Source organism: Trachinotus anak, unplaced genomic scaffold (genome assembly GCF_046630095.1).
Source record: "Trachinotus anak isolate AG129_WGS33_773 ecotype Australia unplaced genomic scaffold, CSIRO_AGI_Tana_v1 ptg000028l, whole genome shotgun sequence".
NCBI lineage: Eukaryota > Metazoa > Chordata > Actinopteri > Carangiformes > Carangidae > Trachinotus > Trachinotus anak.
In genome coordinates, this window is record NW_027273879.1 from 2,721,994 (window position 1) to 2,834,533 (window position 112,540).

The 112,540-nt window shown below is 39.9% G+C and overlaps 2 protein-coding genes and 1 long non-coding RNA gene across 8 annotated transcripts in view; 2 read left to right on the forward strand and 1 right to left on the reverse strand.

Moving 5' to 3' along the window:
* The window catches only part of pik3r1 (phosphoinositide-3-kinase, regulatory subunit 1 (alpha)), a 22,613-nt gene extending 18,704 nt beyond the window's left edge, over window positions 1-3,909 (forward strand). For all 3 annotated transcript variants that reach the window (XM_071465569.1, XM_071465570.1, XM_071465571.1), the window contains 8 exons: window positions 55-256; window positions 364-544; window positions 992-1,117; window positions 1,206-1,348; window positions 1,440-1,616; window positions 1,750-1,824; window positions 1,935-2,105; window positions 2,285-3,909. In XM_071465569.1, coding sequence (XP_071321670.1) covers window positions 55-256; window positions 364-544; window positions 992-1,117; window positions 1,206-1,348; window positions 1,440-1,616; window positions 1,750-1,824; window positions 1,935-2,105; window positions 2,285-2,474 — 1,265 coding nt within the window. In that variant the 3' untranslated portion in view covers window positions 2,475-3,909. The remainder of the gene's footprint in view (window positions 1-54; window positions 257-363; window positions 545-991; window positions 1,118-1,205; window positions 1,349-1,439; window positions 1,617-1,749; window positions 1,825-1,934; window positions 2,106-2,284) is intronic.
* Window positions 3,910-20,975: 17,066 nt separating this feature from the next.
* LOC139611931 (uncharacterized) lies at window positions 20,976-55,226 on the forward strand. Of its 4 annotated transcripts, none has more exons than XR_011686399.1 (5): window positions 20,976-21,085; window positions 21,264-21,385; window positions 35,241-35,344; window positions 53,831-54,013; window positions 55,089-55,226. It is a non-coding gene; the product is annotated as an uncharacterized lncRNA (long non-coding RNA). The 4 variants fall into 4 exon arrangements; XR_011686398.1 differs by having other exon boundaries at window positions 20,987-21,153; XR_011686396.1 differs by having other exon boundaries at window positions 20,987-21,385.
* Window positions 47,849-94,840, reverse strand: LOC139611929 (zinc finger SWIM domain-containing protein 6). The gene is made up of 14 exons (XM_071466996.1): window positions 94,004-94,840; window positions 68,313-68,669; window positions 65,962-66,110; window positions 65,706-65,856; window positions 63,083-63,262; window positions 61,763-61,939; window positions 61,515-61,661; window positions 60,208-60,354; window positions 58,247-58,507; window positions 56,159-56,294; window positions 55,080-55,237; window positions 53,825-53,988; window positions 53,662-53,743; window positions 47,849-52,064 (listed from the first exon to the last, which is right to left on the reverse strand). The coding sequence occupies exons 1-14, from the start codon at window positions 94,431-94,433 to the stop codon at window positions 51,202-51,204; spliced, it is 3,402 nt and encodes a 1,133-aa protein (XP_071323097.1). The 5' UTR covers window positions 94,434-94,840; the 3' UTR covers window positions 47,849-51,201.
* Window positions 94,841-112,540: the final 17,700 nt, after the last annotated feature.

Consider the following 112,540-nt stretch of genomic DNA (forward strand, 5'->3'; position numbering starts at 1 on the left):
TCACACTGCAGTGCATTTATTTACCCTCTGTGTCCACCCCTCCTGTTCCCACAGCTCTACCTCCAAAGCCACCCAAGCCCACATCTGTGACTAACAATGGTATGAACAACAACATGGCTCTGCAAGACGCTGAATGGTACTGGGGAGACATCTCAAGGGAGGAGGTCAATGAGAAACTGAGAGACACTGCGGATGGTACGTTTTTGGTGCGAGATGCCTCGACAAAAATGCACGGGGACTACACTCTGACTCTGAGGTGAGCTCATTCCTCCTTTCAGTTTGAAGTCATTTCCTCTTATCAGCACTTCTTTTTATTTTTAGCAGGTAGTTTAACCTTTTTTTGTTTTTGTTTTGTGCCTACAGGAAAGGAGGTAACAACAAACTCATTAAGATATTCCATCGGGATGGGAAGTACGGCTTCTCAGACCCACTGACCTTCAGCTCAGTTGTTGAGCTCATCAACCACTATCGCAATGAGTCACTGGCTCAGTACAACCCCAAACTAGACGTCAAGCTGCTGTATCCGGTCTCTAAACACCAGCAGGTAAGACGTTCACAAAGTCAAAACTACCACATTTAAAATGCTTTTATTAATCCATGAAGATCGGAAAAAAAAAATTCTCTAAAACCTCAGCACTGTTTGAAAACAGCTTCCTGAAACCTGAGGGTTCTCTGAAACCGATTACTCAGCCTGTGAACAGATAGAAACATGAAATAAAAAACCTTTTATTGTAAATCGTTGACTTTGCCACGGAAACTTAACATGGCTGGAAATACAAGCACATTTGTCGACATTCTCAGTTCAGTTCAACTTTTTAACATTTGTTGATTTTCTTTTTTTTTTTTTTTTAAATCATGATGGACATCAGGGTGATCAGGTCGATAGTCTTAAAATCAATGTATTTATATATTACGGTTGTATGTCTCATCCGGTCACTTATTTATGCATTTGCTGATTTTTTATTTTTTATTTTTTTTAATCTTTTTTTAGGATCAGGTGGTGAAAGAAGACAACATTGAAGCTGTGGGGAGGAAGCTCTGTGAGTACCACCAGCAGTACCAGGAGAAGAACAAGGAGTACGACCGTCTCTATGAAGAATACACCAGAACGTCACAAGTGAGTATCACCCGCAGTCAAAGTACTATCAACGCTTTTACTGCAATATTTGAACAGCATACACTCATACTTTGCTTCCCTCTTCCAGGAAATCCAAATGAAAAGGACAGCGATAGAGGCTTTTAATGAAACTATAAAGATCTTTGAGGAGCAATGTCAAACGCAAGAGCGGTACAGCAAGGAGTACATTGAGAAATTTAGGAGAGAAGGCAACGACAAAGAGATTCAGAGGTAAGAATACACCACACTTCACCACGTCACCTGAAAAGAAGCAACATTAGCAGATAATGAGTTTAATTCTGATCAAAAATTCTGTTCTCAGGATCATGGGGAACTATGAAAAGTTGAAATCGAGGATAAGTGAAATCGTGGACAGCAAGCGCCGACTGGAGGAAGATCTGAAGAAACAGGCGGCAGACTACAGGGAGATCGACAAGAGGATGAACAGCATCAAGCCCGACCTCATCCAGCTCCGCAAGACCAGAGACCAGTATCTCATGTAAGTATAAGCACACAAACAGAGCCTGTGCTGCTTCTGAAACACAGAGTACGTGTCCCTCTGGAGGAAATCTAAATGGATCTGCCCTGGTTTCCAATGTCCACGTGTTTTTTTTTTTTTTTTCTCTCGTTAGGTGGTTGACCCAGAAGGGAGTGAGACAGAAGAAGCTCAACGAGTGGCTGGGAATAAAGAACGAGAACACAGAAGAGTGAGTATCATTTAAATTTGACCAAACCAGTACAAAAAAAAAAAAAAAAAAATTGCAAATGCCTTTTTTGCCTCAAAACTTAACATTTGTATACATCACTTTGTCTCTAGTCAATATTCTATGGTGGACGATGATGAAGACCTTCCTCATCACGATGAGCGGTCCTGGAAACTGGGCAACATCAACCGACTACAGGCGGAGGCGCTCCTCCAGGGCAAGAGAGACGGAACATTCCTGGTTCGAGACAGCAGCAAAGCGGGATGCTACGCCTGCAGCGTTGTGTATGTATCAGGTTCCCACTGTTTGCAAACATATCTTGAAACAACACATTTTTTCATTTTTTTGACTTACACTGAAAGTCACAGGGAGTTATCTTTGAATGAATGGCTGAGATTTAGTTTGACGTTTTTACTGCCTGCAGATACAGAACAGACTGTGACCGTTGTCCTTCTCTTTGCAGCGTGGACAGTGAGGTGAAGCACTGCGTCATCAACAAGACCCCCTCAGGTTATGGCTTCGCCGAGCCGTACAACCTATACAGCTCATTAAAAGAACTCGTACTTCACTACCAGCACACGTCTTTGGTCCAGCACAATGACTCTCTGAATGTGACGCTAGCATACCCAGTTTATGCTCAGCAGAGACGGTGAGGACCCGGACGTATCCACATGGACACACAAAGAAAAGGCCTCATGGGAGTTGGAGGTACACGTCCTTGGACTCTGTGACTAAACGAGGCTCCGATGCCCAAGTCAGACTTGAAAACGGAGGAAAAGACGCAATAAAGCCTGAAACATTTCAATGACTTTGCCTGACCACGAGCCTGAATGTAGATTTATTTCTCCTTTGCTTTTTGTGGGAGCACAGAATTGAGCGGAAACTGCTGACCTCTCCCCCAGCGGAGGACATTTGAGGCCTTTTCCCAATGGTGCTTGTTCTTTTTCAAAGCTTTACCAGCCGGAATGTCTAATCGCAGCAGATAAACTCTTCAAATGGAGCTGTACCCACCGGCCACAACTTTGTTTTTCCACTTTTGTTTTTTTTTTTTTCCTTTCACACCATTTATGTGTGTGTGTGTGTGTGTGTGTGTCTTTGTTTCTGCACAAGTGTTTGTGTGTATGTGGCTGTGAGTGTGTGATTGTCCATGTGACCAAAACTCATAGAATCAGGAAACTGTGTGACGTCAGGGGCTGTGTAACACATTTGCTTGTGTTAACTGTTCAGTAGCAAACCATGGATCAGCTGATAAATGTAGCAAAATGGCACTTTTTAAAACAAAGTTTTAATTTTAATTTTTTTTTTTTTTTTTGGAAGAGACTCTTATGGACTTTTATGGAGAGGGCAGAGAGGACGAGACGTCGAGAACCTGCCTTCTAACTGTTGAACATTATAGCGCAGAAGTAAACTTGATCTTTACCGTGGGCAGGTGAAGCTATGGACTTGATATTTCATGCGCATCTGTGAATATGTGGAAAGTCATGAATCAAAGTGCACCATACCAAAAAGGATCAGTTCCTGTTTAGTTATATTCTGATCTGTCATGCAATTCTTCCTCCATTATTTCTTCAGAATTGTTTAATTCTGTTGCAACCCACAATATAAGCTTGTTTTATTGCTTGAAAAGTATCTTTTCCTGTGTAAATATCCAAGAGGATATTTTGTGTCAAAATGCCAAGATACAGTAAAAAACTGCTTATGATTTTTAAAGATAATAATAGAAACATACACTTTATTATGATTTACTTTAACAGCTGGTATAAAGATGGAAAAGATGAGTATTTTATTAGTCTTTTTTTGCTTCAAACTAATGTTCCTCTCAGGCAGAGACTTCTGAGTATTTGAGCTGCTTCAGTCACATTTTCTTACAGAGCTAAGCCTACATGCAGTTCTTTTTTTGACTGGACAGAGAAAGTTCGAGCACTCAGAGAATGGGATGATGGGATTGTACGACCCTTATCAACCATAACCATGAAACAGTATAGATTTATTTTGTTATAAAATATATATGTTCCCACATGAGAATATATGGAAGTAGACTGGTGTTTTCAACTGATGGATATTGTTATTAAAGATCAATATACATTGTCCACTTAGTATTTTTCTGTATCAGAAAATCACTGTTTACATGGGTGGATCAACTCATTTCAGACAAGTATGTAATTTCATAATTCAAAAGACAACACGTGTCAGTGGAATCCTGAGTTTACCCCATTTTTATTCAAGCCTTTACAAGTCCACGATCAAGTGATTGGTACATGTGTAAACCCAGTGGACTGGTGGTGACATAAGAAAATATTTTAAATGACTGTTAGTGTCTGAGTGTCAGGCCACCAGAGCTACCAGTGGTCACCTTCATTACATCTAACTGATGTGAAAAATTACAAATTGGGTCACTCGTCTGCCGTTAATAATATATATACACTTATATTGCGATCAGAGGTTTACCTGCCACAAAATTATTCAAGTATTTTGTCTCCCAAAACGAAGCATGGTCCACACAGCCGTCAAGTTAAAATGTTAATATATCTTTGCCTAACAAATTAGAAACCTTAACCCAATGTGATTTTGATTATAGCTTTTGTTTTTATTGACACATCAAATTAAACCTCTAAATTCGCTCCATCTTTGGCCCAATTTTTACTTGTAGTTAAAGGTTTACAGGCGCACAGCAGCCAACAGAAATAAAAACGATACCAGTGATATCATCTGTTCCGAGAGAAATGCTGTGTCAAATACGACCACGGAAGAAATTTAAGCCTGGAGAACATTTTGTTTTTGGTTTCTTGCATATTTTTCTCAGGCCCCGCCCCCTCCTTCCTCATGGCAGGACTGTTGTACAGCTGGAACAAGCTACTGTGAGATGAGTGACAAAGTTCAAAATGTAACGCGTGTTTTAGATGTATTTGACCAAATTATTGATACAAGATTAATTTTTTAGCACATTGATATTAACCGTCATTTATCTTAGGTTTTATTGGTTCTTTCAAAGCCGTGAACAGATGTTATGGAAACTAGATCTGTCATATCTGACATTTCTTTTACTAGAAGTCGTCTGATTTTATTTAACTCCCCAACAGCTGCTGGCATGAACTTTCTTTCTTATTGTTAAAATATTTTCTTTTTTTTAATAGTTCCTGGACAATATGCACCATTATTTTCTTTGCCCCAGTTCTGGGTTGTATGATTGTTTTAGGTGTCTTTTTTTTTTTTTTATTTGAAGCTCATCTTCTTTGTGGGTGTCCCAGACATGATGATTGGATTGAGATTTACCAGTGTTCCCCAGTTTTGCTTCAAATCTGTATTGGGCTTTGTTAAAAAGGAAATAAAAACACTTCTTTTTAAAGAAACAAGTCTTGTTTTTGTCTTATTACTGAAGCTAATGTAATGTGTAGTCCATTTTTAAAATACGTACATTTTTTATGTTCATGGTTCCCAGAGGATGAATCCTAAAGACTTTGAGCCCCTGAATTTTCCTCAGTCACCATGAGGTTGTCATTTGTGGCTTTTTGTGCTGCAACAAATCATATTTTTTGGATTAACTTTTTTTTGACCTGAAAAATTTTTTGGATAGTCTGAGGTGACGTCTTAATATTGATTGTTCATTATATAATGCACATTTCTTTTTTTAATCAACAGCTGACCTAAAACCCAAAAAGGTATTCAGTTTACTATCAAATAGGACAAAAGCATCAAATCCTCAAATTTTAGAAACTCCAACTGCTAAATATTTGGTATTTTTGCTTTAAAAATAACAATGATTCATTATCAGTTACCAAATAGTTACTGATTCATTTTCTGTTAATTGATGAAACGACTAATCGGTGCAGCTCGAGCAGCTTTTAGTGAAATGTCTTGTCAACTTATGGATGGATCACCACAAACTTTGGTACAGACATTCATGCAGCTCCCCCTCAGTATAAATTCAGTTTGGTGACCCCCTGACCTTTCACCTCTCTGGTCAAAGTTCCTGTCTGTCTAATATTTGGTTTTGCCAGCAGAGGCAGAGTAAGCATGCTGGCACACCAACGTGGTGAAAATGCCTCCTGAACATCAGCGTGTTAGCATTGTCACTTTGAGCATGCTAACATTCGCGTTTAGCTCAGAGCACCACCGTGCCTACGTGCAGCCTCATAGAGCCATGCAGCTATGAATCAGTTGTGGATCATCTCAGGTTGAACTCTTGCTACCAGCATACAGGAGTATTACAGACAATCCCAGGTGCACAAACCAGTTTTTTTGACAGACAGCAGGAGGCCTCTACCTCGTGTTGCGAAACATCTTTGATGTTGGAAAGGTACAAGCTCAGTGGACGTGACTGTCAAACTGGATACACAACAAAAACTAGAACACAGTGTCAGCTTGGAAATTTCTTCACCAGATTGTATCCAGTAATCTAAACTAAAAACTCGTCTCGTGTCAGCTGGAGTGGTGGAAAGTTACCATGTACATTTACTCCAACAGAGTACAGCTTTTGCTTTTTACTCCAGTAGGTTTATTTGACAGCTATACTCCCTCATTGCTTTGAACCATGTTTTAGCAAAACGCCAAACTTTAAATTATTTCCATCTCAGCCGACTACAACATTAAAATACTGCTACACATTAATGCATCAGCAATAGTGATCCTACAATAATGCTCCAATCTTGAAAGCAGGAAGTTTACTTACTGAAGTATTTCTATACTGTGGTTTAAGTGCATAGTTAAAGGATACTTACTACTCATCTGACTGGGTTGTCGTTACCCAGCTGCTGCAGAGATTTGCAGTATTTTACACTCTCAGTTAAGAATTTCACTTCTATTCCTTTTTTCTTCTTTCCGCCGTTGCCATACATTTGAAATATATAGGTAGTATGGTCATTAGTAGGGTCATTTCCCCATAGACTTCAATACAATCAGACTTATTCCAGTGGAGTCACCCCCTGATGTCATTGGATAGCATGCTGGTTTAGGGCACTTCCGCATTGGCTTCACTTTTCAGAGCAGTCTACGTACAGTTTTATATTCAGTCTATAGTCTGACCGTGTCCTGTTGGCAAATGCAGGAGCTTGGCAAAGGGAGCCGGTAGCATCTTAATTTGGAGGTTTGCACATGCGCATTGAGGATAATCGTGGGAGCCGACTGGCTCAGCTTCGACTGTACTGAGATCAGTTATGATATTGCAGATATGTGATATGTGAAACTAAACCTGTGGATTTGATTTATCATCTCTGTGTAAGATCTGCAGTAAATTAGAGAGGTTTGAGGCAGATTATTGTTACAGGAGCAGCACAGCTCATTTAGAGATTAGCTCAGCACGAAGTTTGTGTGGAGAGAGGCGTAAAAGCTACGACTCTTCAAGACCGAAGTTCCCGCGTCTCTGTGCTTCAGCTACGGTCCAGACCATGAGCCAGCAAATGTTGACGATACTGAGGCTGGAAAATACAGGATTCAGTCTCTGTGTCGTTGTCAGTTAATGGTCAATATGTTGAAGATTACCACAGAAGTGATTTTTAGACATCTGTCCTCTATACTATACACATTTGATCAGTTTACTGTCAGTTCAGAGGAATAATCCTAAAACATGTTCAGACAGGAAGGACAAAGGTGAAGACGACAGGCGGCAGAAAATCATGAGACAGGACAAGGCCCCGAGAGATTTCATCTGCTACTGTCCTGAAAAGGTATGTTTTAGTCTGCTCCACGTTTCTGTGGCGAGTGTGGTACACTGCTCAGTGGCTGAGTGGGTTTACTTCTGTATTACCCCTGTACTTCAGTAAAATGTTACTTGTAAATATATGTCTACAGTTTTCTATCACAGACTTCTTCCACCACAAAAAACGACAACAACAAAAAAAAAACACAGCTCCAACTTACAGCAGCTGCAGTAGAAGCTTTGCTACTTTCCACCAGTTCATGAAACAACACACCTCGTGTGAGGGTCAAACAGTTCTCAGCGTCACGAGGAAACCGCATCAGCCGTGGGCTTGTTTCTTGTGAACTCACGGTTTAGGTCAATAAATGAAATGTAACAACCACTATGAAATATTAAAGTAAAGCATTTCATAACATGACGTACTGAAGCTGGACTTTTTGCTCATATGCTATTACTACAGGCTACTTTAGAGTCAGATCAGCGGTGGTGATGTTAATGGACTACAACTGTGATTAATGGTCATAATCTGCAGAGGATATTTTAATGAGAGGGATTTGCAGCGACTCAGAGTTTACATCAGGACAGATGCTGCGGGTTGAGATATTATAAAGCAAATCATGCATGAGTATGACACAGTGTCTCAGCTTATATAAGATGGCCTGGCTGAATTGATTACAGTGAACTGCTGCTCTTTTTCCAGCTGGTTGTCTGCCAGCCAAAGCAAGTCACAATACTAAGATCTCCCACTGTGATAAATGTAAAGATTGTTATTTTCCACGCTTTGATTTTCTTTTTTTGATCTTACAAAGAGGAAATCTTTCTCTTTCAGGTCAGATACACAAACTGTAATGTAGCCACGCCGGTTACAGAGCTGTAAAGGAAGAGTTTTAAAGATAAGGCAATGGGTTCAGACGGCTTATCTTGAAAATGCTGATAGAGGGAGCAGAGGCTCTGGCATTGCACAGCACTCTGTTAATGTTTAACCGATATATCTGAAGCACTGATGAGCAACTCTCAGAAAGAGATCTCAGGGGAAGGAATGACGGACCAAAGGTCATCAGTTATCAGCCTATCCCTACAAGCTCAACACACTTCTTGCTTAATTCAATCTACAGAATTATTATTATTATTATCTCATTTAGCCACAGTGGTTCTAAGGGGAGTGTTTCAGCAAGAAGCCACGTTTCCAGTAAGACAAAGTCGTCATGCTTTTTCCTCTTAATTGTGTTTGACTTCATGATGATGTTTCTAATCAGTAAGATCTAAATTATCTCTGTCTCCATCACTTTGTCTCGATGTTTCAATCACATTTCATGCCATTCAGACTGGAAACGTTTTGTCAACAAGCTTTTCAGATGAGATACAATCACGACCGTGTGAATCCACAGAGAGTTGAAACAGGAACCACGTAAGATCTGGGACATGGGCAGGTGCAGAAAAAGATATGTTCTGGGTCTCTTTCAGCAGAGATAACTCAACACACTGCGTCCTGTGGAATGGCCCAGTGACCAAGATGTGGTCACGCAGGTGAGCCTCCAGGTGTGCAGCTGTATCAATATGTGACCTCTGAGAAAAACAGCCTGATTAGCTGCGCTGTGGAACAACTGAGCCTCTTACAGGACGTCTCAAATGGAATAAGACGACTTTAGTGCCTAAAGAGTCACATGCTGCTGAGGGCATCGCATCCTGTGGCTGCCCTGCACAAGTGTGCGCTGTAAATACACAGATTGTAAATCAACAATCAAGGGCGACTGACTAAGCAACAACTTGGCAGAGCAATATGAGGCGCCTGGCAGATATGAAGCCATATAGTCTATCTAGATTGCAATCATTTCAAACTGGTGATATGTGACGTCTAGGGCTGTGCGGTACGTGACTCGATATCGATACGTTTCTTGTTACCCTCTCTACCATAACATTTTCATCAGTTGAAGACACTTTGCTTTCTTCCACACGGCACAGATGCAGGCAGGAAGCAGAAACAAACATGGAGAGTGAACTTAACTCAAAATGAGGTAATTCTGAGAAGGAGACAGACTCCGTACAGCCGAGACCAAACCAGGAGCTTATACCTCAGACTTAGTTCTACTGTTAAAAGTATTACTTGTTTGGTTTTGATATTTTTGACCGTATTCACATTTTAGCTCTGCATTTATTATGCTTACAATTATAATTGAAGTGTTTTCTATTTACCTTATATATTTTATACATCAACATTTTAAAATTTGCCCAAAGGTTCTAAATAAAAGAAGAAAAATAATCAAATATGTGTAAGTACCTGTCATTTGTTGAGTAAATAATTCTAATTATAAAAATTTTATAAAAATTATTTATTAAAGAAAACTGAATTATATCCTGATATGAATGGTTATCTTGATATGAAATGACCTATAATCGTTTCACAGAGATATTTTAGACTGGTCCGCAGTGTTAGGCCAGTTTTAATTGTGTTCAGAGATTAGTCTAATGCAGGTCAGACTGTTTCACAAAAATAAAGACTGACTAATTTGAAGCCGGAAAAAATTAGACACCTTACCCCCGGGCTAACTCAGACCTGCGCTGAGCACCCAACAATGAAAACATGGCTCATAATTTGTGGTTTGCCAACATTGTTATGGAGAGAGCAATGAGAGGGAAAGAATTTTAAAAGACCACAGTGATTTTCTTTTTTTTTTTTCCAAATCAGATTTTTCTTTTTAATGTTAAACTCTTTGCTGAATTTTCAAAGTAAAATGTCCCTGTAAATGTTGAATTCTTCCTGAAGACAAACACTTTTGGGTAAATGGAGCTGAGCAGTTGAATGCAGTTCCTCTGTCGGCCATTTTTTTAATTAAAAAAAAAAAAAAAAAGTCTAATTTTACCCAGAATGCATTGTACCACAGTCCGGCTTAAAATAGTCGAGAACTAAACTGCTTTGTGCAACAGTTGAATTGAAACGCCTATCTGAAATCTGACTGCTTGTTTTATCTGAGCCAAAGTCAAAGTCCATCTTTGTGAAACCGGCCTCTCTGGTTTTGAGATCTTGGTCATATTGCACAGCCCCAGTGACTCCAGGTCCAGACAGGTCGAAACCTTACACAGCACAGGTCAACCCCAACAATATGCAAATAAATTATTCAAATCTGACAGATACTGTTTTAGTGGTGTATGTCGCTTTATTCAAAAATATAGCTTTGTAATTTTAGTCATAGATCACGGCAACGATCAAGTTACTCTGAAACTGTGAGCCACTTTAAACCCAAAAAGGTTCCAGACTAAGAGGAATGTAAATCTATAATGCTGTCTCCGGGCTATATTCAAAGATAATGCTTGGGGAGATTACCTAATTGCTAATGACCAATATGGGTCTCTCAATAATTAACGAGGCAGGGTTCACTCAGCTGCAATGACGTCAGCTCTGATTAGGAAAAGTGTGTGAATGGAAGTCAAAGTGCTGCTGTGTGAGAGCAGCCCACACCATAAATTATCACCAATCAAACCATTACAGCTTATTTTATTCATTTCATAGCAAGCCTGTCAGGTCATGATGCAGGAAGCAAGAACAGCACACTCTCTGCTGCCTCCAACACAAAGACAGGACATCTGATTTTACAGTAGGATATGAACAAGTCTGTTGAAGACAGTGGTATCTTTATTATGGTTTTTTCCCCCCTCTCTTGTTAAAGCTTGTTCCGCCTTCAAAGCTGCGCTCAAGGCCATAAAGAGTGAAATACATTCAATGCTTACTGTCACTGATTTTCCCTTTAAGTGCACCTGTCAGAAGTTTGCCAATAGGAAAGTGCTCAGTCTGTAATTTCAGGTGTAACAAGAGTTGAATCAACATGGAACACGAGCTCACCGACTGAGCATAAGCTACACAGTGTATGTGTTTACAGACAGTCATATAACGTACCCACACACTGTTACTGGTCCTGAATTTGTCGACTGCTTAAGGCATGTGGTTACACAGGTGAGCCTGCAGGCGTGCAGGACGCAGGACGTCTCCAATGGAATAAGACGACTTCAGTACCTATAGAGTCACATGCTGCTGAGTGCATCACGCCCTGTGGCTGCCCTGCACAAGAGCAAGTGTGCACTGTAAATACTCAGATTGTTAATCAGTAATCAAGGGCGACTGACTAAGCAACAACTTGACAGAGCAATATGTGGCGTCTGGCAGATACGAAGTCATATAGTCTATCTAGATTACAATCATTTCAAACTGGCGATAGGTGACTACAGGTCCTCGAACTTGAGGAGACAGGTCAAAGCCTTACATAGCAAAATCCCTGCAATAGTTCTTATATGTGTATGTAAGTTACATAAATCTAAAACCTTCAGATCTTAGAACATTGATATTGTTTTATGGTGTGTCACTTTCTGGAAAAACAGCTTCATCCTGTTATAGCTCTTGGTGAGAATTAAACCCTAGGCCCAGTTTGCATAACAACCAAAAAAAAAGAACAAAAACACAAAAGCTATGCTAGCTCCAAATGAAGATTGCCCCTTGGCACAGTTGTGCTCTGCAGTAAATGCTCATGTCAGCTTTTAAAACACTCACAAAGAAATGCTTTGTTTTGTTTTTTGCAAATAAACACAAAGTTCAGTAAGAAACATTTGAGTCAAGGAATTGACCATTTAAAGCAAAGACAGTTAACATTCGTAATAATTTATTTAATTCCTAGTAATATAATAAATCAGTCAATATGACCTGGATCTATGTGTGGATTATTAAACAGGCTTATGGGGCACAGACCCAGGAGCCTGAGAGGTCTGGTGGCCCCTGGACCAGAGCCTTTGTATGAAGTGTCTTAATATTTCCTGTTAAAAGACTAAAAGACTAAAAGACTAAAAGACAAGCAAGACAATCCCAAACAAACACAAAATGACCACAAAAAGACGACTATCAAAGGTAAAACTACCACAAAGGTACATGGTCACATCATTTGTAGTCTATTTATGGGGGTCCTATATAGAAAGGTTGTGGGGCTTTATATTTGTCTCTGCCCAGGGGTACATTGTCTCATAATCTGGCCTTGTCAGATAACAAAATTATAAGGGCGTAGTGTATCGTGTGACATGCGACTTGGCACAAACTGAAGTAAATCAGGTTATAATTTACACCTGAATGAACACGACTGGCTGATACAGGCAACACAGGGGTGAATGAGTGAACAACCACAAACAGTGTTGCCAGATTGGGTGGGTTTTCCCAAAATTAGGCAACTTTTTCAATTAATTGACAGGGTAAAAGTTTATCTGGGTCTTTTATAAAGACTCTTGTCTCTCCACAATTTTACGACATCTAGATTGACACAAGACTGAAATATCTCCCAATGACTTTGGGGATCCTATAGTGCCATCAGGACGTTCATATTTTTAATTTTAAATTGAAAATTAGGGACTAATTGACAACTAGTGCATGCATTTGATGCAGTTTTTCATGGTCCCCAGAGGATGAATTCTACTGACTTTGTTAGTGCCGCAACTTTTTCCTTTAATTGAGTTACGTATCTTAACAGCTAATGAAAGGATTGCTATGAAATTTGGTACAGGCACTCATGGTCCTCAGAGGATGGTTCCTAATAACCTTGATGAATCCTCTGATTCACAAAAGGTACTTTGGTGTATGATTAAATACTTAAAAAGAAATAACATTTTTAACAGCCTCAGCTTTTATAACTAACCAGCACAGTTCAAATAAAAAGTACCACAAGAAATAATTTACTTAAAGTGGACCAGTTGCTCCTGTACAGTAAAGCTTCATGGAGAATGCAGTAAAATCACTGGTAGCTATAACCTGTCACCCTCTAAAAAAGCACAGCACTTATCAACAACGGACACCTCGCTGGAATGACAGCTGATCACATCTATGTTTAGCTATCACAACACAGTTGGAGATTTATAAACATTTCAAATGTCAAAGGCCACAGAGGAGCTGACCTCTCGGCTTGTATGCCTGGGGATTCATTGTGATGCTAATCCTGTTTTATCCAGTCGGACCCTAAAATAAACCCAGCGCTCTGAAGAATGAGCTGTAATCCCCATCAGCGAGTCCGTGCGCTCCTGTTTGAGCCGGGATGTTATGTCACACTCGGAGCTGCAGAGTTAAAACCATCATCAAATGAAAGACTGTGGAAATATGAGCAGGTACAACTGATAATATAAAGGGATTTTCAGAGTTGATTTGAAATGTTTCTCTGAAACACATAAACAAAGCAAATGCACGCCTATTGTGTTTCCATGTACAAAAACCTACAGGAGGTGGAATAAACACTCACACACAGGATCATCCTCCTTAAACGTTTGTACAATTTAAAAGTTCATCATTGAAGGAAAAACAATACGATTATTTGCTTTCTTGCAGAGAATGACGACGAGAACATCGTCATCTGTACAGAGGTCGGCAACAGGTTACAGTTATGTGGCTTTTCATCCAAACTGACCATAAATACAGGTGTATGTTCAATTCTTTACTTTTACCTGAGGAAGACCAGCTCAGAGGTGAAATTATGTCAGTCATATCCACATAAAATGACAGAACAGGGGAAATGACGGTAGTGCGCTGGAATGCGTTGTTTTACTTATTTAATTACTCACTGCTCAAATCATTTTTCAGCGGCACCCACCACTCAGGTAATATGAAACTACAGCCAGCAGCTAATTAGCTTAGCTTAACATAGAAAGTGGAAACGGGTGGAAACAGCAGCTCCGACGCTGTCGAAAAACTGCCTACCATCACCTCTAAAGCTCACCAATGAATACAGATCTATTTAGTTTAATTTGCACAGAAAACAAACAAACTATAAAAACAAGTTGTAGTCTGTTAAGGGAAGCTGGACAATTTCTTGGCTGGACCAGTGATGACAACCAAAAAAGGTAGGTTTATATTTACCATAAAGACATGAGAGTGGCATCAATCTTGATTTATACATAGTGCAAATTGAGAAAGTTTTTTTTTGTTTTTTTTTTTCCCAGAAAAATACATGTGATTCAAAATGCAGTAAAGCAAAGTACAACATGTCTTTTGACGAACAAGCTTTTTAATCTGGATTACCACTTCCATTGCAATCCTTTGGGTATATATGACTTGTTTCTATACATTCACAAATCTATATGCTGATGGAATTTGTTAGAATTTGCTCTAAGGAGCTTTAAACCCAAAATGCTCCAAGCCCAGATGGCAACTTGATGAAGTAAAGAAATTGGGGTTGCGATCTCTGTAGTATCAAGGCCTGCAGTGAAGCAGCTTGAGCCAGTCATATGTGAGTTTCAACATGCAACATGCTACAATCCTCTTAGGCTCAGGTCCAACTTGACGTACATCTGCAGTGATCTAATGAAATGTATTTTTGCCTTAATGCTCTCGGTAAGCGAATGAAGCATGGCCACGCGCTAAGGATTACAAGATCACTTCATTTGGGATGAAAGAAAGGAAGGAAAGGAAAATGAATGTATACAAAACAATAGACATCAAAACCTGCATGGCTCCGAACCACCACTCAAATAATTCAGTTTAATGTAGCTGTCAGAGCCACTTTCTTGGCTTCTAATCAAAGGTCAGACATCTGGCCTCAGGGCGTTCGTGTAATTGTTGTGCTTTTCTAAAATGGACAATAGCATCAAATCTATAAATTTGATCAAATCCTCAGTGATTAACTAAATGAGCTCTGTTGTTAATCTATGAAATAGGGATCCATTAAAGGAGATGGGTCATAAACCCCCAAGCATGTTGGTATGTATGCAGGAGGTCACTGAGCACATTAGACCCTTTTTTATTTTCCACACTTTCATTCTGATGACATATTGGATGGATGCATCCATTGTTGAGCCCACAGATGTCAAGAGATAATCACAATGATTAATGGTTATAATGGGATAATTTCCCACAATCCTTGATCTTATCTATGTGACTCTACAGTATCATGCACATGAAGAGCTGTGCATTGTTTCATGGGGAAAATAATAATAATATCTAACCAGGACATTTCATTATTCTAAACACATTCTGTGACCACTGGTGACACTAAGTGTCAAGGACATAATGATGAATTTGACTTTTTACCATCTAATTTTAATCAGGTCAAGGACTATGACAGTGCAGAAATATCAGGATGATGCTATGATAGTTCACAGTAATTTAAATTTAAAGTAGTTTGATCTATTTAGCCCACAACTAGTCCCATTAGTAAATCTCACTGTAGAGACAGGGTTTTTTCCCCTGTGGTCCTGCTGTAATATGATGCTTGAATGTAGCACATTATAGTATATGCAGCAATAATCAATGTCCAATAATGTTTAGTATACTGTACAGCACTGTGTGCATTGTCTACTGTTTAAAGTTTGTTCAGAACGGTCCCTCGGGCAACGTACGTCGTGCCTCTTTTGCTGCATAGTCGGCTTGGATGGAGTCGAACCTCTTGTGTTTGCACAAGAAAAGTGGAATCAAAGGCAACTTTTGGATGAGAGGTGAAGTATGGCAAAGTGGTCCACTTTCCCTTTTACTTGAGTGGGAACACGTGTGTTTTTTTTATTGATGAATAACAAAAAAAATCCAAGGTGTAAAAACAGTCAAAAAGAAAACTGAAACATGCAGGATTAAATGATAAATGTGAAATTAAGTAGAAATTAGGTTTTTTTTATGCCACAGTCATCTGGAGCCTACAGCACATGCACAAATAATTCACTCAGCAGATAAAATAATCAGATAGAGCATGAAATTACCTATTTTTCAATTACATGTGTATAACAGTGGAGTGGAAACTAGTATGGAGCTCACTGACAGGGTCGTGGCAGATGATTTAGGTACATGTTCGCACAGTGCCAGGGACTCTGCACCGAGAGCAGAGCCAATTCAAATATAGCACAGACTCTTGGGAAAAAGTTTCCTTGAAAAACATGATTAATGGCAGTCCAGCGTGTTTCAGTGAGGCTGCATGGCGTGACTAATGCAAACAGGTTTTCTTAGGCAACACAGTAACCTTTGCTCAACTGGCACATACGGAAATTACATTTTTATTTCAGCCGCTATTTGACCTCATGAAGCAAAAGCTTTGTAGCATGTTCAACCATTACATTTTTTTAAATAACGGGCAAAACAGCACCCATAATAATACTCAAAAAATTACCTGACAAAATGCTGATTTCATTTAAATGAACAGAAACCAGACTGTGAAAAGGCAGACTTGTTTTTTGGTCATTGCATCAGCAGGAGAGAGTTGGCTGTGTAAATTTGAGGCGGCTTTTTGAGCAAACAATGATATAACACTGTACAAACACTGAGAGTATCACAATGTGTAGCAACACCATGACAGTTCTGAGAACTGTTGGCTAATTTTGGTTTGAATGCATCGAGTCAAGTCCCCACTGAACCACAGCCTTACCTAGAATATACCCTATAGGAAGACTATCAGGTAGCAGTACAGTACACAGTGGGTTTAACATACAGTTAGGACATTTTTATACTTTTGTGGTATGGATGAAACAGCCTTGCTGGCAGCACTGTGAGACTGTAATTAAGCACAGTGGTGATTTGAGCTAAATGCAATGTCAGCATGCAGAACTCCAGATTTACTGAATTTAAACAGTGAAGGAAAAACTTGGCTGGTGGGAATGGCACCAGTTTTGCAGGTATTTGGTCATGAACTCAAGTTCTTGACAAATTTCAATTTGATGATTGTGCTAGATAAAGGATCATCAAAGACATTGCAATTCATCCTTATTTTTCAATCAATTTCTTTTGCTTATATAACAAGGACAATGCACAATACATTTACGGCACCAGCTTTGGCTAAATACATGAATGTCTGTAACAGATTTCATGGCAGTCCATCTAATAGTTGTTGAGACATGTCAATCAAAGTCAGTGTGAAGGAAAAGTCTGGGTATCATTTAAGTCATTACAATTAATCCTCTGGGAATATGTGTAAATCTGTAATCTGTGGATATTTGATTGGATAAATTAATACCTGACCTGTTGGTAGTGCTACAAGAAAGAAAATCAAGGGCTCAGAAGCATTTATCCTCCAGGGACAATGAATATCTGTTTGTTTATCTGTTATCTGTCTGTTTCACTGCAATCAGTCCACCAGTTTTCGAGACGTAATAAAAACCAAAAATGGTAACCTCTTTGTGATGCTGGAGGAAAAGTCACCAAAGACAGCAGGTCTCAGCTTTTAGAAAATATGAATGTCTGTACAGAATTTCATGGAACTTCAACAGCTGTCCAGATATTTCAGTCTTGACCAAAGTGGGGGACAAACCTCCCGACAGTCAGATATTGGCATCCCTAGACCCACACTACTGGCATAGGTAAGAAAAGTCTGAAATAGAAAGATTTTACATTTTCTGTTTAGAAAACGAGCCCACAGGTCATTTGTGCAGCAGGTTATTATGACCCATAGTTACGTTTTGTTGCTAGGCAACATCTAGTGGCCTTAGTAATTATGACAGGAGCAAAGGAAAAAGTGCAGTGACGTAGTTTATGGAGCGACAAAGTTATTTGAAGTACAAATTTTAACCCAAATCACCATCTCTTCCTAAACCTAACTGAGTAGTTTTTGTGCCCTAACCTAACCAAGCCATGTCCGTTTTATAGTAACCATGGCGACGAAGGTTGGTAAGCCAGGACAGTCCGCCTGTTTATTATTGAAACTATGACAACCAAGTTCCGGTACGCTTACCACCATAAGGGGGGCTATTTCAAGCGACACACCCATGGGTCGTATTAGAGGGTTGGAAAAAAAACGACCTGTACGGTTGTTCAGGTCGGAGGACTGGTTGGAGGTAAAACCATCTTCCATGTTTTCTTGTAAATCTGCCAGATTTAGGGCACAAATGGAAATGGCTTCACGGCACCAGACGTCTAGCATCCATTTAACCACGTTAACCCCTCAGAATGCATATCCTCTCTTATCAATGCCTGTTTTTAGCTCTTATCTGTCTTCACCATAGGAGGAAACAGGGGTCATGGGAAATATGGCCCTGATTTTTTTTTTTCTTTTGCAAACACAAGTCCCAGTGCAAGTGTATAATCTCCTAAACACTGAAGGGTAAAATCTGGACAGATTTTATATGTATTCCTATCACTAGTACTCTCTGGAGCTATATTACATGGACACTTGACTCATGACCCCGAAGTCCTTATTTAGAAACATCTCAGGGTGAAATTAGATCTTAGCAATATGCGTAGGTAGAAATCCAGGGCAACACAGTTATTTCTAAATCTTGAACTTCATGTGGAAAACTCTCAGCTCTGTGCCAGACAACATCTCATGTCCTGTCACTCCTCTTTGCATTCCTCATTGTCATATTCAAACATACTGTTCCAACATCCTTAAACCTTCAACAGCTGAGAGTGTCAGGCTTCTCTGAACACATGAAGGTTAACCTGACATGAATACTCAGAAACCATAGCTGTGATCACGACCAGATCAAACAGTCTTCTCCGGGAGGATCGGATGCAAGAGGCCTAAATGTACCCATTAAAGTGTGAGCTACAAAACAAACAGAGTATGGGTGCAGAGAGGACATGAAGGTGGCTGGAGCTCAAGATGAATGACCCGTGTTACTGAGACACGAGGAATGGACAGATCACTAGGTCACCTGCCTGATGTTGAAAGACTGAAATGACCTCTGCTTAAACTACTTGCAAGCCAATCGCAACTGAAAGTAGGACCTGTAGCTCAGTCATATTTTTTCAAATTATCCCTCATTAAAGGGTGAGTTCATGAAGCTGGCAAGTCTACAGGCACCAAAGTCCACTCTTAATATGAGTAACAGGGCCAAAAGTTTCGCTTTAGACCTGGAGCAGTTTGCCTAAATGATAGATTTGATGATGAAAAGATATTGATTTTGCAAACCTCCGATGTCCTGCACAAAAGTTCCAAAGGGCTTTGGTTGCAAAAGAAAGACAGACGGCTGCACTCAGTCTGATATGTTTAAAAATTAAGACTTTTATAAACATGTATGATGCTAGGAAAACTCAAAGGGAATCAACAAGAGGGTAAAAGTTTCTCAGTAGGGAGTAACAGCCCTCCTCCTGAAATAAAGTGAACAATTATTTTATATTTCTTAAACATGGAAAGGACCTTTTAAAAACTCATAGAATACAATTTAATATGTTTTCCAGTGTCATACTGGTCAAATAACAACGGAAAACCACAGTATTAATAACTACTGAGTACTCATGTAATAATGTAGTAATAATTGATGAGTACTCACAGATTGGAACATCAACATGTTGATGGTTGTTGCAGCTGGTGTGATCCCGGTGCAAAATGGTCTCTAGTTACAACTGTGATTCAATTTATTATAGAATGGTACCAGACCTTTTCATAACTTTAGAGGTTATTATTATGGAAATTACCTCAGTACTTTTTAAAACTTTTCAAAACCTGAATGATCTTTTTTTTTTTTTTTTTTTCTTGCAGTGTAAAATATGCTCCTGTGTAGCAGCACAACCATATACATCACATTGTTCAAGTCCAACCAGTGTTGTATAGAGAGTAAACACTGCCATCTGCTGGACTGGGACCATGGAACTGCACCTCCGCTCTGTGGGGAAGGCTGGTGCAAGCCAGTGGTTCAAGCTGGAGCTCAAGGCCACTGCGACCAAGGCCTGCAAGTAACGAGGCACCTCTAGCCTGTACAGGAAGCTGTGGCCTACATGGTCTGTCTCCACAGAGGCTTAGCAGCTTATCCTGTGGCGCCACCATCAGGTGGAACTCATTGCTCTGGAGAGGACAGAACACAGTACAATGAGAGATACTGTGCATAACAACGTCTCTTTAAATTCATTGTACAGGTCCCATGAGTGGATTTGTCAAATAAGCTCTTTGTAGACAGTCATGTTTCCCACCTGACACCTTTCAGTCCAGGAAAGATCTGTTCCCTGTCCCTCACAAGGTTTCTTCCAGTGTCACCTGCTTAAAAGTTGAATTATATCCACTGAATGACTTGAGTGCTAACAGACAACACTGCTGTTAATCAATCTCTTAATCAACCAACAAGTATAAACGTTATTGATTTCTTTTCACTGTTTTTTAATATATGAATTTTTTTCAATGTGACATTTATTTTAATTGTAAAATGATATAAAAACTTAAAAAAATAAAATGAACAATAAAAATGTTTCTGTGATGTTTTCTGTCATTGTGAGATGTTTACTGTGAGTAGGAGACTTGTTGGATTGGTGCATGCTGAATCTGTGAATGTAGCTTTTTATTGGCTGAACCTGGAGGGTGAAACAATCAAACTTAGTCATTTTTGTTTGAAGGATGTTGATGGAGTGACTTTCTTGCAATAAAGCCATAATACTGGAGAGAGGGATCTCTAAAAAGTTACTTGGTAATAATGAACTGGGCGATGCAAAAATCAATATTGCAAACATACATAACCAGAAAAACTGATCAGATTTGTTTCTTAAGTAAATGCATAATGCTTAAGTAGAAACAATATAATTTCTGTCATTTTCTGTCAGAGGACAGAACCCTTCGTGGAGGTTTGCACATGCGCGATCAGTTATGGTAAAGATACTGCACGCATGCGCAGACGTGCGGAAACTAAACATGCGCATTACGCATCCAGTGGCAGCGGTTGCGAGTTAATGTGCAAATTACACAGAGTTATCATCTCTGTGTAGGATTGGAAGTGAGTTTGAGAAGTTTGAGACAGGATATTGTTACAGGAGTGGAGCAGCTCCTTTCAGGAATCGCTCAGTACGTTGGTTGTTTGCGTAGCGGGAGAGAGAGCGGTGACACAGTTAGCTAGCTAGTTAGCAGTTAGCAGTGTTGCTGTGAACTTACAGTGCGATGTGTCTGCGTTTTAGGCTGTTTGTGCTACAACTACAGCTACAGCTGCACCCACAGCTCCTCAGGACAGAGGTTCCTCCATCTCCTCTGTGCTTCCCGGCTAGAGTCCAGGCTTTGAGCCAAGGTTAACAACACTGAGGTGAGTTAATGTGTTCAGCATCCTCATCAGGTACCTTAGTGTCCTTTTCACTGTTCCTCCTCATAGTACTTTTTGCATCTTAATTCTCTGGATCATGTTCAACTTCTCTCCCAAAATGTAATCTGTCCCTGCATATAATATTTTTTTTTTTCCATCCTCACCGTTTTCTTTATGCCTCTGAACTACCCACAGAAACAGAAATCTAGACAAGAGGTGCTAAAATGTTTTATTCCTCTGTGTGTGCCTGAAAAAGGAGCGCTAAGAACTGTTAGCTTTGTCTGCAGGCATAACACAGGACACCAACAGGTGAAACAGGTAAAGGGTTAAGGCAGACAGAAAAAAGCTAAAAGAATAGGAAAGGGGAAAAAAATCATAGTTTGAAATCACAAATGCAAAATAAAAGGGTTGCAAATCTAGGACTAGTTGACATGCTATGACTGAGCTGGTCTACAGTCACACTCTTTGATTAATGCGGTTAAGAGGAGTGTTTTAAAGAGTCTTTAGCCACTCTTTAGAATAGTTTTTAGACTCTCTTTAGGTTTAACTAATTCATCACTCAATACCACTGAATTAACTTGCTGTTAATTCAGTGGTTGTGAATGATGTGGCCTGATGCCGTCTGATTAAATGCTTTTGACATGTTACTAATTCAGTGGATCAATTAACACGATTATACAATTAATTGTCATGTAAATATACAACTGTTAGGTCCAAATAACACACACACTTAATGTCCATTCAGAATACACAAGAGAACTGAGGTAATTACTCTCACAGAACACAAGATGGCAGCAAAGACCAGCACAGAGAGTCCATTGTGTTGTTGTGACTAGTGACTTGTCCAGTGAGTATCCCGCTTCTCACATAGTGTGTATGAAGAGTTCATTTGTATCACAAAATAATTCTCCATGCAAACTTAAAATTTAATGCTGCTGCTTAAACTTTTGTCCCACAATAAGACCAAAACTAACAACACATTAATGTCTTTCAGCGCTTTCTTAGTTCCTACTGATCTGCACGTCTGTAGAGTATTTTCCTACCAATACATTTTTCACTAAACTTATCTGACTGCTGTAATTACGCTCTAGATTAATATTTTACATTCAAAAATGTATAGTAAGTATATGAAAGATAATGAAGGTAATTGGTTAATTAATTGATAATTCAATCCACAAAAATCTTGCAAATATTTGAATAAGTGATCAATCATTTCAGTCACTTTTCAAGTGAAACGATTCAAAATATTTCTGACGCTCAGATTTCTTGCTTTTCTTTGTCATGTATCGTTCTTAAACTGAATATTTTTGGGTGTTTGGAGAAGACATTTGAAGACGTGATAGCAGATTAATCCATAATGAACACAGTCATTAGTTGCAGTCCTCCTCGACAGCGTTGAGATGCGCTCCCAGTGGCTTGTCCAAATATCTATCAGCCTGGCACAGCGCTCCTCACCCACCCACCACCCTCCCAAAGCCTGCCCTAAGCTGTAGCTGTCACTCCCCCTGTGAAAGAACCATCCATCCACTGCGATGACTGAAGACTGCCTCCTCATTTTATTCACACCCCCCTCCCCCTCCTTCCACTCTTTCATTAACAACACACGTTCCTCTGCCTCCACACAGACCGACAGACACACAAACACTGACACATCCCCTTGCTACCCATCAGTCCATCCAGTCCCTGCGGTGTCGGCCGTCACCGTCTCTCGTTTCCACAGCAACCACTGCCTCCCCCTGTCACACTTGAGAGAGTGCTGTTCTGTTTGCTGTGGTTTCTAAAGGATTATTGGACTTGCGTTATAGTTCTGGTGTTGTGCTTAGGTGTGTGGACGATTTACACTGAAGTGTGTCATACAATGAAAACAAAACATGGAATTAGCACTGCAATAATTAGTCAATCAAACAGTCAAACGGCAGGAAATCATCTAATCCTCACATTTTCTTTACCTGATAAAGAAAATGACACGATTAATCAGTTATTCAAATAGTTGCAGATTAATCTTCCATCAATCGAGTGACTGAGTGATTGAGTAACTGATAAATCGACTAATCGTTGCAGCTGTAGAAGAAACTTGATTAGTCACCCTGAATGAAATTGTCTGCAACTATTTTGATAATTGATCAATCGTTTCAGTCACTTTTCATGCAAAAAAAGCCCAAAAGTCACCATGGTTTTTAAATAATATTTTCTGCCATTTTATAAACACACACGTGAACAATTTGGAGAAAGTAATAATAAAAATGATCACAACAAAGATTTACAGTTTGAGAACAATTATACCTCCATAAAAGATGCAAACTCCTCATTTACCCAAACTCCTCTGACAATTGACTGTCTTTTGAAACATGCTGCTGAACTAATTTTTCTGGTGCAAAATATGGTCTGAACCCAGCCTGACTGTTCATGCATATTTCGGGGGACCATTCGCATTATTTTACATACCAATATTACATGTGGTGCAGCTACTGCAAAGGATCTATTTTGCAATCATGGATAATTCATGATCTGCACAGACACCGCATATGAAAATCCTTTGAAGGTGGTTTGGGACTGGAAAATTCCCTTTTCATGCACTTGCCTTCACTTTGTAAAGACCTCGATTCTTGTGTTTCAGTGCCTGTAAATTCACACAGTGAAGTAATGTTCTTTTCATTCAGGCAATGTGACTCACCTGTGGTGTAGAAGGTGATATCAGCCCTGTGCTAAAATGAATTCTGCTGTAGTTTCATTTAAACATGACATGAATAATGTTGACAGCTTTACCAGACATAATCAGAGGGTCTGAAGGGTGATATGCAGAAAAGTGTGGGCGTGGCTGGTTATATTCAGGAGTATACTGGTTATGTGATGGTTCAGTGAAGGAAGAAGCACTCGTCATTTACTTCAAGTAAAAGAGGTAACTACTGTGTAGAAATACTCTGTTGCAAGTTAAAAACCAGTAAAAATAGCTCTCAATGTATACCTTAAAGGCTCTAACTTTTGAATTTAGGACAAATTTGGTTAATTAACCCATAAAGCTTCCTCAACTTGTACATAGTGCAGCAGGAATCAAATGCATTGATCTTAGAATTGTTCTTACAAAAAATCCTGGAAATTGTATTTTGAATCATTTCTTTCTTTACCTAAATGACACTCAACCGATAACAACAACATAAGGGCTCTATAATTCAGCAGTAGGTGGCAATAATGTTCCTTCTGGCTGCAATTTGCCATTAAAATGAAGAAGAAGAGGCATGTGAAGAAAGGAATAGGAAAAAAGAAAAGAAAAGTGGAATCCTTACTGCACATATAATTTTATTTAAAAAATTTGTACCTCTTTACTAAAGTAAGATGTTGGATGCAAGACTCTTGTGATGTAGTACATTTGTAATGGAGTAATTTTGTAATTGTTGTATTGGTGTTTTACTTAAGTAGAATCTGAGTACTTCTTCTACCACTGTTTGTATGTGAGATGTGTTGGCCATGTCAGCAGTCAGCGCGATGTTGACTCCGAGATGACCCATGCAGACACATGTCATCTACAGCATACGCTGTAACGGCACCAATTCCACTGCTAATTAACAACCTCTGTCAAATCTGAAGATCTGTGCTGAAGAATCAGGACTGAAAGGTCTGAGGACAAAGGAGGCAATCGAATTACCGTCCATTTTACTGATTTCATTTCGACTGTGGAGGCCGTGGCAGTGGAGCGGCTTTAGTGCTTAATGGTTTCTGGCAACGATGGGGCCCTTAGTCCTGTTCACTGGAGCTGCAACATCCCCCCAGGGTTTCATTGGCAGTTAGAGCTATCATTTCTCTTCTCTTGATGTCATTTAATAAAAATAAAAAAAAAGAAAAAGTTATGTTTGTCGTTAACCTCCTGCGCTGTTCTTTTATACATAAAAGACTAGGCTATTGTCCCAGCCAAACAATGACCTTGTGTAACTGTGTAGGTCAATTGAATGTGAAATGAGATAATTTAGAATTCATATATCAGAGCTGTGTCTTTACTCAGGCTGCAAATAAACTGAAAAGCTGCTCTACATTACAGAGCTTGTCAGGGAACAGGCCAGAGACCTTTAATTGGAGGGCTAGAAACTGAGAGGAGGAGGAAGATAAAGATAAAGAAGAAGAAGAAGAAGAGAGCAGGAGGGGGAGGATGCTGCTGCAGTATTTAAGGCTGAGATGAGGAAAGGGAGAGAGACTTCTTCAAGGATAGGGTGCTTTACTTTGAAGTGTGTGGTGGGACTGTGTGCAGCACAGAATCCCCCAATCCTTTATCTATCAGGCTTTCTTTACTGCCATGTTTGCTCATTATGTTTTCATGGGCTGATTCCTGACGCCTGAGTCGAATCTTTTGGCCCAGGAGAGAGAAACTCCAGGGGAATAGGAATGAGGCAGAGACGCTCGTGTATTTTCAGGTCGCTGTCGACATGGATTGATGCCGCTGACATCAAAAATACTCCTTTGAATCCAGTTGATACCTTGACATGTAAAGAATATGTTATTGTGATTCCTTGACAGACAAGTCATAGCGATTTGGCTGAGAGGAACTAAGCTACCTCAACTAGGTCTGTCCTTTTAAGATAATGATAGATAATGACCTTGAGCCATCAGCATCGCATAATATTTCTTCACGCTCATTTCCCCACAATAAATTTGTCTTCTTTGGTCTTGACAAAAAGCTCCTGCCTCCTTATCCAGACCCCCTTTTTGCTCAAATTATGTCATACAAACGACAAAAGAAGGACTAAAGTTTTTAACGATGCTTTGCAGACGTTTGTCATTCTCTAACAATGTTTGTTATGGTCCTGATTCCTTGTCTTTGTTCGCTTTAATATCCATTGAAGGCATTTTTAAAGTACCAACATAGTGGATAGTGTAATGAGACACAAAAATGTCATAAGATACAGGGTCACTAGATAAAAGGCAATAATTACCTAAACTCAAAAATACCTAATCCCTTATGGGATTTAAAATATAATCCAAGTCCCGTCTTTTTTTTTTTTTTTTTTTTTTTTTTTTTTTTTTTTTAATTCACCAAGTAATAATGTTGAAATGGAGGTATTTTTACATAATAAATAATTAATTGATAGATAAATTGATTGTAATAAATGAGGGGGTTTTGAGGGACAAATACACATGAAAATGGGCCAAAATAAATATGTATAATCAATTTGCAAGTTAACTAACGCCACCAGCTCGGCTCAGGTGAAACAAACTAATAAGACAGCAGCAAATATTATATTTTAACTGTGAGATCAAACATTTATTTTCCAAAAGGAATTAAATCGTATATATCAGACACTATGGAGATATCAGTGGTAAACTGCCAAAAGGTTTTCCAAGATAAGCACGTTCTTCCCGGGATGCTTGCTGACGTTGACCAGTTGTTTTCTCTCGAGCGGGACTGCAAGCCGACCTCATATCTCTGAAAATATCAGAGATCGCCATCTGTTGGTTTGGTGTGCTCTTGACAGCGTGTTTTGGCGTTTTCATGTGGATGGGCTTTTGTTTTTTTTTTAAGAATGAAGGAGGAAAACTCCTGGCACTGGCTGCGCGATGCGTGCTTGGTAACTGCGGAATGTCTTGGTTTTCACACAGGCAGCAGGGGTCAGGAGTAATATCCACAGGCTAACAAGCACTGAATCTACTGTCTGACTTTGGCACATGAATTCATCCAGCAAGCTCTGAAGCTCCTGTAGAGTCTTTCTGGCGTTCTTTGGCGTACTGGCTGCAGTGGCTTGTAATGGGAAGTGTCGAGGGCAGCAAGATCTGGGCAAGATCTGGTATCAGCAGCAGTCAAATCGAGTTCATTTTACGAGCTTGAGCAGGTTTGTTGTGAAGGGTCTCAGCAGTGAGCATACAAAGCTATGGAAAGCCCCGAGGGGAAAAAGTGTCAGTCAGTCACTACTTGCACTGCTTAAACCTAAACTTTGTCACTTCACCCGGTGGCAGTACTTCCCAGGGTAAACTCGATTGCTATTGAACTCACAAAAATACTGGCTGAAAAAATAAGTTCATTCATTGTGGACGACCGTACTTGGCTGGATGTGGACTTTGATTGGAATAGTAGTTGTACTTAACTGATGATGTTTCACTAAAAACAAGTACAGACAAGAATGCAGATTACGAGAGACTTTCCATTACAATATGTAAATAAATGTATTATTCTGTTGTGTAAACTATTCAGAATAAGTAAAACAAGTTCATTTGAATTTAGATTCGGTTGTTGGAAGAAGCTGTTAGACCTGGGGGAGTTTATTTTGAAGGCAGACACTCTGGCAGCTGATGGAGTCCATCTAATGCATTTCTTTTTGACCTGATACTCGCTCTGAACCAAATCTATGTGGACTAGCTCTGTAATGAGATGCATTAGAGTCGTGTGGCACAGAAATCCAATACTCCCAGCCATCCTCTCTCCACCAACCCGCTATCAAACAGGCCATAAACTGGGCTAAATTTAGCAGAGTCTTTTGTCTCTGGCAGCTATGAAATCTTATCGTTTTTACTTCTGAGACTTGTCAACACGCTGAAAATTGATGCCTCATCAGATGATGTTCGCGCTGTTTTAAACGTGATTCCATCGATTCCTCTATGCCAGCCCGTCCGTTATCTGTAGCTCTTGTGCCCTTCCTGTTGCACTGCTTGTCACTTATTTCAGTATGACCGTTTCATGGCGAGATGATAAAGCCATTATCCAGCCTATTCAAAACCTGTCACACCCCGCCGCCGAGCGGGCAACAATTAATTTTCTCCAGTGACAATGCCTCAGCCGCTCCCTGAATTGAGATTAAATTTCTTTGTCAATTTTTATTTGAAAATGTATGTTTCACAAACGGGTGTATGCCGTTCAATTTGGCACATGTCGCTGTGCTCACAATCCATTTGATGCCTCTCAGTGGGGCCCCAGAGCTGTCAGCCGGTGAGTCAGTGGGATGCTATGGATTGTGACAAACTGCAGCAGATGACAGTTGAAAGATGACGGGGAGTGATTGTGCTGCACTGCTGGCAGAGGGGAATTCACCGTTATAAAAGTACTGCATTCACATTTCACATAGATGTAAATGTTTGCATGTATTAGGCTGCCCTTCAAAGCTAAAACACAGGCACTATATTTATCTGAAATTGGGTTAAGATTATTTTAATTTATTATGTATTTTAATTGTAGGGGTGCAAGATATGAAAGAAACAAAAATCATATTGTGATTATGATATGAGTTACAATTTTAGTTAAAATGATTTAGCACCTTTAGCACCACAGCGCTTATTGCTAAAGATGCAAAACAGTTTTGTGACACATTGTACCTTGCAGTTACAGAGAGCTTTTAAAGCTGGAGTCGCATTCCAGTAACATACATGTTGAAAAAGAGCTAGAACAGCTGCTATATTAGCTATATTAGCTTCAACTGAAGCTAAAACTAAATGTACTCACTTATTGTCCAGTAGATGTTATTATGTAATTAAAAAGATATCCATTTTAATCAGCTGCCATCTTTATTCCTCAGGAAGTGTTTAAATGATGCAGCAGCTAAATTGAGGTGTGACAAAACGAAAAAGCTAAAGTAGCTAGTCATGCTAAAGGTAACTAGCCTAGAAGCTGCAGTCTCTGCTTTTGAGTGAAATTCATTAAATTTGGTTAAAAAATGTAAATAAATCACATATTTATCATTTAATTAACATTAACTTTTAAAAATAATTATTCATCTAACTGTAAACAATCTTAGTGAAATGTATTTTCCTGAATAAATTAGTGGAAATGGACAAGATAGATTTATATTTACTTTCCCCTCATATTTCTCTGGACACTACTGAAAGGCAGTTTGCACAATCTGCATCTTTAAGTATTACATATGTTGATGTTTTCAGGTAAAATACTCAGCTTTAGACGCCATAAAATGAAGACATCACTGCTCTCTGCCTTTGTAGGGTGATATAGTTCTGATTTAGTTTATCCAATCCAATAATGGGCTTTTGTGTCTGCCATGTGATCTATCTGGCTGAGATCTAAAGTTATGATTAATGTACAGAAACAAACGGATAACACCAGGGCCTCAGATGAATACCTCCACTTTCTCACATTTCTTGGTGGAGGAACAGAGCTCGATCCCTCTCGAGTCTGTGCATCGACAAAGCTGGTGGAGAGAAAACATTTTTTGTTATGAAATATGCATGGTGTGTTCAGCACAAAATATGTCACTGCTATCCTGCTCTGAACTGCTTTCCATGATCTGTCTTTTATGAAAAATGCATGTGTTGTTGTGCCTGAGAACTTTTGTGAAGCCAAACTTCAGTTCGATTAGGGAGAAATCAAAGCGCAGATCCTCAGTGACGAATAATTCATCTTCATCCAGATGCATTTTGGTTTCCCAAAAAAACGTGCATGACACTGAATAAAGTGGAGAGTAGAGGATTCCTCAAGCACGGCATGAAGACACACAAAACAGAGCCACAAGCTGCAATAAATCTCCCTCTGTGTAGACGTCCCTGGCACTGATCCTGAAAATACACCAATAAATCACTAATTACAGCACATATCTGAGGCATAAAAAGTTTTTAAAAGAGCTCTGTAAAGTAAAAACACACACTTAATGGTATGATGGATGGATATCAGTTTAGACAGAGATGCATTTGAATGCTGCGTTTGTCCGTCTCTCCTTGAGAAGTGTAGATTTATAAGTGTTAGACCTTCTGAAGGCCTCGTCCTCTACCTCTCAGACCACTATTAATCACCTACACCTGGATTAGAGGTGCTTGAATTGCTTTAATTAATAACCATAAACCTCTGTGAATTTCAACCAGCCAGTCGTTTGGACACTGATGCACTAAAGCCACACCTTTAAGACTGAGGCCGTCAGTTGCTCCTAATAAACGAGCAAATACTGATGCTTTCTCTCTTAGGAGGCTCTTTCTTCCTTCACATACACCTGAGGTAGTGGCTGCATTTACAGTTTTGAACCTGTAAGTGGTGCTGCGAGCCACTGAACATGCATGAACTGTGTGTATTTGTGTGCTGCTTCTTCAGTGATCACAGGACAAAAAAAATAAAAATGCTGGGATAATTAAGACAATGGACCAGACAGAATGAAGCCCTTTATACTGAGACCCTCAACAGCTTCCCCCAGACCCTCAGTCCTTTTTATTGTGGCTTCGTAATGCTGTGCATTGTTAGGACATTATTAAAATATATATATACATTAATGCGGAGTGAAGTGTAGTAGTGCTCAGAGTGCAGTTACAGAGTTTTTAAAGGTGGAGTCATGCTGTTCCAGCTTCATGTTGTTTTGCTTCTGGCCTGTAAGTATATGCATGTAGTGGCTCCCTGTCTCCTACTCACACATTCATTTGGTTTGCTGGCAGCGTTGGCAGCAATCACGGGAATGACCTGGCCTAATGTAGCGAGGAGATCAGTAGACCGCGGTGAAAACCATCCCGCACTCTCCCTCCCTCGCACACATGCGCACAGAGACAGAAACATCTGCGACAGACTAAACAAAGGACCAGAGAGCTGGGTGTCAAAACTGGATCATCGGCACACTGTTCGCTCACAGCTGAGCAGCCACTGTATCTCTAAATGTTAGATATACGCTACTCTTGTTGTTCTGTTTGTCTCAGTGTGGTATATTGTGTATCTATATCTGGCCTGTTCATACACGCTCACCCCTCAGAAGCAGCTTTGATTTGATGGTAGTTGACTAATGCTGTGAAAAGAGCCCGGGGCAGTGTTCTTGTAAGCATTAAAATGTGTGTTTCATCATGACAGCACTCTCCCAGATGAATATTGCAGGCAGAAGGTGGGAAGGCAGCAGGATCTGGTGTTAGAAACAGTGGGAATGGCACGAGGAGGGAGAGGGTTGGTTCAAATGGTGATCTGTGTAGTGGCCCTGGAAGTCAACACTGCAAAAAAAAAAACCCCACAAATTAAAACAAAGCAAAAACAAAAAAGACATCTGCAAGTACGTTTTTTTTCCCCTCAGGTTATTTGAATGCTTGCACAGCTAACGGTAGCTGTCGAACAAATATCTACAGTAACATATAAAATCATGTGAACGAAATGTTAAAATCAAAATAAATCTGAATTGTAAGCACATTTTCCAACAGCATCGTCCGGTAGTAACTACATGAGGTTCTGTATTTGGATATGATCATGTTTTCTGAATTTTGCTGTGTTGTCTGTATTTGGTTCTTCTTTTTGTTCTTTTGTCTGACTGCAGCATGTTCCTGTATTTGGTCAGGTTGTGTGAATTTTTTTTTTTTTTTTTTTTTTTGTATTTGCACCACAGCCCCTTCGATATGTCAGCAGGCTGATTTTTATTGGCTCATTTAAGCAAAATGCTTACTAAATAAGTAATAAGAAATGAAATTAATGAAAAGTCAAAGATAAACGCATGAGATACTGTATTGCCAGTGTCACTATTGTGTAGTTTCTCTGCATCACAGAGCAGAGTTGGCATTTGACGGTTTGTCTCTTCATGGTAACTTGCTCAATTTCACTTGTGATATAATAGTCAATTTCTCCTGTATTATAAGATAAATAATCCTGATAGCAGCCGTGTCAGCCTGTAGAGGCCACCACTACCTATGGTAGGTGAAGCTGTAACTTGGATTTGATTTCACATTTATTTGTTAAACATTCATTAAGACAGTTCTAGAAAGTAGATGAAGGACAGGTCTATCATTTTCTGTAGTCAGTGTAGTGCCGATAGCAGCTATAAAACACATGCTTTCCGTTCCGATCTTTAGCTATTGATTCATCAAGGTAGATGTAATGTATACTCATTCTTTTTTTGTAATGAATGAATTACATGTTTATTACGTCATGTATTTTTTTTGCATTAGTGTAACTGCAGTATTTTACCATTGAGTGTATGTAAAGATGGACGTGGCCACAGGTTCTTGAAGAGTGGTTTTGAAGCTCAGAGCAAGCTGCTCCTCCATTGCCATTTTGGCATTGGCTGACTCCGCGCCTAACTCCTAGCTAATTGAAAAATGGTTAAAGAGGTGGGGCGTCTGTGGAGCCGAGACTTCGGTGCATGTTGGTTAGTGGCAAGGATACAGTCATCCACCTGTCACTCAAAGTATGCATAACTTTAAATCTTAATAAAATGTAAACAGGTGAGTTATATAAAAATTCACCCCTGTACAGTCGTCATGAAGGAGGAAGTTAGCTCTAGAGACCAAAACTGTTTTTGTACCAGGCTGTAAACATGTTTATTTCTACTGTAAAGTTGGACATTTTTAACATTGAAGGATTGACTCAAGTGGACATTTGAGGAAGAGTATTTTTTGGTACTTCCGTGTTGGTCTCATTTTTTGAGTATTGAATTATGGGTTGTTTGTGGATTTACCGTTGCAAGGCTAGCAAGTGTTTAAAACAGTACTAAAACAGTTTGGTTATCCCAGCTCATGTTTGGCCATCTCTTCACAACAGCTGGATGGTAATATTAGAGGGTGGTGGCAGTTTTGAATGTGTCTGTGTTTTCTGTATTTGCAGAGGGGATGTAATTTTGCACAGATCAAAATAAAATAAGGAATAAAAGTAAGAAAAAAATGTAATATTAGCAAACTAAAATGACTGTGTGAGTCACTGTTATTTTACCGTACAGTGCGACCTTTTGGGAAGCTTTACAATATTGAATTAGGGGATCAAGAGTTCTTTACACAATTCATATCCACTGACATTTTGTGGGCTCACGGGTTGCACATTGTGCCCCTGTGGAGAAAGCAATCGATGGCCTCAGCATTTCTCTGTGGGCCGACACTATTCTGCAGCACAGGGAGTGTGTTTGCCGCACGTCCAATCCCTGTGCAGCCCATGGGAGAGCTGTGCACACAACTCTGTAGATTCACACAAGGTGAAAAGGTGGTCAGGATGCTGCGTGCTCTTCTATTCTGCTCACGTTTGGACCAAGAAGGCAGACAGACGAGGAGGGGAGGTGGGCACCTCCTTCACAGTTGAAACCCCAAATGTCACGGAGGGGGCAGCACATTATTGCCATGGAAACCCAGCCTCAGTAATATTTGATCTTGATCAGCAGCGATGCTCTGATGAGATCCCTCTCGCCTGCGCTCTGCTCTCCAGGTGGCTGGATTTTCTGAAGTTGGGAAGGAACCTGGAACAGATTGTAGTCACCGAGCGCTCGTGGCCGCTGGGATTAGTTTTAACTCTGGTGATAATTGGACTGGGGAAAAGAGGACTCCATCTTCATGATTTCTCCTTCCCTTTCCATATGGAGTTCTTCTCAGTCTATAAGTTTAGCCCAACCATCTCTCCACCCTGAAATACCAGCTCGCAGCACAAGGAACCTGCTCTCAACACATAGAAATACTGTGCAATAAGTGCTCAAATGTGCTACTAAATTACATCATTTCCAACAGGCTGCAATACACAAAACAACACACCTGAATCATGAACAAGATTACAGTATCTAATACTGCACAGGCCCTACTGCCTGCAATATGAACCCCTCTGTCTAGACACCCATTACCCGCCTGCACCTAAAACAGTGGAATCAATACCATCGCAGGGAGTTATAATGGCCCAATTACTGTTTGTAGGTTTGTCAATGCCACGTCTCTGAGGACGCCTGCGAAAGGCCACACGAACATACTGTGTGCAGGAGTAATGCCATACATTTGTAATAGTGTGAGCATGTGTGTTGGATTGTATTTCCTAGCCTGCACTGCCCTGACATTTAACCGAGCTACCGTGTGCTCAGACTTGTGTTTATATTGTGGCTCTGTGCTAGAAACAACAGCACGGACAGCTTGGTTCACACAGTGCACTTAAACGTGATGTAGAAAAGATAAACAGGAAGTCCAGAGTTAGCATTTTGTGATCAGAAAACCAAATCATAACATCTGTTATTATAGTTACTTAATGTTCTGCCTTATACTTGATCATAGTTTTACTGTATTTAAAGCTGCACCGTTTAATGAAATGAGAAAAAAGATTTTATTTTTTATTCATTTTTTGTCTATATTGATGGTCAAACCTGTTTTGCACACTTGTATAACTATTGCTAATTACTACAGAAAACTGTGTTTGCATATTCAACCCTGCGGCTCGCTGCATATATTCATTGACTGGTGAAGCCCTGAGTGAAACACGTTTCTTCTGTCAGTGTTAATAAAGGATCCTTAACTATATTTAACTCCTGTGTTTACTTTTCTCTCCACTGATCAGTATTTCTATATTAACAACTTGTCAATCAACTGTGTGTCATGTGAATGCATTGCTTTGGTTTCTGCAGCCAATAATTATGTTGGTTTAGTCTCAGTGTTTTCATCATCTTTGTTTCAAATAGCAGCAGGTCTTCAGTTACTGCTTATAGTTGTTATTGATTGTAAGTTAGCTTTACTGTTATGTTTTTATGTTTACTTTTCAACTGTAAAAAATCCTGCTTGGTGCATTTGTTGCTACTGTTCATCAGATTTCAAGGGATTCTTATATTTAAAAAAAATTGTGGTTATGTTTGTTTATGTTAAAAAAGCAAATATTGGCCAATATTTTTATAGATTTTTTTAAAATTAAAAATCTTCTGGATCTCAACCTTGAAATTGCAGCATCAGTCAGGCTGGACTGTGATGTCTGAAAGTGACTTGACTTATTGATTTTCTCTGCTAATGCTGAATAAGACATTATATACACACACACACACTACTGATAAGTAAGAACACATGTTGCTGAGGAACACAGCCACAGTCAGAGTCACAGTTTTCTACCTTGTTGTTATGGTTCTGTAGTGTAACAGCATCTCTGGAGGTCAGTGTGTCATTGTGCTGCTCTAATAATGTATGAATGAGAGTCATTTGATTTTGTACAGTGTCATTAATTAACGTGTGCGTCTCTGTGTGTTTGCTTTCTTTGCATTAGCACTTTCCTGCCCTCCATCCCTCATCAGAGCCTCCACCTCCGCCTCCACCTGCCTGTGAAGAATGGCTTCTCACGAGCTACATAAATCAACAGCCACAGAACAGGTACCCACCTCCAAACCAGGGTGTCGGGCTTGGTTTCAGTAGTGGGCAGTTCCTTTAAATATGTGAACTATTTCTCCTGCTTTATGTATTTGTATCAATCTGGCGAATAACATACAATGAAAATGGTTATATGGCTTTCCAAATTAATAGTAGTGTTAAAGAAAGTGTGCTCTAAAGATTTCATGACCTGAGATCTGATACGTAATGATGGAAAAATAATACTCTCCTGCCCAAAGTCTGAGTGATGTTCATTTTTAGGAGAACACTGGCTATAAATAATAACATACAATATATAAATTCTTCGTTCTTAGACCAGAAAAACAAAAAAATCTGTGTGAGGAGGGACTAAATCAAACTTAAACCTAAAACATGAATGGGACAAAAATTTTATTCTGAAAATTAAGGGAACGTAATTAAGTACATTTATTGAATTAAAGTAGAATTCTGAGGTACCTGTACTTTGCTTTAGTATTTATGTCATATGCTACGTTCTACTTTTACTTCACTGCAATTCAGAGGGAAATGTTGTAACTACTTCTCTGCTGCAGTAGGTTTATTTTACAGCTGTAATTACTTTTCAGATTAACATTTTACAGTAAAAACATATAATGAGATTATATAGTAGTTAAAGATTATGTAAAAAAAAAAAAAAAAAACAATGTCTGGTTGGGGACCATTGCATCATTTCAGATGTCTGTGAGAGAAAGGGTTCACACTCAGGTATCTCACCTGTATTTGAGTGACAGCAACGTAGGGCTGATGTAAAAGATCTGACCTTAGTCACCCCCCCCCCCACCCTGCTGGCCTCTCTCTGGTGGTCTGCGTCACACTGAGGGAAGGGAATTGAATAGGCAGGCTGTAAGAGGCTCCTTTTTGGGGCCATTAGTCAAAGGTGGGGACACTATCAAGGCTTTGATTACGCTGGTATGGAGAATCCCCTCAGGGTCTTCTCTCTTCTTCATTCATATTCTGCTCTTTAAACATCCCATTCATCAATTACCACCACTGCTGCAGCCACATGGCCACTATTGTTCGTATGCATTTAGGCTCACACACACACTGGGTGCACACACATTATCCAGAATATGCATTAACCTCCCCAAACATGCATTGTCCATTATGATACACCCGCACAAATGCACAAACACACAAATGGCAAGTTTAATGATTTGCTGGTTGTGGTTGCACCTTACACAAAGATGTTACTGATGAACTGGAGAAGGGTGCAGGCTTTTCCTGTTTGTGGTTATTGTTGGATGTTTTTTGGTGCCTCGGTTTTGGCAGTGTGAACATATTTTAGCCCCTTTTAGCCAAGATAGTGGCATGGCGGTAGGTGCTGTTGGAGTCGTTCACTGGTTGGACTGTAAGGCCAGGAACACACCGGCTGTGTGGCGGCTGCAGAACGTCTTGGTTTCCATTTCAGCGCCCATGTTAACTGGTTAGATTTTGGTGGTTAGATGGTTAGAATTAACACTGTTCACTGCAGTTGTATTTGTCTATTCTGAATCTGAATATGTTAATATTTTTTAACCATTTCAGCAGCTGCGTGTGGAGAAGGTGGCATCCTCGTAACATTTTCTGTAAAAAATCAGTTTAATTTAATTTCAATTTAAAATTCTCTCGGTGTAATATCTCAACAGTAATTGGTGCTTTCCATTTTTTGAAGCATATCTTTTTACATTCAATTTCCTAAAAGTACATTTATGACATTTTTATTGACGGAATCACAAAATATATCTGTCAAGGTCTAACAAATTGTATTTGCAAGACATTTGTTTTCCCACAGTGTCTTACTGTGTTTTTTTTTTAGATTAGGGAAAGGTCATCGTTAAAAAACACTAGACATTCAACCACAAACACCATTTTTCACTAACCTAAACCAAAGCACGTTTGTTGCCTAAACCGGACCTCGTGGGACTCAGGATCCGAATCTTGCTGTCTGGTGCCTTTGACTTGCATGTAGCCCTCCCTTCATTTAAAATCAAACAAAACTACAACCAAAAAAAAAAATCTTTTTTCCTAGTAGCCTATTTGAGAAATCAGAATTAATTTTAGTTGTAAATCTAACACCAGCACACCATTTCATTTTCAATGCTAATATGCAACCATACCACAACTTCACAGCGTTGTAAAGGTCTTTGCTTCACAAGACTTTTGAATAATATCTTAACATCTGATAATATATCTGAATATTTCACACATTTTTGCAGCAGTTCCATTTTTTTTATCTTGAGTAATTTGCCTGCTTGTGTTTGTTATTTTATCCTTGTGAAGCACTTTGTAATCCCTGATTTTTGCTATATAGATAAAAGTCATTATATCTATTATTGACACAAACAAAAACAACACGGCCCCACAGGCACAGCGTGGTCGTCTTCCTCTGTATCCTCTCACTCTTTCCTTAACATCTTCCTCTTCTGTAATGTGTGGCTACGGCAGATAGCAGCAGCTGGCTAATGCTTTTCATCTGTATGTGTTCAATCTGAGGCAAGGAGGATGCACATGATGCCCCGTGTTCATTACAGTCACCAGCCGTCTAAACAGCGGCGCTCACCTGCTACATAAATGAGTGGATGTAAACAGAGCCCAGAGCAGGAAGCAGCACAGTGTGATGCAGAGTTTGAATCTGCCCCCTCTGAGGCAGGCAGCTTCACAGTCTTCACATGTATGCGTTTACACTAATGCAGTAATTAAATTCTTGCAGCTGCAGATTCAGCTGATGGTTCTCTGTAGGTTCATCACTGCTAGAAACTCCTGCCTGTATCTTCACTTTCCCCAACTGCACTTATTCACCACAGCCCTTCTCAGCCCCGTATCCACCCTGTCGGTTACGAACTCCCCTCAGCCTTTCATCCGTTCTCTCCTTCATCTTTTTTCCCCCGGTGCCTCATTTGCCCTCTGCTCTGTTTGTTTGCTCTCTGAGACATTCAGGTGGGCCGCACTTCAGCGAGTCTCGGCCTGCTCCCTGGATATTTGTCTGTGGAGCAGAGATAAGTTTAGGGTCAGAACTAATTTAGGGTAATAACAGCGCGGCTACCTTCAAATGGAGCGAACGAGTGAGTGAGAATGTCTGTGTGTGGTCAAACCTAGCAGACACGTGTGAGCATATACGTCTGTTATTAGCCACGTCAGCCACAGCTCATTTTTCTAATGAATAAATTAGGTAAATACATTTCATAGAGACACATAGATTAATAATTTTCTTTACAGGCACAATGTACGTTATAGTTAGAATCCTTTTGTGAAATAATACTCTTCATAATTTTATGTTAAATTATTATTTTTATGTAAAAATACCAACAAGTCCAGTGTGTTTTGTTGACCCATCCATTCAACGTGGACTTTGTCTCTCTATAAACTACGTCACCGCACTTTCCCCTTTGCTCCTGTTATAATTACCACGGCCGCTAGGTGTCACCTAGCAACAGAACTTAACTACGGGTCGTCATAGTAACCTGCTGCTCAAACGACCTATGAGCTTGTTTTTTATAGGACAGTCTAAAATCACTTTTGTGTGTACAGTTGTATTTCTTACATATTTCTAATTAAATAGTAAAAATGTTTTTACAACCTTGAACTGCAGTATAATAATATTTTCAGTGATTATGACTAAACATTACCATGCGTCATGCAACAGCTTTATACTTAAATTGACAAAATGATAAGATTGATACTAGATTTATACTTAAATGACCAGTTTCATAGCAGAGTTTGTGCTGAATAAAGAATTAAAAGCATGTGGGTTAAAGACATTTGAAAAGGTTCTAAATTAATGCATAGAAAGACTGTAAAAATGAACCAAATTAAACCTGAATCCAGAACATTTGAAAGAATATATCACATGTATGGCACATCCATGCTCCCATCCACCACATTTTTCTTTCATGTCACTGCTCCAGCCCTCAGGTTCACGTCGAGTGTCCGATTTTGAGAGGCTGTGAGGGGGTTTGAATCACTCAGGAGGCAGAGCTTTTGTCTTCCTCCTGTCACCTTTGTCTCTGCCTCAGTCCTCCACAGCTGACAAGCTGACACCAAAGCCTTGTTTCATCCCTGCTCCTCAAGCTGAGACGACACATCACTCAGGTAGAGAAACATGCAGCGAGTGACACTTTACTCCTGATGAACAGAGGGAGCTGCTACATACATGATATCTCATCCTGAGGCAGAGGCAGGTTTGGTAGAGACAGAAAGACCAGGATGGGTTTGTCATATGAGAAAGAGACACACTGCAAACCGTAAGATCGTCGAGTAACGTAGATTATTGTGATGGTCCACCTACACTGGCTTCAGGATAATTCTAAAATACGCTCTGACTGAGCACTTTATTAGGAACACAATACTAATACAGTCCAGAGCCTCCGTTTTCTCTCAAACAGCCTCAGTTATTTGTGGCATCAATTCCACAAAATGTTGGAAACTTCATAGTTTTTCTGCAGATTTGTCAGCTGCACATTCATGCTGCCAATCTCCTGTTCTGCCACCTGTCATGTTCACAAGACCAGACTTCTGCTTTGTGACATGGAGCATTATCATTCTGGAAGTGGCCGTTAGAAGATGGGGAGTTGTGGCCATAAAGGGATGAACATGGTCAGCAACAATAATCAGATAAACAAACCTTGATTGATTGGTATCGAGAGGCCCAGAGTGTGACATGGAAACATTCCCCACACCATTACACCACCAGCACCACCACCACCGGCCTGGACTGTTGACACAAGGCAGCTCATTTTGAAGGATTCATGCTGTTGATGCTAAATTCAGACCCCACCATCTGCTGCCTCAGCAGAAATCCAGATCCATCAGACCAGGCTACGTCTGCAGCCTCAGGTTTCTGTTCCTTGGTGACAGGAAGTGCAACCTGACGTGGTTTTCGGTTGTAGTCCATCCTTCTCAAGGTTGGACACGTTGTTCACTCTGAGAAGCTTTCCTGCTCACCACAGTCGTGAAGAGTGGTTATCTGAGTTACCGTAGTCTTTCTGTCAGCTCCAACCAGTCTGATGCTTCTCACTGGATGTTTTTTTATTTTTGGCTCGTGATATCTCCACGTGGGCTTCAGTGTCTCTCTGAAGCTGCAAGTGTTTCTTCTTCACTGGTTTATATCGTGGCCAAGCAGTTGGTTCTGTCAGTGATCTGCTCAGATAGAAGACTGTACATGGACTGGACTAATAACAACATGCAGTGAATTTTTTCTTGCAGACGAACAGGGAGGGCGTGGTTACATCAGAGCCTGCTGCACACTTAGCAGATAATTACATGGTCAAACATTAACACCAATCATTTAAACAGCCCACTAAGCTTGAGATAGCAGATATAGTCTGGTAAAGCACATTAATTAACTGCCCCTCACACTTTAATACTGTGTAAAGGTAATAGATACCCTCAGGTGAAATTCCTCTGCTTTAACAAAGGCACATAAATTAACTTTAATGTATTAATTCCCTTTTATTTTTTCTTTATCGTAAATCTCACAGGAGGACTACATTACACATTTACATCGGGAGGCAAGGAGTTATTGCAGGGAGGTCGGACGTTATCAAGAGGGGCAATTTTGATGTTAAATGCAGGCTGCTTCTTTTCAGGTGGTAATGGCTCTGAGTGAAATGATCTCTTAATTCTATTAAAAGCTGGGTTCATGGGCTTGTTAGGTAAGTGAATAAATGGCAACGATTAATCATCTGATAGGGACGATGTGGAAGACATCGCTCAGGTGTAAGCTCTGGAGGTATTAATTAATATGTAATTATAAACACTGGTCATAAATATCAATAAAATCTGTCACATATTTTTTCCTGGGGCCGGAGACCTCTAGGGAAGCCTTCATGGTGTCTCAGCAAAGGACACAACCTGGAAATGTCAATAAAATGACCTGATTACAGTAACTCACCCAAACAACACAAATGTGCTGGTTTGTGTTTTACTGCAGTGGTTTAAGACCTTTTTGTCTCATGTTCCCGCACAACTCTGTCACAACAACGTAGGTTCACATAACACCTCACGCTTCAGATGTTTTCATTTGAATTCATTTTAAACTGGATGTTATTAACACTATTCATTATTTAAAGCAAGCTACGACTTGGGTGGAAAGTTTCTGCACTTTTTCCGTTACCAATAGCGAAAAATTTCAGCTGTTTTAAATTTAAACATTTAGGTTTTGTATTTACCTGTTACTTTTAGCCAGGCTGCCATTTGTGGAAAAAATCACATGGGCAGATGTTTTTAACCATTTAACTGTTTCAACCATTCATCCATTACTTTTAGCTAACTGTTTAGACCTCTGCTGCTGACACACACTCTGTGACATGTTCAGGTGCTGCAGTTAGTGTCATTTTGCATCTCGTGTTTTGCATCTCTTCACAGTGGTTTTGTGTCTCTTTGTGTTCATTTCAAGGCTCTTTGCGGTCATTTTGTGTCTCTCAGCATATCTGCAGACATTTTGTGTCTTTTTATGGTTGTTTTGTGGCTCTTTGCCTACGTTTTGCATCTGTTTGTAGATGTCTTGCACCTATAGACTGTAAATAAAGATTGACGTAGCCTGCAGGACTCTCCTATAGGTTTCTGAAGAGCAGTTTTGAAGCTCAGAGTGAGCTGCTCTGCCTTGTTTTTCAGCCCCAGAGGTTACCGCTCTTTGTGGTGCATCTGTTTGTAGTTATTTTGTCTCATTTTGGTTGTTTTGTGTCTCTTCCTGGGATGTGTTGTGCCAATAGGCCCCTTATCCATGCACCAGTGTAACATATAGATTTAATAAATGTTTTGCGACACACTATGATGTGTTTATTAAATAAACTGATAACATGCATTAACAAACACTTCAAAAGGTCCTTATATCTGCTTACAGGTACCTGTTGTAAAGCCTGTATTAAATGTTCATACAGTACACTGCCTATGGATGCTAAATAAGGAGGGCTAAAGTAAATTGTTACCATGCATCTTCTCTGCAGAAAATAGATTTGATTAAAATGACTTGACCACACTTAGGTGTTAACAAGGCATTTCTTCTGCCAAATCATTGTTCAGATTTTTTTTCTAGTACCACTCAGATTTGAAAAGGCTTCTGGTGAGGAGATGATACTTAATACCGGGTCCAAAGAGCCTCGCTATCAGCAGCACTTGTTACTGCCAATCAACAGGCGGAAAGGACCTCTCTGTTGCTAAGAGACTGGAGAGGATATTTTCACTGGTCCAGCGAGACTCTGATTGATCAGCCATTACCGGGCTCTGATGTAACTGACCATCAGTGTAATTACTCAAGTTTAGTCCTGAGAATTTTTTTTTTTTTAATCAAGCAACTTCTATAAGTCAATCAAAATACCTTTTGGACTCAAAAAAGCAAAAATCCAACCTGTATTGTGAAAGCAGTGTCACACAGCACACAAACATAGAACGAGGCTCCTTTGTGCCTCATAAAACATCAAACAACTGAAGAAACTGAATCAATTAACAGCTGGACATCAGGAGAAAAGATCTCACCATAATTGCACTGCTTATTGAAATGGAAATCGCCATAATAATTAGATGAATTGTGTTTCACCATATTCTCTCGCTGTGCTTCAGTAAGAAGGATTTTGTTGTGAAGAGGTGGCCTTTCAGGAAATATCTAATTGCTATTGGCTCTTTCGTTCACGGTGACATTTATGAAAACTTAATGGACAGCAATCGCTTCTGCTTGTGACATTTTGGATTCCCTTTAAAGCTGTGAATATGAAGGTTCTGTATTTTACGGGCCACGGGACTCAAAATGAAAACGACAACGGCTCCCACACCGAGTCTCGTTGGCACAGATGAAAGAGCGATGAGAGAAAAGAGAGTGATGCTGTTTTCATCCTGTAAGAAAAGGTCATAAATATGATGCATCCTGATAGAGACAAAAGGTCTTGTACAGTTTGAAACGGAAATCTTTTCACAGGCTGTTGAACTCTGCCGGTAATTGAAATGATGAAATAATAAGATGATGTTCCAGCTCTAGAAAAGATGCTGATTTGTTATAGTGCTTGGCTTATATATGATATGGATGCCCTAAACTTTGGAGACCAGGACGGTTGCACCTTATTGTAGCATCTTCCAAATTCTTTTCCGAGCATGGTTTTAATTTTTGTTTTTACAAAATATGAGATTATCGCTGTGAAAAGTGAGGCAGTCACTTTTGGAGGCTGCCCTCCTTTAACAAAAAGATGAGCCTAGAGGTCATTTGCGCAGCAGGTTATTACCACCTGCAGTATCTTGCTGCTTCCTGTCTTTGTGCTAAGCTACTGTAGCTTTACATATTTGACAGAGATAAGTGTGGTGTTGATCTTTTCATCTAAAGATGGAATTATGCTTCTCTGGGCTGCATGGAAGCGAACGTACACAAGTCAAGGACACTTTGTCTCTTTCTCTAAACTCAATCAGAAGAAAGCTAAAGTCACATTTATAGCTTTATCTAATATTTATCATGGAGTGTGACAGACACATTTATGTCTGGTGCTGATGGAGGCAGAAGGAATCAGACAAAATGGCTTCCAAACATCACCCTCATCATGATTTCCCCCCACGACATCAACATCTCTGCATGTGTGTGTTCACGTGGTCTTACCAGCGTCAGACGGCGAATATAATGACCTAAGTTGGTGTGACAGTCATGGTGCATTCGTGATTGTGCATACACCAACTCTGATGTGGATTAGCAACAGCAGCTGGAAACGTAGAAAACTGTGAAGCTGAATCACATGGTACCTACCTGCAAGCAGCACTGTTGGTACGCTCATTTGCATAAAAAAAACACTGCAAGTAAAAGCCCTTTAAAGCTAATTGTTCTAGTTTGCATTGTTCTCTGCCTTGAAGCCACTGAGGGCTGTAATCTGACACCAGATCAGTAGTAAGGGGCCACTTGTATTGTGGGGCAGGTGGACCGTTCTCCCTGCAGTCACCCCACCGTGCCTTCATTTGCATACAGGATCAGATTATCATTACATTATATATTCCAAGGACAGGCCTGAGCATGATGGATGATTGGTGCAGTGTAGTAATCTTCACCAAGGTGCTTTGTCCAACCTCGTATTTCTGCCTCCAAACCGAGCAACAGTGATGTACTGCTGTGCTGATCCAGGGTCAGACTCTCAGTTTACAGCTCCATTCAGGGATGCCTCCATTTAATCTAAACATCATGCACTGTTTTAAATCCTGTTTGTTGCTTTATGATCTAGATTACTGTACATGTTTGTGGATCATGATCTTACTCACTGGAAACAGCGGAGAGGTTGTTGAGTCTGGATCAACTTTTCCAGAACAAATAAGTGTGTTGTTATCCACATTTTCTATTGTTTGATGTTTGACTGGAGCTCTTCTAATGATGTCATCTTGTTGCGCCCTCTTCTGCAGCGGTTTAATGGCGTCCGACGGGAGCATTAGAGCCACCAGCTGTTTATCTTCAGGATCTCTTAGTATTCACATAGAAGTAGTGGATGGAAAGGTGCATTAATTAGCGTTTTCTTTTGCTGCCTCTCTGGAAATTTGATTAAATTTACTACTAAGTTTGGATGCTTGAAGATGCACTGCAAAAAAAAATCACAGTGGATAAATACCAAAGCTTTTCCAAAATAAGATGCATAAATAGAATGATATACACTGTAGTTCACTGTTGAATGTTGAGGTTCAGTATTATTATATGATGTAATATATTTAAAAAGTCACTTAGAGGCAGGAAAAGAAGTGAAAGAGGGCAGTGTCACATAAAGTTTCTGTTCACAAAGTGGTAGGTGAAGCAACATTTCTCTTAAAACTGTTAAATTAGAAAATGTCACCTACAACTATCTTATCTCGCTGTTCAGTCTTTAGAAATCCTGAGCTCCAGTCCTCTGAGACCTGAACCCTTTTTTTTTTTTAGTTCCCATCGCTGATAGATAATAGGGAGTGGATGGCTTCACTAACATTGCAGCAGGAGTGGAATAACAGGCCGGTCCACACAGGATATGTGTGATTAATCGTGATAAGATTTATCTGTGGTGCCAGTTACACAGATGGGGTTACAGAAATAAGCTGCTGCCTGGTTACAGGATGTGCTCTGATTGACGTGGTCAAAAAAAAAAATAGCCTGAAGTAGCAATAATGGTATCAGATACAACATGAGATATGTGTGTGTGTGTGTATATGTATATGTATATGTATATGTGTGTGTGTGTGTGTGTGTGTGTGTGTGTGTGTGTGTGTGTGTGTATGTATGTATGTATGTATGTATGTATGTATGTATGTATATATATATATATATATATATACATACATACACATATATACATACATACATATATATATGTATGTATGTATGTATGTATGTATATATATATATATATATATATACATACATACACATATATACATACATACATACATATATATATGTATGTATATATATATATATATACATACATATATATATATATATATATATATATATATATATATATATATGTATGTATGTATATATATATATATATATATATATATATATATATATATATATGTATGTATATATATATATATATATATATATATATATATATATATATATGTATGTATGTATGTATGTATGTATGTGGGAGATATTGGCGATGTTCCTGTTGTTGGAGGCCATTTCAAAATGTGAAGTCAGAGAACAGAGTGGTCCTGTTTGTTCCTGAAATTTTAAGTTTTCTATCCAAAAGTACTTTTTATAATTTGAGCTTCATAATATAGTAAGTTTTAACATTTTGGCTGCAGCTATTTAGCTTAGCTTAGCATAAAGACTGAAGGTAATTATAATTGTTTGTCATTAACCATTGAGTAGTGAATAGTAGTTTATGCAAGTTCCTCTTACTGGAAATCTTCCAAAGCTTTCTGCCACATCTTGTGTCCTTCATCATGGTATTTGTAATGAATATTGTTGATGGTTTGTTATCTGGTGTCTTAGGTTTACAACTTGGGTCACATGGTAAGCAGCTAAAAGCTCTGGACAGTTTCCAGTCAGTGGACCTAGTCAAATTAAATAATATTAACTTAAAATAATTAAATATTCTAGATATTTAAATATTTATATGAGCCTCTTGGTGCTTGATGATTCACTTTTGATTTTCCAGTTTTAATTGTGAGAAAACAACTGGAATATAAAAAATGATTCAGTAATTAATCTGCAGTTTACTGATTGAACTTTTAAACATCAGTGAAAGTTGAATCTGTGTAAACATTGACCAGCAGCCAAAAAATGAAAGATATCATGAGATACAGTTGTAGTGGGAAAACACTGAAGCTGATGGAGTAGGGAGCTTCTACACACCTCAGAATGTAGTCAACTGAAGTCTATAAATACCGTTAGTTTGAACCACATTTCCATCATTTAATGGTCCTTTGTTTCCGCAACAAAAACTTCCTTTTTTTAAGTGCTTCCTGTCCATACGGGTCCCTGTTTGCTGTTGACAAGAGACAGGAAGTAGATAAGGACATTTTAAAATTCCCAAATTATCTTTGCAGGATGTAAAATAAGCACTAAGAGAAATTATGACTTCCTCTTTGTGAGCACTAATTTATGCAACTGTTCACACAAAATCCAACATTAAAACCTTTGGATACATGTTTTTTCCTTTGTCCAATATACATAAGTAATGTAGTTATGATCTGGTGAAGGGACCACTAATAATCTATTTAATAAGGATTCATATTGAAGAGTAAACTTCAGTCTCATAACTGAATGCACCAACAAAGTTTGTCCAGAGATTTTCCTCTTTTGATCAGTAAACTAAGTGATGACATCTGAAACAAGCAGATTAGAGGAGAGATGCTGCTGAGGGAGTCAAAACAACAACAAACAGAAATCCAACTTCACACGTAAATAAATAAAAACTCCTGCAGTCATCCCCTCAACACGTCAATTCTTCTTCTGTTAATGATATACAGTTATTATCAATTTACATTAATAATCAACTGCTACGTTTCAGCACCATTAGCTTTCATTGATTTCACTAAGCCCTGGATATTTTCTCTTACACTGAAGTTGTTAGTAAAAGTTATGTTAAAGTTAAAAGCAAATATCTTATCTTTGACCCTTAGATGATGGAAGAATTTTATTTCATTATCCTATTATGTTGTAATTAATATTTTATTTTATTTTATTTCTGTTTGTTTTTTTGCCAGGATTTTTTTTTTTCGTCTATGAAAACAACCCCTGTGAGTCAAGTGAATTTTTTTTAATTTTTTTTGCAAGCGGTCATTTTTCTTTTTTTCCCAGAAAAAGGAAAAAATCAATCACCTCTCAAGTGTTAATACAGATTAAAAGAAGCTTCCATACAAAAAGTTCAAATTTGTGGCCGTATATTTCTTTATTTTTAATTTCATTGCTTTTCAGACGATAGAAACGCTGGTAAAACTGTTTTATTTATAGATGTAGCAGAACCTATTATAATTTATAATTATAAATTGAAATAATATATCAAAGATTCAAGAAAAATAAAACCCCAGAAATGGCTGAAAGAGCTTAGATAGTAAAGAAGACAGACGTCACACTGCTGTCAAAAAACTAATTTAATCAAAACAAAATGTTGATTCATCAACAAGTTTATAAAACAGTGATTTAGTTACATAAATAAATCAATCAGTGTATCAAATCTCAGTTTCAACTTCATGAGCGTGTTGACATGGTTGTACAATCATTTACCTAACGTAACGTAATAAATAAAAGGGAGTAAAATCTGCTTTCTAAACAAAGGAGCTACCGACAGACCTTTAAGAGACGACACTGAAAAACAAATGAAGTGAGCTTTTAAAGCACAGAACACGGAGCCAAGTTCAGCTAAAAATGAAAAGACACAAACAGGTTGTAACCAAAGTCGGCTGGCGTACGAAAAGGTTTGGTAGTTAGAACTCCCATTTGGTTATTTTAAAGCATTAAGACAAGGCAAGAAAGAAGGCTGTTCTCGTGTGAGGAATTCTAGAGAGAAATAAAAACAACTGAAGAGGAGAAATAAAAAAAAAACAAAACACACAAACAGTGGAACAGTCAAAACCTACAACTTCCTGTAACTGTTTATTCAATGGGTTCTATATTTCCATTCAATTCCCTGGAAACTGTCCTCATAGATTTCCTAAAAATAAGCTGGATATTAAATAAGCTAGGTCGACAAAATTTGGTACGAATTACAAGGGAAGTGGAGAGAGTGTTAGCTGCTACAGTTACTAAATATCTGCTCGTTTTATTCAAGTTTTAAGATGTAATTATGTAGGTAAGTAAAAATGCTGATAAAAAGACATCAATATACATCATTTTCCTGGAGAGGTCGAAAAAAATTCTTAATTTGGATTCTTTATGAATTTGAGCATCCATCCATCATAGATCTGCTTTGTAAATTTCCAACAGATGAACAAGTAAAATAAACTCCTTGCTATGAAATTCCACTAAGCAATACTTAAAAACATATTTCTGCTTAATTTCCGCAGAGCAGAACTGTGAAATAAAGCTAATTTCTACAACTAATCTCTTCTACTATTACATAACTTTCTTTTTTTGTGTAAATCTCAGATATAATGAGCAAGTACTTAATCACTGTAAAAACAGTAGCACTTTATTTTACTATTTCCTAATAATTTATTGAACATCTCCTGGAAATAAGTGTGAAGTTCTGAGACTGGAAGTCAACCAGCTGACCACTCTATATTTTACTGATAATTACTAACAAATTACATCCTTCTTTCTAGGAAACTTCTCTAGAGATATTTGGTAGTTATACCAAAATGCAAAGGCCTTTCTTGGAAGCATCTAATAAGTTTATTATCTTTAGGAAGTTATGAGGAAAATTTTCCAGGAAATTGTGGTGGAAAACAAAGGACTCATAAATAAAGCCTTAGCCAACTTTCTGTCCTGCACAAAGTCGAGATGTCAGCAGAGGAGGCGTGGACACTTGGCGTGAAACAGCTTCATTTTGTGAGCGAGTCACTGCAGGAGGAGGCATGAGGGCAGATTTGTGTCCACTGAATCATCACAGCGGTCGCCTCCACAGTCCTCTCTTTCTCTGACTACTGCGATCCTCAATACGCTCCTGTGTTCAGGAGAATACACTCTTTGCGTTTCCCCTTCCCGTCTAATAAGTGGCCAGTTTCTGCAGTTCATTACATGTCTGCAGAGCCAAACTTGCCAGCATGTACTTCGAATGTACTACAGTTTGAACTGGCCCCTGATGCAAGGCGAACGTTTTGAAGTCCTTCTGATATGTTTTTTTTTTCTTGTTTCAAAAACCAAAAGTACTGCAGCTTCAAGTATTGTGCCTTACATAGAATATTCTGTCATAAATTAGTTAACATATACATTTTTTTTCTTCAATATTCAGACATATACTTTCATATTTACAAGACAATAAAACGCTTCTTTTTTTGTCTTCTTTCTTTTTTTTTTTCCTTTTTTTTTTTTTTTTTTTTTTTTTTTTTAGAGAAATCCCTGAGAATGTATGTTGACAGTTGCAAAGTTTCCACAAGAGCGAGCACTGTGACAGTTTTGCCGTTGTGTTTCTGTGACAAATGTGTCTGGAAAATACGCATATTGAATGTTTGAGACAACACTGCAAAGCCAAAACAATCAGCCTGAAGTCGGCAGAACCAGTAAAACAATTCTGATCGTGGAGTTTTTTTTCTTTAACTCCGTTGAGCGGCGGGCCGAGGACTGGGGGGGGGGGGGCTTGTGGGGAGTAAAGCTGGATCCTTAAAAAGAGGTACTCGACAGTTCAGATGGAGTTGCTCCGTTTGGTTTAAAGCCGTTTGTTTTCTCTTTGAGGCTGTGAACGTTGGCTGAGGGAAGAAGGAGGAGTGCAAGGTGGACATTTTGCCACTGGACAATACAGTTTATACTCAGTGTAAAACTCTTACTCTCCGGCTTTCATACATATAAAGGGAAACACAAACTTCCACGAATCGACAGTTCTCTGCTTCTGCAAACTTACTGGTTTTATATCAATACCAGGTGTTGCTTTTATGCTTTTGTCTTTTTTCTTCAATTTAAAACATGTCAAGTTCAGGCAAAGGTTTACCATAAAGCACATTTCACATCCCATTACTATTAACTTGGGCTGTCCAATTAGTTTTCCAACACTTAAATCGACCAGGGTCTGTCTGTGCTAATGCTGACACTGGTACAGCTCCAGTTGAATGAGAAAAAGTCTAATTATCGTGTTTATTATCACATTAGATGAAAGAAGCCTGCACACTGACTCCAAGTTACAAACTTCATTAAAGTTTTGATCCTAGTTGGAAATTTGTCAGGTCAAAACTCTCAGAACTTAGATTTATTTAAGGTGTAACTTCATGTTGTTTTCTCTTCAGGCCCTCAACCATCACACGTTAAATACATACGAACATGTGGGGAGATTTTCTGAAGAGACTTCATAAAGTCAAAAATATACTGGCCAAGCTTAACATCCATCTTAAGATGCCTTTTGTATATTTATTGATTAGTTATATTTACATGTTTTAATGTATTGTTGATATTTCCATGTAATGCCTTTGCACTTCTATTTGAGATTTCAACTCTTGCATTGTTAATTGCTTTAAGATGCTCATCACATATGATATGTTATCATATGGGTGTCATTTCCATGCCGAAGCACCTGATTCAGATCCAACAAGGATCAAAACGTTGTCTTTTTCAGTTCATTTTGTGGCTTCGCAGTGTGCAGGCGTAACTTTCCTCCTCGTTGATGCTATGACACCTACACATGATGTGCATATAATTACACTCCTTCAGTTCATTGTCACATTTGACCCAGCAGTCCCAAATCATGGAGCAGGATTTGTGTGACTTGTTTTAAGTGGATTTTCACTTCAAGTTACAAAGGATAAAAAAAAAAAGAGCAGTTTGGTCGTTTGATCCTCCTTCAACCAAATCTCTCTCGAACGAGCATCATGAGTTTCTTCTTGCCCTTGTATATCTGTTTCAGGTTGTCTATGAACTGTGTGAACTGGATGTGTCCGTCGTGCGCCATGAGAAACGTCTCTCTGGCTTTACTGAGGAACTCGATGAACTCGCTGTAGTGGCGTGGGCTGATGTGCGTCAGCCGAGAGTGCGTTGTGTTGATGTAGGCCCCGATCGTGGCGTCCAGTAGCTGCCTGAGTGGAGCCTTGTCCAGAGACATCAGCTTCCCAGAGTTCCTGCGACTGTGCAGCGCCACCATGCCCGGCGTCGTTAACGTGCACCGCCGCAAAATGTCCGACAACACGGTGGCACACTTCACGCTCTTCACCACCAGGGGGATGACAGCTGCCAGTTCGTTTTTCCCCAGGGAGTGGCTGAGCGCACACGCCCAGAGCACGTCATTGATGGCCGGGTGTGTGTCTTGGTTGTAGCTGAGGTTCAGATGAGTCATGGCTAACGTTGCTAGTTTGTACGCCCTCATAGGATAACCGCGGTGCTCCATGTAGCGCGCTATTGTAAACAGCTGTGTGTAGTTCATTCCTGTGGCGGCTGCGTCCAGTACAATCTGATAGGCTGTCTCGAAGGCAATGTGGTCCTTCTCGCAGAGCGTCAGGGCTGACAGGGCACAGTTTTGGGGGTCCTTCATGGCACACTGCAGGGCCAGGGTGCGGGCGGAGTTGGCCAGGTTCTCCTGCTGATGGCAGTCCAAATGCAGGCGGACGATGGTGCTGTTGGACATAACTGTGCTAGCCACAACGCTGGTGGCCTCGGTGGGGGTGAAGAGTGTGAACCAGCTCTGCATGATGCTGTCCAGTGCAAACACACCTGGACACAAAGGAAAAGAAATCTTAGTAAAGATTGAAATCTGGACGCAAAGTCTTTTGCCTGCTTTAAAATTCATGATGGTGTTCCCCAAGGCTCAATCTTAGCTCCTCTGCTTTTTCCATTTTATATGCTTTGTGCTGTTTCCCCAAAATTTGATATCCTCTTCTACTCTGGTTATTTCATGGCAGTGTGGAATTTGTTGATAAGAACGAAAATATAAAATGTCACCAGCCTTCTCCTTTAATCCTTTACTGCTGGCAATAATCTGATGCTCTTTAGAGATTAAAATTCAACTGCCACAGTAAACGCACATCATATTACTAAAAATCCTTATTTTCAATCTGAACCTCTATTTGATGAATTGATAAAATACCCAGAACAGCACATTTTTATGTTAGAAATGTTGCTGGGATACCTCTGCTCAGCCCTCAATCCTTTCCTTCACTGGCGTATTTCAACTGAAACATCATTACATTCCAACAAACAAAATGCGTCACCAGTTTTACAAAGGCTTTTTACCTTTTCATCCAATTTTCTGTTGCTAATGCTGTGACATTATATGGCCTGGCCCCTCTCTACATCACCAACTGGCATGTTCTCAATGAATCCATTCAAACTCTGCTCACAGAAACAGGGACTCCTTTTCACTCCCCCTACATTCACAAGAAATCATCTGGGAGGAGGGTTTTCCCCTCTGGACCCAGCTTCCTGTCCACTTCAGGGAAATCAGCCGCTGGGTTTCAGTATTCAGGTCCAAACATAAGGCCCACTTAATCAGCCCCAAGCCCACAATCTTCCATAATTACCACTCTGCCAGTCATTCCTTCCCTCCTGCTGAGAGGCCTCCGAAACCCACTTTTAATGTCTTGTGAGGACCGACCCGGGATTTCTCAAAAATCTCTTACATCTCAACACGTCTACAGGGACACATACATCTTTCCAAGTCATTTCTAACTGACATTCGCTAATGTTTGCTAATCCCTTCCCCCAACAAAGCTATATCAAAAAAGTTTGTAATTTATTAAGGCAATGTCGCTTTACTTTAAACTAACAGTCGTGTGCATTTTATTTTGACCATTTTTCTGGAAATTACTGCATCAGAGTCCAACATTAGTGGCTCTGTCCTGCTTTTTATTTATTTGATTTGGGGAAGTATACACACACACACCAGTGACCCCAGCCTAACTCATTACCCAAGATAACGTTGCATTTGCCAAACTCAGACAGGCCTCATCATCCTGAAAGCCTTCTGTTTGAGAACATGAACAATGAAGCTAAATGACATTTAGTTACCTGTTTATTTATAACTAGCTCTACACTGCAGTACAAAACACTGCTGCTCGTTGGTTTTCTACGTGTACATTAACTGAGGATGCTGATTTTTTGCTGGGACTTCCAGCTGTAGCCTCAGTCTTTCAGCAAACCTTCAAAACTCTTTCACATGAAAACATTGAAAACACAGCTGGAGGTTTTCATTTCAGACAAAAGTGATGACTAGAAAAGAAAATTCAGGACCAGTTGCTTTGTAAATTGTACTGTAAACATGCGTATGTGCTGTGTGAGGGCGAGTTTTTTTTTCTGGGAAAAACAAACTCACCAACTTCAGTAGCACAAGTGACGAGCCATCGCACCATCTCCCTCCTCCGCCAGTTCAAGGTCGACAGGGTCATTCTCATCACCTGTAGGAAACACCAGATTAGCTCGGCTTATAGCTTATACTGTATTATTTGTTTGTGTGTTTGTGTGTTTGTGTTGCTCACCTGGAGGCCCAGCTCCAGGGAGACTTTGAGCAGCGTGATGTCCGGCAGGCTGTCCATGAGAGTGGCGATTTTGAAGGCATCCTGGGCCAGTTTGAAGATGTGGGATGAGGAGTGGATGTTCTTCTGGATGGACTCTAACACTGTTTGTAGCTTAAGCGCATCGCCTGAAAACACAACAAACACACAGAGGTAAAGTCATTTCATTTATATGAATACAGAAATTATATATCCTGAGCATCATTCTTACATAACAGGATTGTTTTACATCCACACACAACAATCCTTACATACTTGTAACATCAATAATGTAACAAACAAATATTAGTGCTTATTTTCTTGTTATATTATTTTTAAAGGATCCTTGTTGTGTTACAATATGTTGTCATGCTAATAATGACAGTTTAATACACATGATTAGTTATAAGATGACTAGTTGATATGTAATAACAAGAAACGTCCAGGCATTAAAGCAAGAAAAAGAGGAAACTGTTTCCTAGATCAACTAGAAAAAAATTGACAGTGACAGTAAACTAGCATCCATTCATCCTTTATCTGTGAGCTGGTCGGGGTCACAGGGCTGAAGCCTGTCCAGCTTACACTGACTGATGGGTCATCAATCACACCAGACACACCATCATCCTCACACCGCTGTAGAGGTGGTCGTCATACTTTTATTTTTGTCCAGTAACCAACAGCTGTACAGAAAGATTTTCTGTTTGTTGTAACAATGAAATATTCTCAATAAAACTGAAAACTGTGTGTATGACGTAATAACAGTTTTCTCAATGAGGATATTTGCACATCCAGATGTCTGAGATGCAGATGTGTTGGAGGGTGTCGCTTCAGTCTTGAAAGAAAGAAAGAAAGAAATCCTGCACACTGCTCTTGCTCAGCATCACAATTTGCTGAGCAGTGTCTCAAAGACCGAGACATTAGGACGAAACATCTCCGGAGCTCTAGTGACACCAGCGTCACAATTTATTCATCATCCTAATGTTTCTATATATGAGTATTTAAAATACTTCTGACAAAGGTTCAGAGAGACCGAAACATTAGATTAAGAAATTGTGATGCTGAGGAAGAGTAGTGTGCAGGATTTTCTGTCTTTCAAGAATGAAGTAATAACAGTAGAAATACACTCAGTCTTAGCTACAGGAGGTAAATCTGCACGTAATCCTCCCTCCCATTTTCCTGCCATTGCCACAGTTGAAACTGTTCTTGCTGGGCTTGTAAATAATTGTGAGTGTGTTGTTACCTTTAGCAGCAGTGAGCATGGTGGAGGCCAGTTCACACTGTTGGGTCTCTATGTGGCTGAGAGTGAACCAGCGAGGGTAGCGGTTGGGCACCACCGACACTATATGGTGAGGCCGGGACAAGTCACCAGAGGGGGCCGTGGACTCCAGGACTGGCAACCTGAGCACGGAGAGAAAAAAAAAAAGACGTAAACACACAGGAACTGATCCGTCTGCTTAGAGGAAGATTTCATGGAGGTGAAGAAGTTATTAGAGAGCAATGCTCCTGTTATGGAATCGATCAATAGTTTTCCTTTGCGTCTCTGCCCACATAAACTCAGGTGGAGCTTCGCCTCAGGCCACAATAAAGACGGGTTTAAAAATAACAGCTCAGCTCCTTTTTTCCTTCAAACACACTCCTCTTATATCCAGTTACGGCGGCTGTGATGCCAAGAGTTTAATATTCCTCCTTTGTAACACAAGTCTGTAATTAAAAAAATATAAAAAGATTTACATATCATAAAAATCAAAGGGGTCTAATTTGGGCAAGAGGAAATAAAGTTTCCTGTGGCGGTCAGGGAGGAAACCAACAGTATGTATTTATTATTCACACGTTTTATAAAACTCGTTTTCAGCAGTGTTGAATTATTTAGTGAATATTTCAGCAAAAGGAGGTTTTGTCATTAAACAGTGCCCCAGATGGCTCCCAGACCCGCCTCACTTGCTCCATGTCAGAGTACAGGGAGCAGGAGGTGGAGGATCGTGTAAATACAGCTGATGATATCACACTGTGACTGGTCAGCTGCTCAGACAGCAAGTTTTATGAACTAGTTCTGACAGAACATAAACCGGCCCTTAGGTAATTTTATTAGAAATGTTCCCAACCTGTCTGGGCATATTTTAAAGTTCCTATATCTTAGACTTCTCTGGTCTTTGATATCCATAAGAAGATTTATTTGTTGTTTTAAGAACCAAAAATGCTTAAGTTTCTTCTCATGAAATCAGTGCTGGAAGAGTTAGCAGGTGAAATGTCAACATGGCCTTAGTTCTTCGTGGACAGACAACAGCTTTAAGTGAAGATGGCGAGGGGTCGTCTACTCACCTCATGGCCCTCAGTGCAATTTTGTACGCCAGTTCGGCGTCGTGAGGTAGCAGCGAGGTGAAGAGATACTTGGCAAAAGTGTGCATGGGGACGCTTTCTCTGTAGAGCAATTCTCCGAGACCGCTGTAAGGACCAGCTGGAGGAAACAGGACACAACACAAAGATCAGTTCAGTCTGTGCAGAGAGACGTGCAGCACGTCGAAATATGACTGGACTGTGGCCTTGTTTACGAGATATTTCCCCGCCTTATTATATTTAGATTGATACTGCTGATCAAACACACAGACCCATCTGACGGAATGACTCAGCTGTCTATCAGAATGAAGATGACTTTGTTCGTCAAACACTGATACTTTAGTCTCGGCCACAGCGTTACATCACAGCCTGAAATAACACGAACTTAAAGGTGATGCAAAGGGAAATTACGAGAATCACAGACGAGTTTGAAGGTCGACCGCTTCTAGGAAAATGTGTTAAGATGGATCCACCCTTCATTTCTCTGTACGCTTTGTTTTTCTTTGTAGGTGGAAGCAATTTTAGTCAAAACTAAAGTGTGGTAACATGAAAAAGAATGACTAGATAAAATGACTTATACTAGTTTCGTAACTGCTCTTCTTTAAGGCCGTCATTCACTTAAATGAAAGCAGAGCTGTCTGTCTGATTTTCTAAAGGACACCGACGTCATTCTACATTTTTCTTCTTTTATGTTCAAAGACCAAAATCAACAACATGTTCGTCTCTCTTGATACTTTCTGACTTCCCAGCAGAAGTCTGCAGAACTCATCCAGGATTAGCTTTGTCTGCCAATAAAGAAAAACCAAGATCACAAACCATCCAATAACGACTGCAATCTGAAATTATTATCAACATTATGACAACAAAAATGACCAGTGCATCTAAAAATCACAGCTTTAGTGTAACTGTATTGTAAATTAATAAATGTAATTTTTTTTGCAATGGGTCACAAATATATATATATAGATATTAAAAATCATATCAAAGCCTTTGTTTTAATAAGGTAAGAACACAGAGTTAGGAGACGCCACATATAAGAGACCAACTACCATTAGCAGGTTTTGGCCTTGAACCGTGATGAGCCACATCTTACACACACAACGTCAGCAAACAGACTGACACTGCTAACAATACAATCAGACAATTGAGAGCACAGAAGTACAAACAGTCAAAATGTAAACACACTCAAGTACACGAAGGTTAAGACAACGCCACACACAAAGAGCTGGGTGTGAAAATGTGTTATTCCCGGGTTCACTGTGGGTCAAGCGACGCACACATTTAACACCTAGTCACTTTTGAGCTGAGAGTCAGATGAGAAGTTTGACACCACACTCATGTGTGTACAGTGAATATGAAGCAAGAGTCAGCAGCTGGTTAGCTTAGCTTAGCATAAAGAGTGGAAACAGGGGGAAACAGCTAGCCTGCTTCTCTGAAAGCAAGTTTGTTTAATCTGTGGCAGGGTTTGTTTTTTTTTTTTTTTACCTTGAGCCAAACTGTCAGTGAGAACATATAATCGATTTCAGCTTTTGTTTCAGTTAACTAATGATAATTTTCAGTATTGATCGATCGATTGATTGATTGGTCTATAAAATGTCCAAAATGTTGAAAAGTGATGAGTTAATCAATTATTCATTTACGTCATTTTCTGTGCAAAAATATCAAACGTTTGCTAATTTCACATTTTTAGTTGTGAGAAAGTTTTTTGTTGTCGGACATGATGGTAAAGTGAATATCTCTGGGTTCTGGACAGTTTGTCGGACACAACAAGACATTTCAAGACAACACCTTTAGCTTTGGGAAATAATAAACTGGCATTTTTTACTGTTTTATAAACAAAACAATTGAGAAAATAACTGACAGATTAATTGATAATGGGAATGATTGTTGGATGCCTTTGAAAAATGCTCCCTCTGCAGTTCCCTGAGTCCAAGGTGACGTCTTCAAATTTGTTACTTTGTCTGAACGACTGTGTGAAACCCAAACATATTCAGTTTCCTATCAAATACAAGACAAACAGAAGCAGAGAATCTAGAACCAGCAGGAGCTTCACCAGGTTTGAGTCTCACTCACCCTCTAGCAGGAAAACAGCTTGCTTCCGGAAGATCTTCACCAACGAGTCGTTCAAATCGACTTCTTGGAGCCTGGCCAACAGCTGCTCTTCGTTACGACACACTTTCTCCTGGGCGTAAAGGCCGTCGGGCATCACCCTCTGCTGCCCCAAACCGATCAGAGCCGTCTCCACAGCCAGAGACACGAACGACTCCCCTTCCTCCAGGAAACGCTGCACGGGGGAAACAGGATGCTCCGTCTTCCTACCTGAACCCAGCGAGCCTGAGGGGGTGGAGCAGAGAGGTGGGGGTGGGTCTGGTTACCAGGATACACTAAGCTCTGACACCATTTTAATGAATCTGAACCTTTTCGAATCCCTTATTGAATCTTTTTGAGTAGGTTGTTCTGTGGGGAATCAAGACGTCTCTTGAACACATCTCATAAAATGTCAAGTTTTATTTTTTGTTACATAAAACAGCTGAAATTTGTTTTGTTCTGAGTGAATTTTTTTTAAATCATTGGATAAAGGATTCAAAAAGATTTGGATTTGATGAGCAGATTCAGAATTGGGCTGAGATTCGATTAAATGCTATTGAACCCCATCCCCAGTGTGAGCGATGACTCGGGGAGGGCAGTGTTCCCCTTTGGGCTGTCAACCGAGCCGAGTATTGATAGATCTATTGATCTATTTGTTCATTCTGGTGTTCCTTTTTCAGAGTGTGTGTTCTCCTGAGGATGGTAATCATGTGTTTTAATGGCTTAATGATGTCTTGGCAGACCTCACAGTTCATCCCAGGAGGGTTAACAGTCCCTAATGAACACACCACACACACACAGATATAAAATAGCAGAGTCTAAACTTCCACAACTTCTTCCGTGCTGTGGCTCCAACATGTGGCCGATCACTTCACCATCTTTCTAAGAGGAACAAACTGTGAGTGAGTCCTTTCAGGCCACAGTGCGTTTGAAACTTGTCTGGCTGAGCTCCCTGCATAATTAATGCATTTTAATTGGAGTGTTTTTCCTGCTGCATTTCTTATTCATGAGCTGTTATTGGAGGATGACTGCAGGCCAATCAGCACGCTTGTGTCATCACTGCTGATTGCAAGCTGAGGGCCTGCAGCTCTGACAGGAAGATGCAATCACTGCAGTGTAAATGTGTGAGGCAGGAAGGAGTGTGTGTACTGTGTCTGCAGCAGTGAACTGTTACTTGCACATTTACTCCAGTGCTGTGATAAAGTACAGTTTTGAGGTACTTTACTTGAGTATTTCTATTTGCTGCTACTTTATACTTTTACTTTTACTGCACTTCATTAACCTGAGGCCTTTCATTACTTTTCAAATTAAGATTTTATGATTTTTTGACTAAACCAGTTGTTACCTTTTCGGCTTGTGACTCCCTCAAACTCCTCATCACATTTCAGACGTCTGTGAGTCGTTAGCATTTCCCCTCTGAACGTCGTCTTTCATCTTTGTGACCCTCAGGAGGGGCCCGACCCCTAGCTTTGGAACCACTGGACTAAACTATCAACTGTATATAAAGTAGTTAAAAGCAGCTCCACCTGAAGCAGCTACAACTGTAAAACAATGTATTAACAAGTATTAACAATTATTGTGTATCAGTCTGCAGAGTGAGTACTTTTACTTTGATAGTTTAAGTACATTTTGCTGATGATACTTTTGTGCTTTTACGTAAGTAGTTAAGTTATTGTTGTATTGGTACTTTTACCTACATACTAAAACCTTTTTATCTTGCCCTCCTTCCCTGTATTTATGTCTCAGTTTGGAACATTTGAAATTCCTTAAAAAATGTTTTTATTCTTTTTGTTCCTATTTTATTGATTTTATGCAGTTTTTCTTTCTTTTTTAAATGTTTTTAGTACATTGTGTAAAGCTCTTTATCCTCCTTTGTGTGAGAAATATGCCCCATAAATAAACCTGCCATGCCTAAGTAAAGGATCTGAGTGTAAATCAGTGTGTACCTGAGAAGTCGAGCAGGACCGTGGCTCCGTCCCCGATGCCCTGCCCCGTCTCCATCAGGGTGCTGAACAGCGTACCGATGGGGTCCAGAGGGTGGCCCACCCAGCCCTCCAGGTTGGTAACTGATGTGATGCCTTTGTGGAGCAGCTCTGCAGTAACACACACACACACACACACACACCGACTGTTAACGGACTGTTTACACTCGGTGGTGAGACTGAAACAGTGAGTGTGAGGGGACAAAACAGAAAGTGTCACAGCAAACTTGAGAGGAAGGTTTCTCTCCGTGCTTGTCTTCAAAGTTTAAGACGCAGATGCAGCAGCAGCATTTTGTGAGATCACAACTCATTTGGAAGCCAAATCATGATCTAATATGCACCTTACACCAGAGAGATGTAGAAACCTGAAACCTCCAGGGCACACGCTGCAACACTGGGAAGAGACCTTTCAATGCAGTAGGACACATCATGTGTCCAGCTGCATATTATTACTATTTGCATATTAACAGATTCTGGATTTTAAGTGATAGAAACCACAGACACAAATTATTGTACTGAGGAGAGTATTTTATGTTTATTTCTGTCTGGAGAAGGGTTTTGAAGAGCTACTGATAAAACATAATAATACTAAACAGGTCAATGAAGATTTTATGAATCAGAAAACATATTTGCCGTTTTTTTTTAAAACAAGTCTGTGTAAATTGTTTTCTCTTAATGTCTTTTACTGCTGCTAATTATTCTGCAGCTTTTATGAAATATCTGGTATTTTCCTTCCACTTATTATTATTATTATTATTATTATTCTTTTCTTTCATCATCTTAAGAGGTACTTTCATGAAAGAAGACAGAAGACATTTTAAGCTAAAACTATAAATTCTAACTTCACTTTTTATTTCAGGCGAACACACACCTCCAAAAGAGCTCATATCTAATATGAGATCATGAATAAATGAAAGTTTATGGCCTAATATTAAATGTTCTGACACATCTGTGCAAAATGTGATTGCTGGCTTCTGAGTGAGGGATGACTGGAGTTATTTCTATGCAGTTTTGAATGAGGTGTGAAATAAAAAACAATGAGTAGAGAACTGTTGTCTTTTCAAGGTGAGCAAGAGCTTTGAATACAGAGCGTATGCCACACAGGATACACGCTTTATATTCTTAATGATCATTAAAATGTTTAAGGAGCTGGAATACATAACCAAAAAGAGATTTAATAGCAACTGAAAAACTGTTTAATGAAGGAAAGAAAATGTAAGAACCCAGAGTCTCTCCTCTGTTAAAATGTGTTAATGTAAGGATGAACTGACCTTTTTTATGAGTGCGGAAGAACTCCAGCTGTTTCTGCTGTTGCCTCCTCAGTGTGTTGACTATGGCGATGGCCAGCCTGAGCGCTTCCCTGGGGTAACCGTGTGATCTCAGGGCGTCGACCCGGGCACAGGCCGTGGGGACGTGCTCTGTGAGACGGAAGAAACAAAGACTTTTCATTTTTCTGCCTCCGATTCATCTCATTCATTGAACTTGTCTCGCCTCTAACCATGTGACCCTGCTCTCTCACCGTGCCACAGGGGCCACCCTCGGGCGTCGAAGAGGGAGCTGTCCAGGTTGTCATGGTAACAGTAGTTGGCGTAGTGGTCCACGGTGATGATGTGCTGCAGGTGGGGGTCCTGCCAGTGCAGGTCACAAGCCTCGATGGCTCGTGTGAACACGGTCCGGTGAGGCCGAGTCAGTGGGTCTGAGAGAGTGAAACAACAAGAGGTCAGGTCAGGTGTCTCTATACCCCCAGGCCAACACAGAGGTTTTCAAAGAGTGTGTGTGTGTGTGTGTGTGTGTGTGTGTTGTACTGTGGCTGCTGATTTGCCTGGTTTATCAACACATCAGCAGTCGAGCTGTGTGATAAACAGCTCATGGAGGCAATTTAGGTACTTTAAAAAAACCCTTAGCGCTCCATTTCTGCAATTAGCGTCAAAACCATACTCCTTCTCTGAGTCATAACTCAGTCAAATCTGAACACACAGACATGATCCACATATTTTTAGATTCACTGTAACTTACGCTTACTTCTAACATCATTATATTCATTGTACATGTGAATAAACGTCTATAAACACGCTTAGAAATCCTAGAAAAAAAGATAACTGCAGAACTTCCCTAAGAATTATCCTGTTTTTAAGTTTTCTTTAATATCCAAGTCACCCAGTGGTAGTTGTGTGTACATCCAAGGCTACACTGAAAATAGAAGCTGCTAATAGCTAATTCGGCACACTTTTGATGGTGACAATTTGCCAAAATCTATAGCTTTGAAAAAAAAAACAGGGCTAAAGTGGAGCCGACAGCATAACTCAATGAATTCATGGCAATATTATACTTCCTGTTTCCATTCCCCAAAACATTATGGAAACTAGATGTGAAAACAAAGAATAATAAAAAATCATTAATATGAACTTTTAAGGCTTGGAATGACGCTAACAGAACAAATGCAGGACTGTTGGACAAAACAGCAGCAGTAGTAACAACACCTGTCCTCTCATTCAAAACATCTTCATTATCAAGCAAAAGAAACGTGTGTATTTTTCTCTGCTTCAGTGGAAACACGCAGGAATAAAGGCCAGAAAAATCTCAACGACCTCAACTGTGTTATTAGGCTCATTCAATTAGTCGCACTAAAGAGGTAATAAGGCTCGCAGGCACGAGATTGAAGGGAGACTTGATTAAAATAGAGGGGGGAGGGGGGAGACAGAGGACTTAAGTGTTAATACAGCAGTGAAGGAGAAGAGGAGGAGGAGGAGACACAGAAAGAAACATTCAGACATTATGAGGAAGAGGATTTGGAAACGAAGGGACGTGATGTCTCTGCTTCAGCCAGGTGTCATCTCACCTGGGTTGCCGGGAGGGCCCTGGGGCAGAGCGTTGGTCAGATTGGTCAGCTCGCTGCCATGGTTACCGTCCTCCAAGGGGCAGACGTCCACGCTGTTCCACCTGCGAAGCTGTCGAAGCCAGAAGCCTTTCTGCTCGGGTTTACAGTGGGGGTTCAACACGATGCACATCCACAGAGCCCCTGCACGGAAACACACACATTTACAGTTAAAGACAAAACACACACACACACACACACACTGCTTTATTACCCTGCAGCCAAAGACCTGTGGTAACAATTAGTGTAAAAACATTATTCCAGGTTTAGTGGCATTTATCCGTCTATATTCTGTTTGGTTTACATGCAGGAACTCTAAACATCAGAGGAGAAGAAAACCAGCAAATTACTGAAAAAGTCTAAATTCATTTGATAAAAGAGGAATAAAACTGTGTCACTATTCTCTGATGCAGCTGAGCCTTTCCCACAATCACATCTGTGATTTCACTAAATCTCAATTTGTCACCACAACAATTTGTAGGACTGGATGATTTCAACACTTATTCCATGAAAGACTGTTGGAAGACTTTCTCTTATCACTGGATAATGAAAAGTTAAAGTTACATTTATTTTGTATTTCATTTTATCAAATGTTTCAAATATTCTCAATATATTTTATTTTGATTTCTTTTAATGTTTTCTAATGCTTTTCTTTGACTATATGAAACACTGTATTTGCAATGTGTTTCATAATCAAAGAATAAAGGGAAAAATGTTAATTATAGTTTCCTTGTTTCATCCGACCAACTGTCCAAAACTTAAAGATGATTATTTCACTATAGTGTAATACAAGAAAAATCAACAAATTCTCACATCTGAGAGGCTGGAACTATAAAATGTTTGACATTTGTTCATGAAAATGGACTAAAAACTCATTTATTGATTTTCAAAATAATCAGAAAACAGTGAAAAATGTCCATCACAGCTTCCCAGAGTTTAAGGTGACGTCTTTTGTGTTCTCCGAATTCAAAGATATTTAGTTTCCCAATACAAAGAGAGAAAAGCAGCAAATGTTCACATCAGAGAAACTGCACGACTGACTGACTGGTTAATCAACCACCTGCACTACTGGTGAAAAACATGACGACACTGGATACAGATTGGAGGACAAAGGCGCGATGAGTATGTTGAGGGATAAATAAAGGAAGACAAGTCACAAAATGAAACGGGAGAAAAAAAGAAAAGGAGGTGAAATGAAAAAAAAGGAAGACAGGGAGGAGAGGTGAAGAGGAAGTGAATGGAGGTAGGAGGGAGGCTGAGGGTGGGGGGAGGGGACAGGAGGAGAGAGGCTTTATCCTCCGTCTCTTTGTTAACGCTGCACCAAGGACAACACCGAGCGGAGAGACGCGAGTGACGAAATGCAGAGCAACAACCTCCCAACAGTGGAGGAATAAAACCAAAAACAGAGGAGAGAAACAGGCGGGAAGGGGCAGAATTTTAACCTGCAGGCTAATTATGATTTATTAAGTAGAGGGTCTGTGATGAAACATTTAATACAGTTTTTATTATGGATTTAAATGAGCAGCCAGCAGACAACTGTGCAGCAGCAGGGATCCTGATTCTCTCACTGTGTGCATTTACTCAAACCCTGTATTTCGGTACAATATGGATGTTGGTTGAGGCCTGTCGTGGAAGCTGAATTAATTTAATCAATAATAGAGGCATAAAACACAGTAGTAGATGAGTATGGAAACATATATAGTACAATATCGTTGGCGGTTCATTTACACAAGTGGAGATTCCACTGAACAATCAGGAAACTCCCTTTTCAACTGCAAAAAGGAACAAAGAAATCCCTGTCCAGTCCATTCATCTGATGATAACCCATGACAGATTTATAGCCAATATCAAGCACTCATATATATCAGAGCTATAAATACCCCGCGCTGGAAAGAACACACTGACACATACCACAAAATAATAAAACATACTGGAACATCATATTTTGTTATCGACTTCTATTGCATGCCAAATCCAAAAACACCCACACAAATAAACGGACACTGAACACATCATTGCAAAAGCTCAACAACGACACCGCTTCCTTAGAGAGCTTTAAAAAATCCCACATCGAGGAACAACTTCTGGCTCTGTTCTGTTCAGCCTTCGTTTAGTCCATTATCACGTCCTCTATTACAGTACGGGACGGCAGCACCATGAAGTCAAACACGGACAAAATGCCTCCGCCACTCAGACTAGCTCCCGGTTACATCCCTGCTTCTCCAGAGTCATAAAAAATATGAACGATTTGTGTGAAATTTTGTCAGAACTGCTGTGTGAAATCTTGAGTTATGACTACAAAGTGTTTTGCAAGGTCACACTGACTTTGATCTTTGACCTTTGACCACCAAAATCTAATCAGTTCATCCTTGAGTACAGGGGAACCTTTGCACCAAATTTTCCTGAAATTTCCTCAAGGCGTTGTAGAGATATGGCGTTCACAAGGACAAAACCAGTGACTGGTGTTAATGTTGTGATGCATGATGGTCAATGTGTGTGTGTGTGTGTGTGTGTGTGTGTGTGTGTGTGTGTGTGTGTGTGTGTGTGTGTGTGTGTGTGTGTTTTTTTTTGCTTGGTTTCACTGTACCTAGTTCGTCCCACAGCTGCCTGTACTTGTCAGTCATGGTGGTTCCCTGTTGCCTCCACAGCACCAGTCTGGGGTCGCCCATGAACTGCTCTGTGATCAGCGTTAACATGCGAGCTCCGTTGGAGTCCCTCATCCTCAGCATCTCCCTCACCTGCAGAGACAGGGTTGAGCGTTGTGGGTGAACATTGCCGTGCAGCTGCCGTGGTGCAGTATAACATGTTTGCTGATGAGTGTTGTCGGCCCTGAGGATCGTTACCTTGCTGAACAGTAAGTTGAGCTGCTTTCCCGAGCCATGGTACCCGCCCTGGGAGAGAAAGAGCTTCACCTGTTCCTGAACCTGCTCCTCGTCCAGATGCCAGCAGTTCTCGTCGTCCACGCTGGCCCCCGCCGTCGGATCTGGAGCTCCTGCACCGAGCAACAGAAGTCAGTCAGCAGCTCGTTACGATGGCAAAATCAAATGATCCTGACATTTTATTTATTAGTTCACTGCATTCAGAGGTAGAAGAAGTACTCAGATCTCTAACATGAAATGGAGTAGAAATATACAGTAGCAGAAAATAAAATTATCAATTTAAGTACAAGTACTTCAGAACTGTATTTAAATATAGTACTTGAGTAAATGTACTTTTCAGGGAAGTCTGGACATGAATATGCCTGCATCAGCATACAGGTCACCTTTCACACTAATGCATTAATGCAATAACCTTAAACACTGATCAATACCGTAAACTCTGCAAATTCTGCATCAATTACCCGTCTACATGAGTGAAGAATGTATCCCACAATTTTAACACTTAACGTGTCACTGTACAACATTAAATCCATAAGACTCAAGCAAAACAAGTTCTACTACAGTATTTGCCACAGTGTACAAGAAGGTACTAAAGTAAATAAACCCAAACTGTAACTTAAAGAAAGTTCACAACAACCAACAGGCTGCAGAGCCAGTCTTCCTCAGACAGCCATAACATTTACATGCATACAGGTATTAATATACAGAATTAGATGGAAGTAGGTAAATCATTTATGTTGCTGAAAGAAAACTGTGTAAACAAACGGGAATGAGGAATATTACAGTTCCTGCAACACAAAGTGCATCATAAAAACACAAGGTGCTTCACAGTATTAGAAATGAAAACAAAACCTAGCAAAGTAGCACATATGCTACTACGAAGCACATTCCAAAGAAGTACTATTTACTACATATACATCTGTGAGGTAACCAGACATTATTAAAAGGTGCCATACAACAGTGCAAATTACGCCACAGTACACAAACCGACTACAACATGTACCCCAAGGACCACAGACTGTATGAAAACATGTCCTTGGTTCTATCAAAGAATCCAAACTACCACAAAAACATCCACCATGTACTGTAGAGCCTAAATGATTAGTCGATCAAAAGACAATTACTCAGCAAATATTTTTATAAGTGATTATTTGTTTCAGTCAAAAATACCAAACAATCACTTGATCCAGGTTCTCTAATATTTCTTTGTCATTTTTAATAGTAATATGTACGAGACCTTTTGGACTGCAGGTCATATACAAACAATTTCATACATCATGTTTGGGGAGGACAAATTATAATGTGCATGTTTACCCTTTTTTAGACATTAAAATGATGTATCAATAAATAAAGATAATAATCAGCAGATTAATCGATAACGGTTTGTTGCAGCCTGAATGAACAATAATCTGTTACTAAATACAACAATCGACCAACGACTACCAGAAGTTACCTACAGGAACGATTAAACTTCCACAAACCATCTCAATATATCAAAAGTACATTAATGTACAACAGGTAAAAATAAGGAAAACTATAATATTAAACCACACTGCAAAGTTAAACACATCCATGGTGCCATAAAGGACGCTACAAACAGAGCTGCTTACATAGAGTAAACATTACTCTCTGAGTGATTGTTTTGTTCCTAGTCTTTAGGATAAAATATTGTGGTACAGAACAGTATTTGTATAGCAGTCATTTGTGTACTTTGTGGTACTTAATGTTTCTGTAAAAACCCAAACAGCAGCAGTTCAAAGACGTCACATAATAAATCTCTTCTCAAACTTTTCCAAACTTCATAAATTCCTGCAGTGCATTCAAGTCGAACTTGACCTGATTTAAGTGTGTGCGTGAAGTGTGTATGTGTTGGCATGATTATCTTTTTGAGGACCAGTGTTTTAAACCAAAATAGTGAGGACATTCTGCACTGTGAGACATTAGAGCCGGTCATCACTACTTCAAAGGACTGTTTGACAGTTAAGATTAAGTTTTGAGGTGAAGGTCAGACTGTTGTTTGGGTTAGAGTTAAGGGCTAGGGAATGCATTACGTCAACAACTGTCCTCACAAGTGTACAAAGACAAACGTGTGTGTCCGAGTGTTTTCCTTTGGTTCTCCTAAACAGCTTGTTTTCCTGAGTCCTCTCCCAGGACGTCAGCCTGCAGCTGGGCGTCCACTGGTGCAAGACAGAGGAAATCTAACACAGGTACCTGCATTTGCTCCTGTGTGTTGTTCTGCCTGTGCTGTATACACATTAAAGGGCGAGTTCAGCCTGTTCTTCACTGAAATCACAAACAACAGACGCTGCACTCACCATGAACCTGGTTAATCTCAGAGTTCTGCGACAGTATTTCGTCTGCCAGTTTCTGCGCCGTGGGCAGCACCTCGGTGTGATGCACTGTGATCAGGTACTGAACGAACTTCTGCAGCTGATCCCTGTTCATTTGGAAAAGCGTCTCTGAGATGGGCAGGCGCAGTTTGACCTGCTCGGGCTTCCGCACTCTGTAAAGCGAGAGTGCCACGACGTGGGCGCAGTAGAAGATGTCCTTGTTGCCGCAGCTGCATGTTACAGCTGTGATTTTGCAGCGGTCGAAGCTGACGCTGACGTTGCAGACCAGCTCGGGCTCCGAGGACGTGGCAGGTTCCCTGACTGTGCCGCTGAGGTGAAACCCTGCACAGAAACAAAGAAAATGATTAGAGTGAACCTGTAGGATGCTTTGGCCTTGGTAACGCTACTTTAAGTGTGATTTGTTCCCACAATCTTTACAAATTATACATTGTTTGAAAGCTGAGAGTCTATCTTTGCAGATCCACACATCACTGCAGCAGCTGTTCAGATTTGTGGCTGTGGATCCAAAGTGTTTTTTGCAAAAAATTTCAAAAACAAACATTTCAACCATGTTTGTGTGTCTGTGTCTTCTGTTCAGTATTTTATCAGACTTTTTAGTTGTAAAATATTAAACACCTTTCAAAGGAGACCAGGGTTGTGACTGTGATCAAATGGGCTAAGGAACAACTACCTTTTTATTTTGGGCACCTTATTTTTGGAGTTGTGCACAACAATGGTGGTTTCTGCAAAAAGTGACATATTATCACCTTTAAGTCCATACGGTGAACATGTCAGCAAACTGCTCACATTCGATCACATCCAGCAGATACAGAGCGTCATGATCACTTATTTATGGTCATGTTTGTGTCTGCCTGAGGATTTTAAGTCCAGTATTCATCCTTTTTCAGCTCCGAGTTTGGTGACTACCAACTCCCGAGGGAAATATCTGGCTCTTTAGAAACGCTCCACTGTTTCTGCACCCAAACAGTTGGAATCTCTGCCTCTGAATGTGAGGATGGTAACATGAGCTGAGGCCTTTAATCAACTTTGAAGGATGCTTTCACACCTGCGCTAGTAGTAGTTACTTGTTTAGTCCGGTTAACTCGAACCCTAGATCCTTTTGGCAGGTGTAGAAACGCTAATTGCACTCAAATGCGGACAAAAACAATCGCACCGAGACCCCATCAAGAAGGTGGTCCCGGTCCGGTCCCAAACGAGCTCTGGAGCGGTTCGGTTTTGGTGTGAAAGAGTTGTAAACTCAGATCAGATCCCATGCTGAGCTGGACGGTTAGACGTGGTGTTAGCACGTCACTGTACATCCTCAGCATTAGCTCCATCCTTCTCAAACGTCTAATGGCAGCGTGTCATCGCAGAGTCAGAGTCTGTACAACATTATGACAACGTACCGAAGCGAATCTCTGTTCTGGTGTTGGATGGTATGTAGTTAAACTGCCCAGATACATATTAGAGCTGTGAGGAAATGTCATATCTGACACAGAGAATGTCAAGTCCAGAATGTACGACCTACTTCCTGTGTTTACGTTCCCACTCCTGCCGGAAAATCTGACCAATAGACGGGTTGAACCCTCTCACATGGTTTGTAGTGATGCGTTTTGGTTCACTTGAATTTTTCTGTGTGTGAAAACAAACCGAGCGGGGAAATGCTACAAGTTTACAAACTCATCAACTGAATCGGACCAGAGCAAACGCACTTCAGGTACGAAAAGGCCCTAAGAGCACAGGGAGGCGGCGAGTGCAAAGAGCCAAATATTCTCATTTCCTTTTCATTTCCCTTCCACAACACCTCCAGAGCTTACCTTACCCTGAACACCTCCCTCCCGCTCTCAGGACTGACGGGATCATTTCACCACAGGCAGAGACCTGCTATTGTACGGAGAACCTAAAACCTATAGGTCTGTATGTGTGTCTGCAGAGAAACGGATTCTAATGCAGACGTGACCTTGGACAAACTTCTTGAACTCACATTTCTCAAAGCCTCTGTATTTGGGTTTCTGACAAAAAATAAACCACACGACCTGGCAAGTGTGCTCTCATTTTCCATTTTAACAAAGAACCCATGAGAAATATACAGACTTGAAAACACTGGTGAAATCTTTAGATCATTTACTCCAGTAAAAGTACTATTACCACACTGTAAAAATACTAGTAAATACATGTAGAAGTCCTGCACTTAAGTAGAAATACAGAATTTATGTACTGAAAGTATTAAAAGTAGTAAAATGTCCCTTGTGAGTGTTATATTATAATTATTGCTCATACATTAATGTTTATGCTCGATTTTACTGTTGCATTTGGTAGAGGTGAAGGTTATTTTTAACTATTTTATAAAAAGTAATGCAAGTTATGATTATTTGCAGAAAATTTGCAGGAAAAGCAAATAAATCGTGACATTTGTGAAGCTGGAACAATGAGATAATGACTTACATAATTATCAAAACAGTTGACTGTTAATGTTTTATCACATGTACATGTATGTACTGTTGGATGCTATAACAAAGCTTTGTATTTTATAATCATACACAAAAATCTGAATGTGTAAAGCAACTAACGCTATAAAATATTTCCCTCTGAAATGTAGTGGAACAGAAAAATACAGTAGCAGAAAATAGAAACACTCAAGTAAAGTACCTCAGATTTGTATTTAAGTACAGTACTTGAGAAAATGTACTTTCCACTACTTGAAAACAGAGTAGCTGCATGTGGGAGCCAGGTTTAAATATTGTGTCAGTCCAGAGGAGACATGCTCGCAAGAGATGAGTCTGCAGCAACTTCATTATGACCAAAATTCATAAAGAAGTGGTGGATCTGAGTGTGTAAAAGTATCTGACTGGGTTAGTGGGTTACCAGTTATGACAGAAGGTGTCAGGAGGTTAGTCAGAGCCACACTGATGCAATCAGTCACCGTTTATCATCTGTCTACGTACTTTAAACAGTGTAGATGTCTGTGCTGTTTCAGTTCACTGCAGGGAGCACGTTGTTCTTTGTATCTATAATAACACCTCACAGATCTCCAAAGGTCTGTGAAAAGCATTTCGATATATACAACTCATCTTTTGTCTAACAAGTCGAGATGCCCGGGTAGAACAGTTATTTATTTTCAGTCCCGAACCAAAGAACACGATGTACGTCACGCAAAGTGAAAAACACATAGCATGGCTGACTGCGAGGCTGATAAGTCACAATGCCAGATGGACAACATTATTAGATGATAGTTTGAACTAAAGAAAATAGAAAATGCTCTACCCAGAGAAATCCTGTCTGTGAGGGAGTTTAAATCAGTGATAATTTCAGAGCAGACAGAGAAAAACTACTGCAAATTCATTTTTATTACCTCCTTTATACTTCTGCTTTTGTACAGACTAAACAAACAAGACTTAACTTGTTATTAGTGAGCTTTGGTGGAGCCAGGCTAACTGTTTCCCTCTGTTTCCAGTCTTTACGCTAAGCTAAGCTAAGCTAAGCTAAGCTAAGCTAACCAGCTGCTAGCCCATGCTACATATCTATGTCATCTAACTCCCAGAAAAATCCACCAATATCCCAACATATCAGTTATTGATTTAAATGTAGAAGAAGAAGCACAAATAGAAAAGAGTTATAGCACAAGCAAACAGACAAAAAACTTAGAAATAGCTCCTTTACAAACGCAAAATAGGGGAAAAAAATTAAAGTAAAGTGTTACCAGTGTGGGGGTCCTGGCTGCCTACTGGTTAATATGTTTCCTGTCTTTATCTAAACTGTTAACTATGAATTAAATGCAAAAAAAGTCATTAAAAACGACCCTCAGCTAATGACTGCCTGTGTTGCACTAAAACCTGTGACAAAGAGATAAAACTGAAACAAGTGGACTTATATGTGGCCACATGTTTTCATACTGTAGCTGTTCCGTCACTACTACAGCTGTATGGATAAGATGTTAGATCGCTGATTTAACTGAACATTTGCAGGACGTAGTTTGCTGTTGAACACAGAGGAGCGGTTCTATTATCTATTTACCCTCGTTGGTATAAACCAAGTGAGCAAAATAATAGAAACACAACACAACTAATCAGCAGCACAAACTGCAGCCTCTAACTCAACTTCTCTAAAAATACAGTGTGAATGAAGGTAGGATTTATAACAGGGCTGTTGCATGAGACTGTGTTAGCTTCAATGACTCCACATTTTCTCAGGTTATGTAAGCCTGACGAACAGCTCGATAAGTGAAAAACACACATACATGTGCACAAAACACAAGCAGCGTTATTCACCCTGGAACATTAGCTGGGAGATTTAATTTCCACTTTGCCCAAATGTTCTCACACATGTGACACACACCACACAGCTGACACATATCACCCCTGCTGGGTGGAAGAAGCCTGTAAACAGAGTAGGTGGTTTGCCCGCATATGTGGTGAAGCTAAGTGATACTGAACTGAGCGAAAACAAAAGAGGCGGAAGGACTACGAGACAATATCCGAGAGCGAAACCTGTGTAGAAACAGAGAAAACAGCGTTTCAGTTCTTATTGCTGCCTTTCCTGCTGAGCAGCCGCGGCACAGAGACACACACTCAATCACACAACCGCCAGTCCACATCCTGTCTTTTAAATACACAAACACACACAGAAATTCACGGTGCTCTCCGTTACGCAGCCCGGCCCCAGTCACGCCTGGCCCGCAGCTGAACCACTGACGTAACAGAAAGAGAGAGGTTGAATCGAGGAGGAGGAGGAGGAGGAGGAGGAGGAGGCTGGAAAAATCGGTATGCCCTCAGCTGAGTGTGAGTGTGTGTGCACATGCAGCAGTGTGTGCTTGGCGGCGAGCCAGAGCCCTGAGCTCAGCATTCTGTAATGCACTTCCTTTCTGTGTGTGTCTGCGCTTCACAGCTTGCATAATACAGCTCTGTGCACTGCATAGCAACCAACTTAACTCCTTCCCTCCCAGCACAGCATCATTTCAGGCACCAAGTCACCAGCGCCGGTGGAAAGTAACTAAGTACCTTCACTTACACTGTACTTAAATATAAAAGTAAAGTATCTGAGTAGTTTCTTCTCATTCTACTTTACACTAATTTCAGACTTTGCAGATTCAGATTATCTATATACAATAATTACAATACATGTATATAATATACATTATTCTGAAGTTCCACCAGTTTATGTGATAAAGAAAGTGTCAGAGTGTCAGTGAGGCACACAGAGGAGGTGGTTAAAACTTAAAGGATGTTTTGATTGGTCCACTGATGTGGCGGCCCACTGGGATTTCTCACGACTGTCCCACTACAAAGGGTTTTGTTGTACCTGGGTGTTTGTGGTAGGTAATAACAATCTATCTAACTTTATGATAGCTAGTCAAATCCACCGTTCTCTCTCTTCTCTTTCTTTTCCACTTCTTTCTCTCTCTCCTCCTCTCTCCTCGGTTGGGTGTCGCCACGTGTAACAACTTTATCTGTAGTTTCAAATTAAAAGTCCTCTGCTGTCGTGTTATTGTGACTTCATGTCTCAAGGGAAGCACTGAGGTACATAAGATCTCATATATAATATCTATCATTACTGAACTCAGCAGGCACAAGAAAATGTTTGAGACTCTCCATTAATTCAAGGCTTTTTCTGATTTTCCAGGCCTGCAGATACTGATTACACTCTCGCCTGGAAACCAAGGTTTAACACTTCACTCAAATTAAGCCCGAGGTAGTCGACTTAGGATGTCTCTATAGGATTCAGCGAGGAAAAAACAACGGGGGTGTTTTTGTGGTTGAAAATAAGGCCAGGACGTTAGCCTGTGAAAGAGCAATAGCTCAGCTCCCTACAGAGGAGACCTTCATGCCAGAGGCCGTGTGCAACATCACCCACTGAAACTGTGGCTACAGGGGGTCTTTCTCAGCTACGTGGCCAAAGCCTTCATTTAACAGGAGCAACAGCACACAAAAGCCAGCTAGACCCCCCCCCCAACCCCACTTTACACACAAGCATACACTCCAGTCAGCCATTCAGGCAGCTCAGCCTCCAAAGCTGGCCACTCAGGCGTAAGTGACAGCCTCTCAACCAAGGTGTGTGTGTGTGTGTGTGTGTGTGTGTGTGTGTGTGTGTGTGTGTGTGTGTGTTGTGTGTGTACTTTTGATGACAATGGGGAACCTAATCTCTCACCCGTGGAGATGCAGAGGCACCTCTGGGGCTGTAGGAAGAAGTAAACAACCAATCAATAGTCACTGTGCGCTGATTACCATCTGTCCTTAATGACTGGTTTCAGATCAGCTTCCTATCGCACTGGTTTAACCCATTTATGTGATTCTAGCACAGCCACAATCAAAAGAGAAAAACAACCCAACTTAACTGAAACATGTTTGTGGCCACTGATTGGATCATCCATCGCCATGGAAACTGATACCAATTATGTTAAACAAGGTTTCTGCAGTGTTAACCAAATTACATTAGAGACTTTTTAAGACCTTTTCGGTCTCACAGAGAATACAGTTCGATACCTTTTAGAAAAGGTCGGAGGGGTCAGGGGCCCCTGCACCACCTCCTTTATATATAAGTGACTGTTAATGTAGCTTGTTTCAAAGTCACGGGCCTTAAAGAGAGAGTTAAAAGACTAGAAAACCATTCCAAAGAGACACAAAACAACCACAAAGAGACACAAAACAACCACAAAGAGACACAAAACAACCACAAAGAGGCACAGCAGTGCTCCACACAGCTGTCCACTGGGGGCGATGTGGTGTGAACTGGAGGATGCACCTCGGCTCACCGGCTCAGAACAAGGTCAACGAGGATTTGAGTTAACTGGGTCAATCTGTGTCCCTCTTAAGCTCCTCGTACTATGACCATACTATAATCAGTGGTCTCTATTTATTCTGTTCTGACTTTTTATTTTATTTATTCTATTGTGTTACTCTTTTAAATGTTATATTCCTCTCTCATACATTTTATTTTTCCTTGTCTCTTATCCAGTTCATCTGGTTTTATTTTATTTATCTTTAGTTGATTTTGATTTGTATTTTTATTATTTATTTATTTATTGTTAAACATTTGAACACTGTCTTATTATCAGGTAGTAACTCACCTGTTAAGCACTTTGAACTCAACTAACCCGTATGAAAGGTGCTATATAAATAAAGTTTGATTATTTAATTAGCTCACTGGCACTTATAATAATAATAATAATAATATTAATATTAATAATAACAATGATGATGATGATCTTCGTTCTTCACTGAGTTCAGATGTAATTAGGAAAAGCAAAAAAGCTTCTTCTCCTCCAATCTCGTCTCCTGCTTTTGAAACCAAACTCTAGAAATAGCAAACTGCACTGAAATACTACAAGGAGGAAGGAGTCCTCTCGACCAAGTGGACAGAAATTCCTCAGCTCTGTCAGAAAAACAAGAGGCCGCCTTTACAACGCATGAGAAATTGCAAACGGTCTTGTCACTCAGACAAGAAAAAGGGAGGAGTCCTCCAGCGAACACCACTGAAGCCGCTGTTTTACGGCGTCCATTTCACCGTCCAATAAAAACAGGAATAAAAACTTTTAATTGCTGCCGTTCAGGCTCCATCGCAGACTGTCTGGCCTGGAGTGAGCACTGGGAGGAGACTGGCCTCGGCACTCAGAGAATGACTCAATCTACCAGTGAGAGCAGAGAGAGAGAGAGAGAGAGAGAGAGAGAGAGAGAGAGAGAGATGGGCCTTTTAACAACAAGTACACCAGCAGGAACCTCAGTGGTTGAATCGATCACTAAAACAACTATCAAAGCACTCAGAGATGCTGCTACTTGAAAGTTTTATAATTTGAGCTTCAGAAACGATGACGTGGAACCAGCTGAGTGAGTGTCAGCAGTAGATTAAGATTATAATGCAAATCTAGTACTGTGAAATGTAAATTCAGTATGTTTAGATTTCAACAAAACAATTTGAATATGTCACGCTTGGCTCTGTAGAATAATGTATTTTCTATTTTACAGGCAAAACAATTAATTGATTGAGCAGTTTATTACTAAAATAAATGTTAGTTGCTCTCAGCGTGAGTGTGATGCAGTTTTAATGTGGCCCAGGTTTGCTGTGTGGTACTTCTGACACATGCTTTTATGAGTGTGCAGCTTATAAGCACAAAACTGAAATAACTAAGTTCTTAAAAATACATTTTACACAGTTTAGGTCAGTTGAGATTGGCATGATTGTGGGCTTTGGGGCCCCTGGACTCCTGGGGGCCCTGGGGAAGTTACTCATGGTGAATCAGCTTCAGCTTTAATGGACTGCTGAAACAAACTGACACAGAACATACATGACCACACTGTGTTGTCAGCAGCTTTAACAGAGGCCCTGTCTCACTGAGAGTTCACACAGCGGCACTGCTGGAAAGTAACGAGTTACATTTACTCAAGTACTAAAGTAAGGTACTTATACTTTATTTGAATATTGCCATTTTATGTTAGTTTATATTTATACTGCATTACATTTTCAGAGGGAAACACTGTCCTTTTATTTAATAGCTTTAGTTACTAAAGATTTTACATTTAAAAATGATAAAATGATCAAATGAAATGTCTTACAAAGGATTAAATCCAGATTGTCCAACGTTTCAATGTGTATTCCCTGAAAAAAAAAAAAAAAAGCTGTGAACTGTAAATGAGTAATAAGCTGTTCCAAAAATACATATTCCATCAGATGGTTTTATTGAAATAACTGTTTAAGAGCCAAATAAGTAGGATTTTGAATGCAGGACTTTTACGTTGTTGTTTTTGTACTTTTACTTAAGTTTTAAGTTCAAATTGAGCTCCAATGTTTAGATTAAATCACGAAACAACCACCAGGCTTCAAGTTCAGACTAACACAAACAATCTCACCACATTTTTACGTCACTGATCTTTGCTGAGACTAACGTCGGCCATCAGAGGTTTGAAAACAAGCTTCTGAAGGGACAGAGGAGGATATTTTCCCTCCTTGTCTTTCCTCCCATTTAAAAGCATTTGTTTGAGAGCCGTCTGTTCCCGATGAGCTCAGAGAAAGTCATTTGTTTGGCCTCTGAGGACCATCAGCGGGCCAGACAGTGCCTCTCCTCTCCAAATGCATTTGCTCCCACTCCTGAGATCCACTGTGGAGAGTCTCCACAGAGATCCTGACTGAGCTGCGCCGCTGCTGCTAATGAAGACAGGAATCCCATGAAGACATAATTAAAATCAAATAAAAGCTTTCAGTGTTTGCTTACATGTTGATTGGACTGTAGTTTATTAAATTTTTTTTCAAGGTGTGAGTGGTGTTTGTGGATATTCTCTGAACCACCAACACGAAAGGAACAGGAACATAGAGTTAGATGTACATTAAATATGAAGCTGAAAGTCTAAAAATGACCATTTGAGAACAGACCAGGGTAAGTGTTTCCAGACTTCATGCTAATCTACGATAAGATAGATGGATGCTAGCTGTGGTTCAATTTCACCATGCAGAAATGAGAGTGTGGAGGCTCATTTTACACCCGCAAGTGTAATTAAAGGGAAAATAAAAAACTAAAAAGAGAACAGGGCAAATAAATTGTTATTATGAAGCTACAGCCACCAGCCGGATAGCTTAGCTTAGCATAAAGACTGGAAACAGATAACTTGGCCCTGTCCAAAGATAAGAAAATCCACTAGCACCTCTGAAATTCAACTGGCACATTACGTTTGTTTTGCCCAAACAAAGGCTAAAGTGTAAAAGTCAGTCTTTATGCTAAGCTACGCTAACAATCTAATGGTTCCCACTTCAAATTGAACTTCTAGACATGAAAGTGGTATCAATTTTCTCCTCTAACTCCCTGCAAGAAAGGAAGAAAGCATATTTCCCCAAATGTTCAGGACAGTGATGAACTGAAGAATATATGCAGCTAAAGTCAGTAGCAACAGGATCTCAATAAAAGAGGAAACAAGAATGAAGGTAAACTCAGTCCGCTAAATTATTTACATCTCATCTTTGATCACATCAGCTAAGATACTGACCAAAATAACCAGAAAGGAAAAAGCTAAAATCTAAAAGCTAAAAACTGTGGGAACAGGCAGCACTTCAGTGACGGAGGCCAACTCAAGGCCGATGGGAGACGCTCTCTGTGGGTTAGGGTTTGTTGGGAAGCGTTGGGTCTCTGAGTGGATGAAGTTAACTCAGAGTAACCTGAATGTTTCTTCAGCTCCTGTGGGAGTGTGGTGGTGCAACTCCAGCTGTTTTCTGCATTTTGTTTTCTTTCTTCTTTAATGTCACTATTTCCCTCCACTGAATCACCATCTCCTGAGATTACAGTCTGTGCTCTGCCACAGTCTCACTGCGGCAGTTTAATACACTAAATCCTACAGATTACACTCATCTTTGCTTCAACAGGTTTGGGTCAACACATGTTTATCTACTACTCTGGTACTTACATCTTAATATTATCAATACCACAGTGTGGAAACATAGAAATGATAAAACAAGTAAATAACAAGCACAAAATTATTATAAAAAATGAAAATAAAATACTTGTTTTGCAGATTGTGCCATTTCAGAAATAATATATATATATTATGAAAGATTTATATTTATTGATGCATTAATATATTAACATTAACTCTATCTCTAATAGCAATTAAATTTAATATTCAACAATTACCTCAGAATAATAAAAGTACAAAAGTACCTGAATAAAAATATAGTTAAAGTACCAAAAGTTAAAATAGCTTTATTTTCACAAAAGAGAAAAAAAAAAAAGAATGAACAAAAGGTCACTTAATTGCTTTTTTTGAGGCTTTCAACTGCGGCACAGGTGTGTTTGCTCTAAGAATTTTGAACTTCATGGCAACTGAGCACGCTCCATCCACTGAGGAAGACCATCAGATGTGGCTGAAAGCTCTGGAAAACACTGATCATCATGTGTTGCAGTGTGGCAGTTGCAGGCACTGATAATGACGGTGCATTTAAGGACACTCCGACACCTGGCTGTTGATAGTTGTCATTAGTAAAGTTTCCTATCAGGGCAGCAATTAATAGTTATTTTCATTATCAATTCAATCTGATGGTTATTTTCTTGATTAAACAACGAATGTTTTGGTTAATTAAAATAAATGTGTAGGAGGTGTTGAGCTATAAAGTGTAGGGTACCATGAGTGTTGTGGCACAAACACAAAATGAAAAGTCTGCAGGATACAAGTTAACTCCAGTCTGCTATTCTGCGTCTGTCCAAAACACACACACACACACACACACACACACACACAGCTGTAGACTGCAGTACAACAGCTTCCTCATGAGCACCAGCGTGACCTTTCACTTCTGACCAACAGTTGCTTCTTTGAGGTCACAAACAGCCTGAAAACACCAGTATGTGGTGTAGTATCAGTGTGTGTGTGTGTGTGTGTGTGTGTGTGTGTGGATTAGGGAGGGTGAGCATGTGGTGAAACTGCTGCTGCCTGTGGGGACGATGGCAGATAGCAGAAAATTCAAATTATATATGAGCATTATCAAACTTGGCACAACACCAGTGTCTGCATCCATATGTTTTCACTTTTCTCATCTTAGAAACATTCGTAGCAACAGGACAAAGCGTCAAATGGCGTCTGCACAATAAAAATGGCTTTATGACAACTATTATAGTAAAAACCAAACAGATCTGACTGGACCAACCCTTTCCAGTAAGTGTATTTTCATATCTCACCATTCACACGCTACATTTGCATACGTATAAAAGTGAGACCAGATATATCTTAAAGAGAGAACCAAGAGGGTACACTTCCTTAATGTTGTTGTATTCAAACGTAACTAAACCAGATGTTATTATCAGGCTTAAATGATCCTGTTAATTCTCATCTAAAGCTTATTTCTATAAAGTTGGAGCAGCTGCAACTAACAATTATTTCTTCAACTAATTGTTTGGACCATAAAAAGGTGAAAACTGTCCATTACGATTTAATAGTGATGTCTTTAATTGTTATTTTGTCCAATTCGAAGATATTCAGTTTACAACCATATCAAATTTGAAAAATAATTCAAAAAAATAATTATCAAGATAGTTATTTTTCTGTCGATCAACTAATCGTTGCAGCTCTGGTGCTTTTATTTTGAAATAAAAGCAACACGAGCAGAGAGTCGAAACCATGACTCGACTCAGTGTTGATCATATGACTGCACTTATTTGAGGGAAACCTACAAACACATGTAACACGTCTTCAGACCCGACCAAAATGTATCCGCTCACCTCACACAGCTAAAAAGCTTAGTACAACTTTTACCACACGTGCAGACGTAGTTTTCACCCTGTAAACAGACTCTGCAGCTTCTGTTTGTACGACGTGCTTCAGGTTTCATAAACTGTAACGTTCAAATAACAAATGTAATGTCGTCATTTCACCGTTCGCTGCCATCTTTTCTGTTTCCATTGCTTAGAGGTTTCTTAAAAAAAACACACACAAGTTCTCATTTAAAACAAATCGTTGTTATAACCAACATTTCTCCAAGAAGATGAGCCTGGTCGTGATTGATGAGCTGCAACTAACGATCACTTTCCTCACTGATTAATCTGCCAACTATTGTCTCAATTCAACACTTAGTCTATAAAACAAAACAACACAAATACACTGCAGACAAATGCAGAGGTGAGGTCATTAAAGGTCTTCTGTTTGACCAACTGTCCACAACCCAAAAATATGCTGTTTACTGTAAGAGACTTAAGAAAACTGCAATATTTACCACCAAATTGTAGAGGATTAGAGGTTTATTGAGAAGCAGCATAAATGAAGACGCGTTCAAATAAAGTACATCAAATTTACAGTATTTTCATAAATATACTTAGCCGCCCTCCGGCACTGAAAGATATCATTTTTCACCACGAGTGTGAGAAAGGAGGATTCAAACCTGCAAGTCTGAGCTGTGAGTCTAATCATGATCATAACTGGTGGTGTGTGTGTGTGTGTGTGTGTGTGTGTGTGTGTGTGTGTGTGTGTGTGTGTGTGTGTGTGTGAAGCCTCAGTCAAGGCGAGGAAAGACAGAAACTGCGAGGTGACATGACGAGTCACATCACAGCTGAACAGGAAAACACCTCCAGCTGGTAACTGAGATGCAGAGAGGAAGAGCCGGTTGGTTCGGACAGGAATAGACAGATAATGTGAGGGGACAGGAACTGAAAAAAAAAAAATGTGTTGCCCCAACAAAGGCAGAGCAGATCGAAGAGGGTTTAACGTGACGGAGGTTCTGTTTATCTTCCACTCCAGTCAGACCTGCTGTTGAAGCAGAACGACTCCTTCCCCCCAGAAATGTTCAGCAGGCTGTATTGTCTGTTTGGCCTAAATAGAAAGGAGGTTCAAGGTGTGTAAATCTGGTTTGATGCACTGCCACAATAAGGTGTGACCTGCATCCTGTTTTAACAGCGAGGGGGCCCCTCCTCGTCCTCCTCCTCCTCTGTGACGCTGTAGGAAAGTATTATTTTCTCCTCTAGGTACAACGTTATGACGTTACGCTGACAGTTAAACGGCCGCTCTCACTCGCACAGAGACAAAGACAAGCCCTGGGTATGTTGCTGGATTAGTAGCTCAGCACAGATATAAACATAGATACAGAACATACAGACTCAGCTTGACTGTGGGTGACTCTAGATTTTTCACTTCTGCCTGTCTGGAGCCGTATCACTGTGATAAGTCCTTATACACAAACATGCAAAACCGCAGCTGATTCTCAGTAATGGTGACTAAGACATGACCGGAGCTGTTACAATCAGTTGATTAATTGATTAGTCAACTAAAAAACAACGCATCAGCAACTATTCTGATAATCAATTCATCATCTAAGTTATTTTTTAAGCAATAATGCCAAAGATTTGTTGGTGTCAGCTTCTCAGACAAGATAATTTACAGCTTTTTTGTCTTACATTATAGTAAATTGCATATTTTTGGTTGGTCAAACATTTGATGACATCATCCCGGGCTTTAGGATGATGCAATGGACATTTTTCATCGTTTTATAGGCTCAATATTTGGCTGATTAATCGATAATGACAATAAAAAGTCACAGCTCTACTTTAGAGATTAAGATTTCACAGTTTGAAACACATGAGAAGGTCATTAAACACAACATATTGTTAAACATTAAAACCACTGGCTCAACCGTCAGTCTACTTGTGACCCTTGTGACATTTTCAGATGGCCTCCATGTACCTACATTACATTGCATCAGTATTAACAATTTAATAAGGTCACATATCATGATATAACAGATTATGCAGAATGAGTAGTTTTACTTTGAATGCAGGGCTCGAAACCTCCTCAGCGTTTTCTACTCCCCTCATTTTCACCCAGCTGCACCCGCAGGCATTCGTCTGCTCATCCTCCCTCCTCCCGCCGCCCCTCCCTGCTTTAAACTGCATTAAAGTCCAGTCGATACAGTTCTCAAGTGCCTCCCGTACTGACATTACTCATCTTCAACAGATGAAAACAATGACTCAACCTGTAGGCGCATGCCAGGCATACCCCACGTGTGCAGAAAGAGACTGCATGAGTTTGCAGGGCTTGTGAGAGCTTGTGTCATCTCAGATGTGTGTGTGTGTGTGTGTGTGTGTGTGTGTGTGTGTGCGTTTTACAGAGCCGCTGGTTCTTTGAAAGAAACTGTCAGTTGAGCAGAATCACACGTGGTTATTATTATCTTCATCATCCAATCACCTGCTGATTTCTTGTCTTGATTTAAAGGGGCACTCCACCGATTTTACTCATAAAAAGAAGTCAGTTTACTTGTCATGAAGAGTTTGACTCAACATGAAAACCTCTCAGTGAGTAAAAAAAGGTCAGGTAGAGAGGATGACTAAATGTGATCGAAATATCTGGAACTAGTCTGTGCACATAAGGACATTAGCTACGACTCTTCATCCAGATGTGAATCTGCAGATCTGATGAAGAAAATAACTGTTAAAGAAAAAATAAATGTAAATTATGATACAGAAGTGGGGTAAGAACTTCTGGAACCAGCTGCATTTCACAACTGTTAAAGACAATTGCATTATGGGAACTGTAGGATCCAGCGTGTTTAAATTTAATTTTTTTTTGTGCTGCACCTTTATGGTAGTGAAGTACTCGGTCTATAAAATGTCAAATAAAACCATAAAATCAATCAAACGTCCAAAAGCCCAAGACGACATTTTCATATCGACCAAAACCCAAAGAAATTCAGTTTATGATCACATAAGACACAGAAAAGCAGAAAATCATCACAACTGAGGCCATTTCATTTTTTGCTTTAAATTGACATTTATGGTTAATTAATTATTTTAAAAGTCACTGATTCATTATGTGATTCAGCTCTTATGACAATTAGTGATACGATCATGACGTCAAGAGGAAGTTGAAGAATTTTTCACATGTGGCAACAAAGTTGTGCAACAATTTGCCTGGAAGTCTTGAGACAATGGATACACGATAAAAAATCTTAAAACCTGGTTTACTCGTCTAAATTTCAACACACTGCTTCTGTTGAAACTTCAAGGCAGTCTCCCGAAAGCGGCGACAAATCTATGAGTCAGGGAGCAACGCTGGAGGTTGGGGCAAGGCCTGCAGCGACAGTTGGACCAGGAGAACGAGATTATTTGCTTGTTGTTACAGATACAGATGTCAGCGCGAAGGTGGAATATGCAAAGAGGCAGAATAATAAACCAAAACCAGACGGGAGATCCCTGAGTAAAAGGCTGGAGCAGGAGGCAGGAAGTGAATGGATAAAGGTCCCGTGAAAACACCGTGGGGCGGGAATCTGCATGTGTTGGCTCGCCGTCGATGTGTTTACATTACGTGCCACACAGTCTGGGCGCTCTGTGAATTTGGCTACGCAAACACTATGATGATTGCTCTTCCTGGGCCAAGAAAGGCCAGGCGTGTAGATACTGAGGGCAGATGGCAGGAGCCTTATCTGGCAGAACAGGTTCACATGCAGGATGGAAACATGCTGCACTTAAAGTGTACGTTGAGTGTGAACTCTTCGGGCCTTTCCGGGCGTTTCTCATGCGACATCTGAGGGTGTTTTTCCTCTCTGTTCAACAAGCTAACATGCTGATTATGCACCGTTATTAACTTCTCCTTGCTAATGTTATCGAGTCGCCGTGATCACCAGCGTCCATCACGTCAACGTCCAAGCTGTAATTTTCTGAAAGCTTGGCAATGACCGATCCAGAAGTGCCTCTCGTCTCCAAAAGCCTGAGACCACTTTCTCCCTGAAGTGGGAAAGTGGATTTCCAGACCTCGATTTACTGTGTATGTATATATGCAGATTTCTTTAAATGCTGTAATGTACGAGTGTGTGTTGTCCGAGGAGGCGAGGACCATCAGTCTTCATTAAACATGCTCTGGCTGTGAGCTGTGAGGTAACGTCCTCTGATGGACGACACCTTTAAGTTCCCATTAAAAGGTAAAGCAACGCTCATGAGCAGCTTCTGATGAAAACTCAAAGCTGCACAAAGACACTTTTATTTTTCTCTGTGTGACTCCAAAAAAAAAAAAATTTAAAAATCAAGCGCAGGATATTTGGAGACGATGACCTCAGAAAGTCGTGAGTGGTGCTAACCCCCTGCATTATGAAATGCTTGCAGCACTTCACCTGTTAACTAACGTGCCGTGTTTGCAGAGGCGCGGAGGTCCGCAGGGCGCTCCTCTTCAGAGACCACCCCACGAGGCCCAGGGTTCCCATGAGGCGAGGACAGCGGCAGGCTTTGACTTGCTGAGACAGTGTGGGCTTTAATAAACCTCCCCACACGCCTCCGTGAAAAGAGACTGTTTCTGCCAGCTCCGAGAGGCGAAGGCGCGGCTCGAGCTGAAACGATTAGTCAATTAATCAATTAGTCATTCAACAGCAAAGTAATGAGCTTTTTTTATAATTGATTAATAATTCAAGTCATTTTCCAGCTCCAGCTTCTCTGTTGGGGGAATTTGTTGCTTTTCTGATAATAAACCTGAATACAGCAGCAACTAACAATAATTCTTAGTATCAAATAATCTGCAAATTATATTCTCGACTAATCGATTACTTGGTTTGCCCATTATAATGTCCCTCACCTCACACTGATGCATTCAAATAGCTTGTTTTATTTGGCCAACAGTCCAAATAAAGAGATTACTGTCAAGTATTAAAAAGGAAAGTAACAAATCTTCACATTAATGAAGCTCCAACCTGAATGTTTTCCTTGAAAAATTATTAAACCTATCAAAATAGAATTTAGTAGTATTAATATAAATTTTTTATCAATCGGATAATCAATTAATCAACAAATCAGTGCAGCTCTAAAGTATTTTTAACTATTTAATCACATTTATGGAACAAACTTTCTTGATTTTTTACCTTTTTTTAAAAAAAACATGTCTCATGCTGGTCGCCACTGATTGTACAGATTAATATTACAAATTATTAATCAGGAAAATAATTAGCAGATTAATTGATAATGAAAATGATTTTTAGTCGCAGCCTCGGTTGTTTCCACAACAGTTGTTCATACTATCAGCAACATTACGTGGACAGGTGGACGTGTTCGACATGTTTTGTGCCAGTGAGAACAAAACGGGATTTATTGAGTCGATTAAGGGCAGGCGGAGGTAAACTAGTCCCTCCCCTCCTCCACCGCCTCTCTGCTGCGCCGCCTCTCCTTTCCCTCCAGTTGAAGGTTAATGATGAAGGGACACGGCAGAGGAATACAGATCAGGGAGACGTGGATGGATGTGGAAAGTGTGCTAAAGCATCCGGGAGCAGCTGTGGTGAGAGACTACGACCCAACTGAGAGCGTTAAAGGGTTAAAGTCAGAGATATTCAAGGTTTTTGTTATTGACAACAAAACCACTGAAAAAACAAGAAGCAATATTAAATGTATTAAGATAACAAGCACCGTGTGAGTTTAAAGCCTGGTGTGTCTTGTTCCTCTGAGCCATAGAGCTCCATTGTTGTGAGAGACTGTTACTATCAATTATTTTGATTGTACTTGATCTGCAGGCTGTTGTCCCGATTAATTAATTAACCATTTTGTCCGTAACTCCCAACGCGACTCGTTCAAACTGTTAATTAGGGCCAAGAGACAATCCAAAACCAAAAGCTAATCAATACATTATCATATATGAAAAAGAAAATTAAGACAATCCTCATATTTCAGGAGCTGGAAACAGAATATTTGGCACTTTTGCTTAAAAAATCAATTATCAATTATCCAAACTGTCGTAGATTCATTTTCTGTCAATCAATGACTCGTTTCAGTTGTAATTACCATGAACACACACTGTGTAGTTTATTTTGTCCCAGTCCCACACATGCCGTCCTGCTACTCAAAACACTCATTAGAGCAGCAAATGTGGATTAATCCACCGAAGAAAATAGTCCCCAACAAATGCACTGTTTACTCGTGTTTGGGTAACGTTTGCTAAAACCTACAGTGCCCAGCTGTTTCAGAAGACCCCTGAGACTTTTTTCTTATCAATGAAACCTGACACATTGATAAAGAGTTACATCTTCAGGAGGAATAAATGGGCTTGAGCTGAGAGCTCACAGAGGGAAGTCAGAAAAAAAAATTGGTTTTTGACAAAATGAGATAAACAGAGCAGCATTATCATTTAAACGTCCTACTCTCCACTGAGAAATGAAATGTTATAAGCAGCTTAAGCCGAGTGTGTGTGTTCATCTTTGTGTCTTGTTTCCATGTGGAAGCAGGAATGAAAAATTCAGCCACATTCCTCGTGGTGTCTGACACTGACCTGGAAAATACCTGGGCAGGACTCCAAGACTTCAAGCAGCAACAACAACAGGAAAAAACTAAGACTGGGGACATTAACATCTACTCATCTGCCCCCTCTACTACAATCAGCATGGCTCTTTTTTCTATTTTACATAAGTGTGGTCAGTGTTGTGTAAAACCATCCTTTAAGTGTCAGTGTCGGCCTGTAGCTGGCCTCATGCGCCTGATGTTGCTCCAATAAAAATTGATCTTCCAGAGCAGAAGCATATTGAGGTGCTATCAATGCACCGTTAATGCTGATCAACAAACCTAGAAGCCTGCGCACAGTGTGTGTGTGTGTGTGTACATGTGTGTGTGTATACGTGCACACTCCCCGAGCATATTTACAAGAAATGATTCATCGATTCTTCATAAAATTGCAGATGAGAGAGCGAGCCGGCAGTGATCAGTGCACACAAGATGCCTGAGGCTGCATGTAAGCATCAGTGTGTGTGTGTGTGTGTGTGTGTGTGAGAAAGGACAAACTAGTGCTTTGATATGCTTAGCTCCAGTTTAATTAATGTAGTTTGCTGACTTTAGCAGTTAAGAGCATAAATATTTACAGTATCACATCAGAGATTTAGTACAAGCTGCCCACATGGAAGTTTTGAATGGACAGAGGATCTTCACGCTCGTTTCTCACAGAACTGAGATCATTCATCTCATCAGCAAATAATCTGCTGATTATTGCCTTGATTAATTATTAGGTCAATAAACTGTTTGAAAATAATAATACATTTCATAAATTTTACGTTGCTTGTTCCATAACTTTGCCTGACGGACTATTACTTGTAATGAAAGTATTTTCAGATTGTTGTATTAGTACTTTAACATAAGTATCTGAGTACTTCCACCACCGCTGCAAATCAAGAGGACGTAACGATGAGGAGTTCACACTCGTCTCAGGACGCTGCACCTCATCAGAGGATCACCGAGCCAAAACGTCCTTTACAGGGCAGAACGGGTAAAGTTTTGACTGGGCTCTGGTTGGTCTCATTCCAGTGACGACAAAAGTGCACCACAGAGACCCAGTGAGATTTCACTGTGTGGTGACACTATGCAGCGGGCCCAACTAATCTAACGTCTAACCACAGACACACTTCTAAAATATCACACAGTGAAATGTGAGGAAAACTACAGATACATAAGATCCTGGTGGTGGACGTGCTGCCCGACTCCAGAGTCTGCAGCGACAGCCGACCACCGCTCCCCATCAGCCCTCCGTCTACGAAGCAACAGGCCTGTGACAGACTTGAGGACTGAGTCTCAAATTCTGCACTAAAGTGAACAGAATTACAGTGATGTTGACGTAAACTCAGTTACAACCATTTCAAGAGCAGCACAGCTTTAATTTGTACGCACACACACACACACACACACAAATCTCTCTCAGGTAGAAAAGACAAAGTGTCTCTGAAACAACAGGATTTTTTCTTTTTACCATTCCCAAGATGAAAAATGGAAAAAAGATCAGGGGTTTTCAGATCTGACACTGAAGGAAAGTTAAAGGTCCCATATAGTCTAGATGTCCATGTGTTTGTGATGATAAAGCAGGTCTAGGTTCTATATTAATACTGTGAAAGTATCAAAGCCTCAGTCCACAGAGAAATGCACACAGCCTGTATTCAGAAACTGAGCCTTAAAACCAGCCGTCAGGACTTCTGTAACTTTGTGATGTCACAAAACAGCAGTCATTACTCTCAGCCATGTCCCAAGTCCCGCCCTTCTGGACCCAGAGAGTGATTTTTGGCACAAATTATAGGATTTTAAACCACCTTAATAGCCTCCTTGAGCTGTGCACTTTGAAGTAATGAGCTATGACAGGAAGATATGGCTAATAAATCAGAGTTAGTCAACTATTTTGATGATGAATTAATCATTTTAGTCATTTTTCACATAAAATGAGCCAAAAATTCCCTGGTTCCACCTTAGAATTTGCTCTTTTTCTCTGTTTAATCATTGGAAGCAGAAAATATCTTGGGATTTTTGTCTGTCTAAAAAACTATTTTGATTTTTTAGTAATTTTTCAAACAAAAATTTAAAAAAAATGTTTCCCTGCTCTTCTATAATAATAAACTGAATACCTTTGGGTTTTGGACTGGTTGGTTGGACAAAACAAGACACTTGAAGACATCTACCTGGACTCTGGAAAACAGTGATGGACATTTTTCACTATTTTTAAAAGCCTAATGATTAAACGATTAAACTTTCTCTCTTGAGTTCTTTTCATTCTTGGTAGTTCAGGTATTGAAAGGTAAAAGAAAGAGCGAGGTTTCCGTTTTCCCATCATCAACAACATACACTCAATATTAGCAGCATTGATGTTTCAATGACCTTTGACCTAATACAGCAGCTGGAGTAACATCCACAAAGGGTCAGATGATGAGAGAAAGGCCTCTGACGTACGTGAAGGTATGAACTTGACCTCGTGTAAAGAGCAAGCAGGCTGAATGTGACCTAATAACCAGGTAGCCTGAGCAGCAAACACATTACAGCCTGTGTTTTCCCACCATATATAGAAACCACGTATTTCTTTGCTTAGGTAAATGTAACGGTGCATGTTAGTTTACATCTGATTTTTCTTTTTTGGTTTGTCTGATTTGACATTGTTTTGACCGAGCGACACATAAACACTGCAGCCTATACTTCAACAAGGCACTGAAGCCTATAGTTCAGCTCTAAACCTATACATCAACGTCGCAATGCGCCAATGTGTAAGAACTGAGACGCCCACGTCGTGTTTAAAGATGAAACCATGAACGGGGACAGAGACAGACAGCGGTCCCTGGCCTCTTTGGAGCCACAGTTAAAGTCAAGTTTCAGAAATGCCCAGTCCATGAGCAGTAAGGCCTCTAACACTGACCACAAAGCTTGAATCTTGTCTTACATCCAGAAAATCTTATTATGAAATGCTGTTTTTAGCCATGCTGGAAAGATGGCTCTGAGGAAGGATGAGCTGGTCCGCCGCTTTGATCCAGACTGAAATATTTCAACAACTATTTCATTACATTTGTACAAACATTCATGCTCCTCAGAGGACGAATCCTAACAACTCCGGTGATCCCCTGAGTTTTCTGCAACAAGAAGTGCAACTAAACAAGACCCGAGATACACGAGTGATAAAACGACTGTTTGAATTGATCACTCAATAAATGCTGAAGTCATTTTTCAGGTAACAATATCAAACCACCCTGAGTTCCTGCTTCTTCACTTTGAGGATTTGCTGTTTTTCTTTGACTTCTATCTGATAGTAAATCAATAATCTGGGAGGTTCTGAGGTGTTGATTGGACAAAACAAGTTATCCTGAAAAATTTTTTTTTTTACATTTTTCTTTCCCAGTTTCTGAGCAAACAGTTAATTGAGAAAATAACCAGCTGACGAATCAATAGAGAAAATGAATTGGTAGTTGCAGCAAGAACGTCTGTAAATGATACAAATGCCGCTGTTCATCTTATCTTTGTGATAAAAGGACACAAGTTGATGCTTCCTTGTCTTAATTGTTAATATTTGCTTTTTAAACAACAGTGAATCCTGCTCTGAATGTCTCCAAATGTCTGATAAAGTGATGAATGAAACACTGATTCTCACCTGAAGCTGAAACCGTCATCGTCAAACATGATGTTTTTGGCTTCAGGTCCTTGTGTCATGAACTATAATACGCAGTTTTAGTGCCATGTAGATATTTTACCTTTTAGCTTCATTGTTTTTTTTATTGATTTGTCTTAGTTCCAGTTACTGTCTCTGTGCACAGGATGTGTTTGTGCTTTCTGACCCGAGTGCAGTCAGATGAAAGCTGCTGCTTCTCTGCATGAAACTTACTTCACACCAGAAGGGCTGGCTTTCCTCTGTGGGTTTAAACAGATCGTGGAGGATGTTCAATTACTTTCAATAAGGTGCATTCTGTCTGTTCTTTGTTCAGTGAAGATCTGGTTTGGCTTGGACACTGTGAAACGCTTTGTTTACTTCGTTCTCATTGACTTGCACTGACCTCCAGGTTCACACATCAGTCTTCACCTCATGTTTTATCTGCTGCATCAGCTTTTAACCTGCATATTTTTATTTCACTTTATGCATTAATCAGTAAAAGTCTTTAATTTTTATGTGTAAGGGCCTTGACTGTGACTTCCCTACTTTCAATTAGAAGCTCAATGGATTATTTTAAAGCTAATTAAACCTTTGATGGCAACCATAGCAACAGTTAATGACCAGCTATGAAGGAATAATTACTGTTTAACCACCACTGCAGCAGTGGTTAAAACCACAAAACCTGCATTTGCATTTTTTCTGTCTTTTTAATGTTGGATTTTTTTGTTAATGCACGTTAACAAGCAGGAACAAGCACTGGATCTAACGTTAAAATTATTATTATTTTCACGATTAACTGATAATAACTTGGATTATAAAACAGAAAATATATAAAATATATAAATATATAACATCAAATTATTGGTATTTTTTGGATTAAAAGCTGATTCATCGACTAATTGCTGCAGATCTGGACACTTTTGTTATTGTTTGGTATTAAATCGCCTGCGGCCAAGAACGTATCTGGAGCAGCAGCACACTTCAGTTATTTCTTTGGTGCTGGTGGAGAAGCTTCGTCCAGCTCACAGCTCAATAACACCACCGCAAACTACGATATTGGCTTCAACCAGGGGAATAAAGAAGCCCTCAAGTCTAAAATCGAGAAGCTGCAGTATTTTCTCATGTAAGGAAAAAAAATGGCTTCCTTTATCTTTGCACTGATTAACAGTGAGGGTTTGTTGTGGAGGGTCCACACAGAAAATGTGTGCCAATTCATTTCCTCCAGGTCTGCTGTGAGAAAACCTCCCTGCTCTGGTACAGCCCACACGTGGGGAGATTACATCTTTTATTTATCACTTCTTGGCTCTATTTTTCCAGCAAATTCCAGGCTGGGGTGCAATCAGCCAAGAAACCCTCCCTGTGTGTGTGTGTGTGTGTGTGTGTGTGCGTGCACTACTGTTATTCCTCTTTGTAAGCATGCATATCAAGAGCCACCCCCCTCCTCACTCTGTGGAATAACAACCCAGATTCAGTTTCTTCCCTATAGAAACATTTCCAAATATGTGGGAATATGTAGGCCTCCCGCTCCGGCAGGACAGAGGCTGGTGTGTGTTGTGAGTGCGTATTCCCTGTGGCCCTTCAGTGAGTACACAAAGCCCACATGACCCCCCCCCCTCCTGCATTTAAAAGTGAGGAGAGGGTTCATGCAGAAACTCAAGTGTTCAGATTGCATTACAATTCAAATTAACCATGCAGAGTAATGGGATTACAGTCCTCTCCGGGAAGGTGTCCCGAGGCTGCTGAACTCACAGGTGACAGACTGCAGCACCATCAAAGACTCCCGGCTGACCCCGCGACGATAAAGGCTGCGGACTGAAGACTGTCTTCATTAAAGTGAGCTATCTCTCCAATTCAACACCACATCTGCTTCTCTCACAAGCCAAGTACGCTCTTCGTCTTCTTTTTTTTTTCAATTATTGATACTAAAAAAAAAAACAAAAAACAAACCCTGAACCAATTGGCTGTAGACTGGCGTGAATCGTGGCCCATTTAAAAGAATCGTTGTGGCTCAATACGCTTCCTTCTTCCAAATCTCTTCCACTTAACAAGGGAGTGAAAAGCTGCTTTTGTTTGCCTTCCTTTTTGGAGGCAACAGGAAGCTTGAAAGACACAAATGAACATGAAAATAGGAACAAAGTGCCAAGCTCACAATAGGAATGCTGGGGATTCGATATGTGTGCCGGGTGATTAAAATCTCAAAGAGGGCTGTGCTCTTTTTTAGCACATAAAAATAGGAAGGAAAAAAAAACAAAACAAACCAAATCAAATAAAATCAAATGTTGCAGAGTCAGAGGCAGAAAAGTTGTCATGCAGACTGTCAAGTTAGCGCACAGGTGTCTGTTCCTGTTTCACTCACAGTGGGTTATAAACAAGCTGATCCGGTAACTCTGATGGTCTGTTCTCAGAAATAAAAAAAAGAGCACATTCACTTCTGTAATGGTTCTTCTGCAATAAAAACACCCCCCTAATATCACACTATGGCTCCACTAGATGTAAAAGATACAACCCCCCCCCCCTCCCCTCCTTCCCCTCCCATAACATGAGACTGTGCATTTCAGCAGATCACATTTAAATGTATTAATCCTCAGTGAAGCACAATGCATCTGCTGATCTCACAGACACAATTATTACTCATCAGCATCTCAACTGTGCCACACAGAACAGCTCATTCACATGTAATGTGTGTCAGTTGAGACCCAACCCAACACCGAACGCTTCCCTTATTACTCAATAGTTCTGTGCAATTGTTTTTAAACTGATTTTAAAGGTCATACTGCGTGATTAGTGGCTCATGAATGATTTGAATGTGACTGATCTAGTAAGAAATTGTGAGAATGAGGATAAAACAGAGCTTTAATGCCTCTGAATGCTTGTTTTAAGTCTCATCAGCTCATTAGATCAAGTGGCTCTAGGTGATTTCTGATGTTACAGCAGCCCAGAAAATCTTTGGGGCTTTTGACTTTGTTGGATTTCACATTATTTCCATGAAACTAGCAGCAGATAGTAGATTTGGGCATCAATCTTTATTCTTCTACCGCTTCTGAATGGAGTCTGGTGGGGTTGAGATGCGGGGATTCCTGTTTTGTTAAAGCCACGGCTTGATTTTCACCGCAATTAGTGGATTTCGGGGGGGCTTTGTAGTTACCCTGCATTTCACATTCAAACTACCCCCGAGCAAAACAGGATTTAAATGCCCCAGCCACACATTCCCATTCATGCACCAGCAGATTTAAAGCCCCATTGTAGCCTCTGACCGCTTCAGCCTTTGTTGTCAAAGCCTGTCATGTTATCTTCCTGCATTATTCCAAGTCATCCACACAAATGGTATTTATTGTTTTCACCGGTTGTGTTTGCGCCCGAAAGCCCAGCTTCACTCACCGACTTGCAGGACGTTGTCCACGGAGCCGCTCTCCAGGAGACCGATGCCCCGTCGGAACGGCAGCCGTGTGTCGTCGCTGCTCTCCGGGCTGCTCCCGATCTCCTCCCCGCCTGTGTTGAACGACGAGTACATGCAGATCTCCCGCTCGCTCCTCGGGAAGGACCAGTACACGATCCGCCTCTGAACGGGTTCCGGGATCCGCTCGAAGCGCTCCTCCACCCGCTGAAACGGCCACTTCTCCGCGACTTTCCTCGCCGCGATGTCCAGGAGAGACTCCGGGCTCTGGGTTTTGCTCGACTCGCCCTGGGCGCCCGCGGAGCCGCCGCACACGGCCGCCCACACGGCCCGCTGGCCTTGCCGACACGCCGCGCCGTAGCCCGGCCTACAGCAGAGCCGCTTGGCCGGGGGCTGCTGTGCGCGCTCCGCCATGATAGCTCCGCTTTAACGGCCACGGAGGAAGTCAACGCACCATATGAACGGGACGGGGAAGGGAAGTCGGCTACTCACGGCTTGATTGCTGGCCGTGTCGGACCAAATCATCCTTTTAAGGGAGCATGGAGGCCGGGCTTCTCCGGGCTTGTCAAACCCCTTTGTTGACAAATGAAGAGAGGCGGGGTTTGTCCGGTTCGCTCCGCCGGCTGCTGCCCGCCCTCTGTGAGCCGCTCTTTAGACCCGAATAAAAGCTTTTAATTTTTTAAAAGCTTTTAATTTTTATTTATTTATTTATTTTACAGAGAGCGCAGCCGGAGAGCCGAGGCTTTGTCCGGCGGTGGGCCGCTGAAGCCGGGCTGAGCGCTGGGCGCCTGTGGGCGGTGATTGGCCTGTCAACACCGGAGCCTCGTGGTTTTGGGGGAAGGGGGGGCAGTGAACGCAGCACCGCCCCGTGTGACGTTTAATGTCCGCTGGAATGTGGGGCAGTTTAAAGACAACAGCTCATTGTCGGGAATGACTGAGAACTACTCTGTATATGAGCATTAGTTAAATTTACAGAAAAGCGACCGTGGAAAGTTTGAGAAGGTCGCTCACGTCTTAAAGTATGACTCTAATTATGATTTATGTAAATAACCATGAGGAAAATAATGCAGTATTCAAAGGCACAAGGCTAATAACTGCCCCAGGCAAGTGCCCAAATTTACCCCACTGAAGTAATACCACAACTTTGTGTCTTATAGTAAGAGACTCTCTGTTTAAGTTTAGTTTTAACACTTTTAAGTTGACTCTGAGCAATATTTTGTGTTTTTGTATTTGTGCTGTGTCTAACTACTACTTTATTTTTCTGTGTAAAGTAAATAATACACAAAAAACGTTGAGTAAGGTCGTATTATTCCGTCGTAGAAGTACTGTAAGGCTTCAACCATAAAATATAATCCACTATCAATAGATCTGATAAAGGGTTTAAAGGGTTAAATTATCCAATGTTTTGACGTTTTAATCCAACAATGATAATATTTTTGCTATTTTTTCAATGCAGTATTTATATTTAAGTATTGGTACTTTTACTTATCATTACTGGCAATGTAAAGCACATTAATGGAAGAAGTATAGAGATTGTATGGCAACTCCGGTAACTTGTCCGCCAGCTGCATGGCAGAGCCAAGAAACTGTCCATCACACAATAACACATATGACGTGTTAATTTAGCTTTAGAGGAGCTAGTGGATGAATTTTGTCACCTTTAGACGGAGCTATTTGCCCATTTCTGGTCCTTATGCCAAGCTAAGACAATTATCTACTGGCTGCAGCCTCACATTTATCGTACAGAGATGTGAGGGCTATCGGACATAACTTCAAAAAAGGACTTGTAATTGTTCTTTTGACCCTGAACATTAGCCACCCGAGGCCAACTGGACACAGTTCACTACGGACAATGGTTATGTTGTTTTTGCCGAGTTGCCTTCAGGGGATCAACTGCTGGATTTCTGTTCAATCAGCCGGTTAACTGTGTTCACCTGGACTCCAGCTGTAAACCAGGCCTCAAATAGATGGTTAGGGTCGAAACAATAGATTCAGTATGAAAATGTTTTGCACAGTTTTTTCTGCTTGAACTGTTGTGTTTGCACAGTTTGTACTAATGTGTGAAATGCAATATTGTCGCAGTGACACAAAGCAGCCTTTTTATTCTTTCTGCCAGCCAGTACTGTTGTAGGTGCTTGTACTTTACTTGAGTATTTCCTTATTTCTATGCTACTTTATACTTTTACTACATTATATTTGCTTGACAGCTTTAGTTGCTTTGCAGATTCAAATCATTAATACCAAATATGATCAACTAATGAATTATCTCATGAGCTACTAGCAGTTACAGTTAGCCCCACCTTTACCAGCTTAACACTGTATCCATAATATAATATATATTGTTTTGGAAAGGGCCATTCCTCCCAATGAGAACTTTTACTTTAGTTATATATATTGGTCCTCATACGCACTTTTACTCAAGTAAAATTCAGTATGTTTACTTGTAACCAAGTATTTTTACACACATTTTTGTGTCATTACCACTTTTACTTAAGTAAAAGGTCTGGGAGTTGGGTGGTGATTCTCTGTGGGTTCTTCCACATTACGTGAAGTGGGTTGAATCAGTGTTAATATAAGAAATATTGATTACTGGAGCTTTAAGAAAAGAGGAGCTAATCTGGTCTCACTTGTGTTTCATAACCTGAGGGGAAAATGAAAAGCTCAAAGTAAAATGCAGGGGGCTGTGGTGGGTTGCTTGGGCGGTGAATGTGTCTGGTCTGTCTGTTGGTCCTGTGCAATTAGGGACATCATTAAGGGGACCCTGAGTGATTCAGGGGGCCCCAGAGCTGGACGGAGACCTGAGACCCACCTAAAAATTTATTGTGTCAAAGCCGCAGTTGAGCTGTTCTCAGGAGTCCCAAAATTTCTTTGCCATGCCTCCGAGGTTTGGAGACTCTGCTCTCATGAGAAACTGCAGCATCAGTTGTTTCAGCAAATCCCCCAAAACAACAAATTTTGATGTTCAAGTGACTAAGTGGCTGTGGGAATTATGGCTCTTGTCTGTCAGGAGCAAAGGAGGAAGCAGTGTTATGATCTTAACTAAGTCATTATTTTTTCCTAAACCGTAACAAAGTTGATTTTGTGGATTGTAAGTTGTTAAGCAATGCGAATTGTGTTAAAGTTAAACTTTCAAGTTAAACACAAAGGATCAGTTGATAGATCTGGCCATTTTAAGTGTGTGATGTAAGATCAGAACAGTTTTATTTTTGCAAAATAAATTCAGAAGGCATAGACAAATGTCACTTACAAACAAAGTGTATGTTTGCCTTTTAATTTGCAGGATGTGTAGAAAGGTTGGATGGCAGTCATTACAGCTAGAATACAAACTATAATCATTTCTTTCCATACAGAACTAAAGAATGTGGTCTGGTTTCTCCTTTTGATCAGCACCGGGGGAACATTTCAGACCTGATTTTAAACAGTCTTATTCGTGCATAAACACGCTGTTTGTCAATGTAATGAGCTTATCTGTCTCTTTTTCTTCCCATTATTTTCCAGTTACAGTACCACCTGCTGCTCCTGCAGGCCAGCATTATCAGCAGCCTCATTTCAGCACACTCGCTCCATGCTGTGTAAATGATTTAAGCCCCCGGTTGAAAATCTTTACTATTGTCTCATTTTACCCTGCAGACAGCGCAGCAGAAGCAAAGTAATGACTGAGCCTATTCACTCAGTATGGTGGTAACAGTAGGTGGGCTGAGAGAGGAAGACATCAACACACACACGACACACACAACACACAGCCTCGAGTAAGATAGAGCCACCTTCTAGCAACTGAGTTTGTGTTCGTTTCTTAGACATTTCGTTCTCACTTTCACTGGATGAAATTTAAATTCAAAATGCTTATTATGATAATAAGCTTCTTATCTTCTTTTCCACTGAGAGTACACACAGTACACTTCATCAAAACTCCTCATTTAATATGATGCTGCCTTTAGGATGACAACGTAAATCTGCCAGTAGACCTGCACCCTGATCTGTGGAGTACAGTATTTCATTTACATATATGCTGAAATGCATATTATGGTAGCAAAAAAAAATATTCTGATTGTGCTTCTGCTTTTGATCCACCTACACAAATATCTCAGCAACTATTTGATGGATTGGTACCAAATTTTGTGCTGACATTCATGGAAAATGTTAGCATTAGCTTCTGGTCAAATCTTCATGCACACGCTGAACTCAAACAGAAATAAATATATGATAACTGCACGTTCAGCTAATCGCTGCATATTTAAAGTCTCATTAACATACTCATTCTGTCTTTTGTCTACAATGCATGGCATGACTACAAATCCTACAGCATCCAAGCTAAACCTTCAATTTCAACTTTTGCAGTTTTTGCTGTACAGAATAAAGCCCATGCAGCATTTTTTTTGCAACACAGTGCATCATATGTTATATACAATTCAGTTATTCAGGCATAAAGAATGCTTTAGGACTCCCATTAACATGATTTCTATGGATGGACTCTCTCTGCTCTGCTAAGATGGCTAGTGCAGCTGATAATGACACTCAAGGCTCACTCCTGGGGATAATCAGACGCACACATGCACACATGCACAACACAAACCATAGTATCCTTTCACACTGGGCTCATTTGCATTCTCATCAGTATGCATGAAATTTGTCACTGAACTTTAATACCCTAACTGCTGCATAATACACTTTAATGAGCATAAAAGTGAGCATGACAATTAAAACTCGCATTAATCACTAAACGCTGAGGGGTGGGGATGTGGGGATGATATGAGAGAGGGAGGGAAGGAGGTTGTGGGAGGGTACTGAGGACTGGGGGATAAAGAGCACTCCAGAGAGGAGGGTGGACGAGGAGAAAAAAGAGATTGAAGTGAGAAACGAAGACAGGGTGGAGCAAATGGATGGTAAAGAGCATAAAAAGAGGGGGGGGGGGGGGGGGGGGGGGGGCGAAAGAAAGAAAGAGTGTTGAGGAGCTGAGAGATGAATGATGTGTTTTTATCTCAGAAGTGTGTGGACAAGCAGATCCCAGAGCTTCCTATTAGTGCTCCTCTTTAATTGTACTTTTCTTTATTCCTCACTTTATCCCTTTGTTCCTCTTTGAAAACAGACAGGAAGTATCGTTCACAAAAGAGGTTCCCCAATAATGAAAACCCAGCAGTTTTTGCACCTTTACCACCTTCCCCCACCGTGTTCCTTCCCTCCTCTAACACGAATGATGATTTGGGGGGTTATGAATATTCAGACAGAAGAAACGAACACCCGTATGATCTCATTTGGATTTCTCACGTCTCTGGTCTTCCCCCAAAAACAACACTGACAGGCTCTGTTGTAAATTTTATTCTCCTCTTTGGTCGTATAGCACGTGATTCCAGATTTTTGCTGCCAAGATTAGCAGCGCCGCTGGGCACGCATGAAATCTCACTGTCACAGCGAGTCATGCAGATGTCTGGTCGCGCAAACACAACAAAGAAAGATTATGAACAAGTGCTCACGAACATGTGCACATACAGAAAACCAGAGGAAAATATGTGAGTACATTTATTCAACACTGAACTTAAGTGTAATTTTAAGGTACTTGAGTATTTTCATTTCATGCCACTGTATATTTCTGCTTCATTTCAGAGGGAAAAAATGTACTTTTTAAGTGCTTGTCAGATTAAGATTTTACATTTTGAAAAATACAAATGGCCGAGAGTGAAGCAGAGTCAGGCACTGCCAAGATGGCGACGGTGGAGCAGCCCACTCCGAGCTTCAGAACTGCTCTTTGGAGACATATGAGTGACATCACGGAGGCTATGTCTATCTTTATATACAGTCTATGGTTAAAAACAAACAAATGACATATGGATAACAATAAAACCTAATGTGCAGCTAGAGGGGGCGGAAAAAAGCACAAGTGGTAGTGAATACCTATAAAAACTTTTTTTTTTTGTTTTTTGTTTTGTTTTTTTTTTTAAAATGGACTTTATAGAAGCGGAAAATTTTACCATATGACCTCTGTATGTGAATGACCTGATTGCAATTGAGCTCTACCGAAAATATTGTCTTGTTGAGTAAGAGGGAACACACGAATTAGCTTTAAAACACAACCTGAAACAATCTGGAAGATTTCCCTCCTTAAACTGTATCTTATACTTCAGGAACTAAAGGAGCCAATGGGATGAAGGGATGTAACTGTGCTGCAGTTTTGACTAAAGCTGTGTCACATTTCAGAAGCTGCATCCTTCACAGGCTGCATTCAAAGACTGACTGCATCACAGTGGCGTAACTAGACTGTCCCATTTCGAAGGCTCCATCATGTGCGGCAGAGAAATGTGTCCTCTTGGGCAACGAAGGCTACAGTGGGTGGTTCTTAGTTACACAAATAATATGGGAGCAAACAACGCCAACAGAGAGCCTGAGGAATTGAATTACACTTTTAAATGTGAGTATTAAGTTTCAGCTTAGTTGAACAACTAACTATTAAAACCAAAAGCTGTAAAACCTCAAGATTTTGTGAAAAAATTAGCAACTTTGCGACGCAGCGGTAAGGGCGGTCGCAAAGCGAAAATCCCCTGTAGACCAGTCTCATTTTGGTTTGACCTTGGCAGGCTACAGTGCCAACAAAAGACCACACTTTCATAGACTTTGTCCTCTAAAGGATGTGGCCTCTGAAAGAGTTGTGGTCTGCACACACATCGATGCATCAATATTAACACACTAATAATGTCAGATATAATAAGACACATCAGTCTGAGGACATTTACTGCAGAACCAGTAGTTTTACTTTGATACTTAAAGTGTATTTTGGTGATATTACTTACAAACTCTTAATTAAGTAAAGAATCTGAATACTGAATACAAACATAGATGTTACACAACATTAAATAATCAACTCATGCAGATGACACACTGACCTGAGCATGAATTATTTGCTGCCTAAAATGCTGTATAATTTATTGTATCCTTAAACATGTTAATTACACCAATCAGATATCAAGCTGTCCTAGAATTCTGCACAAACCCAACACACAAACACACACACACACACACACACACACACACACACACCGTAATCTAATTATCATTTCTGGTGCAACGTTGACACATTTCTTACAGTGTTTGACCCTCTTTGTCCTTCTTTTAGCTGAATCCAGGAGTGTGTGTGTGTGTGTGTGTGTGTGTGTGCATAAGGAGGAGGCATAATAAAATCTCCATCTGCATTTCCATAAATCAGAGAGGCAGGTTTGTTGTCACCCAATTGAGGAGTCTGAGAGCAAGGCCCCAGGGTCCGTAGGGATGATAAGACAAGACATGCAGTGCAGATTGGTGTGTGTGTGTGCATGTACCTATAGTATAACACATTTACAGTACCCACAACTTATCACTGGTGCTGCAGACACTCAATGTTTAAAACATATTTTCTTATATTTTTCTTATATTTTTCCTTCAGTGTCCCCGTCCTCCTGCAGATCTCTCTCTCTCTCTCTCTCTCTTCATTCACCTCCAGTCATACTGTAAATCTCTGCCCTCCCCTCCCTATATCTCCAGAAAATACACTGTAAAAAGCAAAGGTTGAGGAAACACAAAACTCAAAAATGAAAGCCCACATCTTTTCTTCTAAGAGTTCGATACAAGTCGACCCTACACTGGTGCATCCTGCCTCCAGGAAACAGCCCAAAGTCCAACACTGACAAAAGCTTTCACCTTTTCCTGCCTATTTGGCTTTTATATGTTACCAGACCAACTGCAGCACATATAAACAAAAGCATTACAGTGACGTTAAACAGTGGGGTCTTCTGTATGAGACCGTTCACTTCTACAAACCCATGCGGTTCGACTCAACTCAGCTGACACTGAGGGAGGTTTTTGTCACTTCAACGTAAAAACTGTTTGTTGTTTTTGGACATTTGCTAAAGTGACTGATGCAAATGTGACAAGTATTTGGTCGGAAATCAAAGGATTAAAATTTGACCTGATGATGGCGCTATAGATGAAAAGTGGAAATATGCAAATGTGAAACGCATTGCAAAGGATTCACATTGAAATACACCAAAAAAAAAATTTTTTAAAAAGCACACCAATACGTGATACTGTGCAATTAAATGTGGGTTATATTTATACTTTTAAGGTTTATCAAGTGAATCACATCATTAACATATAAAAGCATCAACACTAGTTCACTCAGTCGTCGCCTTCTGAAAATCTGATCACAGAGTTTGTCTGATTTTCTTCAAAGTTAATCAACACAAGTTCTTTCCCTGCTTAATGTGACTGCGGCCAACAGACTCCGAGTCCTTAATAATTAATGCTATAATGCTAATATAATTCTATTAATATTATAATAATGCAAACGATGCACCAGACATGATCTTTAAAATGAGCTGTCCAGATAAATTATATATTGTTCATCTGCTTGTTTTTCATATTTTTAACAGTGGTTCACTGGGAAACAACATATATCACGTTCCTCTCAGTTTATCACACAGTTTACAGTCTTTAAAGCTCAAACTTTAGTTTCAGTTTTGATGCTTTGATGCAGGGGTGTCTATTAAATGTCAAACAGTTGATAGTACAGTCCATGATTTACAGTGTAATTTCAGTGTAGTGATTCATCAGTGTCAAGAGTAAAGGAGACATGACTAACACTATGTAAATACTGGGCACCTACATCTGACAGTAATGAGTAACAAAACTTAATTATAAATCAGTCCCATGCTGCTCACAGATTAATGCATGAGTAATAATAATAATCTAACAGCATTTAAAGGGAAGATTTTTCTGTATAATAGGTACATTAGCTTTTATTCACTTGTGACCAGTGATTAGGGTCCAAATGACACAAGGTGCCATATAAAGTTTAGCAAAACAAAGCACTTGCAAAAGGTGAGCAGAGGCTGTTCAACAGTTCTCAGCAGGAGCACAACTCCCGCAACAAAATTAATAAGGTGCATAGTGCAAGACGCAGCAAAAACACTGAACCATGCAGTGGAGGGAGCGGTCTGTTCATCACACCAGACCCCCGAGCTGAGCATCCACACAAGCCTCCTCCTGTCAAGGCTCTGCATAAAGACACCAAAGAAGAAACACTGTCTCCTAGAAATGACCTGTCGCATCCATGGTCTTCTCTGTGCTGTGGTTTAGGCAACAAAAGCACTTTGGTTAGGGAAAGACGGTGGTTTTGGTAAGATGTAAATGAACATGTTGTGTCTGAAGTCACAGAAAATCTTCAGAATGAAACCAGACCAGGATCTTTCTCTAATCTAGAGCAAGTGCTGTGAGAGTCTAAACACAACCACAGAACAGTTTAATCACGCTGGCGTCACTGCGAGTGGGTGTTGTTCGACAGGATCAGAGATTTTGGTGGAAAACAAACATGATGTCGGTGCAACATTTTACTTGCATGTTCAGCATCAACATATTTGCAACTTGTCAAATACGTAAATTAACAACATGTCTTTATTTCATTAATAGAAAACATGTTTTAATAATAATTATGTTTCCTGCAAAACACATTTTCTGCTGCAGTTTAGTTGTATATAAACCTATTTTTTAGGAGACAGGGATCGTCCCCAAAATTATCTTTAAATCATCTCCAGGACAAAAACTGTTTGTATCATCTGCAAAGAAATTACAGTCCAATATTTCTGATACTTCATGCATATTATTTACACACACAATAAAAAACAGTAATGACCCATGTGGTGGGAGTCCACATGTAATCCTGTCTGTTTAATGCAGGACTAATGGAATATTTTTATATTTAATATTTAGTTGTATTGACACCTTTTACTGAAGGTTAGCAATTTCTCTGCACGCTACTGAGTGATATGAGCACAAATACTTAACCTTGGTAGGTTTCAAGGAGGAGCAGAAGAAAAAGAGAATACTAGAACCTGCTCAGCTTATTCAGAACATATAGCCAACATTCATTTAAAAGTGATGCTGAACATAGATACATAGATTTTTTTTCTTAGCCTAATGTGTTGTTTTTAGAAGAAACACAATCTCCATTAGTTCCAGGGAATGGGAACAGGTTCGGTTTCTCAGTCGGCTCAGTTCAGTTCATTTCATTGTGATGAAACATTTGTCATTTGTCCATTGGAGTGTGCATTTAAAAAAACAACAACAACATGCATAATCAGGCCAACTTTCAATTAATCTTGGTTCAGTTAAAATGCCACTCAAAAATCCCATAAATAACCCTTAAAGATCACTGTTTTCACTTAATTTCATCCAAACATTGCAGCTGCTGCACATGTAAAACTCTGTCACTAACGTACCAAACGGCAACATGACCAGTACTTTCCTTCAGTTTTCTAACCATGGGGTTAACCGTGTTTAACTCAAGTTCTCCTCCATCTGATTACATGAAGAAAAGGATGTGAATACTTCCTCCACATCTGGGTAAAACAGGGGCAGATGAGGAGATGGAGATGGAGGAGAAGAAAAAAAAAACTGACCCAGAACCTCTGGGCATGTCACAGAGCAATTTAAATTAATTTGAGACTCAAACACGTCTCTGAGCCCATCATTTAACTCTCATCATTTATGTTCTTTTCAATTACATGACAGAGTTTTTAAACTGTTATTAAACCACAGCCTCTTCTCTGAAAAGTGAATCAGAAAGTTTCAAAAAGAGTTCTCCTCGTAAGTTTTTCTTTTTAAAAAATCCTCTCGCCTCAGTGTGAAGAAAGCCCCCTGAAGATTTCACCCTGCTCCTCAGAGGCCCCCTACACCCACCACAGCCAAAGACAAGCGTGGGCGTTTAAATGCCCCATCTGATCTGATCCAGTGGGTTTGCAGTTGGTGAAATTGATCCCTGTGGTGGATACGCTGACAGGCCTGAGGAGCCAGTGTTCAAATGAATTAGGAAGAGGAGAAGAAGACGGCGAGGGCTTTCTGTTTGTTCTGCCTCTAAATAATACAGCACAATGACAGCCAGCAAACAAAAGCATTTGTGTAGCGAGGAGTGATACCAGGGATAGGATATAACACAGAGGAATGCTTAAATTACAGATGAGAACAGACACATCTTTTTTTTTTTCATGTTATGTTGTGTGTTGGACCTTGATGGGAGGGAAACCAGCAGGGGCAGAGACAGCGAGGAACATTTGACCATCCAAAAAAAAAAAACCCGTGAAGGCACTGGAAGCCTGCGAGCAACAAACTGAAGCACTGGGTTCTGCTCCCAGATGGACACAACTTATTGTTTCTAAGATATCTTCTAAAACAAATTTTTTTTGCACCTAATTGCATCGCTTCAGGGTGAAAAAATAACAAATGACAGCCGTGTTATTGTATCTAAATTCCCTGAATGTGATTAAACATAAATGTGCAAAGTGTCGGCCGGGAGATTTATCCCTAAATAATTGACAATGCTGTATTACATTGCTGTAGGAATTATTCCGCCTTAAAATGCTCATTTCACGATGCATGTGTTTTTTAACATTCATGCATCTGAAGAGTAATTGAAGGGCCTGCGCACTGCTGAATATTTCATCTCCCTCCACCTCTTTTTCCAAATTTTCACAGGCTGAACGATGGCTTTTGCACCCAAAAAAAGAAGGATATGAATTTTTCAGGCATTCTAAATAATTAAGACCAAAGTGTTTGGGGCGGCAAAGCCCTGATAAACTAATCTGAGACAGGGGGAGAGAGAGAGAGAGAAAAGGTCTGAGAGGGACATTAGAAATTTATTATTTTATCAGCAGCTATTTATTATTAACATAGAGAGATCCCATTAGCATTCATAGACAAAGGGACTCCAGGGAGGATGCCCTGTGGATTTCAAGGTGATACATTAAAATGAAGAAGTTAAAGGAGGGGACGGTATCTGCTCCGGCCCCTGATCTGCACATTAGCCAACATCTTTCAGTCAGTGCCATCAGAGGGATTTCTGGAGGTGGGTTTTGTGAGCGGGTGGCAGATTTAGGACGTGAAAATTAATCTTTTGGACTTCACATAGTCATGAACTGAATACTTGATGTAAGAGTCTCACAAGAAATGCAGTTTCAGGGTCACAACTGAGGACACTGAGTTTAGGAGTTGGGGAACATCTTGGGAGAGGTTTACATTTGAATTCCAGTATGGACTAAAAGGATCTAAAGCTGCTGTAATCCATATTTTTAGCCACGCTAGCAACATCTATGGATGGCACTGTCGGTCGGTCCAGACGGAAATGTCTCAACTATACCAGACAGACGTTCATGGTCCTCAGAGGAAAAGTCTGACTGATGATACCCCTGACTTTTCCTCTAGCACCACCATGAGGTTGACATTTGTGGTTTTGAGTGAAATATCTCAACAACTATTGGATGAATTAATGTAAAGTATATTAGTACAGACATTTATTTTCCCTTCAGAATGACTTATAACTTAAGTAAACCCTTAACTTTTCATATAGCGCCATCATTAGGTCAGAATTTGAGCTTGTCCAACACTTTAGTTTCATGGTTTCTCACAGGTGTTACGTGCCATGCAGGGGCATAGTGTTTTTTTTTTTGTCGTTTTCCTCCTCCCTCTGTTTCCTGTCTTTCTCCCTCACCTAGTTTTCCCTCTAGGTGCTGATGGGTTGATTGGATCACACCTGAGCAGACTGGAGGACGGCCTATTGGTTCCTAGGCTGTCCGAGTGGCCAATCATCTGCCGGGAGTTTACATAAAGGGGAGCCTGGATGAGGAGCTCCCTCTCTCTCATTTTCCCCTTATTGCCCTAGTAGACTGCCTGTGTTGTGTTGTGTTGACTAGATTGTTATTTGAGGGTTTGTGTGGGGAGAAAGGATAGGTAAGTTGGGGTACCCTTTACATTTTCACCACCTAGTTTTGCTTTGTCTAGAAACACCAGGTTAGTGGTGGGTGCCACCCCTTGTTTTTGGTTTGGGAAGTTCTTTAGATCAGATCAGACAGGTTTTCTTTTGTGTGTTTTGTTTCAGTAACAGTAGTTGGAGATAGGCCTCATTTTGTTTTATTTATTTTCATTCCTTTGGCACACCACCATCGCCTTTCTCCCCCCCACACTTGTTAACCTCTTGGTATTTTTGTGTTAAAATTTAAGTTGTATAATAAATCATCAAACTGCCATTTGGCTCTTTACAAATCCTTGATTTGTCCTGTTTACTGTCCCTGTCCACCCCTAGACTACACCAAAGGGACGTAACACAGGAAATATCTGATAAACAGGAACGTTTATCCAAAGAAAAACAGCAGCGTCAGTCTTTTCAGCAAAAGCCCAAAACCAGCTTAGCATTGTTAAATCATAAAAGGTGTTTATTTTCCAACAGATTCACTGTTTCCGGCCTTGAAACTGAATTTAAACCTTCAAGTTGGGAAATAAATATTCAATCAATTATAATGAAACAAAAATGAAATGAAATGAAATGAAATGTAATTATTAATTGTCTGGTGAGATTCTTCTGTCGGTGGTGGGCACCAGGATGGTGTTTGGGGGAAGTTGGACTCATGATCTCTGTGGTTTTGCTACAGCCCTGTACAGTAAATGAGGTACATTCACACACCTGAAGAGAAGCCTTTGTCAAAATGTACAAAGACGGAGTAAAGTCAAGCGTGACCAGATAGAGAGATGTGTAAGTCAGAAAAAAAAAATCCAATATCTGTCTGTCTGCTTGATGTAGGAGAGCAGCTATACTGATGGGTGAAGGAGTCGACCCCCAACTCCCCCCCCTACAAAAGAAGAGGAGGGTGACAGGGAGAGTGAATCCCACCCCCACTTCAGCCACATGGCCACTATGAAAATCTCCTAAATTCAATCAGCATCTGCAAGTTTCATGAGCTGGTCGTCTTCCTCCTGAATTTCTTAACGCGGTGTCACAACAATCTGGACGCTGACGTGTGACACACTGAGCGCTGAATCAGAAAATCAGTTATTTCAGACTGAAACCGTCTTCACTCTGTTATTAATCTGTTCTTATCTCGCACCCTCACAGCCTCATGCAGTAACCTCTCTGTCTCACAGTGTGTCCAGCCACAAAATCTCATTATACTTGAAATTTGAGGGGAAAATATAACACCATAGGATTGACTATTACCATGTGATACTTGGAGAGGAATCTGACAGAGCAAAAATGATGCCAGCAGCTCTGTGAAGCACAGGCACAGTGTTGCTTCGAGCTAACAGCAGCATGTTATGCTCAAAGCTAACACGCTAAGGTTTAGCAAGCAGATGGGAATGTGAGTTTTGCAGGTATTTGGTCATAAAGTATTGGTTGGTGATGGAGCTACATAAAAACTCAAATCAAAGTTATTACGATTTAACGTCATTTTGTGCCAAACCATCTGCTGCATTTTGGAATATTTCACCACATAAGTGAAAAATTGGCCTGTAGAAAAGTAATAAATCTAAAATGTTGAAATATTTCAGTCTGCACCAAAGTGGTGGACTGAGTGATACTGACAACCATTGAGCCAAGCCTCTAACATAACTAAACGAGGCTCTACAGCCATGCTAGTGGACTATACTTGTACTTACATACAGCAGTAAACATCTGCTAACATGCTAACATGTTTTTGAGTGGAGCCTTTCTGTTGACGCACACTATCAAAAGAAAAAACAACAACAACAACAACAAAGAAAAACAACATTGTCCACAAAAAAAGTTGAACCAGGCTCAAGTTTTGCTGCAACACAATGCAACGTTATTCAGTAAGACGCTGCATTTGCATAGATGTAAGTTCACGCACAGACCTGGCAAAGTACTTTGTAACATGAACAATGTATTTCTACTGTTTATGTCAAGATTGCTGTGACGAAGGATAAAACATTGCCACTGTGATAACTTTCGCTAGTTATAAAATTTTGTCTGTGAGTCTGTGCAGCATTTTGGCATCAAGCCTTAAAATGCATTAATCTGTCACTGCAGCTTGACCACTTGGATCATGTTTCATGTCTCATCAGTATTTTCTGTCAAATTACCAACATGTAAATTGTTCAAACTAGTTCAAACGGCCTGTTGCACTTTTTCTGGAAAAATCAGAGCATTAGCAAAAGTGTCACATTTCATCCTGAAGGGGGGACATGAATGTCTGTTATACATTTTGCTGCAATGTTGAGATATTTAACTTAAAACCACAAACATGAACCTCATGGTGGCACCAGAGAAGAAGTCAGGAGACTAACAAAGTCAGATTCATCCTCTGGGAACCACGAATGTTTGCACAAAATTTTGTTTCAGTCTATCTCTTAGCTGCTGAAAACATTATATAATAAATGAAAACATTGACCTGCAAGTGGCGCTTGAGGAAAAGACAAGCAATCAGTTCAATCAGTAGTATTAATCCTCTGGGAACCATGAATGTTTGCAACAAATTTCATGAAAATCCATCCAACAGTTGTTGAGATATTTCAATTTGGACTAAAGTGGTGGACCAACTCAACAGCTAAAAAAACATAAGAATTTAAGCTACATCTGCTCCACATCTGTACAGTTTGCTGAACTGTAACTTTAAGTAATGGAAACAAAAACAGGATGAGAAATAATAAATCTCAATCTAGAAAAAGTAGAAGAAACTGAATTTGATGCAAATGTTCCAGTTACCACAACAACGTATATGTTTGTCATTTGACAGAATACAGACAGGATTAAGTGAGGACATTGGATTTCATAAAAATCATGATTTGCAATTATAATTTTGAGGAAATACGTTCAAGACACATTAAAGGATTTACTTAAGCTCCTCTCTGGATGTTCAAAGAATCCATTTTCTTTTCTTTCAAAAAAAGAAAACCTGTAGACTCCCTCCTTTGACCTGTGCAGAGGATGCTGGGATATACGCCTGGAGTGGTGGAGCTCCTCTGTGACCAAATGCTCATCTCCTCTCTCATCCAAAAGAACCCATTAATATTTCAAATTAATGCAAATAACCTTAAATGATGAATAATTGCCCCATATCAAAATTCAATTACTGTTAAACACTGACGAATCACTGATTGAAAATTATGAATAATTTCTTCTGACAGAGTTAGTCTCACAGAAAAACGTGGCTCTCTTCATTAGAGGGACTGAGAGGTAAAATGTGAGAACAAAAGGAGGATTTCAGAGTAAAAGCACGTTGTCCTGGATATTTCACTGCAGAGCTGTACCTTCGCCTGCTACATGTGTCATATGGGGATATTATTCTAACAATATTATTTACAAACATTTGCTGAACGTTGTTTGTGAATTTATAAAATAAACTGTACATGTATTGACAAATCTGTAAATGTGAATAAGATTTGTACATGTGTAAAAGAATCTACAAATATACAGTATGCATTCATAAATCTGAATGTAAATGGCCTTTTATTATGAGTGACAACTGTAGTAATATTGCTACAATAATATTCCTCCAGTATTAGCCATCGGTTGTGCAACATTTTATAAGATAGAAGTAGTAGTAGTAGTTTTAATAGACAAAACTTAAGCTTTTTTATTGTTGTTTTAAGCAAAAACAAATGTGTTTTCATCCAATAACACATAAAAAGACCATGTGGAGCCTGTGTGGATAAATAAAATGACCTTTTACAGATTATGTGTAGCTGAAACAGTGTCATGTTAATGTAGAATTAAAGAATTACATATCCAGTTCATAATGTAATGTTCCTCCTTAAAATTTGACCAAAAAAAAAAAAAAAGTATTTTTTTGACCTAGAATAATATTCCTTTATTTTCTCATTCTATTACTTTTATTATGTTTTTTCATTTTCCTATTTTTTCTCTTCCATATCCATTCATTTACATTCTGTGTTTATGGACTATTATCAATATTTTATATTCATGGCATATTTCTTTTTATATTTTTTCCACATACATATTTATTTTTCATTCAAATGTGTGCATGAATCTTTTATATATTTTCTACGAGTGTATGTAGAGTGTGGGTGTGGGTGGGTCAACACACCAGCCTAATGGAACTGGAACATATTGAATTATGTTTGTTTTATATAAAGTTAGATTTAGACTTTGAAACTACATACAGAGAAATCTGAGGAAAATACTCATAATATTAGGATTTAGTATCTTCCCACTGGTTTTTATCATAATGTTGTGTCAGTGTTGTCTCACTGTCACTATAGGTTACTGTAGGTTACTGTAGGTTTCACTGTGCAATGCTTAGTTCTCTGGCAATACAATGAACTTCCCAGCACTCCTCTGTTCTTTCCATTAGCTTGGAGGACATACGCTTGATAATTAATGCTGCACTGTGCCTGTGGATTACAGTAGCTCGTGCATTGTGATTTTGATGGAATAAACCAGAAATGCAAGAAGTTAGCAACCAGCAGGGTTTTGTTGGCAATATTTCTGTGGGAGTTTTGCATTAAATTCAGGGCCAAAGTCCATAAGAGCAGTTCTCTCTTTCAACATATCCCCCCTCTGGATTGAAATATGAGAACATGCTGATATTATTCGTTGTCCTCCATGCTGCAGTTTCTTGGAAACAGCTGATGTAACTGCTCAGTCAGTAGGTGTATGTCATGTTTTTGCCCTGACTGTGAAAAAGAATTTCCTCCTGGGGACATTACTCACTCAGTACAAAGGCCGAAGCTGTGGTCCACCCCACATGTGATGCAACAGCCCCATCTTCAGCCCGTGCATCTGCAGAGCAAGTTCACGTGCATCAGTGCAACGCCTCCATGAACAGTATGAGAACAAATATTGTCCAGGATGAAGATCAGTAAAACACTGCATCATCATCAAGGATCTCACCTTACAAACTTATTTGTATTTAATCATCAGATTGATCAACAAGTACATAACTGTGATAAATACATCAAAGAGAAAATATTATACGTCTGTTTATGAATGTGTGTATTTGAATGGAACCTGTATTAAAATGTATAAATACCTTGTACTTTTACTCAATTAAACAAGATTACCATATTACTAAACCTAATAATACATCTAATTAAAATCATACTTTTCACTATACTGATGCACATTTCTGCCCTGTGACATAATCAATCAAATCAATCAATCAAATCAAGTGCTGAGAATTAGCATGTATGCTAACACCCTCGAGCAATGCATCGTCCATGTCAAATAAAATCTCTCTCTCTCTCTCGCACTGACCTTAGACTTAGATTTTATTTATTACATTTATGTATCAGCTTCTTGTTAATGCTACTGTATTTATCTGTCTTTTGACCCTGTTTCCTTTTTTCTTTTTATATTAATTACCGAGTATATTAGAATGACAATAAAGTAGGGGTAATACCAGGGCCAGGGTATCAGTTCTGATACTGATACTCTTTAGCAGCTCATGTATCATGATTTCTGAGGTGAATGATGAATGAGGTGTTTGATAGTAAATAGATGTTTATTCTGTGGATTGTCTGAACTCAAGAGAATCTGGATGTGATCTAACATGAGATGTATCCCACACCTACAGTGATGTTTGCACTGATCTTCCATGGGTTGCAGGTGAGAGCTGATACTTACACGTCTCTGCAGTATAACCTGCAGGACTATTCAACGCCACCTGATGGAGCCAAAGTAGCACAGACTGGTGTTGACTGACTGTTTTCTGTGTCAGTCCCAGGCCAAAATATGACACACTGGAAGAAGTATT

What these genes read in the sequence shown, in the direction of transcription:
- LOC139611929 (XM_071466996.1), bottom strand. Translation starts at nt 94,433, where the DNA reads ATGGCGGAGCGCGCACAGCAGCCCCCGGCCAAGCGGCTCTGCTGTAGG. An exon ending in TGAGATTAACCAGGTTCATG is followed by an intron (nt 66,111 to 68,312) that starts GTGAGTGCAGCG and finishes TGCTCGGTGCAG; the next exon opens with GAGCTCCAGATCCGACGGCG. An exon ending in AGGGTGGCCCCTGTGGCACG is followed by an intron (nt 61,662 to 61,762) that starts GTGAGAGAGCAG and finishes TCCGTCTCACAG; the next exon opens with AGCACGTCCCCACGGCCTGT.